The sequence below is a fragment of the Paroedura picta genome, chromosome 10 (assembly GCF_049243985.1).
Source record: "Paroedura picta isolate Pp20150507F chromosome 10, Ppicta_v3.0, whole genome shotgun sequence".
Taxonomy (NCBI): Eukaryota; Metazoa; Chordata; class Lepidosauria; order Squamata; family Gekkonidae; genus Paroedura; species Paroedura picta.
Genome location: NC_135378.1, coordinates 22015959 through 22160137, shown reverse-complemented (window position 1 = coordinate 22160137; position 144179 = coordinate 22015959). Strand labels below are relative to the sequence as shown.

The 144179-nt window shown below is 43.5% G+C and overlaps 1 long non-coding RNA gene across 1 annotated transcript; it reads left to right on the top strand.

Moving 5' to 3' along the window:
* The first annotated feature begins 85425 nt into the window (after window positions 1-85425).
* LOC143819282 (uncharacterized) lies at window positions 85426-134581 on the top strand. Its single transcript, XR_013224894.1, has 3 exons — window positions 85426-85601; window positions 118861-118905; window positions 134524-134581. It is a non-coding gene; the product is annotated as an uncharacterized LOC143819282 (long non-coding RNA).
* The last annotated feature ends 9598 nt before the right edge of the window (window positions 134582-144179 follow it).

Here is a 144179-nt window from a genome sequence, read left to right as displayed (position 1 = left end):
AATCATTCCAAATAAGTTTGAACCCACAAGATGTTCATTGGGATATAGGCACTTTTGTCATGTTCTCAGTTTTGTATGTTAATAACATTGCAGAGGAGTTCCGTGATCCCATTTTTATCCACTTAGAACCAGTAAGTCTCCATTCCTGTCATATGCTGACAACATGGTCCATTATTTCCCCCACATAATTAGGGGATGTTTTGAAGAGGAACGAGAGTTGGTTTTTATACCCCACTTTTCAGTACCCAAAGGAGTCTCAAAGAGGCTTACAATTGCCTTCTCTCCCTCTATCCACAACAGTCACCCTGTGAGGTAGGTAGGGCTGAAAGAGCTCTAAGATAATTGCTCTGAGAACAGACCTGAAAGAACTGTGACTAGCCCAAGGTTACCCAGCTGGCTACACGTGAAAGAGTGTGGAATGAGACCCAACTGTCCTGATTAGAGGTCATCTCTCTTAACCGCTTCACCACACTTCCAACATGAATCTCTTAATGCATTATTTTTGCTGTATGTGGTTTCAAGTGAGCATTTTGGCATTTATCCCAAAATCAGGAAGAACCCTAGTGTTGCCATGGCTGACACCAAGTCTGAACCATATTCAGATGATGGTGAATCAGCATAGAATCAGTGCCAAGGCTGTCACCACCTCAAGGAGGCTTGACAGGGCACCTGGTGGAGTACTACGTGGACAGTCCATTAACCAGATGACCAGTCTCCACTGAACCCAACTCTATGTCAACACACTGCACATCTGAGATTGATGGTGCCAGAAAAGTATGAGAAATCCTCCTAGATACATATTGCCACCTCTCACCTTTCCATGGATCCAGGACTGATGAAGGAGCACAAACCTGGGCAAAGCCAGGTCTTTCAGGGCAACCGTCTTACCCTCTTGCACCCAGGTCTCAATCATGCATACCATGTCTGCCTTCTGCCCTATGAAATAGTCTTGCAGGGTGGAGGACTTGTTAATTGACTTAGCATTGCACAAGATCAGTGTTGGCTCCCCTCTAGCCTCCACCCTTACCATCCTAGGGATGGGGCAGATGTTAGAAGGGCAACAAACATGTCCAGGCCGCTGGCTACGAGATCCCTTTGGCTGTGGGCCTATTGGACTTTTTCATCCTTTGGCTCTTCTCTTGTCAAGCCTCCTCCCACTGCAATATCTCTCTTGGTCCATGATCGTTGAAGAGAACAATAGAATAGTCAGGTGCTCTATTTTGTTCAAGCATTAAAATAGAGTTCTGGGGTTTTTGATTTCCAGACCAGCTCCAGGAAGGAGATTCCTTAAGATTGCCAGGATATGTTTCTGTGACTCTGCATGACCTACTCAGGAGGTGAAGAAAAAATGATAAAAAACCCTTTGTGCCAAAGGATAGTTCTCTTTTGCTCTGGATCCTTCGGAGGACTCAATCCTGTCATCTCAACTCTGGAGGGATAGCCATTGACCATGTGGACTCCTGGAGAGTTGCAGAAAGGTTGAAGGTCAAAGTAACTTTTCATGAAAAGGAGCCTATCCTTTATTTAACAACAAGTGAGGCATATTTAGTGAAAGAAACAGGGGATAAGCATTTCTACTCAAGTTCTTTTGGAATCTCTTGCTCAGTCTGCTGCTGTGTTAACAGTATGTTTGTTAACATTTTCTTTTTAATAACTACTTTTTAACTTTGGATGCTAGTAATGGTTCTCTGGGCCACATAGAACCCCACCACCTTGAACACACTATTGTAAAAGGGAGCCCTAGGAACAGAGGTAGGTTGGCAACTATTCCTCCAGAGTCATCCCTGATAGTAAGTTGTCCCTGTGGTGACCAGGACCTGGATAATGAGAGACACAGAGGCAAGGACTCAGAATTTAAAAGGGAAGCTGAGGGTTCTGACCCCCTCAGTGGGCAATTCTGTATAAAGATCAATGGTGGGAGTAGGAGAGAGAGAGAGAGAGAGAGAGAGAGAGAGAGAGAGAGAAAGAGAGAGAGGAGAGAGAAGCCTCTCCAGGAGTGGGAAAACCCTTGGAGTGGGCAGGATGGAACAGGGTTTGTTGGCTGAAGCAGATCCATTGTGCCAAGTGGAGTAAAAGGCTATTGTTTTGGAGCTAGTATTATCAGGCACCTGGAAACCAGGCCCTACAAGGAAATGCTGAGGGACCTGGAAATGTTTACTTTGATATCAGTGAAGGCAGATGCACATTGAAACTCCATGTCAACGTTGTGTGATAGATACCTTTTCATAGATACATTGGTCCTATTTATGCTGTGCATTTATTTTAGAGGAACTCCTAACAACTGTCGCAGTTGAAGTAGGCCATAAGCCAGTAACCACAGCATTGGGCCTATTGGACCAGCCATTCAATCCAAAGCAGAGTAATGCCTTCAATAGTCTTAGCAGGGTGACCTTCTGCTTTGGATTTCCCTCTGAACTGTCTTGGCATGTTCCTCTGGAAGATGAAGACTTTCCCTCTAGGCTTCCTGTGAAAACAACACCGTCTTTTAAGAGGTGCTCACTGCTAGAGGGGAACAAAATCGCTCCCCATTTTTCATGCTTCCAGAATAACCAGCATTTAAAGCAGAAATTTATTGGGTTATTATTTTATTATTTTTATTAATCAATACAAAGTAATGAACTTTTTGCCTTCACTAGTCAGAGGTATCATTAAAGAAGCATCGAGGTTCAACGCTAATGTGCTTGAAGTCTCTTTGGAGGGCGCCAAGGGTCCGTATCATTTAATCCAGGGGTAGTCAACCTGTGGTCCTCCAGATGTTCATGGACTTGTAGTCCATGAACATCTGGAGGACCACAGGTTGACTACCCCTGATTTAATCCCAATCAGTAGCCAGAAAAAAGACAGAGAGAGAAAGAGAGAGAGTAAGAGAGAAAGAGGGAGAGAGGAAGAAATGTAAATTGTATTCCAGAATTGCATTTCCACTTGGAAAGAAAAAGTGAAAGCACTCTTTGCTAACACACTACAGGGAGAAAAAATAATCTGTCATTGTAGTTTGAGTTCTCTAGGGTTTTGACTTGTTCTGCTTCCAGCTGCTTAACCAAAGGCAGATCAATTATAGGCTGCAATTCTAGAGCGAAGAATTCTTTTTACTAACAACAACCAAACATATATATATGTGTGTGTGTGTGTCCCAAGAAGGACTCGTAAATAAAAATGCATTCTATTTGGAGAGCTTGCCCTTCATCAGCACAGTATGGGGTACTTCAATAGCGAGACGTGAGTGGTACAGTAGCCGTATTCGTGTGCGCTCAAGTTCTTGGGTTAATTTGTCCCATCTAAACTTCATGGCTGCCTTGGGATTTGGGACATATTCTCATTAAGCATAGGAAGAGAAAAAAAAAGCTGTTTCAGGTGCTGTGTTAGCTTCATTAGAAGGGAACAAGGCAAGCTAAACTTCCCTGCTGTAATACAAATTGCAGTTAGGCGATGAGTCAGTGACCATGTATACTGGTACATTCCTAATGAAGCCACTGGGATTATGGCAGTGCAAGGGGCTAGACTGATGTGTGCACTGGGCATTTAATGAGGTATCACACTTATAGAAGCCTCTTTGCACCTGCATGGACTTCTGGTTCTAACAGCCAGCAAAGGCAGCTGGAGAGCTTCAGTCCGGCTGCTGCCTTGTCCTGACACCATTCTTGCAAGCTGTGAGCCCCTGTGGCTCTCCTTCTACCACTAGCCAGACTTCCTTTGAAGCAGCTTTAACTTTGCATTGCAAGAGAGATCAAGGAATTCACTTCACATGGAGTTTTAATTTTTTATTTTTTTTTTAGAATCTAACAACAGATTCTTTACCATGCTGCCATTAGCAGAACTGTGCTCATTTGCCTGGTGTGCCGATGCCCAATGAAGGACAGAACAGGAGGCTTCCTGAACTAGGTAGAACTTTATTGCAATGAAGGAGAACTTAGCAGCAAAGTCCCCAAGAATTTCATTTGCAGGACACAAGCGATCTGCTTTTATACAATGTGGCAAACAACTCTTTAGACATGTGCAGATGTCTTTCGATTACCATGTACACATATTATTCTTATTTATATAATCACTTTTTGTCATGTGTAAATATATTTCATGCTTATGTGACATATTGATGGTTTCCAGCAGACTAAACTCAAACAAACTTAGCAATAGTTCTCTTAACTCTCTTCTTCAACAATTATGTTCATTCAGCTGTGTTCCTGGATATTCTCAGACAGTTGACCCTCATCCTCATTTCATCATATCCTGCTTCACATAGGTTCCTTTCAACTTGGTGTACTGGTTAAGAGTGGTGGTTTCTAATCTGGTGAGCTGGATTTGATTCCATGCTCTTACACTTGCAGCCAGCTGGGTAATCCTGGGCTAGTCATAGTCCTGATAGTGCTGTTCTCAGACACATTCCACACCGGCGGCACTGTGCCAGGCTGCCACTAAATGTTTGGACTGGGGCACATTGACTTGCCTCTTCCTGGGTCCAGACAGGGAAGGATTCCTCCCCCTGCACCTAGTCTGGCCCTGATTTGTGCCTCCAAATGAGGCAGCTGGGGCTATGAGTTTCTGCTGTACTGTGGGGTGGCAGGGGCTAGTTATGAATTTTAAGTACAGGGCATTGCATTGCAGCATAATTGGTTGTTGTTGTTAGGTGCAAAGTCGTGTCCCACCCATCGCGACCCCATGGACAATGATCCTCCAGGCCTTCCTGTCCTCCACCATTCCCCGGAGTCCATTCAAGTTTGCACCTACCGTTTCAGTTTGCAACATAATACCCCCATTCTAAAAAAAATAATTTTTTAAAAATGCCCCAGGCAGTAAAGCCACCTGGGGCATTTTTTGTCCCTTCTGGTAGCGATCCCGGACCTGTGGGCCGCAGACCACATGTGGTCCTTCGACTAATTGGAGGTGGGCCCCGAAGGATGCCTTCTCCCCCCCCCCCGCTGGCCCTTTACTTCATCCCCCCCCCCCAGCCCTTTACAACACACTTCATTGTTGTGGCGTGTCTGTATCTTATTTTGAAGGGATTTTAAACATTACCATAGCGATTAGAGAGCGCTAGGACAGTGGTTGAGAGTAGAGGAATAAACTACCCCCCTCCCACCGGGCCTCAGTAAAAGGCATTGAGTGGTCCCCGGTGAGTAGTCCCCGGCGTTGAGTGGTCCCCGGTGCTAAAAAGGTTGGGGACCACTGCCTTCTGGGACCTAGCTTCCCTGTGAGCACTAAAAAGGCCATACTAGGGATCATTGGACATGCATGGACAAAAGACCCCTTAGGAGTCTCAAAGTGACTTATGATCACCTTAATATTTCAACCACACCAGATAACTTGTGAGGTAGGTGGGACAGAGATAGTTTTGAAGGAACTCTAACTGGCCCAAGATCACTCAGCAAACTTCATGTGAAGGAGTAGGGAATCAAACCCAGTTCTCCATATCAGAATTCACCACTCTTAACCACTATACCACAAGCTGTCAAAGGTCATATGTGGTTTAAGATGGGAGATTAAAAGGGATAGTGCAAACATAGTGGGGACTGAAAATCAGATTAGTGAATTGAATTCATAATGCGATATGGACTTTTTCTTCACCATGTAGATATGTCCAGCCAACCCAACTGAAGACCATTTCATTTCATTTATGTATAGTAATTGACTAGCATCTTCTCTTCTCCTGATTGAAGATCTAAAATGTCACCCAAAATTTATTTTAAGCAGCAGTGGCCTTTTTCCAGTTCTACTCCCATCTCCTGAAGCCAAGAATTGGTGTGTGTATGTTGAAATGGGGGTTGTTTGCTGTCGTAACTTTTAGCATCAGCCAGTTCTGTACTCTGCTAAAACAGGCATTTTAATGCAGAGTTCAACAGATGTACAGAGCTCATAAATCTCTCACTGACACTATGTGGTGTAGTGCCTACTTGAAGATGATTGTTGAATCCTCATAAAAATCTAACAAGCTAATAACAGTGCAGGCAATAACATAAACTGAATTCCAAAGTAGGGGGTATTTCAATTCTGTACCTTTAAATATACTAGGGACTTGATTTAATTTAATTGTATCTCAAGCACAGATAACAAACCAATAAGGAAGCAAATTTTTGAAGTTTTACTAAGTAGTCGTGTCCCAATCCAGCTATTATTTTTGTTATCAGTTTATATAGAGGCAAAACTATCAGCCTCTCATTCTACAGGCTGGCACGGGGCAATAATTTTTATGTACAAATGATCACATGAGGTTGTTGTAATGGACAGTGAATTGTTAATGCTTTCACCTGGTTTGTGAACCTTGCGGGAAGGGGTATTCAAATGGAATTCTACAGCTGAGAGTCACAGTTAAATGTGAGAGTTGTGAGTTGTAGTTAGAACTGTGAATGTTAGTTAAGCAGAGTGAGAGGATCAAGGAGGATCCTGAATTAGGGAAGTGGGACCGGTAATCCTACCTTGAACTAAATAGCTCCTAGTAAAAGGGGGTGATCCCTATCAAGGAAAAAAATGGAACTTGTGTACATGTTTCTGCCTTTACAGACTTTTGTAATTGTATGACAAAGAAGTTCATACTTGTTTATTTCAGCAGCAGCTTACAAGGAGACCTATCTCTAGAGTTTTGATATTTGTGCTGGGTATGAGCTTTCATGAGTCACTGTTCACTTCTTCAAATCTGAAAAAAAATGAGAAATGACTCACAAAAGCTCACATTCTGACACAAATATAGTGAGTCTTTAAGGTGCTTCTAGATTCTTGTTCTTTTTTACTGCTCCAGGCAGGCTACTCAGCTGAAGCTGGCTCAACAGTTTTGACAACCTGATGGTCTAACATAACTGCCAGTAGGAGGCTACTGGTGTGCCATCAAAAATCCATTCATTCAGGACTTCTTTGAAGATGTGAGTATGTATCAATCTAATCTGCTTCCTCTGAAGACAGGCCATTTTGCTTTGTCTCTATGAAAATGATCCAGATTTGATCTGGCAGAGATAGACCATAATTACCTAACATCCCAGATCATCATCCTTTAAGTCTTGGCTGCACCTATGCATCACTGGATATTGTACTATCATTGTGCTGCAGCAATCATTCATAGCTGTGTTCTCCCGGGTACACAAGACTCTCCAGAAGAAGAATGATCACTAAAGCAGAACAACAGGACCATATCCATTGATGTATAGATGTAGCCGATATGCAAGTCACTGTTTTGGGCATGCTCTTTTTCAATCAATGGATTGTTGCCCAGTGAACATTCTGGAGATTGTACAATTTCTGTACAATTTAGATCACATTTATATTTAAGTAAATTAGCTTACGACTTTATGATTTTAGCACATTGTTCATGGAGAGGGCGAAAGCTGCACTAACTAAAAATCAATGGGTGGTTTCCTCTCTCTTTTAAAATCATGTCTTCCATCTGAATGCAAGGTGAGGGTGAAAGAAATATGCGATGAACAAAATCAGGAGTTTGGGAAACTCAGCCGGAAGCAAATGAGGCCAGCCTCCCCCTCCTTGTAAAGACCTATATGGAGCACAGCCTTACAATGTCTTTTGAAAGACAATTCCAGTGCTGATTACTTCTGGAGAATAATGGTGCTGGCATGCCAGCGTATAATCACCGACAAGCCGATTGTTTCGAGACACCATTGCCTGGCGAAAACTGCGTATGCTGCATTTCTCTGGCGGCACAGACCGCACAAGGTGCAGCTCTAAATCACTGCCTTTCCTCTTACGACACCGCCAAAATAAATAAATAAAATGAAAAGAATAGCAAAAAAAAAACATACCATCCTGGAGGGTTTGTTTAAAGGAGAATAGATGATTTCTTTTTATATCCCAGGAGCATCAAGGAAGGGGCGGAGAGGCTTAACCGCATTGCTAATTACAGATTGAGTTTTGCATGGCAAAGCAAGATTCTGCTTCGGCTGGTAAAATGAAAACACAACATGTAGCAGAAAATCGAAGGCAAATGTATATAAGAGCAATTGTGATGTTTGTGTGTGCGTGTAAAACTTGCGTTCATTGTATGTTCTTTAAAGAGGAACTGTTCTAGCTTTGAATCTCTATATACACAAGAGGTACCTTGGCCAAGGTGGGTTCGAGAAGGTAGATGTGTACCTGAAGAAATGTGTGTGTGCACAAAAGCTTATACCTTGAATAAAACCTTGTTGGTCTTCAAGGTTAATATAACATTTATTGTATACCAGAGGCAAAGCCCGTTGTATCCAGGAATACAACGGGTGCTAGAGCTTGGCAGTGGGAAGAGGAAGGGGAGGAGTTGTCCAGTCTGTAAGGACACGGGGTTGAATGTGTGTTTTGTGGGAAGTTGTGGTGGCGTGGTGACAAATGAGGGCATGGGTGTGGAGATATGGGTGTCAAGAACCTGTGGTGTGGAATGTTCATTGAGTATGGGAGAGTACTGACCTTTGGGAATTGCAGCACAGTGGTTATAGGTGAGCTTTCCAGAGCCATGTCTTCAGATATGTGAAGGGGAAATCAGACTGGAGACTCTTCTTAGGGGGAAATTACATTGCAACCAATTCCTCCCAGTTCTGCATTCAGCATCATTTCCCTTCTTGTTCCCCTGCCCCAATACACATGTAGTAGTCACAGTACACAGGTGTCTACCCTGATTCTTCCATCACCATTTTTTTTTACTGTTGATAAAATGTTATGTGGCCAAATGCTTCTTTCACAGCTGCTCCTTAGAAGAAGAAGAGCTGGATTTTTGTACCCTGCTGTTTACTACCCAAAGGAGTCTCAAAGTGGTTTACAAACACCTTTTCCCTTCGTCTCCCCACAATGGACAACCTGTGAGGGATGTGGGCCTGTGAGAGGTCTGAGAGAACTGTGAATGGGCTGCAGTGACCCAGCAGGCTTCAGTTTTCTCAAAGCAGTTTCCAATCGCCTTCCCTTCCTCTCCCCATAGCAGACTCTCCGTGAGGGTGGTGGAGTAGAGAGCCTCACTTAGAAGATGGCAACCCTAAGAGGAGGTCCTTCTGTGTACAGCAGTCTTGACCTTAGTCAGGTTTATGCACACCTAGGTAGTGTGGAATTCCAGAAGATGAATCTACACCAATCTGGCAACCTTACCTCCTCTCTGCAATGTTTTCTTGACCTAAAATATGTCAGGGGGTACTAGGTAGCGGTGGGGCATTACACACTTTTGAGGCCCCACTTTCAGACTTCAAGGAATATGTTCAGACCAAGGACAGCCAACCTCCAGGTGGGGCCTGGAATTGCTGCTAATATCCAGATTATACAGATCAGCTCTGCAGGCAAAAATGGCTAGTTTGGAGGGGTGACTGTGTAGCATTGTATCCCCCCGAGGTTTAGGGAAGCCATTCTCCAGGTGGGGTCTGAGAATCCCCTGGAAGTACAGCTCATCTCTAGGCAGTTAGGCTGAAAGGAAAGCTCTCCCCCTTCTCATGCACCCCTTCAAAAGGAATGCACATGGCCCCAGAATCCACTTGGTTGCTTGGCTGTTTATGTCAGCCCATCTGAAGTCTGAGACCTACTGCTGGCTACTGCAGTCCCTGTTGTTGTCTGCAAGGCTGAGTCGTTGCCTAATAAAGATGGATCACCTAGTTTCCCCACAAAGTCTCACTGTCTACTTTCCTGTAAAGCTAACTACACTTGAAATTCTGGGCCACTTATGTCTTTTAGTTCATAGGAGTTTTTATTTACCAGGCCAAGCTTGAAAAAAGTAACTTTAGTTCCCATGTCTCTCCAGCGATTTACTTGTTCACTATTTACAGTTCCAGCTGTAAATATTCTTTATTTAGATCTTCCTGAACTTTCCAGACTCACAATATTAATATTGATCTGTCTGTCTGTCTGTCTGTCTGTCTGTACCCCAAAATACAAACAGTTGATGGTAAGGGCTGGCCAAAGCTTATAGCCCAGGAGGGACACCCCCCCAACCACAGTCTGTGAGCCTCTACCATCCTCTCTAGATTGCTGCTCATTGCTAGATTATAGTGATCACCTCTGCAGGGAAAAATGGCTACTTTGGGGGCCAGACTCTCAGGCATTGTATGATTTTAAGGCCCTCCTCCAACCCTCCAGGAATATCTCTAACCTAGGGGTAGCCATCCTCCAGATGGGGCCTGGAGAGCTCCTGGAATTACAGCTCATCTTCAGAGTATAAAGATCAGCTGCCCAGGCAGAAAGGGCTCCTATGGAGTTTGGACACTGTTGAGGAGAAGAAACACACAGGTTGTTGTGGAGTTGAATCACTTGAGGCCTGCGTTGCTCTTGGAAATTTCTTCTTCCCCTCAGTCAGGGCCTGTCAGAGGCTTCTTCGCAGCAGGTCTGAAGGGAGGGGGAGGGAACACACTTAGCAGCCTCCTGCCAGTTCTGTCAGTGTTCTGAGGCAATTTGCAGTTGGACATGAAAGTTAGGACAGCCTTGGGGCGAAGAGGGCTGGCGCATCCTGTCCAAGCCTCTGTTCCCATCCCCCTTGGCAGCCCTACTGACCTCCTTTCCCTGCGGTGGTCAGGAGCAGACTGGCAGCGATGTCTCCAGATTGCCCCTGGCTGAGCTGGATAGGCGGGTCAGGAGGTGCTTTGCACCCCCTGACTGGATGGAACTCTGGTCTTTCCTGGTGAGGGCCCAATTGGATTGGCCCCTTGGCCCCTGGCTGCGCGCGCCTCCGGATTGGCTGCGCGCGCCTCTGGATTGGCCCCTTGGACCGAGACTGGCTTCGCGCCTTCCGATTGGCCACTCCGCTTGTCAGTCCAGGGCTAAGGGGCCAATTGTTGCCCCGCCATCCTGGACTGAGCCCACCCCCACTCCCCTTAGCATTTTATTTATGCTGCGGAACACAAAATGAAAATTAATCAATAAAAGTATAAGTGTGAGGCAGAGTATTTCTCATCATTGAACACACACACACACACACACACACGTCTTCAAGCCCACTGCAGGCTAAAATGCAGTGGGCACTAGCGGCAGAAGGGGCGGTGGGAGGCATGCTTCCGGAGGCACAGAGACGCCTCCCGCCTCCTCATTCACCTCCCAGCCCTAACAGGGCAGTGTCACATTGGCCTTGGGTCTAGTGGGCATCTTGCGGGCTGCAGGTGCTAGTATGGCCTAACCCTGGAAGTTTGGTGTAGTGGATAGGAGTGCGGACTTCTAATCTGGCATGCTGGGTTTGATTCTGCCCTCCCCCACATGCAGCCAGCTGAGTGACCTTGGGCTCGCCATGACACTGAGAAAGCTGTTCTGACCGAGCAGAGATATCAGGACTCTCTCAGCCTCACCCACCTCACAGGGGCGAGGAAAAGCAAGGCGACTGCAAGCCGCTTTCAGACTCCTTTGAGTAGGGAAAACCGGCATATATGAACCAACTCATCTTCTTCTTCTTCTGGCCAGTTTCCTAAATATTAAAAGGAAACTATGGATAAGATATGTGTATGTGTATATGTGTATCTCTCTCATTCTTTCTCTCAGATATCTATCTCTCAATCTCTCTATCTATCTCTCTGTCTAACTATCTATCTAACTATCTATCTGTCTCTCATCTCTCATCTCTCTCTCTCATCTATCATCTGTCTGTCTGTCTGTCTGTCTGTCTGCCTGCCTGCCTGCCTGCCTACCTACCTACCTTTGCGCTCTATCTATCTATCTATCTATCTATCTATCTATCTATCTATCTATCTATCTATCTATCTATCTATCTATCTATCTATCTATCTATCTATCTATCTATCTATCTATCTATCTATCTATCTATCTATCTATCTATCTATCTATCTATCTATCTATTTATCTATCACCAGAGGAATAAAACATACTATTTTGGCGTAGGATACATAAGATCAGGATTTCATATTGTTGGCTCTCACTAAAAGTATTTTAGCTTAGAACTTCCTGGCAGCCTTCAAGGTGCCACTGAACTCCAACTTTCTTTTCCTTGGCCAAGGTAATATTTCCAGTTGGTCTGCTACTGGAAATGTACCGTTGGCTCCAACTAAATGTTAGAAGGGATGAAACCATTGTCTCCACAACAATGGTCAGTGAAAGAGAACACATCTTAGCCTCAGTGCCTCATTTTATGCTTCAGACTGTTTTGATGATGCACATGTCTGGCATTTTGTGTGAACAGGACAGGTTTCTCAACCAGGGTTTTGTGAAATCCTGGGGTTTCTTGAGAGCCCTTTAAGGGCTTCCTGAATTGGTGGGAGTTAACAATTTTTTTAAAAAAATTGTTAAAAATATATCAAATGATATTACCAATATGTTTGTTTGTTTATTTGTTTATTTAAAGGGCACAGGAAAAAAGCTACAGATAGCATTTGGTAACAATTGGATGATAATAACAATAACATTATAACAACAACATTAACATGATAATAACATGAGAGAATAATGGAGCTCTGCTCAACTCTTACTAAGACCCAGTGGGCTGTGCAGGTTCGTAGCATAGTGGGTGGGGGGCTTAGGGGACAATTGGAAGCAATGGTTTGGGTTGACCTCAACCAAATGCCTGGCAGAGGAGCTCCCTTTAGCAGGCCCTGCGGAACTGTTTAGGTTCCGTCACGAATGAATGAACGAACGAACGGTCATGTTGACCTGTCCCCCACTCCCAAAATGGCCAAAGATGGGGAAGGATGGGGTGCAAAGAGGAGGGGGCCAGAGTGGGCATGTACACAGCTATGCTTCCCAACCATATTTAGCAGGATTGTGCCACTTCTTGGGTTTCTTGAAGCCTTAAGGATGTTTTAGGGGTTTCTGAATAGTAAAAATGTTGAGAAAGGCTGGAATAGAGTAACCATACATGCATTTTCCGACTTCAGTACTTATGAAATGAACATTCGATTTTTCACATTATGTGTTTGCATGTACCACTGGACCCCTATTTTTTCTGGGGGAGGGTACAAGATCAGCATATTGCAAAATGTTGGGATATAACATAGAATCATAGAATCATAGAATCATAGAGTTGGAAGGGGCCATACAGGCCATCTAGTCCAACCCCCTGCTCAACGCAGGATTAGCCCTAAGCATCCTAAAGCAAGAGTTACTTCAGGAGGGAAACATGGAACAACTGTGCATTTAGAGGGGAGCGGAGATTTAAAAAATCACATAAAACGTGCTCAAGCTGTTGGAAAATCCTGAAGGAACTCTTACCCAAGTTTTTCCCAAGAATATTTCATTGCTATCCTATGTGCATGCAATATAGGAGTACATCTTCCTTACATATCCAAACCAACAGACACAAGTGAATTACCCGTAAGAAGACCCATCAGCTGGACAAACTCAAGAAGAAGCAAAAAAACAAGCCAACAATGGCAATTCTGTATCATTTTCACATAACAATACACAACAGTCACCCTATGAAGTAGGGTGAGAACTCTGAGAGAACTGTGACTGGTCCAAGGTCACCCAGCTGGGAACATGTGGAGAAGGGGGGGAATCAAACCCGATTTTCCAGATTAGAGTTAAGTAAAACACCAAGCTGATTGTCCCTGAGGATTTCTCATTAAATGCATTGAGATGGAGAGGAATGCGAGAGAATTCTGAACCATTTATCTCTTCTCTCTCTCTTTCTCTCTGAAGCATCCAGGAGGGGGGGAAGAAGAGCAGAAAATCACCAAGACAGGCAGAGAACAGTATTTTTAAAGCACTAATTCTCTCCTGAATATCAGATAGGTTGGCACACAGATTTAATTAAATTCTTCCGAGGCCCCCCCAAAGATAAGTCACTTTTTTGAATGCAAGCCTGCTTTCCCTACGAGGGCCGGTCTCAGCTCTCCCAGTTTAATCTGCAGTCATTTTCATTAATGTGCCCTTTTAATCCACCCAAACTGGTTCATTTAGAACCAGGCTAGATAACATCACATGCAGCTGATCTGTGATTTATTTGTAAACCCTACTGGATAATCTGAAAATGTAGTGCAAATTAAATTAACCTGACCCAATTTGAAAATTTCATAACATTATTTTATGACTGTGCAAGACGGGGTACCTTTCGGAGAAATGAGGGAACCGTGCTATAATTCTGTGAAGAACCAGATGAATGACATCTCCACATTTGTCTCTGAGAAGGCAGGTAATCACTTCGAATGATGTGTAAGAATGATGCTAGTGAAAGTGGCATGAAGAGTGGTCCCTTCGAGAAAGGTTATTCATGGGTTCTATGGTGCTTACCGGGAAAAAAGGTTTGCGGTCAGTTGGAAAGCAACACCCGGATCTCACATAGGATTTCCAAGTCCCCTCTGCCACCAGTGGAGGATCGACTTGTCAAATCCAATTTAGGACACTCCTGGAGATTTGGGGCAGGGGGCTGGAGAGTGCAGGTGTCTCAGTATGGTATAGTGCCATATAGTCCACCCTCCAAAGGATCCATTTTCTCGGCGGAAACTGATCTCTCTAGTCTGGAAATGAGCAGTAATTTTGAGAAATCCCCAAGTCCCACCTGGAGGCTGGTATCACTAGACAGCTACCAGTATGATGTCCCAGAATGGATCCAAAGCAGGGTACATCATGGAACTTCTCAGTTTGTTCCTGGGTTGTTTTGATGTCCCTGCAAAAAAGGATAGCCTCTTACATGCGGATAAGGATAATGAGGTTAAGGACAGCAGGTATTCCTGACTCAAGGTGTAGCATCACGAGACAGCTGAGATGAATACAGACCAGTCATCTATATACTCTTCTTGGATTCATTTCCACCCTGCTTGTACTATAACATGAGAGAGCTGTGCTCATGTTTCTTTCATTACGTGTTTGAAATCTGGGAAATATTGAGAATCCAAAAATACCACTGTGAAAGCCCAGAACCTCAAAGATCTCTCAGGGACCACTGATGGTCACCTAAATCAAGCTGTCCTCATTCATCATAATATCTCTGGTGGAGGCACCAGAAACATACATTGCTGAAGGCTACCAGTCATAAAACATACCTAGAGATTGTCAAAATGGTTGATACACTGTTTGTCACAGCCTGCACACACAGTAAAAGTGGTGAGGAATACTGTGAGTTCATGCAGTATATCAGGGTAAGTGTACTCTCTATTGACACAAGGCACATCTGTTAAGGCGACCTCTGGAAAACAGACCTGAAAAGATTGTCTCTGTTTGTATGCCTCTGTTGGTTAGATCCAGCAATTTGTCAGTAGATAGTTTTGGATCTTTCCTATATTCCCTCACATTAGCATTATGATTATCCTCTGACCCAGGAAAACTAGATTCTTGTGGTCATGGGCCTTAATGTTCCAACCTCTTTCATCCATGGGCCTCTGCTATTGGAAGAGGAAGAAAGGGTCATTTTACTTCCAATTCCTCATTATTGTCTCCTGAACGATGTAGTTATTAACGTCTCTGTATAAAAGATTTTTTTTCAAAGATCAGAAATTTTCTGGAGGGAATGGAAAGTGCAAAATCCCTGTGATAGATGCACACTGGTTCACTGAGTCCAATTCATTGAATTCAAAGGAATTTATGCTAACTTTCTTCACTTTCTTCATTAACTTTTAAAATTGCTTTTCCACCTTATTAAAATGACATATCGGGTGCTGATTTCCTCTTACAGGCCTTCTGTCATACGTTGATGAGGTTGTTGTTCCAACAGCCCTTCTCTTTCTCCACGGATTCTGTTTGAATATGCAGAGAGAGCAAAGCACCAGGCTACTTAAAGAATAAAATAGTTTTTAATCAGGAAAGAACCAACTAGGTATAGACAGTCTAACCGTTGTCTGAAGTCATTTTTCTGTTGTTCAACAACTGTTCTGGAGGCAAACTGGGAAGAAGTATTTGAAAGGTTGTCACTTGGAGGAGGGTAGGATGCTGTTTCCGTTGATTGCAGAGGAAGGGATGTGCAGTAATGGGTTTAAACTACAAGTACAACGATATAGGCTAGTTCACTGCACTAGAGAAACATTTTGGTCATCAACATTGCTAAAGGCCATTAAAATTATATGGGGGGAAAGGTGAAGTTTTCCAAAGATTTTTCATAAGAAGTTCTGTTGTAGACAAGACGTAGTAGCCAACAACAAAAAGCTTTATTTTCTTCTTTTACCTCATTTTAAAAATCATTTTCCAATTCCACTCCTTCCTCCTCCTGGTCCTTTTTGCCCATCTCTCTAATAGTTGGCAACACATTCAATATATCAATACCGCAAAGAGAAAAAGACAGTCAAGTGCTTTAATGAGGTCATTCCACATGGACACACAAAAAGGATTCTGAAGAGAATGTTCTGAAATGCAATAAAGGGATTTCTGGGACCTTTGATTGCTGCGTTAGAGCCCTAGTTTTAGCTAGACCAAGTAAACTTTATCTCAAGAGCGCTTTAAGAATGCTGTAAGTTTTCTGTTGCTAAATTAATCTCACTTCAAATACAATGCTTTTTCAACTGAGTACAGCTGAGTCAACACAGTCAGAAATTGAATAACGATAAAGAGAATGTCGTGCTTGCATAGGTGAAGCTAACCCAAAGACATATACAAGCCCAGAGAGTTACAGGCTATCTATTGAGGGAGTAAATCAGAGAACAAGAGCCATTCGTATTCAGCAACTATACAGCAGTTCCTGTGCTGGATCAGGAAAGGGGCCCTGTCCTAGCAGGTGGCTTCCACCACTGTCTGAAATATATATTTTAAAAAGAAGTCTGGATAGCCATCTGACAGAGAGGCATATTCTGTGAAGGCTTAAGGAGGTGGCAGGTTACAGTGGATGAGCGATAGGGTTGTGAGTGTCCTGCATAGTGCAGGGGGTTGGACTAGATGACCCATGATATCCCTTCCAACTCTATTATTCTTTATTCTAAGAACACCTTGGGATCCATTTTGACTACTTTCGGATGGGGGTCACTCCATTTCCCAGCTGGATTCACAGCTGCATTGGGACCTGTTATGGTCCACTCCCTTTACAGTTGCTCTCACCACTGCGGTTGGGATCACTTTGGCAGTGTTAGCAACCTCTCCACCAGCTGGTTTTGCTGTTCCCCTCACTGGCATCAGAAAGCCCCCAGGCTTAGCTTTCTTGATCATGGAGCTAGTTGGCTTTAGCTGTGGTGGCCTTGCCTGCCTCTGTTGGGAAGGTCTTCAGCATCTTCATCATCAGCACAGGGTTTATCTCCATCTGGGACAACGGGCACAACTAGGGATGTTGGGGGGGGGGGGGGGGAAGGACTTAATTTTGGTTCAGGTCGGATCTACCCGAGTCCTATTCCGTATATCCCAAATCACCTGAATGCCACCTTTGGTACTGGGATTTGGATTCAGCTTGATTCGGGAAAGCCGAATTTTCAGCTTCAAGGGATTTAAAGGGATCTAGGTCCATTTAGAAGAAGAAGAAGAAGAAGAAGAAGAAGAAGAAGAAGAAGAAGAAGAAGAAGAAGAAGAAGAAGAAGAAGAAGAAGAAGAAGAAGAAGAAGAAGAAGAAGAAGAAGAGTTGGTTCTTATATGCCGCTTTTCCCTACCCGAAGGAGGCTCAAAGCAGTTTAGAGTCGCCTTCCCATTCCTCTCCCCACTTAAATGCCTCTGGAGCCACCAAACAACCTCTCTGTGGATAAGCTATTTCTTGGGTGGTACAGGGGGATATTCAACCCCCACCCCCAGCCAAACCAATATGGATCTTTGCAAATCACCTTTTCATTGGGTTAAACAGGTGGAGCAATTTGATTCATTGAGCAGCCGTTTGGGAACCCAAATCAAAGGCCAAATTGATTCAGCCTTTGTGATTTGGATCCCAAATCAAACTAGGAATTCATCACGAAGTTAAAAACTCGGGGGGGGGGGATCTGATATTTATATTTTACATTTTTCTGAGTCAAATACACAGCCCTATTCACAGTAGACTGTCCAGGGATCAAGATTCCATTCCATAAGAACTACATGTAGCCAAATTGATGGGAACTTGCTTAACACACTGTCAACTCAGCTCACCTCTATTGGCCACAACCAGTGCCTTACCACTACTTTTAAGATGTGACCCAATAGTCAATTTCACCCTGCTAGCCTTTCTCTGGGAGATGTCTGTGTCCAGTTGGTAACTCAAAAGCCCAAATGGCATGCCTCTTTCAAGTCATCCACCTCCTACTAAGTATTAATGAGACCACACCCGGTCCACAGTTAGGAACCCCGGCATGCTACATCTCCCTGTCAATCTTCTCTTACCTCTGTGCTCTTCTGCATCACCCCCAACTGTTCTCCTTGTGGTTGCCACAGCCCCCAGTGGGTGCCCACCACCTGGGCCTTCTGCCACAACAATCCTAAACTGAGTTGCAGTCTTTGAAGCCCACTGAAATAAAATAATTTTCTGTGTGAGTGAATTTGTAGGACTTGTTTTACTCATAGACAACTTTTGCCCATCCTTTTTCTTCTAGGTTAAAGAATCCTTTCTGCCAATCCTGACAGCAAATTTTCAGGTTGGGAAGAGGCATTCTAGCCAACCTTGGGTGAATTCATCAAACAGGAATGGAATCTATCACAAAGTGATTTTAATACTGACTATGGTATAAGCTTTTCACTTCATTTGCTCTTTCCCCCCCTCCCTCACCCACCCAGAATAAATACTTGGGAGCCATAGCAGTCCCAAAGTTCCCTCCACTACTAACATTCTTGGAATTGACTTGAACCTAGGGATGCTGAGAACTTTGTTTGATAGATACTTTTTGACAGGTGCAATGGGATCTCTTTGCTGTACCACCAAACAATATGACTTGTGTACCAAAGAGCTTTGCAGCTGTGCAGATGGTGAAACTTCATTTCCTTCTGTCTTGTCATCACTTCTATAGTTGCACAGAAGGTGAAATAATTTCTCCTCTGAAGACGTCAGCAAGACCATGAAACTTTGAATGCCCATACTCTACCTTGGAGTTTTCACTTGCTCCCCACTCATGACACCACTGGGTTAGATATTATTGTTAGATATTATTCCAGTTTTCTCATTATTTATTTATTGTGACTCAGGGAACTTACATGTACTTGTATAGTGATTTTTTTAAAAGAATAGTTTAGGGCTAGTAAGGTAATTTGGACTATAGGAGACTCGTAAAAATAGGCCTTTCACTGCCACAATTAGGCAACATGTTTTATAAATGTTATTAAATTATATCATTTGCTTTACATGTTTGTCTAACTAAGCATGCAACATCAATTAAATCAAGATTTATCTCTTGGGGTAATATCTCTACTCCTGAGTTTTTCAACCAGGGTTTCATGAAAGTTGGCCATGGAAGGGTTTCCCAAATAGGTAGGAGTTATCTATATCTATTGCTATGTGTAAATTTTGTTAAACACGGGGGTTATGACCACATATGGTCATGCTAACCCCCTCCAAAATAGCCAATGAGGGGCCTAAGGTGAGAAGGGGAGGGGCCACAGATGGGCACGTACACAGCTATACTTCCCAATCATATTCTGCATAATCACATCACTTCTGGGAATTCTTGAAGCCTGAAGAATGTTTCATGGGTTTCTCAATGGTAAAAAAACAAAAAAGCTGAGAAAGGCTGCTCTACCCATTGCAAGAAGCTTCCACTCAAATATATGCGTGTTCCATCCCACGCTTATACTGTTCTGGAGGGTTGCATGAGTTTGATTGACATATAGGTAGAGCATCACAAGGGAGAAGATAATATTCACTGCAGATGATAATTGTGATATATCCATATAATTTTAAGGCATAGTGTAAAAAAGCTTTCCCGCAGTCTAAGTCCTGACAATGAGAACAGAATGCATAATGCATTTGCACATGATTTCCTTTTGAGCCCACAAGTAAGTGGTAAAGAATTACATAGCAATGGTGGAATGAATCAAGTTAAGAATCCTCACCATAAAATAATGCTAGAAGGGTTTTTTGGGGGGCTGGATCAACACTTTGGTGTAGTGGTTAGGAATATGGACTTCTAATCTGGCATGCCAGGTTCGATTCTGCGCTCCCCCACATGCAACCAGCTGGGCGACCTTAGGCTCGCCACGGCACTGATAAAACTGTTCTGACCAAGCAGTAATATCAGGGCTCTCTCAGCCTCACCCACCCCACAGGGTGTCTGTTGTGGGGAGAGGAATGGGAAGGCGACTGTGAGCCGCTTGAACCTCCTTCAGGTAGGGAAAAGCGGCATATAAGAACCAACTCTTCTTCTTCTTCTTCTTCTTCTTCTTCTTCTTCTTCTTCTTCTTCTTCTTCTTCTTCTTCTTCTTCTATCTGCCTAATCTAGCATCCCATCTCACAATGGAACCAACTAGCTGCCCTGGAGAGCCAACACACAGGAAACAGAGGGCAAAGTAATTTCTGATTTTACCTCCTAGCACTGGTTTTCAGAGGTTTCCTGCCTCTTGATATGGATGTTCCTGCTGGCCAGTGTGATGGACAGCATTGGAAAATAAGGTTTTAAATTCTGAAATAGCAGCAACAGGGAGAGAAGGGTTAAGATTCTTCAATGGACATGCAAAGCCAGGGCCACAGGCTGTTCTGAGTCCTCTAACTGGTCAGCAGTAGCTGAATGTGAGTGGATATTCTTCCTGTGTACTGGAGGGAAGGCCAAATTGGAAGAAGAATCCTTCTAAGGAAGAGAAGGAGGATTCCTGTCTGGTTAGTAAGGAGAAATCAGGTCTTTACGTTTCCTCAGATTCATGTGCATGAGAAGGTGCTTCAGTTAACTCAGCTGGCAGTAAGATATTGGTTAATCTAAGAAGGAAAAAGTGGGGGTACAAGCTAAGAGTGCCCACTTTCTAGGAACCAGGGGATTTTAGGGGAACTGAAAATAAGAGACAAAAATAAAAGAAAAATAAATGTGTTTTGAGATAAATGCAAGAACAAAACTTCTCAAAAATAATTCTTAACTTCAGAAAGCAAAGTCAATGAACATCTTATAAAAATCTGCAACTAAGAACAAGAACCTGTAAAATAACTGATTTGTGTAAATAAACTTAATTCTTCATTCAAACAATCATTTCCCTCTTTGTAAAATAAAATCTTTATTTTTTTGGTAAGAATGCCTCAGTGACTCATTATTTAATTTATTTTCAAATGTTTATGCTTCCCTTCCTTGTGGGCTCAGGGCAGCTCACAACATATTTATTAAAAACAAAAGTACTAAACTAAAAACTTTAAAACCAGTTTACATTAAAACTCAGGAGCTCACTGCCTTCTCTTTGGTAGGAGAGAGGGAGGAAGTGCCATGGCATTAAAATGAGGTAGCATGCGGATATTGTTTGTGAAGGTAGGCCAATCATTGATAGGTTTTTAAGAAAAGAAGGCTCTACACCTTCTCAGAAATTTATAGCATTGAGTAAAATCAAAAAGATTTAATAGTGACAAGGGTGTAAACTGCACAGAGCTTTTATTCCAATCCGAGGTCGATTCAGTCCCTGCCATCTACATAGAATGCAATTTCTGTTTTGATTTTGGGTGATTTAAATTTTCCTTCTGCAGAAAGAAGGATTGATCTGGAGTGACCCTACCTTTATTGTGCGATATTTTAGAGTGCTTTTAATGCTCAATATTCTAAGATTCGGATTGAGAAAGCAGGCTGTTTTGAATCTGGGCTCTGCTCCGTGGTAGAGAACCCCTGATTGGCCAAAGCTGATCATGTGACAAGCTTACCTTAAAGGAGAAGCCCCTAATTTCTCTCAACTTCTGTCGGTCTTGGATATTTTTCTCCCTCCTCTGCCTTCTTCAATCCTCTCCCCCCCCCTCTAAGAAAAGAAAGAGGCTCCCTGCTTGGCTCCCCCCCTCTTCTGAACTACCCTAACCACATGCAGAACACTTTCCTGTTTCAATGGGGGGGGGGAGGAAGACCTGAGTTCAAATCGATCTGTATTCAACAGGATTGACAATGGAATAAATAAAGTGCAGACTCTACCAAGGTTGGACAGTGAGGTTCAACTGTATAAGAAAGAAAAACACACTACTAGGCTAGCCCAGTTTATGAGGGGACAACATTTCATTTTGGAGGGGTAATTTTCCACAGAGTAGGGAAGTGTATAGAAGTGGCCATCATAGCCACCAAGGCTAATAGCTATCAATGGACTTCTCCTCTAGGAATCTGTCTGATCCCCCTTTAAAGCCATCTATGCAGTGTCTATTATTGTGTCAACTGGCAGTGCACTCCACATTTTATGCATTGAGTAAAGAAGTATTTCTTTCTGTGTGTCTGGAACTGAATAAGAAATGTAGCTCAGTATGACATATGGGGTATTCCTCAGGCTACCCCATAAAGAATTATCTGACTGTGCAGCTCGTGATCTTAACATTACATGGCACCTGCTCTGGCTGTCGACAGCATTTTTTGAAAGAATTCCACTTTACAAACTGGATAACTGTGCTTTTCAACACCTCTTTCTCTTTGAGATGCTTCTATAATTTAAATTATTGGTTATAAATCTTTTTAAAAAAATCAGAACATCTAAGAGAATCTGAATATCTGTTATAATCTTTTTGATCTCTTCCACCCCCTTTACTGTGACTTGTGCATAAAATTAATAACAGAACATCTTTTATGCACCCTGAGATGTTTGGAATTGAAATTATCTGAAACTTAACATCTTCCTGTATAATTTCTTCCAAGGTACAAGGTCATCCTGGTTTGAACAGCCTAGTGTACAAGAGAGGAATGTAAAAAGACTCTTTGCATATTTTCTCTCTCTCCCCCACCTTTGAGTTAGAGGATCTCAGCGTCAAGTCAGTTGGAAGTAATCTGGGTATTTTCAAAGGGGTGTGTGGGGTCTATCTTTGTGCTATTTTTAAGGATAAATATAGGAAAAAAATCCATTCATGTCAAGAGTGCTGGTGAATGGAATATAGAGCTTTGAATTAAATCAAAAACTTCAAAACTAAATTCTGTTATAGTCTTTATATAATCTATAGGAAACAATATCAAATTGCCTTATATGTCATTAGTTCCCTCCGCTGACAATTTACTATTTGAGCTGCTTTCCTTCATCCATGATGAGCTTCTGTGATGTCATGGAATATTCACAAAACTTCTAATTTCTGAGGCCTGTTGGCAAATGCCAGAACCAATCCAGAGAAGGTGCTCCACATGGTAGCCATCTTACGTACTATATCTGTTGCCCTGATAAAACATTGTATATTAGCAATGTACAGAAGTAGGTATTAACACTGAATTTTCAGTTCTGGATGGATAAACAAAAGGAGTTGTATATTTGTGATCAAAAAAATATTTTTATTGTGGACCACAATATGGGGAACTCAATGGCTCTGAGGTACAGGAAAGGTGGGATAGAGAAGCCAGAGCAGGAAGGATTAACCATCTTTTCAGAAACCCAGGAGATTCCAGGAAGAGTCTCAAGAACATCCCCATTGCCACGTTCAGATAAAGTAGGTCTATCCTGTCCCCAGATTTGAAGGAACACTCAGCAACAATGGCAAGGCCTTCATCAGCATCTCACCATGCCCCCGGTCAGTCAGATTACCACATGTCATGGGGATTTACCACAGGAATGTTCATGTTTGAACTTGAGTTTACAAACCATGAACAAGCCAAAATTTGTCACAAACATTCTCTGTAAGCTGGTTCATGTCCATCCCTATGGGCGGGATGCTAGGATATCTAGACTGCAGCAGGAAAGGCAGGCAAATAGTTTTATGAAACTAAAAGGCTGCTTAGACATGTTCTATTGAAAGGAAAATGATAGAGGGGAACAGTTGGCAGTAATTCGTATGAAATATGCACCAGTTAATGACAGAACACTAAAACAATCATGCAGGGTGTTCTTATTTATGGTACAATCTCATGTGCACCAGTTTCTAACAAAGAGCTCCCACCAACAAGGATGGAGAAACTTTATGGATTACCAGCCCATATGTCAATTATCAGAAGTATTAAGTTGTGTTTTCAGTTACACAGATGGATATTCTTATACTGGCTGTTTGTTGATTTGTCCTCTGAGTTCTGAATCATTGGAAAAGGATCCTGGGCCCTAATTTAAGATCTTTGCTGTAAGTAATTCTTGCCATCATTTTACATTGGGAGTTGGCCATAGCTCTTACCTCTATGGGACCTGCCTTATCTTGTGTAGGTGGGTCACTTCGATGACCCTACTCTTAACGGAACATCTTTATGTAGATATCAAAAACAGAAATGTTTAGGAGCATACACCAGCAGAGGTTCTGGACTGGCAGGGAGAATAGGCTGAATATTTTATGTTGAACAAGAGGCGGAACATCTCCATTTCAGAGGGCTTGAGATGTTGTGTGTCTCAAGAAAAAGTGATGGAACAAGACAGCATATGTGAATGGCAGAGGGAAAGATCACTGGTGAAAGCAAAGGATGAAATAAGGAAGAAGGCAACATCTGGACCAAAGTTTATAGCAGGCCTTTAATGTTTTAGGGATGTCAGCTTCCAGGTGGCATCTAAGAGTTTCCTGGCATTATGGCTCATTTCCAGACTGCAGAGATCAGTTCTCCTGGGGAAAATGGATGTTTTGGAGGATAGGATTCTATAGCACTGAGTTCCCTGTTTTCCTCAGGCTCTACCCCCAAATCCCTAGAAGTATCCCATCCTGGAGCTAGCAACCTTACCCCCCTACCCCGTTCTAGATCTCATCCCATGCACTGTCCCTGCTATTCAAGGAAGGAAGTGCAAGAAGCTATGCGCCATTTATTCCAGTGCATGACAGGACTGAAGTAACCACTTATTCCCCCATTATTTTCTAATAGAACTTCCTGTTATTGGCCTCTTCTACTCAGACTGAGCAATGGGGTACCTGCCAATTCAAAAGTGATATAGAGCTCCTCTCTAAGTGAAATAACCCCCAGTTCTTTTAAAGACATTTTAATGCATTGTTTCCACAGCTTTAACACAGTGAAGTAATGCATTCAAGAAAGAAATTAATGCAATTGCTTCTCTTGGTTCTAGAAATTTGCCTTGCGTATATGTAAGGCAGATTACACTGAGTATAGTTAGTTCACCCTTAACTTAGGCCTTTTTTTAGCCTAGCTTGCTGTGCAAGCAACAAACCCAAGGATTGCATTAGTCCTGATCTCTAAAAATTCAGTCTTTTAAAAAGTTTTTCCCAGTATGTTGGAATGTTCAAGTTTTCTTGGTGTTCAACAGTAAATGATTTGCTATCTATTTATGTTGTGCTGTATCTTTGATTTATTGGATGACAGGGCTGAAACCTGAGAAGAGTTCCTAAAAGAGTCTTGGCCAAAAAAAGATTGAGAATGGCTGTCCTATTTGGGAGTTGGAAGTAGATGTTTGAAATGAAAGAATTCCTTTTAATAATCCATGCTGCATTTTATTGTGAAGAAAAGAAGCACAGTACAGGAATGGCTCTGTAATTTAAAGGGGACATTTGAGATGCCCTGACATTTGCAATATATTTGCAATATATTTGTTAATTACCATGTCTCTTCATAAACATTCCTACTGGCACTGTTCATCAGAAAAAAGGATTCAGTGCTTCAGCTTCTCTCAAATAGTAATCATTATTTTTAATGTTCTTTAAGCGTGCCAGCAAATCAGGTGACGATTCCTAGGATTTTTATGAGAGGATACGCCATCAAAACGACCATCCCCCATAATTCCCTCCCATCCTGGACAACAACCTGGTAGCTACAGTGACGTGATATTTTTAAAATTGTTTTAATGTTAAATGGTTTTATTGATTATTGTATACTATATTTCTTATAAACCACCCCGAGATGGCTGTGCCAAAGGGACAGTCATAGAAATCTAAAGGATTGGATGGATGGATGGATGGATGGATGGATGGGTGGGTGGGTGGGTGGGTGGATTGGTGGGTGGGTGGATGGATGGATGGGTGGGTGGGTGGATGGATGGATGTTTGTGGGTCATGGGTCATGTTTGTGGGTCACAAACCCACAAATGAGTTTGTAATAAAACAATTAAGTCTATTTTTGAAGACTTCCTTAACAAACCAGTGCAAAGAGGGTACCTAAAGATACCTTATAACACTTGAGATCTATATCCAAGAAGGTCAAGGATAAACAAGTATAGTGGTTAAGAGCAGCCTCTAATGTGGAGAACCTAGTCATCTTATTGTTAGCAGTTCATTGGAGCTAATTTTCCTCAGCTTTCCGTAGGCTACTTAAAAAAGAATGTTGTGACCTTTTGCTTGATTAAATCTTGGTAAACTTGAAATTGTCCTATGGAGTAATTAAACCAAAGAACATTTGTGAAATTATTCCCAAACTCCTCCTACCTGTCATACAAATCCTGTTTTATAGAGGCACATGAAATAAGTTAATAAGATGGGGAGGTATTTTCATTTTTCCATAGCCAACTTCACACTGAAGTGTCATCTTTTGCACTTAGGCACCAAATGATTCATATTTTTCAGAGGCTTAGGCAGCCCCATCTAGAGTTTTTTGTAGAGAGGCAGAAATGAAAATGTTCTTTAATTATGTTGTAGAGGTTAAAGTGTAGTATAGAGGTTAAAGAACAAGAAGAGTTGGTTCTTATATGCCATTTTTCTCTACCCAAAGGAGCCTCAAAGTGGCTTACATACGGCTTCCCTTTCCTCTCCCCACAACAGACACCCTGTGAGGCTGAGAGAGCCCTGGCATTACTGCTCAGTCAGATTAGCTTGATCAGTACTGTGGTGAACCCAAGGCACCTCAGCTGGCTGCATGTGGGAAAGCAGGAAATAAAACCTGGCTTGGCAGATTAGAAGTTGGTGCTCCAGACCATTATACCAAGGTTCAAATCCCAATTCTGCCACCAAAGCTCATTGACTCTAAGGCTAGTCACACACTCAGAATAACCTACCTCACAGTGCTGTTGGAAGAATAAAATGGAAAGGACAACAATTTTTGTCTGTTGTGGGGAGAGGAAGGGTAGGCAATACTAATCCACTATGAGAACCAAGAGTCATGTTGGGTGACCTTTGACCAGTCACATTTCTCTCAAAGCTTTCTCAGAGCTCTCCCCTACCTCACGGTGTCTGTTATGGGGAGAGGAAGGATAGAAAACTGTAAGCCACTTTGAAACTACTTCAGGTAGTAAAATTGAGGTATAAAAATCAACTTCTTCTTCTTCTTCTTCTTCTTCTTCTTCTTCTTCTTCTTCTTCTTCTTCTTCTTCTTCTTCTTCTTCTTCTTTTCCTGGCTGTTAAAATGAGCCCTTGATGGGTATCATCAATCAATCAGTATTCCAGGGCATTTCCCCTCAAGCAAATAAATTGAAACTGAACCTACGTAAGATGGTAATTATGATGACTGGGGGGGACGATGTCTTCTGGTCAACTAACACTTGTTCACTTGGGGTGATGCCACATCCTGGATTCCTGTTGGAGAAGCAGATTAATCCAGCTGCAAAGAAAACCCACAAAATATCTCAATTTTCTTCCAACTTGCTCTAGCCCAAAGTATAGCCCTCTACCGTGACCTGGCTGACCTGGCAACCTGGATCCATGCCATGATGACATTGAGGCTAGACTACTGCTATAGACACTACACTATTACTTGTACTTGCATAATCTCTGTTGTGCCCCCCTTCCCCCTGTTAGAGAATAGCCTCTTTGATGTGGTTAGGAAGGATCTGGTTTTCTTGCAAACTAGGTACAATGAAGATTCCAAGAGGGGTCTTTTTGCACAGAGAAATAGGATTGTACCCTGCTGAAATAATCAGAATGTTTTACCCATAAAGGGATAGGGACTGAGGACTATACTACTCTGCTGTTTCTTATCACTGTAAATGCCTCCCGACCTGCTGATTGCCTGCTAAGGAGCTCTGTCTTGGCCCTGCTAACAAGCTTCCCAGCCCCCACTCGCCCCACTTGATCCAGCTACAAGCTGCGGCCGAAAGCCATCTTAAGCTTCCTGGCATGGGGCCAGGGGAGGGGATCCTTTCAGGGCCCGTTCTTAGGAACAGGCTTTGAAGCTAGTACTTAAATATTTATATTTTCCTGACCTGGATAGCCCAGGCAAGCCCAATTTTGTCAAGTCTGGGAAGCTAAGAAGGGTTGACCCTTGCTTGGCTGCCAGAAAATCCCTAGGATCTCCTGACTATGATACATGTATGTCATACAATCAATCAGTCAATCAACTCTCTTTGTGATTTATGTTTGTTTTCAAACTTCTGCACTCCAAACTCTGTCGTATTGTTTACTGAATATCTCATCCTGTTGAATATGCTTGATTTATACTATGTAATGATTCTGCCTGGATTCTCAGCAAGAAAAGGCTATAAATATCCTCACCACCTAATAATCATCACCATCATTGAATGCAGTGAGCTTAGAAATCCTAAACCCTGTTTAGGATTTAGTGGGTGATGAGGGTTCTGGGTATTTAACATGGGAGGGTGGGATCACCACCACCATGTGATGACATCATTTCCACCCTGATCCTGAAAGTTCTTGCATGGAGCAAGGGCAGCATGAGAGCACTCACCCAAAATCTCTGTAGAAAAATAAAACACAGTATTTGGGGCCAAACTGTGGCACTCCAGTTGTCTATGAACTACAATTACCATGAGCCTCTGCCAATTCACCATGCTGGCAGGGGCTCATGGTAATTGTAGTCCATGGGTATCTGAAGAATCACAGTTTGGCCCCCGTGCATCAACCCGATGATGCCAGTGCTTCTGGGCTGCAGTAGAATTGATGTCATCAGGTAGGGGTATTGACTTCTGTTTCTCCATTTGTCCAGCCTATTTCTGCCTGCTGGTCAGATGAGCATCCGTGGGCTGTGGTCAAAACTGCTAGGATGTCACCTGCTATAATAGAGCGCCTAGAAATCCTGTTAGGATCCATGCACTGTTGCCAGGTAGCACAGAAGTCCCATCTCTGCTCTAATGCAGTTATTGTTTTCCCCAAAGCCAGGGGCATGTTGATGCCTTTAATGGATGACTTGACCAGACTTTGACCTATTCTTCTTTTTATTGGCTTTCAATCCTTCTCCCTGCTTGTCGATACTAATTGTGTTAATGATCTACTCGCAACGAACCTTTTAATCAAGGATGAAAGTCTGCAGCAAAAAGGCATTAATAATCCCCATGCCCTTTGTATTTTCATTAAGTAATGGGGCCTCCATAATAGCGTTGACCTTCCATTTGCTGCCATCCTTTAGCAGAAACAGTGGCTTCTCTAATTCCTCCCAAGCTTTTCTTTCTATTATTATTATTTGTATAGTCAGAGTGATGATTCACTCTTTGGTACTTTTTTCTTTTCTGGCTGATGCTGTATCTGAACAGAAGTGTGCCTAGATGTTGGCCAAACCATGAGAAGACATCAGGAGGACCCAAATTTTAAAGTAAAATACAAAGCAATTCTGTGACTCTTTCTTAGACCGTTTATGCACTGGGAACTTCACTGCCCCACCCCCCTGTCAGGAGCACAAATTGGGGGCGGATGAGGTGCAACAGACCAAATGTTCCCCTCTGTGGGTCCAGGAAGAGGTAGGGCAACCTGCTATGACTAAAACTCCAGCCTGCAGCCCGACATGAAACCTCCAGTGCGTAAACGGTCTTAGGGGAAACACTGATGAAGCTTGTCCCCCTCTTCTTTTTTGGGAGGAAGGGTTATGCATGATCAGACTGCAAAAGGAAGCCAGAAACTGGAAACAAATATAGAGGTTCTCCACAACAAAATGTCTTCTGAGGATGCATTTGCATTTAAGCGTGGAACCTATCTGTAGGTATGGGAACAGGAAAAGAATGGGTCAAAATTAGGTCAAGTAATCTAAGCTCTGAGAATCGCAAGGGCCATAACAATGAGAAAGCTGTTGAGCAGATATTCAACACAGATCATTTAAGCCTTTGCAAGTATTCAGTTGTGACTTGTACTTAGGGTTAATGCACTCCAAGGGGGTCTGCAATTCTTCCAGAATTACACCTGTCTATAGAGTTCAGTTCTCCTTGTGGAAATGGCAGCTTTGAAGGGCAGATTCTATAGTATACCACAGAGATCACATCCTTATTGAGCTCCCTCCATTCCCTGCACTTTGCCCTTCACAGAAATATAATATTCCCAAGCCTGAATGGACAACTGTACTTGGACTAGGTACTCACTTTCAAAGCCCTGAACAATCTACCATATATCCGAGACCACCTCTCCTAGTAGGACCCCCATAGAATGTGCTGTTCAAGTGAGAAAAACCTGCTATGAGTTCCAGGCCCTAAGGAAATTAAACTGGCCTCAGCCAGAGCCAGGGTTTCAATGGCCTTAAACCTGGTTTGCCAGTGGCATGCTGGACTGGAGGACATCAGAGCCCTGCAAGACCTCCAACAGTTCTGCAGGAGTTGCAAAACAAAGCTGTTCTGCCAGACCTATGGTTAAGGCCAGTAGTAACATGTAATTCCATTGGCCTCTTTCCCTGTCTCCCGCAAGCTGAACCACACACCTTAGTTTAAATGATCCCTCCCCTACTTACCCCCATAGAGACATACTGCAAAGGTCAATTTTAATATGTATTGTTAATCTATGGTTTTAAAGTGTGATAATAATTTTAAATTTTATAAAGGGATTAAAAATGGAATAGAAAATATAATCTACCTTGAATTCCTAAAGATAAATCACAAAATAAATAATTAAATTCCAAAATAAATAAATAAAATGAAGGACCAGAAGCTAAATAACAACAATTGCAATAGAGTAAGAACATGCTCCTGATACTCCCCAACCCTCTGTGTGAGGCCTGGTTTATACATGCCAAGTTGCTGGTTGACTTGAACAATGGCTAGTTTAGATATCTCCTCCTTGAAATGTTCTTTCAAGCATTGCTTTTTTATTTTTATACAAAAAAAGCTACCAAATGTTGGTAGAATGAAAAACTGAGGAGAATTCCACTGTTCTTCCTAGCCCAGTTTAGCCCAAACTTGTCAGAATTAAGCAGAGTTGGGCATTGTTAGTCCTTGGATGGGAGACCACCAAAGAAAACTGAGGTTGCTATGCAGAGGAAGGCCATGGCAACCCACCTCTACTCATCTCTTGCCTGGGACTCCTTATGGATGAAGTTACTTACTGGTTGTGATTCAACAGTGCATTCTTCTTCTTTACCCTGATGTGGATTTCAGAAGCTAAGCAAAGAGCCCTTGATTAGGACTTGGATGAGGGATCTCCAAAGAAACTCATTGAGAACCCACTGAAACATCCTTCAGACTTTGAGAAACCCCAGAAGTGGTGCAATTATGCAGAGTATGGTTGGGAAGCATAATTGTGTCCATGCCCACCTCGGGTCCTTACCCTCCCCACCCCCTCCAGGCCCATCATGGGCCATTTTGGGAAAGGGGGCAGGTCAACATGACCATATATGGTCATATCACCCAACAAATAATCGCCAGGATGGGTGGTATAAAAGTATAAAAATAAATAAATAAAAATTTTAAATTATATCTGTATCTATATCTATATATCTATATATAATTCCCACCCATTTGGGAAACCTTTCCAGGTCTGTCGAGAAACTCCAGATTCACGAAACCCTGATTGAGAAAGCCTGACGACATTTCTCATTACTTTCATGGGTAATTGCTAGATCTCCCCTACAATGACATATCAAAAATCATTGGGGCTTCTTCTTCAATACCCCCCTCCCCTGTAGTGAATAAGAAAACCCAGAATGACAGCTGTTCAATCTACACAGTTCCATAAAAGAGATACATTGATCTGTTGTGATTTCATGTATCATTGATCTAATGGTGTACTTGATTCTGTTTGGTATGATTAGAGTCATTATTTCTTCCTTTCACTCCTTATTCACTAAACCTCCTCATTCAGATCCGAGGGATCTAAGCTCAAGATTAGTGTGGTCAGCAGAATAAGAGATTACTGTCTCTTTTTACAGAATAAGCTGATCACAGCTGTCAAGTCATTTAAAAGTGATCGCCAGGATTCAACCAGATTTGACATGTAACGTGACAGTAATTTTCATTCCTTCTGGAGTTGAGTGAGTCATACCAGTTGATGGATAATTTACTTGACTATTTCAGTTGGCCCTGTTGTCACTGAATTAGGGGGAGTGGGAGGGAGATTTATTGGCTAAAATATTCCTGGGAAATAGCTGCTTAACACTGGCTACGGGGAATGCTCCTTGCTCACTTTAGTGGAACCCAGCACTTTAAAAAATATATTCACAATCCAGAGTAAATAAAACATTTGAAAGTTTTTTAAAAATCCACGGGGAAAAAAAGCTGTGTACTAATTATTTTCTTTTCTTTTTTTCTTTTTTCACCCTGACAAGTTCATAACTTCAAGAGGACTCCATCCATTTTCCCCAGGGAAACTGATCTCTGTAGAAGAGAAAAGCTGTTTATTTGAACCCTGCTTTTTACTATCTGTATTGCAGTGGTCCTTTCTGCACTTTTCTTCCTTATATTGTATGTTTTTAATATGCCGTTAAAGGCTTTGTTGAAGGCATCTCAAAGTGGCTTCCAATCACTTTCCCTTCTTTCCCCCACAACTGACATCGTCTGAGGGAGATGAGGCTGACAGTGCTCTGAGAGAACTGGAACTGGTCTGAGGCCACTTGGCTGGCTGTACATGGAGGAGTGAGGAATGAAACCTGGTTCTCCAAATCAGAAGCCATTGTTCTTAACCATTACCCCACCCTGCCTCTCAAGCTTGACCACTATACCAAACTGTAGTCTAGATACTCTGAGGTAGCCTCAGGTCCCACCTGGAGATGGGTATCCCTATCACATTGACATGATTTATTATATGATGCTAGATTCCCATTATATACCCAAAATTGGTATCCCTGGGGTTCTGTCTACTGCAAGGGGCGTTGCAAGGTGAAAAGAGTGGAGTTGGATAGCTGAAGCTTGACTTCTAAAGGTCAATGTTATTGCAATACTGTAGGGCAGTTGCCTTTGCAACTGTTACTGAAATTAGTCCATTGGTGAAACATAGTGTAAGCAGTAAATGTTACCATGTGTACCATGTAAAACACACCCTGCTCTAATGCATTTTGCTCCCCTCTCAACATTGCCATCATTTACAGATCTGATTTTATTCTCACTAAATCAGACACTTCCCTGGTAAACATTTCCGGTGTGAGACTGGACAGTATTCCCTCTATCACAGAGCTTTTAGGTTGGTTTCCCCCAGGGACGTATGTTCATCGGGTCAACGCCTGTTACTTATAGTGTAATTTGTTTTTGTTCTCCATTTTCCCTCCTCTCGCCCCCTACAATTTCCTTTTTTTGGCATTTGTTGTAGCTCATTCCCCTAGACATTCTTCTACAGCTGATCTAGCACAACTCGAGCTACTGAAGGACCATTAAAGGGGGGTCAGGCTCCTTTTAAAAAGTGACATTTCTGGCAATCACGGGAAAGGAGAAAGTATTCTCTTGGCCATTAGTGAATTAAGCACGGAGGATGCAAATGTCTTCCAGAATGCTAATGCTAGAAACCATTGGATTGTTGTTTGCTCCTTTAGTGAATAGCTTGGAAAAGTGACATAAAACATGTTCAAAACAAAGTATTTCCTATTAGTATTCTCATAGAAGAAAGAAGTTACATATACTGATAGCCTGGGAGCCGGCTTGGTATAGTGGTTAAGAGCAGTGGCCTTGATTTTGATTCCCCACTCCTCCACATGCAGCCAGTTGGGTGACCTTGGGTTGGTCACAGCTCTGTTAGAGCTGTTCTCATGCAGTAGTTCTGGCAGAGCTCACTCAGCCCCGCCTACCTCACAGGATGTTTGTTGTGGGGAGAGGAAGGGAAGGTGATTGTAAACTGCTTTCAGATGCTTTTGGGTATTTTATTATTATTTATTATTAGACTTATAGACTCTTGGCCCAGCCATCTTGTGGTGGTTTACAAAATGTAAAATCTAAAGTAGATATTAAAAATACCTTTACAGTCGATGACAGCCTGATCAATAACTTAACTCCCTTGCAGACCCACAACTCTGATGCTCACAGTTGTTAATTCTCTACTGCATAATATTACTCTGGGGGTGGGGGGGGGGTGGGGAGGCAGATTGTAAAGGACAGGGAGGGACCCATAGATCTAGTAACTCCAATCACTTCCCTGGCCTCAACCAAACACCTGGCGGAAGAGCTCCATCTTGCAGGCCCTGTGAAACCAAGAGAGCTCCGTCAGGTTCCTCAGCTCTTTCAGGATCTCATTCCACCAGGTTGGGGCCATGCACCATTGATTCCACGGGTTGAATATGTCAGTTTAGCATCAGAGTCAGTCAAGAATGCGGATATCTGGGTGTTGTACCATTCACCTACTGCACCCTCGGATTCCCTGTTGGGCCTGCTAGAGGCAGTGGCAGCCTGGGCGTTGCAGTTCCCTAGTCTTTTGATTCTGCAGGACCTCAGTATCCATGTGGATTCACAGTATCCATGCGGATTCACAGTATCCATGCAGATTCCAGACCTGGCCTGGACCTAGTGTCAGCCATGGCTACACTGTTGCTGGCCCCACCCATCAGGCTGGGATAGAAAAACCAATTATTTTTTTCTTGGTTGCAATGTATATTTTTATACCGCTGGTTTGTGAAAGTAATAAAACAATGGACTGATACCCTGGTTGATCACCGACATAACAAACTTGCTTCAAAATCCTTTTTGTATCCAATTGGACCCAACATGTAATGTTGCTGAAAACTCAGTATATTTCCCCCCCTCAAAATAAAAGATATTGAATATATGAGATATACCCTTTAGCTATGATTACAAAATCTGATTAGAACTGTTCCTGTGACTGATCCAGGATCTCTAAAGTCTCATTGGATGGTTTTGGTTTCAAAACATGCTCTATTGCAGGGGAATTGTAGTCCATGAACATCTGGAGGACCACAGGTTGACTACACCTACTCTATTGGATTTATAATAAGCAAGTTCATGTTTTTAAACAATTTCCCTTTTAATTAATCCATATTCTATTTTATAAAACCTGTTTTGTGGCATTGTGATTTGTTTATTCACGTTGTGAGTACCAAGCATTAAACTTCACTTCAGCTGAGGATACTTTCGTTTCTGCTTATCTGGCCAGCCCGTTAAATTGGTGATCTAAAGAATCTAATGAATCTTGACAGGATATTTGATTGAAGCTTATTTTAGCCTTGTCATATCACTTAATGGCTTTGGAACCGAAGGGGCCCAATGGCTGCCAACCATTGTACTTTTGACCTTCTTTTGCTTTAAAAGAAAACATTGGAGAAGAACATTTGTTCAATTCAGTCCTTGCACTAATCTACAATAGAAACATTGACATTCAAGGAGAAGAAAAGTTCTTTTTTATACCCTGCTTTTTTGCTACCTGAAGGAGGTGTTTAACAATCGTCTTTCCTTCCTCTCCCAACAATAGATGCACTGTGAGGTAGGTGGGGCTGAGGGGCCTCTGACAGAACTGCTCTGTGAGAACAGCTCCAACAGGACTGTGACTTTGATTCAAGGTCACCCAGCTGGCTGCATGTGGAGGAACAGGAAATCCAACCTGGGTCTCCAGATTAGAAGCTGCTGTACTTAACCACTACACCAAGCCGGCTCTCCAGTAAGGAGAAGGCCACAGTGCATATGTGCATCCTAGCAACTGTTGTCTCCCTGGGTTCAATAGGCTTTTCCTCTAGTTGTTATAATAAAACAGTGTAAGTCAGGCCAACAAGAATCCCATGGTACAATGAAGCCAATACAACTGCTGTGTATTTGTTTCCAAACTTTTTGCTTGCTTGGATTGTAGTTTCCTAGCAGCCAGAGCAAAGAGGGCTGCTCTATTTCTTAAAAAGGAATCATCATCAGAAAGCAGAAATGAGTGTTTTTCAAGATCTGAAGAAAAAAGGTCTCTAGGATCTTGTTTAGAATTTTGGTTCTGGGTTTATCATTGTTGTAGTAAAGGTGACATACCATGCCTGGGCACTGGGGGTGCTATATTTCCCTTTTGACTAGAAACAGTCTGTGTATATGAGTGAAGCCTCTCTGTCTAAGATGGACACTTCCATCTGACACATCCTTTTCTTTCTGCACCTTCACTCTCTCTTGCCATGGTCTTGTAAGGGGCAAAATGCTACTATGACTCTCCTTTGCAAGAAAGCCATGACCACTCCTGTGGTTTCCAACTTGAATTCGTAATAGGGACTGGTAATAAAGAACGGTATTGTTTCAATTAGGCTTCTGTTTCTTCATCTACTCCAAAATGTATGTGAATGTGAATATACAAACCAATAGAAAAGTAGGTCCTCTTACTCTCTATTTTTTCCCAGTTGCAATACACTGGCTTGAAGAGAGTTGACTGGGTCAGATTTCATGCTTTCCTGACTGAGCATATTTGCAACATTAACTAAATACATATACTCAGGAGCAGCGAGCAAACTGGGATGGTTGTTCTCTGGTGAGCCCTGGGGATTAGACAAAAGAGATCTGTATAGAGATATATTTAAGTGGGAGGGGGGGTTGGCCTCTTCTCCTATTCACAGAGGTGTCCTACTTTTCTCCATAGGGGGAAACAGTCCCCTAAACAAAGCTGATGGTGATCCAAGTCAATTCCCTATCTGCTTGCAAGGGCGTATTTTGTCTGTGGATGAGACAGCGTAACCTTTTGGAGAGCTTTCAAGACTCCTTGGAGGCCATATAGATTTAACCTGTGGCTAGAGCTGTGCCAGGTAGATAGCCCCCAGAGTTTCATGCTACTCTCTGCTGACTATGTACTGGTCGCTGTTGCAAAGTTATTCTTACCCACTTTCTGTTGGTCTCTTGTAACACAATTAGGTTAGATCTCCCCAATGTATTGGGTATAACTTCTACCTGGCATGGCTTTTAGTGTAGAGCATTTAACCTGGTATGCAGTAAAAAACACAGGATTTTATCTACTAAGGGAAAGAGAGATTCCATTAGGTAATGTCCTACAAACCATTTTATGAAATCAAGGAGCCTTTCCTGCAAGCTGAAGAAACCCTCAGCAATTTGCTTTCCATAGAACACATCTTCCCCCATTTCCTGTTTGAACATATAGATCATGCTTATAACACATGACGAAGGACTCCTCTTTGAGGCATCACTGAAGACCTTGCGTGCTCTTCATTTAAAGGTAAAGGTAAAGGTATCCCCTGTGAAAGCACTGGGTCATGTCTGACCCTTGGGGTGATGCCCTCTAGTGTTTTCTTGGCAGACTCAATACAGGGTGGTTTTGCTGTTTCTTTCCCCAGTCATTACCGTTCTACCCCCCAGCAAGCAAGCTGGGTACTCATTTTATCAACCTCAGAAGGATGGAAGGCTGAGTCACAAGAGCCTCCTCATTTACTAGGCAATATATTATCTGTTCTTGATTGGGAATCCAAGAAAGTGTTTCTTTTTGGTCTTTCCAGTGTGATATCCTGAACTCTAAAACCATACAGATCTGAATCCCAAAATTGGCAGTGGCATAGCTAGGGTATGGCAGGTATGGTACATGCCCTGGGTGCCACTTGATGGGAGATGCTACTGAGCAGCTTCTATTAAATTCAGACAAGCCATCCTCGGATAGTGAGGTAGGGGGAAAGAATCAGAAGACTAAAAGATTAATGAGCTTGACTCGAGCATAGCCCAAAGCTAGAAGGACTCCGGAATGTAATCTGACATGCTGATGTCAACTGGAGGAGAAGTCAGCACAATGGGGTCATCATGGGGTCCTTGTCAGAGGCACTATTTTCCATAGATACACACCTGCTAACTGGCAGCATCCTACCAGGCAATAAATAGTCTGGGTCAAAATTCACCCAGACACTTGCCTCTGAAATTATAGCATTATTTTTCTCAAAGCACACTCTTAGTAGAGGAGCGCTGGATGAATCATCCTTGATGATTGTCCATGATGCCCATTATTCAGAGCCAGAATATATGCTCTAGAAGGCTGTGATATAAGGCATTTAAACAATAGACTTCATAGGACACTCTAGGTGATAACAAACTAGTTTTTACGGTGTCTATGGGGTTTTTTTTGCTAATTTCAGAGCCCGCCCTCCCATTTAATATCAAGCAGGATATTTTATCCATGCCTCTGGCAGTCTAGGTAGAGTGTTTAGCTATGGGGAGAGCTCCAGGTTATGTGGGAGTCTCATAGGTATCAAAATGGGAGGAAACAAAGCTTCAAATGGTCAAGTAAGGAAGGTAAGTGTTGATGAATCTAGCTCTTCTCACACGCACACTCCATTTTTTGTGAAAAATGAACCCAACTCTACATACAATGTATCTATAAATGGGCAAAGAGGCAGATTAACCAATTAATATGCAGGAAAATGGAGAAAAAGGTTTTATAATTGTTTCAATTGGGATTTTATAATGCAATGTATACAAAATGTATGTTGTGAACCACCAGCCTTGCAGAGAGGCTGCGGTCTATAAAACCAATTCATCCTGGTGGAATGAGCTCCCTGGGGAGCTTGCAAAATTCTGCAGGGCCTTCAAAATGGAGCTTTTCCAGCTGGCTGATGGTTGATATTGATTAGGAAACATTCTAAAACAACAAATCGGACCTCCCTCCCCCCTCCCCTCTCCCCTCCGATTCACACCACCATCTTGTTTGTAACATTGATAAGCCAGTAATTAATCGCCTATCAGCTGCTGAGAACTGCATTTTTTAATCTATAATGTTAAATTTGGTAGTTTTATCGATGTCGTAATGAACTGTTGGATTTGACTCTGTTGTTCACAGTCCTGAGACGGTGCATCCAAGAAGGGCAGTACATAAATTAAACAGAAGGATAGATAGGTCAATAGATAGCTAGAAAGACAGACAGACCCTATGTGATCTCGTCCAGCTCTGTGTGATTCTTTATAATTCCGATCCAGGTGTAATGTTACAAGTAAATGTTCAATTTGGCAGTTGATACCTCTGGTCTACTGTGGGATGAGGCCTGCTGCTCTTCCTACAGTTACTTCAATTTCTTTTTCATTATGGCTTACCCAGACAGCCTAGTAGATCTTTGTAAAGCCACTTCTACCACCTAAATTCTGTCACTGTGATAGACCATAATACCAGAGCCACTATAGTCTATCTTGTTGGTATTTTTTGAGGAGGCGCTTAATCTGTGGGTTATTTACACAACACACCCACCAATACTGAGATGTTTTATGTGGCTATGATCTTTTCCCCCCTCCCTGCTCATGACTGGATAAACCCTGAGACTGAAGGCCAAGTAGTATATCACAGTGATGGGACCAGATTACTATTCCAAAAAACAGCATGTTGTCCATATTGTTACTATTACCTGTAAGTCTTCTGAAATACGACTTTAAATTCATGGTTCGAACATAAATAAGACATTGGAGGAAAAAGAAGGCAGGAAGGCAGGAAGGCAGGAAGGAAGGAAGGAAGGAAGGAAGGAAGGAAGGAAGGAAGGAAGGAAGGAAGGAACATTCAAACAGATAGACTTGTATTTTGGTAATGTAGTTCGTTGTGTAAAATATAGACAGTAGTGTGGTTTGTTTCTTTTTTACTTCTTTAGGAAGTGTTTTAATACAGTGATCCTAAAGATAAGCAGACTCTCATTGCCACTACTTGGGGAGGCCTCAGGCAAAACAGCCCCAAGGCCAAATTTATAGCAGTTACATTGTTTCAATTACATTTTGATCTACTTGCTTGAAAAGCTAATGTTGGTACCAGAAAGGGCATGTGGATCTGATAAATTAAATGTGACCCCATTAGTCTTCAAGATGAGCTGGTTGATAGACTACCTGTGTATGGGTATACTTGTGTGTCATGACAGCACTGCAGTAAATAGCTGCAGCAAATTGACATGAGTAGACTCCCACAGTCTGAAAGGGCCATGCATGAAGAGAATTTTTTCATGCTGCCTCTGCACAAACTAAGAATGCTGGCCCTGTTAAGATGGTGAGTTTGTTGCTGTGCTTGGATCCTTAACAAGTGCACTGTACCAGTGCTTCACTGCTGACACATGACAGCTGCAGATATTGTCTAGCACAGCTCCATTTTATGCCATTGAGAAACCCCTGAAACATTCTTCAGGCTTTGAGAAACCCCAGAAGTGGTGTGATCAAGCAGAATATGGTTGGGAAGCAGAGCTGAAGACAGGCACACTCCTCTTCCCACCACTTCCAGGCCCATCATTGGCCATTTTGGGAAAGGGAGCAGGTTGACATGACCATATATGGTCATAAAGGTAAAGGTAAAGGTATCCCCTGTGCAAGCACCGAGTCATGTCTGACCCTTGGGGTGACGCCCTCTAGTATTTTCATGGCAGACTCAATACGGGGTGGTTTGCCAGTGCCTTCCCCAGTCATTACATTTACCCCCCAGCAAGTTGGGTACTCATTTTACCCACCTCGGAAGGATGGAAGGCTGAGTCAACCTTGAGCCGGCTGCTGGGATTGAACTCCCAGCCTCATAGGCAAAGCTTTCAGATGGCTGCCTTACCACTCTGCACCACAAGAGGCTCTTATATATGGTCATATCACCCAATAAATGCTTAACAATTTTTAAGAATATATATATTAAGAATTAACTCCCACCCAATTGGCAAAACCCTTCTAGGACCAAAACCCTGGTTGAGAAAGCCTGGCTGCCTGACTTTATTTACATTGCACAATATTTTGACTTTTGTGAACAAATCACAGTGAATACACAACACCACCTGTTGCAAGGAGTAATCAATCCAAAACAGTGTCTTATTGAGAAGCAGCATGGGATAGTGCTTTGACTAGCAGGGTGGTATTGGGGCCAAACAAGACACAAGTCCATTTATTTGGGCATTATAAAGGCCACAACTTTATTAACTTACAGAACAGAGCGTTGGCCTGGCATGGGGTGAGAGTCATCCCTGTGTAGCCAGCCAGCTGCTGACATGGGTACAAGTGGTGCCCTAGGTCCCCCTCCTTCCCAGCTGTGGGGATGGGGCCTTGCCCTTGATCCCTCCACGGGGAAGAGGAAGGTTAAATACTTGCCGCGCATCTACCTCATCCAACCATCCCTTCCTTTTGGCTCCAAGCCCCTGACCTTCCCAGCTGGGTAAGGCCGTGCTTAGTGTTAGCTGCTATCTTACTGAGACCCCCATTCCCAGGATTCCAGTATACAAACTGGTCCCAGACCAAAACTCTACCTCATGCCCCCCTTATTCCGCAGCTGTGACTATCAACACAACCAAACAAAAACATAATACACAGGCTGTGTGGGAAGCTGTCACAGTGGCTTGCAGCACCAAAGAGGCACCTTAAATAGGTGCCAGGAGCCCGTCCCTTATGTCACCTGTGCACACCTCCAGGCATGCTTGCCCTTGCATGGGCAGACACAGCCTTGTCTTGCCTGACCCTGCCCACATGCTGCACCAACTGCGGCCTCCCGTTGTCTCATGGCCGCTCTTAAGAGTGGTGACCTGTAATCTTGAGAACGGGGTTTGATTCCACTCTCCTCCTCATGCAGCCAGCTGGGTGAGCTTGGGGGAGTTACACTTCTTTTGGAGCTTTCGCAGCTGTTGTAGAGAAAGGAAGGATATGGAATTGTAAGCTGCTTTGAGTCATCTTCAGAAAGTGGGAGACAAAATAACAGCTCTTCTTCTCTTCTTCAGCAATTAGAAAATACTTCCAGCAAACGCTTTTATTCACAGGCCACTATGTTATTTGTCAACAAAACATCTCTAGAGGTTGGCCAGTCCAAAGTAATGGAACTGCTGTTATGATTAAGGGCTGAGGCTGTCCCAGTGGTGGAACATCTGATTTCTGTGAAGAAGACTGAATCCTTGGCATGTCCATTTGAAAGATGATGTGAAAGAACCGTCCCCTGAGATCCCAGAGAGGTCAGAATTGTTCACTCAGATAGGACCAGTAGGACTCAGTAACACAGCTTCACACACCTTCATGTACAGTGAGAACAATTTTACCCAAGCAGAGGCAGACATTCCTCGAACGCAGCAAACTGAGAGAGGACCATAGTAAGGACACAAACATCTGAGGAACAGAGCTGGCCCTTGGGAATCTAATGGAGGATGTGGTCTATTAAGTAGGAGCCAGCAGTGTGAATTAAGACCAAAATAAAATACATGGATAGTGCATATATTAAAGCACAGGAGTTATTTGTTTGGATGAATTCTATGAGTTGGTACAAGGCAGCTTCATACAACTGTGCTCCAATAAACTTTTTTTTTTGCATTCTAGCTCCCCTTTCGGCAACTGGTTGTCCTCTGCGGAGCTTTTATCCCTCTGATTACTAGAGCATTTTAAGAGGTCACCAGTAAATGGATTCAAGCAGTTACTCCAGTTTTAGCACTAGAACTTCCTTAAAATGTACCATAAATTGGTACCTGCCTCTGTAAATATGATTTCTTTCTTCTTTTTTTTAAATGAAGTTTGTGCAGTCTTTTTATTTTATAAGTAAGCAATGCAGGCAAACGTACGAAAAGGGATAGCGATTAGGGCAATAGTACTACCAGTAGGGGAGAAAAGTCCAGATGGCTCAATGGGGTCACTCTGGTGCTATCAGTGCAAATTGGAGCCAGGCTAATGATGTTCCCAGAGGTTCTGTTGAAAAGGTAAATGCACAAAGGCAGTAGGCATTTGTGATCCCGAAGGCAATTTTCATCTCCATCATTGTCCTGTCCTATTTTTAAAAGGATATAAAAGGAACGGGTCCAATATGGACTTCTCAGAAATTAAAAAGTGGGAGATTGATATTATAATAATAACTATTAGGCACTGCAGGGTACAGGATGATGCATTGGATGTCTAGATTAATGACCTCGGAAAGCATGCCTGTCACATCAAGGCTACTTAATTATGAGATGACTTTTGGAGACTACACAACGATGAAATATTTAGGCTGATTCCGCACAAGGACCAATGTTGCCAATTGGTCCCACAAAGTGGAAATGCTATTTTTAAAAGTGGAATCCCGGCGTTACGCATACCTGCTTTTTTAGTGGAATCCAGTAGTGTTTCATTCGTTTCCCACAGGTTTCCGGTTTTGCAAAAATCGCTAGACAGGAAGTGATTTTTCCTGTGCTTTGTCCCAGCCCTGGCCATCAGTCAAACGAACAGCCAATGGGCGGTTGTTATCATGCTCCAGGAAAGCCCCTTTCCCTTTAAGAAAAGTTTTAAAAAAAACACGTTGCAACGAATATGCCTTGATTCTTCCTAACGAACAGACCCATCTAGCTGGCAGCTGGCGTGTGAGCTCATGATTCATCATTGCCACACTCCCCCGAGTGAAAAGAAAAATCCCCCCCCCGCACGGGCGCGATTTTCGGCCGAAAATAAAGAGAACTTGCAAACAGGGCTGTGTTGTGCTTTAAAGCACTTCTGTGGAGGGACTGTAGCTGGAGAAGCCTCACTGGGTGAATGAAGGCTCGTCGGTTCATTGCTTTCTGCTTGCTCCGAGAAAAAAAAATGGTAATCGCTTTGCTGGAAGTTCGGAGGAGAGAGCCAGGGGGAGGGACTTTGCTGGAACTGCAACAATGGGAATGCACAGGTCTTTTTTGCTACTGTTGCAGATTATTTGCAAGAGTTTAGCGCTTTTTGGAGGATGAATACACTTTTCTGCATTTCCCTTTAAGCGCTACAACGAATCGCTTTTTGCGGGACTGTTTCAGGAGTGTGGCAGATTGTGTGCGACGTCTTGCGGAACTGCAAATTAGTAGCGTTTACATTTTGCAAACCTTTTGCAATTTTGAAGTCATGTGGAATGGACCTTATTTTAACCCAGAATCTGTGATCACAGCCATCTAGCTTTTGTCCTTTATTCTTCAAGGAGAAGATGAAGCTCCTTGCGGCAGGCAACCTCTCTCAAGGGATTGTCTTCATTGTGAGGCAGGAACCCCCAGATACCAACAGAGATAATTTTCATGACAAGTTCTGGTTCTGTTCTGAACATCTTTGGAGGCCTCCAGAGATAAGGATGAGATTATTTTATTTCTTTCTAGAAGGAGGTTTAGGGATCCCATGGAATTATAGCTCATACCCAGATTACAGAGATCATTTTCTATGAAGAAAATTGATGTTTTGGAGCAAGGGTAGTCAACATTTGCTGGCAGGGGCTCATGGGAATTGTAGTCCATGGACATCTGGAGGACCACAGGTTGACTACCCCTGTTTTGGAGGATACCTGAGGTCCCTGTCCTACCCGGGCTCCATCCCCAAACCTCCAGGAGTTTCCAAACTTGAAACTGACCTCCCTTTCCCCCATACCCCACTAGTGACCAGGGAGGGGACACACGTAGAACTCCTATTTCAGAGTGATGGATCTGAGCATGCTCCCTCACAGTGAGAGTTAGCTAAAGTTCTGGATTGGGATCCAGGACATCCAGGTTCACATTAGACTTGTGCATTGTTATTAATTCCAAAAGGGACTGCTTCATTATTGGGTTGTTAATATGTTTTATTATTTGTTATTGTTGTTTTATTATCAGAATTTTAAGTTCTTATTGCAGGTCCAGGAATTTAACAGAGAGAGAGTCTTTCAGAGAGAAAATAAAATAAACCCCAACATTTATGTGAAATGGGAAAAAGGCAACAGCTTTTATTGATTATTGAGCCCTCAAACAGCCATGGAGCTGGGCATACCACATGGTGGTTCAACCCCCCAAGACCCCTTAAGGGACCTGGGGATCTTCTGTAATTGCAACCCAACTTCAGGCAACAGAGATCAGTTTTCCTGGAGAAAAAGGGCTGCGTAGAAGATGGAGTGTATGGCATTACAGCCCATTGAAGTCCCTCTCTTCCTCAGATTCCACATTCTGCAAGATCTATCTCTTGAGACTCCAGATTTTTCCCAACCCAGGGCTGGAACCCTTAACCCCATCACTCATGGTCTAACTCATGACCCTTAGTGCCTTGCAGTTTCTGGTCCTCACAGAACTTTAAAGCAGCCATTCTCACCTTTTTGGCCCTTTTAGAAGCTCTTCTCAGGTTCCAGGGCCCACTTGAGTAGGCTGGCCACTTGCATAATGAAGCTAGGCCAAAAAAGGCATAAGCTAAGAGTGAACTATGCTTGACATAACTTTTCTTATGTATACACAAGATAGATTTCCAGAACATTCGACCAAGAGAACATGTGCGTCCAGTTTTTCATGAATGCAGTGATTCAGTCATACACAAACAAGCAGATTACCTGATTTCTTTTTTCTTTCCCTTGACGAACATCCAACTTTCTAGCAATTAATGGGTATTTCATTGGATCAGTTACCAGGGCCCTCATAAACCCTTTGGACTTCCCTTCTCACATTTTTTAGTCTGTGGGCCTTTTCAAATGTGTGAGCCTCCCTGCTCTGGGGGGCCCCATATAACTCCCATTGAGAATGGCTACTCTAAAACAATTTGATGGATCAACCATCTTTTTCACTGCTAAAAATGGGAATTAGGGTGCCCCTTGGGCCACCAAAAAGCCTCTACTGGAGATCATGGCATCTGCAATGAGGAAAGCCATGGAGACTAGTGGTTGTTGCCAGGAGAAGGACTGAGTTAGATTTAGCAAAAAAAGCCTGTTTGTTCTGACCCAGTCCATGAATCTTGAATACAAGGTTATTCCCATTTTCTTTAAAACCATGATATGAAAATAGCATTCCCCCAATAGCTGCAGTAAATTCAGAAAATAATGTAATTTGACTCCTGGGGTGATCTTTCACTCCCTGCCAATCACTCTTTTAAGCGAGTGTGTTTAGAAAATGCATACACTGAACATTATCTCGGCACAAAGAATTCCAGTTGTTTTGTCTCCATTTTCCTCTTTTGGAGTGACTGCTCTGTTTCTCCCCCCCCCCCCTCTCTCTTTTGTTCAGCACTGCCTAAACTATGAACGCTCTTCATGATAAAAATCTGCCTTCAGATAATCCAGACAGATGTTCAAATTGCCTAGCAGAAAAACACCGGGTTGCATAAGCTACAAAATACTAATTACAGCCCAGAGGAATATTTCCCTAAAATTTGACCTCATATATTTTGCTTAAGGGTCCCAAACTTACAATCCTTTGTAGTTTCTGATGAACTAAACTGCATGCATGAATAATAATAGAACAGGGACGGTTTCTAATGGCGCCATCCTAAACAGAGTTACTTTCCTTAAATTCAGTGAAACCAATGGGTTTAGAAGAGGGTAACTCTTTTTAGAACTGCCCTGTCAAAGTTCTAGACTCTGAGCTTAATTTCTTACATAATTTGTTACCCCTCCTTCTTTTTTTCCCTAATGATAGGAAGTTAACATGCAGTGTTTACTTGAAAGAAAGTTGAGGGCTCTGGCATTCATCTGCATGTAATTAGGACAATAGTGGCGCTTTTTTCATGCTTTTACTTCCCACCTAATCCTCTTGGACAGGTGCAGATTGGCCATGGTTTGAAAATAACATTTTCCCAACAGCTGCAGTTAAGGGGACAGCTGTATTAAAAAGCAGGACATTACTGTGCCAGGAAGCAACATGGATGGGGGCTTGCCTTCTACATGTTCTTGTTGGTCCTCTGGGGCAACGGTTTGGTTCCTGTGTGAAGCCACATGTTCAGCCAAATGTGCGGGATCTCTGGTCTGATGCAGCAGGGCTCTTCTTACATTCTTATCTAATATCTGTTTTTTCCCCCTAGGGCTTCCAATCCTCACAGAATCATAGAGTTGGAAAGGGACATACAGGCCATCTAGTGGATCAGCCTAAAGGATCCATGATGAGGATCTGTCCAACCACTGCTTAAAGACTGCCAGTGAGGGGAAACTCACCACCACCTTAGCCAATTGATTCCACTGCTGAACCACTCTGTCTATGATTCCTCTCCCTCTGATATCTAGCCATTACCATTCTACAAGTAGAGAGACAGCACAGTGTAGTAGTTAAGAGCAGCAGCCTCTAATCTGGAGAACCAGGTCTGATTCCCCACTCCTTCACATGCAACTATCTGGGGGACCATGAGCTTCTCTCATTTCTCAGAGCTGTCTTAGCCCCACCTACCCAGCTCTCTCTTATTCTTCTTCTTAATATTCTGATATTTTTCAGGTAGTGAAAAATGGGGTATAAAAAACCAACTCTTCTTCTAGTTTAAACCCATTACTGCAGATCCTATCTGCTGCTTCCAACAGGAATCACTCTCTGTCCTCCTCCAAGTACTTCCTCCAAGTGGCAACATTTAAAATATTTCAAGAGAGCAATCATGCCCCCTTTCAACCTCCTCTTCTCCAGGCTGAACATTCCCAAATCCCCCAGCCTTTCCTCATGGTGCCTGGTCCCCAGGCTCCGGATCATCCTCGTCGCTCTCCTCTCCACCCTCTCAATTTGATCCACGCCCTTTTTGCAATGGAGTCCTTTCCAACCAGATTTGTGTAGTTTCTCAACCTGAATTGACCTCCCTCCCCTCTTTCCATAGCAGACTTTCTAGTCAGGTCCACAAAATTAGGATGATGACAGTTGGATGGTAATTCTTCTTTCCCACGATTCGATGTTATTTTGTCCAATAAGACTGTGGGAACCGGGACCATCCAAGCTTAATAAAAGATAATATGAATCCTTTGCATATTACTTTTTGCAGCCAGCTTGGGAGGGGGGATCCATTTGTGTAGAAGATCTCTTCATTTAACTATTTCACTATTTAGTTGAGATCTCACCAAATAATATACTTACAATGATGCTCATAGTAGTAGCAGCAGTAGTCAAGATTATCATGTCATGTAAAGGGGAGATCAGGAGGTATTCTGCATGGAGCCAAATAAAACAGTTAAAAAACAACCAGTTTAGACCGCTTTATTATATTACAATCGTTGTTCTGCATTGAATACAGTCTGTTGAAAAACTACGTTGTATTCCTCTCTTCATGAAACAATTCAGAGCCCTGATCCCTGTAGTTTAGCTAACTCCACTTTGTTCTCTAATACAGTCACTAATCTGCAAAACTAAGGAGCTTCTCTGCATGCGCAGAGTGGTAAGGCAGAAGACTTGCAGTCTGAAGCTCTGACATGAGGCTGGGAGTTCAATCCCAGCAGCCGGCTCAAGGTTGACTCAGCCTTCCATCCTTCCGAGGTCTGTAAAATGAGTACCCAGCTTGGTGGGGGGTAAATGTTAATGACTGGGGAAGGCACTGGCAAAACACCTCGTATTGAGTCTGCCATGAGAACGCTAGAGGGCATCACCCCAAGAGTCAGACATGACCCGGTGCTTGCATATTTGCAGGGAACAAATATGCACAGTAACACAATTTTGGTGTCATCGAGTGCCTAAACAATTATACTTGTCTATGCCCACTAACTTCAACCAACATAGAAGAGGGTAATTCTAATTTGGGTGTCACTGCTTCTGTATTTGCATGAACATTACCTGAACAATTCATGGCAATAGGTCAGGAGGGTGTGCTACTGAAGAGGAACAACAATTTGGAACAATTTGGAACAGCCAGACCTTGAGTAGGATGAGGAAATTAATCTAAAATAACAGTCCAAGGCAAAAGTTAGGGATTTGCAAACCCTATTTTTAATGAGGTTTGCCCAGAAAACTTGTTGCTAATGTTTGAGAAGGAAAGAAAATGCAAAACAAATACCTAATTATGAAGTACACTGAACAGGAAGTCTTGCCCCAAACTCACATCAGCTGTCCATGGAATATTTGAAATGATGGAGTGACAACTCACTTGCATATGCAGCTATTATGGAGATATGATATTGTAGGCAGGGCTCAGATTAAAGCTGTTTGGACAAAGAGTTCACACATTTTGTGCCCGACGAGATATGAGAGGTAGTAATTTGAGTAAAACCTCATAAGGAAGGTCCAGGATTGGCATGTACATTTTGACCAGGAAGATTTAAAACTATGGCTAGTGGTAAATGAACATACTTGAGACATTTTTTAGCCAAATATGAATACAGCAAAAGCTGTATAAAGATTGGTGTAAGGTACTGTAACATTTTGGAGATGAAACAAAAATTGCCCACGATTTTACGAAACTCCGCTTGTCACTCTTCAGAAGCTTTTACATTCATTTTAATATTTCATTTTGGGCTAAGTGTATTTTCTTTTCCAGTGAGTTTTACTTAAACTTTGAAGCTTAAAGAAAGAATGAAAAAACAAAACAAAACACAAAGCCTCTCCTGAATCATATCCATAGACACAATTAATGATTGATCCGTCCGCGACAAATGAAATGACAAAACCGCTAAGCAATTAGCTTATGGATGATCTCCAAAAAAGGCACAGGCGCTTCGGTCTGTAGTGAGTAACTGTGCTTTGTGCCTAAGTTTGTGCTCCAAGTGAATGGCAATATTCAATTACTGCAGTAGTGCATTCTGGGAAATTGTCACCATCATGATTAATAGCCCTTATGAAAAACAACTAATTTGGTGTCCTGTTGCTTGATCAACTACAAAGGCTAATTTTCTTGAGGAAAGAAACATTTTTATCAGCATATACTTTTTGATGTGTTTGATTGGAACCATTAAAGCCTTCATTTCCTTTTTTTTAACAACAAAAAAGCCTTTGGGTATTAAGCAAAATAACATTTAGGGTAAATTATTTAATTTTTTTTGCATATAATATATGGCCCTTGTATTTCTCTGTTATCTTTGAGTACTGCAGTACTTTAAATGGTGGCGATAAAATAAGGCAAGTCTACTATGCAATATTGAAAAATAAACTAGTGCAGGGTGAGCAACCCCTGGCATTTGGAACCTTCTTGAATTATTTTCTCCAATGGAGAATCAACACTATATAGTGGTTAAGAATGCAGAATATAATCTGGAGAACCAGGTTTGAAATCCCACTCCTCCACATGAAACCTGCCAGATGACCTTAGGCCAGTCAGAGTCTTCTTAGAATTCTGTCAGAACAACCTCTCTGAAAAGTTGTTTGAAGTGGGGAGAGGAAGGAAAGGTGAGTGTAAATTGATGTGATACTTTTCAGGGTGCATAAAAGAAGGGTATAATAATTAACCATTCTTCTTTTAGAGGATTAAGATATTTGGCCTCCTGAGTAAGTTTAGCAGTCATAAGATAATAGGATAGGTTCATTTATGCATTACTAATGGGATAAATGGCTGGAAGGAGAGAGTAGGAATGAATAGACAGTTATCACAATGTAGGGAACTACAAGCACTGTTACTGGACCAGTTCTTGATCCACCTCAGGCAGTTCTGGAAAAGCAGTATACAAAGTTTCTAAATAAAGAAACCACTCATAAAGTATCTGGAACTCGCATAGCAGCCAAGTTTGCCAATGATTCAAATGTATGGTGAAAACTACAATGGACTGTGAAACTTCAGAAGGTTCTTCCTAAATTAGAAGAGGAAGAAGATCCCTGAGTGGATCTCAAAATGGCTTACAATTGCTTTCCCTTCCTCTCCCAATAACAGAAATCCTGTGAGAACAGCTGTGAAATCTCTGTGAGAACAGCTCTAACAGGACTGTGACTAGCCCAAGGTCACCCAGCTGGCTGCATGTGGAGGAATGCAGGGGATGTGGATGTGAGGGTGATCTGGCTGCGGCATCTGTCATCCCATTGATTGCCAGGGTTGATTCGGCTGATCTGGCTGGCTAGGCGGGTGTCCCCTACCTCCCTCACCGCTCCATGTGCGTCCCTCCCAAAGCTGTGCACTCGGTGGAAGAGGATGACCATCCCAGATAGAAGGAGGAATATGGAATCAAACCCAGCTCTCCAGATTAGAGGTTTCCACACTTATCCACTACAGCAAGTTGGCTCTTCCTCTTCTTCTTCTTCTTCTTCCTCCTCTTCTTCCTCCTCTCAATTTGATGATTAGACAACAACATGGAAAACAGTGTTCAATGTAGGTGAGTGTAAGGTGATGTACACTGGACCTAAAAAAATTCTTACATCCAGAACATACTTATGGGGGGGGGGGTCTAAACTCACCAAGATGAAAGTTGAAAGAGATCTTGATGCTGACATTTGTGACTAGGTGTGTGGTGGTGATAAAATGGCAAACTTCATGTGGGGGATGAGCTAAAAATGAACTGAAAGTAAAATGCCCAGTACTGTAATGAACTTACTTTATCCATTTGGTGCCTATATATAATTGTGAAACAGCCTTGGGGAGTGAATGATCTGGCCTCTCCAGGGCCAATCAGGGTGCAGCCACCTGCACCCTGATTGGCCATGCCCCTACAACTCCTGCCCTCCCTCACCGAGCCCTGTTAGAGCCAGGCACATCTGTGACTCTGCCGCTCCACTTGTGGAGCCTCAGGTAAGAGGACCGGCCATGGAGGGAGGCAGGGGGGAGAGAGAGCACTTCCTGCTGGCCTGGAAAGCAAACCGGCGCCTCACAGAGGCGCCGGGTGTGCTTTGCAGGCCGCCGGGAAACGCTCTGGACACAGGGGGGGGAGGAGAGACGGGGTGCTTCCCGGTGGCCTGGAAAGCAGCCAGGCAGCTGAGGGGGAGGACCCTTTCGAAGCCCGTTCTTATGAATGGCCTTTGAAGCTAGTACAAATATATGGAGCAGCCGCATTTGGAATCCTATGTCCACTCCTGGTCACCATATCTCAAAAAAGAATACTACAAAACTCTATAAAATACAGAAAAGGACAATTGAGATGATTTTAGTGTTGGAGCACCTTTCCTATTAAGAGAGGCTAAAGAATCTTTGACCTTGCAGTTTAGGGGGGAGAAAAAGTAAGAATTATAAAATAAAAAAATATCAAATTATGGTGATTTTATAGAATTATGTATGAGGTGGAGAAATTAGAGAGAACTTCTTTCTCTCTCCCAAAATATTGGAGCCACCCAATTAATTTGATGGACATAAGATTCAGGATGGACAGATGGAAATAATTCTTTATTCAACAACATATTCCGCTGTGGGTTTCACAGCTAACGGACTTTGTGACGTCCATGGGCATAGATGGTTTTTAAAAGGGGGCTTAACAGATTCATGGAGGGCAAGCCAATGATTGGTAATGACTGAAAGGAACCCTCATATCTCCAGTTAACAAACATCTTCTGAATATCAATGCTAGTAAGTACTTGGCCTTAATATTAGTGCAAGACATTGGCTGTTATGTCCTGATTGTTGGAATTCCAGTGCAAATTGGTTTTACTGTGTAAAACAGTACAACATGGACCTTTTGTGTGCTTCAGCAAGGCTCTTCTTATGGTCTTATGTGGGCTGAACAGCACCACAACAGACCATTTTGCTTGATACATAGGGTTGATACTGTGCCCAAGCAGTTGAAGCAAGCCCCTGAAGGGTTCCTGGGTCTCAAAGCACTGGATAAAGCAACAGACATGGCTAAAATCTAGGTATTCCCAGGAGCTGTAGAACATGTCTTCTTTATTTGCAACCTAGCTCCAACTAACTTGGAAAAATGAAAACAAGGGAAAAGAATAACTTGAGGGATGGAGTTTCCCTCTAATCCTAATCAGGTTTCAGTTCACTCTTTACTATCTAGTTTACTACACTCCTAGATGAACACAGATCAACCATATCTGAAGTGGGTCCACTTATTTTTGGAAGCATCACTGGAACTCAGCTTTCTCCCTGTGTGTGTGGCCAAGTACACTCCACTCCCTGTATTTTTATTTGCAGAATATAGTATAGCCTGATCTCATCAGATCTCTGGAAGCTAATCAGTGTGGATGTTGGGAAGGCAGACCACCAAGGAAGGTTCTACAGAAGAAGGTTTTGGCCAACCACCTCTGCTTCTCACATGCCTTGAAATCCCCTTTCTGGGGTAACTGAAAGTCAGTTATGACTTGTTGGATCATAACACATGCACGCATGAGCGCACACCCACACACCCACCCACCCCCACACACCATATTCACAATTGCAGCTTGACTTTTTTGGCATGGAACAAAACAGTTGTCTACATCTGAACTAAAGTGAAAAATTGTCCTTCAAAAGTTAGTTTGAGAAAGAAATAGGCTTAATGGTATTCCAGTCCCCTGAGCACAAAAGAAGGGGAAAGGTATCCATTTGTTCTTCTCTCCCTAGACATGAGCTTTTCTTTATTTCTATTTTGAGATACTTTCTCAAATTTATTTTATATTCCCTCTTGGTGGTAGAGAGTCTTCCTTATTATTCTACTCCCCGGAGATTGTGTTAGACCAGTTACCTTTGTAACTGTCTTGCAGGCAGTTAAATAGCAGTCTAATCTTGGTTTCTTGCCAGACCTTTGCTTAGCTGAATCCTTCACAAGTCAACCGAAGAAACTAGGAGTTGTGATTGAGAATTTAAAAGACGGATCAAGAATGAATCTGGACTGAGTCAAGGAGGGGAAAAGAGTTTAGGGCAAAATAAATAAATAAGTAAATGAGGATCCCTTGTACCACACTGCAGTTGATGGTATGCCATCAATCTAGCAAAATTAATGAATGATGGTACACATTCCTTATTTATTTTTTACTAGCAAGAAAGCCCATTGCAACCAGGAATGCAATGGGCGCTAGGACCCAGGGGACACCAGGAGGTGCTTTTTTTTTCTGCTGCGTGGAGCTGGGAAAGGCTCCTACAGGGTTTTTTTTTTCTGCTGCTTGGAGCTGGGAAAGGCTCCTACAGGGTTTTTTTTTTCTGCTGCGTGGAGCTGGGAAAGGCTCCTACAGGGTTTTTTTTTTCTGCTGCGTGGAGCTGGGAAAGGCTCCTACAGGGTTTTTCTTTTCTGCTGCGTGGAGCTGGGAAAGGCTCCTACAGGGTTTTTTTTTTCTGCTGCGTGGAGCTGGGAAAGGCTCCTACAGGGTTTTTTTTTTCTGCTGCTTGGAGCTGGGAAAGGCTCCTACAGGGTTTTTTTTTTCTGCTGCGTGGAGCTGGGAAAGGCTCCTACAGGGTTTTTTTTTTCTGCTGCGTGGAGCTGGGAAAGGCTCCTACAGGGTTTTTCTTTTCTGCTGCGTGGAGCTGGGAAAGGCTCCTACAGGGTTTTTCTTTTCTGCTGCGTGGAGCTGGGAAAGGCTCCTACAGGGTTTTTTTTTTCTGCTGCGTGGAGCTGGGAAAGGCTCCTACAGGGTTTTTTTTTTCTGCTGCCTCTCGTGGGCGTGCCGGCTTGGAGCTCCTACAGGGGTTTTTTTTTCTGCTGCTTGGATCTGCGAAAGGCTCCTACAGAGTTAATTTTTTTCTGCTGCCTCTCGTCGGCGCGCCGGCTTGGAGCTCCTACAGGGGTTTTTTTTTCTGCTGCTTGGTGCTGGGAAAGGCTCCTTCAGGGTTTTTTTTTCTGCTGCTTGGATCTGCGAAAGGCTCCTACAGGGTTTTTTTTCCTGCTGCCTCTCGTCGGCGCGCCGGCTTGGAGCTCCTACAGGGGTTTTTTTTTCTGCTGCCTCTCGTCGCGCTAGCGGCGAAAGGCTCCTCCGGGGGTGTTTCTTTTTTCTCTGCAGCTTCTCGGCGGCTGGAGTCTTGTGTTGTGTTTGCGGCGGGGGCTTCCTTGGGGCGGCAGAAGGCTTCCCTTCCCCCCCCACCCATCCCCCCCCCGAGGCTCTCTGGAGCCTTCTGCCGCTGCGGCCGGCGGCAGAAGGCTTCCCTTCCCCCCCCCCCACCCACCCACCCATCCACCCCCCCCCCGAGGCTCCCTGGAGCCTTCTCTCGGCCGGCGGAGCGGGCTCGCAGCGTCCACAACGCTGCGAGGCCGCTCCGCCGGCCGAGAGAAGGCTTCCCGGCCCACCCCCCAGCCGAGGCTCTCACCAGGCGGGCCGCCATTTTCCGAGCGAGTGAAGCAGGCAATGGGGAGCCGCGCTTCGCGCGGCTCCCCATTGTCTGCTTGGGGCGGGATTGACACTCGGAGGGGCCAATCAGGAGCCGCTTCGCGGCTCCTGATTGGCCCCCCCCGAGTTTTTATCCCGGACCGGTCCCGCCCTAACTCCTCCCCACTACCCCTTACTCCTTTATACAGTCCGTGGCGCCCGTGGCGCCACGGGCTGTTTACAGATTTTATTTATAATTAAATTTCTAGACCAACCCTCCTGGTATTTTTCCTGCTTGGGCTCGTTTACATCATTTAAACACGGAAAAATCTGAGAGAGGTGGTATAAAAATCTACATATAAATAAATAAATAAATAAATAAATAAATAAATAATTTCAATACCTAAAAGAGTTAAAAGCAGTCGTGTTCTCAACACTTGATTCATTCACTAGTGTGGAACAGAACCAATAACTTTCATCCTGAAAACATTTATCTCTGAATGTATTAAGACCTTTCTACTATGCCAGCAGTGGCACTCTCTCAACGCCCCTGCTAGCAGTTATGATTGGTGGGGAGGGTTTTGTTTATACCATCATGTTGCATTATCGGAATTTTTGTATGAATGTTTTAATCGGTTTTTATTGGGGATTTTATTGCATCTGGGGTTTTATCGGGTAATCCACCATGAGCTGGTTTGCCAGGAGTGGTAACAAATTGAATTATTATCATTATTGTTGTTGCTGTTGTTGTTGTTGGCATTGAGCCCAAATGGTGCCTAGGGTTTTAATGCCAAAATAAACTGAGCTTATTTTTGTAACTATGACCTACTCACATGAGTACAGTTAAATTTATGTTGTTTGTCCCCATCAATAATAAAAAATCTAATTTCTTCTGCCAAGTGTCTTTTTTTTTAAGGTGTGAAATCGATGAGGTATCTTCTTCGCCCTGTCTAATGTTGGATTTATGTTCACTTAGTCTCGCTGCTCTGATAGTTTGGCCCACATATATGAGATTACATGGGCGTAACAAAATATACAACACACACTTTCTATTGAAATTAGAAAAATGCCTGAATTCCTTGGGGAAAAATGCATATCTGGTCTTTCAGATTTCTTAATTTCAAGCACATTTTCATAAAATGTACATTTCCCACACTTAAAATGTCCTTTGGGTCCAGTCTTGGGTGTTTCATGATAAGAATATGACTTCATCAACATGCAGATTTTGAAATGTGTTAGGTAATAAAGCTAGATTTTCTTGTTTTCCTTGCTGTATGCTTTTAGAGTCATATACTGCCTAAAGATAAAATTATGATTCAAAATACTATTCAAATAAATGATATTTTTATATTACAAAGATTGTTTTCTTGAGCGCACTAACTCTGGGAACATATGGGGTTCAGCTTGGGACTCCTTGATACCCCTTTTATCTTCTTTGATGAAGAAGCACCATAAACTGTTCTGAAAGTTTGTGGAAGTTCGTGAAGAGTTTGGCTGGTGAACCACAAACCAAACAAAATAAAAGATGAATTTTACTTCATGGTTTGGTTCATGTCCATCCCTAGTAGAACCTGCAGTGGGGGAGCAGAAGGCAGAAGACAAAGGGACAGAAAACGGTAGTTTGGTGGTTGGGTGGGAATGAGAGAAATATGTAGAAGAAGGGGACAGGTTACAGGGGCTTTTAGGAAGGGAAAGAGGAAATAACGGGGAAGGAGGAAATAAATTCTCCCCCTCCCCCAACATGTCATTGCATGCCAATAAAAATGTGGCCGAATTAATAGCCAAAAGATTTGTGAGGGCCTTTAAGGCCTTGAAACATGTCTTACATGCAAACATGACTGAGACGTACCCAAGGTTACAAGTTTATGGTCATGGAAGACTAGAGGCTGGACAGAGAAAGTTGACCGATGGTCTAAGCAAATAAAGGGGTGGGCTGGGAGGCTGAGCATTCGCAGCTTGGGCAGTGAGATGGGTGCAGCCAGCAAACTGCGCATGTTCCCACTTGTACTCTCTAATTATTAGAACAATACAGTGAAGCCACTCAAAGTGAAAATAATGAATTTAGCTTATCCTGTTTATTCAGAACCATTATTTTGTTCTTACTCACCTTCATTACAAAACGCAAGTACAATGGCATTAGGCAGCCGGTTCTTCACTTAATCCCGTCACTCTTTTTAATTCCAATTAGGATGCAACTGATTTAGGTATCACAACATTCCGTGTGCTGTGAGACGTCCGAACGATTGAAAGTGAACACCCACGCCAGTACAGCTGTGCTGTTATGCAGAGTTACTGCCAAACAGGTCCTCCATAAGAAGCTGAGCTATTGTGCTCAAAAGCCTTATAATGACTTTCAAAGAAAGGAGGATGACATCACATTAAAACAGAGCATGGAATTGGAGCATTAGGTATACAAATGAAAAGAATGAAAGCCGATTTCCCAAAACATCGGGTTTAAATTTCTGCAGTTCATCAGTTTAAAATAATAAAAAATGCAAGAATGAACTATTTTTTAAAAAGTAGCATCAAGATTAGTTGGCTTCATCCCATCGTCATTGTCTCCTTTTTGTTGCTGGTCCCTCTCTAAAGGAGATCAGAGCCCTGGCAGAGCTTAAACTGTTCCGCAGGGCCTGCAAAACGGTGCTCTTCCACCAGGCTTTTGGTTGAGGTCGACCTGAATTCAATCACTTCCCATTGGCCCTGAGACCCCTCCTATGAAAACCACCACTGATATGTCCATCCCCCGGGTCTGTCAGCATGTTATAGTTAAATGGGCATTCCCACCATGTTTGCTCCATTTTGTTCTCCTGTTCTGACTGTTATCACTATTGTTCAATTTATCATGTACTTTGTCCTGTTTATTTCTCCAGTTCCATGTAAACTTCCCTGAGCCTCAGGGGATGGTGGTATATAAACAAACAAACAAACAAACAAAAAATAAATACACAAATACACAAATAAATAAACTGATCTGTAAGGAGAAGACTTAATCCAATGATAGAGACAATAAATAAAGAAGCCGGCCTGGCCAAACTGTGACCTGTTAAACTTAAAAGGAGTGCATGAAAGAAATATTTAGCAATCACTGCTAATATTGTTTCTGGTCTTTTGTCTGGTTCTTCTTCATAGGAGTTGATTCATTGTGATTTTTGTTTGTTCTTGTGCAGATCAGAAGAACAATCACTTTGGCATGTGGGCAGTCCTTTTTGACCTTGGCCCAAGCCTGATGGAACACTGCTTGAAGAGATCAGGGCCTTCTGTCATCTTAAAGAAAGCAGAGTGAACCAGGCTGCTGAAGGAAGGAAGGAAGGAAGGAAGGAAGGAAGGAAGGAAGGAAGGAAGGAAGGAAGGAAGGAAGGAAGGAAGGAAGGAAGGAAGGAAAGTCCCCATCCACCATGGAACAGATGGAACTCCTAAGGGACAGTCTGAATGAAGGGCACAATCATTAGAAGTGGTAAAACATGTACAAAAATGTGAAAAGGGGGCTGTAGTCTGAAAAAAAAACCCCTCTATGGTGTGGTTTATGAAGCTCTGGAATCTCTTGCAATGCTTGGTGTTCCTGGTGGGTTTGTGATCTTGACGGGATCATATGAAACTGCTTCTTTTATGAACTAACACCTCTACACAGCTGCCACCATCTATACAAACATCTATCTACTCAGTTCTGGGCACTGCAGTTCAAGAAAGATGCTGACAATTTGGAACATGTTAAGAGAAGGGTTACTAGGATGGTTGAGGGGCTGGAATCCATGCCTTAAAATAGCCTCTCTAAAAAATAAATTACCATTGAGAAACCCCTGAAGCATTCTTCAGGCTTCAAGAAACCCCAGAAGTGGTGTGATGGTACAGAATATGGTTGGGAGGCATTTTCTGATGGTGAGGGCTGTTCGTAGATGGAATATTCTGCCTGCCGAGGGTGGTGGAGTCTCCGTTGGAGGAGATTGGATGAGCACCTGTCAAGAGTATGGGTTTTTTTATTCCCCAAAAAGGTGGGGACTGGACTGGATTGCATTTTATGATCTCTTCCAGCTCTGAATGATTCTGAATTCTATAAAACGGTGCATTTTTTAAAAAAAGAAAAAGGCTATCTCACTATCCCAGCAATAAAAAGACTGGCTGTATCATGGGGAACAGTATGGTTGCAGCTATTTCAGAAGGCTGACAGGACTGTTATTTGAATTATCTGTAAAATGTTGTTTCCCCATGCTTTATCATTCTGACAGGGCATCTCTGGATGCACCCATGCTGCCCACTCATTTAAAGTTTTCTTTTCCTTTGAGTAGACCCAAATTAATGATGCAGCTATCCAAATGACAATTGCTAAGTACAGTTGACTAGCATTATGGATCTGCTGGCCTGATGTGGTTTCTCCAAAGAATTCTATTTTCATGCATTACAATGGAAATAATCTTCTTTTCAGATGGCCTATCGTTCAAGGACCAATTTCACCTTCATAAGCATTCAGTTTTCTGCTTAGGTTGGGGGAAACCAATTTCTCCCCCCCTCATTTATCTATGCATCATTGCTTATTTTAAGTATCACAGAAAAATAGCACAATTTTCAAATGCCTTCCAGACATTTTCTCTTTTAGAAATGGCATATTTCAGTGCAAATTGTTTGACACAGAAAGTTTCTTCACTTTTCAGTTGTGTGACTCATTTTGAAAGCTGCTGAGTAGGCTACTTAGTAAAGACCTCATTAGTAACTATTTCTGTTTTGAGTAAGTCTGGATTTCTAATGGGGATGTTTCATAGCACAGAAAATAATGACTCTGACTTGAAACTACATGTTCTGATTTACAAAATGCCTAATGATGAATACAATGAAGTTTTAGGAACGCCAAATAATTTGATGCCTCTACCTCAATCCTCCCTCCACCAGGGTCTAGAAAACATAAAAAAGTGGAACTCCCCCCATTCTCTTTCAAGTTTAAATGGACACTTGTTCGAATTGCCGAACTGCACCATATCTCGATTCGGCGATTAGAACAAGGTTGATTCAGCCATTTAAACTGATTGGGAAACAGCAATTAGGACAAAATCAAGGCTGATTGGGGTACTTTGCAGCCAATCCAAATCAAATTGTACATCCGTACGGTGGAATGCTGAAATGGTTATGCTCCATTAACCTAGATCGGAACAATGATTACTGAATAAATTAATTCGTGTAATAGAGGTGAAACAGTATACCTTTCTGAATATCTAAAAAGCAATCTGAAAACACGCACTCTGAAATAGATCCTTTTTTGCATCTTTCACATGTTGCTAAAGCAACAACTAACTGGTTAATGGATTTACATCACTGTAGAATGCTAAGAAAATGGCATTCAAATTATGGTTTGGATCCGGAAGTGCCATCCTATCAACATAATGCTAGAATGCTCTGATAGAATGGTGATGGGAGGGAGAAGGGTTGTGTGTCTGGGAGAGGGGGAGGAACCAGGGAGTAGGTCAGGGAAGTGAATGGTAAGGGGGTGAGGGCAGGGGGGGAAAGAGGTTTGTCTCTGTGTGTGAGTGTGTGTGTTTGTGTCTGAGAGAGGGGGAGGGACCAGAGAGGAGGTCAGGGAAGCAAAAGTTAAGGGGGGCAAGGGTAGGGCAGAATGGGGAAAAAGAAATAGTGTGTGAGAGAGGGGGGAGGGACCAAGGAGCCCAGAGCAGACCAAGATACACACACACACACACACACACAAACACACACATATATATACATACACACACACACACACACACACACACACATACATACATACATACATACATATATATATATATATATAGAGAGAGAGAGAGAGAGAGAGATAATTTTATAATACTTTGATACCTAATTACCAGATATCGAAAGCAATTAACATTCAAACTGACTTAATTCCGGACTATCATTGTTGCTTCATGAAATGCCTTGAGTTATTTTGTTGCTAAACCTCAGTTTTTTACTAACAGATTTTGCTGTGTTTTACTCTAGCTCTTCATTTCAGCTGCAACACTGCTGTGGGATGAGCTCTTTTAACCCATGGGCAGTGACAGAAATCTTGTAGGGAAAATCTATCCAAGGTATAACATGGACAGAGGTACAAAATCAGCTTCCAGACTCAAGGAATGTGTTGAAGATGGTTAAAAGATTGGAAACTGTTATCTGCTCTGCATGGAGCGAGTGGGGGAAAGCCTAATTTCCCAAAATGTAAGTGCAAAAATACGAATTCCAGCTGCTCAGGGCATGCTTCCATCAATTGTGGGGTTTGTTGTTTGTTTGTTTGTTTATTTGGATAAGGGGGGAAATCTGTCCTATCACATCTGCCTTCTCAGAACTTAAGTGATTTATCCCAAAGTGATTTATTATATATATATATTTATTTATTTTTATTTATATATTTAGATTTTTATACTGCCCTTCCCTATGGCTCTGGGTGGTTTACATAAAACATTTTGGAACATTTACATAAAACACTATAAAAATCAATATAGCAGAATGACAATAACAACAACACACCAACTGGAACAATTATAACAGCACTTCAACAATAACTTTGACACTCCCTCAATATGGAACTAAAGCCAATTTCCGATAATGGTATGATCAGTTAGAAAGTTGTCATCCTTTCCTTTATCACCACTCAATCAGGGAAGGAAAAAAGGAAGAATAAAACCCAATTCCAGGATTCCCTGATGTGACCCATTTGGCAGCCGAGAGGCGCAGAAGAGTCTTAAAATGCTTTGTCTGGAAAGCACGGATGGGCAATCAGGAAGGAAGATTAATTAAAAATCTTCTACGGTTGCAAGGAAGAGCCATTCGTTCTCCAAACTGATTGAGAAACCCGACATGTATCTTTCTTTGAGTGTAAGAGAAATGTGCTTTCTGTTCTGATTTTTTTAAAAAAATAACCTGTTCTTCAAGGTTTTGAAAGTGTGTGGGTCAAGGATTTAAAGCTGAAATATTTGGATATTAAGTGATATTTGTGGGGTTCGGCTTCTCTTTTGTGCCCTTCTAGTGGTCTAAAAAGGTGGAGAGGCCAAGAGGTACTCACATACAAGCTTCTAATGAGTCAAAGAACAAATTGTATGTAGTGATCCCTTTGGCTGGATCTTGGTTATCTGCTGCTGTTTCCATATCAGGAACTTGGTTGACACCATTTAATTATCTATGGGTTTTATGGGCTTCATTTTCAGCCTATCCCAATGAATGGTAATATCGGCAACTCTAAGTTAGTCTCTGTTTTGAAGAGCTCTATGGACCTGGATGGGGGGATGTCTAAATTTAGCATTGGGCATGTTCAAGAAGATGAATGTTTAATACTTTTTATTCATACTGTATCTACCACCTTTCAATTTCCTCATATATATTAGCTTGGAATCCAAATATGCATAATCCACATTTCTCTTTAAAAGATTTCAGCAATTTTCTCATCAATTAAGTGTTTTCTTTGTCATGTTTCATTGGGTTGCTTGGGGTCAATATGTGGTACATCCACCTGGCCACAACCAACCTGGTGAACTGAGTTACCACCTGAGATCAGGACCCTGATGGAGCTGTTATAGTTCCGCTGGCCCTGTAAGGTGCCAGTCTTCTGACAAGCCAATGGTTCAGGCCATGGTGACCTAAGATTATAGGAGCCTTCATCCTTTCCCCCCAGGGGTCCCCCCTTCTTTGAGGCCGGGAATATGTACCTGGCATACATCTAATTCCTGCATGACAGACTGAAGATGGCTGGAGTGGGTGATGGGGCTCTGTCTGGTAGCTTTTAATTTGCAGGAGATCCCTGGTCCTTGAGAGGTATATTTGGCCTTGACCAGGGCCAGGACCTTCAAATTCCTGGTACCCACCTGGTGGGATGACCTCTAGGAGAGCGACAGGCCCTTCAAGAGCTAGCCCAGGTTTGAAGGACCTGCAAAATGGAACTCTCCCAGCAGGCACTTGGTTGGGGTCATTTATGAGAAACATCCGTATTTGGCCCCCTACTATCACCATCTCCCCTGGATATGAGTAATTACAAATCGGCCACTGCTAGACATGTTTGCAAAAGAATTGTAAGGAATTTTTTAAATTGTTTTTTCCCCTACTTAACTATTATGCTTGTAAAATTGTTTTATCCTGTAATTTATTTTATGTTATTAATCACCCTGAGCTGGCTTGCCAGGAGGAGTGGCATATAAATCCAATAATAAAGAAGGAAATATAAATTAATAAATTACTTATATACTGTTGAGAGAAATGGGGGACCTGGGTAGAACCTATAATTCTAGCAAACAGAGAGGAACAGACATATCCACTGGCAATATGATAAATAAAGAAAAATGTCCTATTTTTGTGGTTTTCCTTGTTTCTTTATTCTTTAGGACTTCTGTCAAAACGGAATCCAGGTAATCTCTGTTTTCAGTTCTTTCATCAGTGACCAGTCCTTATATGTTAATTTAGAAATTAAGCCCGCTGTATAGAAAATACAGCGGGCGCTAGTGGGCAGTGGGTGGAAGGAGGAAAGGAAGGTAGGCAGGCAGCCAGGCATAGAGAAAGGGAGAAAGAGAGAGAGAGAGAGACAGAGACAGAGACAGAGAAAGGGAGAAAGGAAGATTGAGACAGAGAAGGGGAGATAGGAGAGTAAGCATTGGAAGAAAGAATGGAAGAAAGAAAAGCAGAAGAGAAATGGATGGATGGGAGCAAGAAAGGAGATTAAGGGTTGGATGGATAGATGGGTAGGAAAAGAAAGAAAGAAAGAAAGAAAGAAAGAAAGAAAGAAACAAAGAAAGAAAGAAAGAAAGAAAGAGGCAGAGAGAGAGAACGGAAGGAAGGAAGGAAGGAAGGAAGGAAGGAAGGAAGGAAGGAAGGAAGGAAGGAAGGAAGGAAGGAAGGAAGGAAGGAAGGAAGGAAGGAAGGAAGGAAGGAAGAAGGGAGAGGGAGGCAGGCAGGCAGGCAGGCAGGCAGGTGCAATGGAAGGGGACACGGCAGGAGTGGAAAGAAGGGGCCGCTGGGCAGGTGTGGGGGGTGAGTAGTGAGGGGGGAAGAGCTAGGGGTAGAGAAGGGTGGGGGCAAGGTGTTTGGGGATGGGGAACCAGCAGCAGAGTGAGGGGGTGAGTTGTGGGGCGGGGGAAGCATGTGGGGTCAAGAGGGGTGGCTGCCTACCAGTGTCGGCATCGACTCCCACGTTTGTGTGTTGTTTGGGGTCAGTGGCGAGTCTTGCGGCTGGCTGGCGGGCACCTGCGGGTGTTTGGGGTATGCAAAGAGACAGGGCTGCTGTGTCAGTGATGTGGCAGGGCTGTCCCTGTGGCGGGGCCGAATGCGGGCAGGGCCGGGCTGCTGCCAGGCAGCTGCAGGGCTTCAGGGTAGGAACGGGACAGGGCCGCGGCATCAGCGACACGTCAGGCCTGTCCCCTTGGTGGGGGGCAAAGCCCCCCCCCACCTCTAGCAGGTTGGGCCGGGCACCTGCGTGTCCTCGCGGTAGGCAGCCTGGTCATGGCTGCATGGGGGGAAGGTGGTAGATGTGGGGGGGGGTGGGCGGGTCGGGAGGCTCTTCATGCCTCCTGACTCATCAGGCCGGGGCCAAGGGTCCAATCACCAACCGTGCTGCGCTCAGCTGGTGATTGGTGCCTTCTCCCTGGAATGATAAGCGGAGGGCTCAATCGGCAGGTGCAATGTGCCTGCCAATTGAGCTCTCCGCTTGTCATTCTAGGGGGGAAGGGGTCAATGGGCACCCTTCCCCCATCACAGTCAGGTTCCACCCCAAGGGCCCTTAGCATTTTATTTATAATGCCTCCACAGAACAGTTACAGATGTTGTATGCCACCCCAAGATGACAGGCTCAATAGGAGCAACTTATAAGTACCAATCAGCCAATTAGCCAATTAGCCAATTAGCCAATTAACCAAATAACCAATCAACCAATCCACCAATCAACCAATCAACCAATTAACCAATCAACCAATCAACCAATTAACCAATAGACTACTTAACCAATAGACTACTTAACCAATTAACCGATTAACCAATTAACCAATCAACCAATCAACCAATTAACCGGTTAACCAATTAACCAATAGACTAATTAACCAATTAACCAATTAACCAATTAACCAATTAACCAATTAGCCAATTAGCCAATTAGCCAATTAGCCAGTTTGCCAGTTTGCCAGTTTGCCAATTAACCAAATAACCAATCAACCAATCAGCCAATCAGCAAAGTAGCCAATTGGCCAATTAGCCAATTAACCAAATCAACCAATTAACCAATTAACCAATTAACAAACAAACAGATAAATACATTTTGGGCCTAATACATTTTGATCTATAAGATGTGATGAAAACCTTATAGATTGAAACATGTTAGATTCAAGGTTTTTGTATTTATAGTGTGCATGTTTGAGTGAGGCGTGTGTGACCTTTTGGGAAAAGAAATGTTCCTTTTTTATGGTTCTGCAATTACCTTGAGCTCTGTTTAATAAACTGCTTATTTAATATATTTTTACCAGGGGCAAAGCCCGTTGTATCTAAGAATACAACGGCTGCTAGAGCTTGGCAGTGGGAAGAGGAAGGGGAGGAGTTGTCCAATCTGTAAGGGCATGGGGTGGAATGTGTGTGTTGCGTGGGAGGTTGTGGTGGCATGGTGGCAAATGAGGGTATGGATATGGAGATATGGGTGTCAAGAACCTGTGGTGTGGAATGTTCATTGAGTGTGGGAGAGGACTGACCTATGGGAATTTTGGCATAGTGGTTACAGATGAGCTTTCCAGAGCGATATCCTCAGATATGTGAAGGGAAAATCAGACTGGAGACTCTTCTTAGGGGAAGATTACATGGCAACCAATTCCTCTCAGTTTTGCGTCATTTCCCTTCTTGTGTGAATTAGGCCACATTCACTGAAATGCCCCTCTGCCCTAATACACATGGGGTAGTCACAGTACACAGGTGTCCACCCAGTTCCTTCTTTTCCATTTTTTCAGTGTTGATAAAATGTTATGTGCCCACATGCTTCTTTCATGGTTGCTCCTTAGAAGATTTTTGTACCCTATTGCTTACTACCCAAAGGAGTCTCAAAGCGGTTTACAATCACCTTTTCCAGTCGTCTCTCCACAATAGTCAACCTGTGAGGTATGTGGGGTTGTGAGAGAACTGGGAATGGGCCGCAGTGACTCAACAGGCCTCAGGTGTCTCAAAGCATTTTCCAATCATCTGCCCTTTCTCTACCCATAGCAGACTCCCCATGAGGGAGGTGGGGTAGCGAGCCTCACAGGGAAGATGGCAACCCTAAGAGGAAGACTCTCTGTGCACAGCAGTCTTGACCTTAGTAAGGTTTTTTATACTGTTTTTTTATTTGCCAGGCCAAGGTTATTTGCCAGGCCAATAAGACATTACAGTTACCATGTATCTCCAGACATTTACTTGTTCTCTATTTAGTTTCAGGCTGTAAATATTTATTTAGAACTTCCTGCACTTTCCAAGCTCATAGGACTGATGCTGGTCTGCCTATCTGCGCCCCAGAATACAAACAGTTGCTGGTAAGGGCTGGCCATAACCCATAGGCCAGGAGGGACACTCCTGCACCACTCCCTCCCAACTGCTGGCAAAAATGTCTCCTTTGAAGGCTGGACTCTGAGGCATTGTACGATTTTGAAGTCCCACCTCCAAACCTCCAGGAATATTTCCAACCCAGGGGTAGCCAACCTCCAGGTGGGGCCTGGAGAGCTCCTGGAATTAGAGATCACCTGCAGAGTGATCAAATCTTCAAATCTGCAGAGAGTTGCAAAGAAGAAAGACACATGGCTTGGCTGTGTCTAACCTCCGGGCAGAGCAGTATTTTAAGTGAGAAGGGGCTTTTCTGTGGCCTCCCTGTCAGGCATCTGTTTGACAGAAGGGGAAAGTTCCCCCCCCCCTCAAAAGGAAGGCCCTCATGCTCCCCTGCATTGCTCTCTAAAAGAAAATGCCTCCCTCCCCTCAGTTAGGGCCTGTCAGAGGCTCCTTCGCAGCATGCCTGAAGGGGGGGAAGGGGAGCACTCTGCAGCCTCCAGCCAGCTCTGTCAGGGTTCTGAGGCAATTTGCTGTTAGACATGACAGTTTGGACAGCCTTGGGGCAAAAAGGGCTGGCGCAGCCTCTGTTCTCATCCCCCTTGGCAGCTCTGCTGACCTCCTCTCCCTGCAGTGGTCAGGAGCAGACTGGCAGCCAGACTGGGCTGGGTGAATGGAATTTTGGTCTGTCCTGGTGAGGGGCCAATGGGGAAGGCACTTCGCGCACTTTCCCATTGGCCGCTTGGCCCTTGAGTGGCCTGTGAGTGGCACTTGGAAGGGAGAATCAGGAGCCGCTTTGTGGCTCCTGATTTGCCCCTCTGAGTTTTTATCATGGACAGAGCCCTCCCTAACTCCTCCCCGATAGCCCTTAGGGCTTTATTTAACCGCAGGGGCGGTTAAAGATAGTATAATACTGGCCACAGGCTCACATAGGTATGGGGATACCAGTCTGTATTGACATGTTCCCCTATAGTTCTGGCAGGAGACCTCTAACTCTGCACCCTAATTATTCCGGTGGGTTGCCTGTACCCCATGCACAGCATTTCAGCGGTGTCTGGGTGACTGTGGGAAGGGGGGAATCAAGAGGAAAAAAATGCTCCCATTGGACCTGTAGAAACTCTAGACATGATGCAAGTCATGTTCTCTTCTGTCCTGGGACTCTAACTTCCCTGCCTATCCCTTCCAACTGCAATCCACAGAGTTCTCAAAAATGTGGGACACAAGGACCCTCAATTTTGGATGAAGCCTGAAATAGAAGTGAGAACTGGCAAAAACCCATTCTTTCCTCTTTGGATTCAGTCCAAAATGTGTAATGCTAATTCTTAAACACCCAAACAACTATTGAAAATATACACATATTCAGCTGGGAAAATTGAAGATGAAGAAATGGCAAAGAGGCAAAAATAGAAAAGCATAGATTCAGCTCACACACATGTACAAGCTAAATCAAAATGCAAATCTGAGGACCGGAAAAGCATAGATGAAAAATTCTAAAACATCCTTTTAGGATATATATCCCATAGGAATGCTTAATATGGTAAACATTTTCATAATAAGGAATGAAAGTGGAAGCATATGTTGTATGAATGCTGTATCAATTTGCAAAAAAAAAAAAATCCCAATGTTGCATCAACTTGCAAATAAATGAATAAATCCAGATCACTCATTATCTGAAATCCAGAAAGGATGGCATGAGTTATTTATTTATTATTTATTATTTGGGTTTCTATGACTGCCACTCTCAGCTAACTGGCTCACAGCTGTTTACAGGCATGTAAAATACAGATCCAACCCACAACAATAAAACAACAATATCAACCATATAAAACAATCTCCCCAAAAACCTCTAAAACTCTACAATATTACAATGGCGGTCATAATTAACAATTAACCTCATTTCCCACACAGGGAGCCACTGGGTCAGTCTAGAATCAGGCAGATCTCAAGAAACAGAAATATATCAGAAGGGGTTGATCACATGATGGCTCGGGCACAGTGTAATTCCGGCCCAACCCCTAAGGGGAGGGAACCTGATCTTAGCCCTGGGATCATCTCCGGCAACCCAATCTTACCCCTGGGTAGTTAACCATTGCCATCTAGATCTGGATAACCCAGGCAAACCCAATACCATCAACTCTCAGAACCTAAAGAGGGCTGAAGGGGGGAGTATTTGAATGGGAGATATCCAAGGATTTGGGTGGTGGTTTCTCTGAGGAACACTAGGGGTCCTTATGTGGAGACAGGCAATGGCCAACCACCTCCCTTACCTGGTTACCACGCAGTCCTTGGATCTCCTGGCTACACTCAAAATTCCATAAGACAATTGAATAATAGAAAAGTACTATACTGGTGATCTCTGCCAACAATGGTGACTCTCCTGGGCTGTTCATCTTTGAATTCAGCGAGGCTATTGCCCAAATCAAGATGTTGGGCATTGGGTTGCAAATCTCAAATAGTATCCCCATTGCAGTCGTAGTCCATTGTTATCTTTAGTCCCAGCCCTGCAAACACATTAAAGGACAGAGCATTTCCTGTGTGTAGTCTGAAGTTGGTTAATTTGTATTTGTGACCTTGGCCCCTTAACTAAATCTGAAGGCCCGATTGAAATCTCATGCAAGCACTTAAGAGTTTCCAATAAGCAGGCTTCCTACAGAATTGCGGATGACCTGTGAACCCAATTGGGACTACTGAGTGGCAAATTAATGAGCGTTACATTCCAAGTAGGAAATAGCTACGAAGACGCTATGTAATACAGGAGTCCATGGATACGATAATCTTCAGGTCATGGATACTGAATAGTTATTAGGAACAATGGTGATTAAATACCGGCTCAATTTCATCCTTCCATTAGAATGAAATAAAATTGGTTGTATAACTTCTTAGAACAAAGCTTGGGTAAATGTTTCAGGTGCTCCTGTTGAACATGTTGGAACTACACATTTAAGTTGCTGTCAGTTCCTGAGGTTGACTCTATCCAGCTGTTCTGTCCTACCTGAGCCAAATTGTCCTCCTTGGTACAGTCACTATCTCACAGGGCTTTTATCTGTACAGATTCAAAGAGGTTCAGCAGACTTTTGTTGTCAATGTTTTCTCCTATCTTCTCCAGTGGAAAAACTGGCTGTATCCAGCTTAATGAAGTGGTCAAGAGTGGTGAACTCTAATCTGGAAAAGTGGATTTGGTTCCCCGCTCCCTAAATTATAGCCGGCTTGCCTTGGGCCAGTCACAGTTCTTTCAGCTTCACTACCCCATATGGCAGGGGTAGTCAAACTGCGGCCCTCCAGATGTCCATGGACTACAATTCCCAGGAGCCCCTGCCAGCATTTGCTGGCAGGGGCTCCTGGGAATTGTAGTCCATGGACATCTGGAGAGCCACTGTTTGACTACCCCTGCCATATGGTGTCTGTTGTGGGGAGAGGAAGGGAGGTTGTAAGCCGCTTTGAGATACATGAGGCCTGCTGGGTTACCTTGGGGGTAGTCACAGTTATCTCAGAGCTCTGCCAGCCTCACATTCCTCACAGGGTGACTGTGGTTGGGAGAGGAAGGGTAGGCAATTGTAAGCCAGTTTTAGTCTCCTTTGGGCAGTAAAAAGGGGGGGGGGTACAAAAATTAACAGCTTGTTTTTTCTGTGCTCCCCCCCCTATATAGTAATAAAGCAAGCCAGTAGTTCCCCACTTGTATTGTGTCTATATGTACAGTTTTTAATCTGAATTTAAATCAGATCAATGGAAAATTCTTTGTTATTAATCCAGAGCTATTCGTCCTGAGTGCTGGTTATTATGGCCAAGCAAAAGCCAGGATATCTGATCTTCTTCTGTGCTCAGGTGCTCACACAAACCTGGCACTCTTCTTAAGGAACAAAAAATGGAACCTCACAGGGCGTGCATACGCGATTGAAGCACAGTGGGCAACAAATGCATTCTCTGGTAGTTATTCAAGAAGATCGATACTAAATTAATCCAGGAGCCTCGAAATGGCGTTTAGAGAAATTGTAGTTGATGAGACTGGTATTGCTTTTCTGAATGGTGGAAAGATTTCTTTTTTGCACTGCTGTCCATGAGCTATTAAAAAGTTATACTGGGCTGCTTAATAAACTCAGGAAGGGGAAGCCACGTATCTCCTTACTGACAGAAGATTTTGCTATGCAGAAGTGTACAAATTAGCATGTCTGCTGCTGACTGCCGGTACTTGCAGACTGAAGGATGTTGATTCAGTTGGTTGCAGGTTACAACTCCTTCAGTTGTTTCTGAATTGTTCCTTCTTCATTAAAATAAAAGATTTTAAGTGTTTCCTACGCATTGCTCCACAGGGTTTTTAAAAATAATAGAGCTCCCCCACCTGAAAGTTGGTAATTTAGACCTTTAAGAATTGATAGATTTAATGGAATTGAATTTAGTATATTCTTACCATTCTGGAGTCCTGGAAGATAAACTTATTTTTGGGCATGAGTGATCCTTGTGCAGGGGTGTCTGGTTTCTACCCACTGTTGCCTGCCTTCAGCCGAACCAGTACAAAGTTGGTCAGCGCACACTGTGTCTTAGCTGGGCTGTTCTGTGCACCCCACTGTCAAGCAGCCCCCCCAGCTCCCTTCCATGTTATGCTTGACCAACATCCCAAAATCCACTGTGACGATTTTTCCAGTGGTTCCTGCAATTGTGTTCCCAGGTTCCAAAGAGATGGCCTCATGGCCACAGATGTTTAGGGCCATGAAGGCCATGGTGTTTAGGGCCACGAAGGCCATGGTACCGGGCCGCTAGCAGCCGTGCCTGCCTCCCCCCTCCCCACAGCGAGAAGGAAGTGAAGAGGCAGGCACGGCCGCCAGAATGCCAGTGACACAAACACACATGCGCGCAGTTGCCGTGCATGCACATTAGCGCCACCTGGTGGTGAAAACGCGCATGTGTGTTTGTGCGCAGCTGGCACGCATGTGTGCAGCACCCGGACCGTCGGCTCTCCCCTCAACCCCAGAGGCGGTCCCTGACCTCAGAAATGTTGGGGACCTCTGGTTTAGCCCACTTCTCGAGCCTATCCAGATCATTTTGTATTTTGATTCTGTCTTCTGTTGTGTTTGCTACCCCTCCCAGTTTAGTATTGTCTGCAAATTTAATAAGTACCCCCTCTAATCCCTCATCCAAATCATTTATAAATATGTTGAACAACACAGGCCCCAGGACAGATCATGTCACTGTTCTCCAAAAGGATGCTGAACCATTAACAAGCACCCTTTGGGTATGATCTGTCAGCCAGTTATCGATCCACCTGACAAAATTAGGATCCATACCGCATTTTACCAACTTATCATCAAGAATATCACGTGGAACCTTATCAAAAGCTTTACTGAAATCCAGATAAACTAGCATTCCCCTGATCCAGCAAGGCAGTCACTTTCTCAAAAAAAAGAGAGATAAGGTTAGATGACTTGTTTTGTGAAACCCATGCTGAGTCTTAGAAATCACAGCTCTCTGTTCCGGCTGAGAAGGATGATGTTTGATGATTTGCTCCAAAATGTTGTCAGCTACAGATGTCAAGCTGATAGTTACCCAGATCCTCCTTTGCCTCTTTCTTGAAGATGGGGATAACATTTGCCTGTGGAGAATCAAAGAAAAACAAGTTGTCTGCTGCTGACATTAAGCACCCGAACATGAAAAGTAACACGGATTTTCCGGGGGGGGGGGGGGGTTCTGTTGCCTAAGAATCCTAGATTTGTTTTAGCATTCCAGAAAATCCTGGGAATGACTCCAAACAACAGATTTCCATGTATATTTTTTTGGCATAGGGTTTTCAGAATGCGTAGCCCTGGTGAGTGTTATATTGTACAAAGTGTCATCACGAGCAGGTGAAAAAAATCTGCTCAGAATCCTACACAGATATATTTAATAGGGTTCACTCCCAGAAAAAGTGTTTTTTGGGGATTCTTTTTTAGGACTGATGTGTTAGCGACATCATCCAGTCCGGGGACTTTGTAAACCAAGCGGTGCGAGACTACTTTTCCAATGTACATTTAAAAAAAAAAAAAGATTTGATTCATTTTAATTCCACGAGGCTTTTTCTGGTTTCTGCACATCTAAACATTGCATGAAAATTCATTTTATTTGCTTGAGGAAAATGCTTTCATATTTAGCACACACAAAAAAATAAGTAACTCACCTCCAGGTCTTTTTACAAGCAAAATGATTTATACTTAAAATGTTGGCAAAGCCACTGTCGGAAAGCTGTCACTGTGCTACTTTATTCTTAATGCAATTACACATTTCTATTGTTAATTAGTTCTCTAAGACAGCGCCAGTAAAAAAACAAAACCAACAATGAAACAACAACATGAAGGCATGCAGATGTTTCAGACTTACCTTCACATCTTCTGCATGTACGCCATCAGGCTTAAACAAAGGAAGAGCTGTGTGTGTGTGTGTGTGTGTGTGTGTGTGTGTGTGTGTGTATGGGGGGTGTCTTCTGAAACATCATCCACTGGGTATTGAAGAACACAGCAGAGCTTTGTAAAGACAAGATTTGACTGTGTAAGAAATGCAAGGCTTGTTCAGACTGCGCTGAGCTGAAACTATTATGAAGAAGAGTTGGTTTTTATAGCAGGCTTTTCCCTATCTGAAGGAGTCTCAAGGTGGTTAACTTCTTTTCCCCACAATGGACACTCTGTGATATAGGTAGGGCTCAGAGAGCTCTGACAGAACTGCTTTGTGTGACCAGCTCTAACAGAACTGTGTCTAGCCCAAGGTCAGCCGGATGACTGCATGTGGAGCTGTGGGGAATCAAACCCAGCTTTTCAGGGTTTGAGGTGGCTCTGGACAATTTCCACAGTTCCATAGTTCCTTTTTAGAACATTGTCAGCATTCCCAGCAAAGCTGTCACTTACTATATTGCCAACATTTAGCCTCACTGGCATCCTAACTACCACATTAACCACATAGTTTGACATCTTCTGATTCAATATATGTTTCCTGATTCAAGAAACAAATGCAGGAAGGGGGAGGGGAGCAGTAGCTAGCCTAGAGGGGAAATGGTTCAGAAAGAGGAATAACGAGGAAAGTGGTGGCCAAATTGTGGCTCTCCTGGCAGGGGCTCATGGTAATTGTAGTCCATGGACATCTGGAGAGTCATAATCTGGCCACCATTGAACTAGGAGAAAGGAGTCCAGTGACACCTTTAAGCCCAACAAAGCTTTATTCTAGGTAAAAGCATTTGTGTGCATACACACTTCATCAGATGCAGTGAAACATAATTTCCTCTGTCTCTACCTACATATAGGTAGAGAGAGGGTAGGTGAGGTTTTATTCCCAGGAAGGGCCAGCTAGAGTCAAGATGCATTGTTAACAGGGCAGCTATTGCTGACATTGGATTAAAGCACTTGTCAAGATCTGTGTAAATCAGTAGTAAATCAGCACAAACACAAGAGTTAATGAACACCCACAGGAACGAATTTTGTGTCCAGCGGCAGCTGGGGGCAGCCATAAGGCTGGGAATATAACATGAGTGTATTTACCATGTCAAAATTGTTTCTCTATTCCGTAGCTGAAACTGGAGAAGATTTAGCACTGAAATGATGTAGAACCCACTCTAGGAAGGAAGAGAATGCTCTGTCGAATCAGAATCGACACATCCTTGGCATTTTACAGACAAGGGGCCAGCACTCACTCTTCTGTGGCCGTCTCCCACCCCTGTACTTACCACAGCTCCTTCTTCTTAGCTTCCAATGTTTGGTGAAGTCAAACTAAGGTGGGAATATTCCAACGGCTATAAACCCTACATCGACTAGTTAAATAACTAGTTTAATTTTTAACAGATTCATTTGAAATAAAATTTCATTGCATCAGAGCTTCCAAAAAGGTGTCATCTTCATGCTGGCAGAAATGTGGGTAGAGTTTAATAAGGAAGAAGCATCACCCCTTGTTAAACAGGTAATATTTTCTTTCAATGTTACCTTCATGTGCTGGAACCAAAATCTTGGGGCCCAGTGTATTGGTTGGTTAATGTGCCAAACTAGGATTTGAGGGACCCAGGTTTGAATCTTTACTCTGCTATAGAAGCCCATCGTTTGACTTTGGAATTTTCAGTCTATCCTCCCTCACGGGGTTGTTGTGGGAACAAATGGAGAAGAGAACGAAATAAACTGCTTTGGGTGTCCATTCGAGAAAAGGGCAAAATATAAATATAGTAAAAACATAAATAAATGGACAAAAAAAAAAAAAAAACCTCCTGTTAGCTTTCTGCCTGCCCAGTCTATCTTGGCTTAGCCCCATTTTGACTTGGCTCAACCAATAACAAATGAAACCATTTGTTGGTTAATCAGACAAATCAACCAATTAAAATGCTCACTGAGGCAATGTGGAAAGTTCAAAAAACTTTCATTGGGAGGATATAGAAAGAGAAAGGAAACGGGCGGTTAGGAAAAGCTTGTCATTCTTGTCAGCATGAAGCAGATAGAAATGCTCACCAATGTAAATTTGTCCCTAGATTGAATTATTTCAAATCATCAGAATTACAGTTCAGACAATGAGCTAAAACAGCCATGTAATAAACTGGTGCCTCTGAATTGGCTTCAGATACTCAATTATCTTCACAAACATTGCAAGTGCTCTGTCACAATGAATTATGCTTTCCACTTAGATATGTTATTTGGCTGAAATCGTTACCACCACTTTTTGCATGGGCAAGTACTTCTGAAAAATATTTCTTTTTACACTCTTTGCCAATGTTTTTCTTCCCGTTTCAATTTAAATGGATGAGATCAAAGGCACAGACAGACCCAATTGGGTTCTTCTTTACCCTTCCTTACTTTTAACCTAACAGTGTAATGTTTTTGTCACGTTCTGTCTTCATGGAGTCCTTTCCATGTTCATTTGTTGGCCAGAGAACTTCTATTCCCATCACAGATTAATGGGTAGCACAATGGCCAAATGTTGTTATACAATATTTTTGCCATTGATACTTTGGATAGTGAAAATCAGGGTATTTAAAAAAAAAAAAACACTTCTTCTTCTTCCTATTGTTTGTCCTGACCTGGATAAGCCATAATATCCTGAACTTGTTGGCTCTCAGAAGATAAGCAGGGTTGTCTCACCAAGTCCACCATGGTACTGTGCGTCACTGTGCTAGCCCTACCCCCACCAGTCTCTTGAGGCTGTCCCCACTCTCTGGAGGGTGGGAGTGGCCTCAGAGGCATAGCAAAGGAGGCTCCAGCCCATTGATGCACAGTGCTGTGTCACACTGGGCTGGCCTCACCCCTGCTAGTCACCCAAGGCTGCTCCTGCTCTCTGGAGGGTTGGAACAGCCTTGGAAGACTGGCAGCAGTAGCGATTGTGTCAGAGCAATGAGTGAGCCTTCCTCTTCTGGGCACATTGCAATGCCTCAAAAGAGATGATTCCCACAGAACTTTGCAATTCAAGTAATACAAGACCTCTTACTCTAACACAGAAGCTATCCACATAACAGGTTACTGATTCATTCAGGAACTTTTGGCAAACTTCTGAAGAGAACACAGTTTTCAAGAAGCCCCTGTCAGAACCATTATATTATGGTACACATTCTCATCCATTTTATCATGCTTGGATTCATGGTTGGATTCTCCACTTCTCCACATGAAGCCCTCTGAGTGACCTTGAGCCAGTCAGAGTTCTCTCATGGCTCTCTCTGCCCCACTTACCTCCCATGAAGATTGCTGTGGAGAAAGGAAAGGAAAGCAATTGTAAGCAAATTTGAGATTCCTTAGGGTAGTTGGCTTGAAACTCAACATCAAGAAAACAAAGATCATGGCATCCGGCCCTCTCAATTCCTGGCAAATAGATGGGGAAGAAATGGAGATAGTGACAGATTTTATTTTCCTGGGCTCCAAGATCACTGCAGATGGGGACTGCAGCAAAGAAATTAAAAGACGCTTGCTCCTGGGGAGGAAAGCTATGGCAAATCTAGACAGCATCCTAAAAAGCAGAGACATCACCTTGCCAACAAAAGTGCGTTTAGTCAAGGCTATGGTATTCCCAGTTGCAATGTATGGCTGCGAAAGTTGGACCATAAGGAAGGCCGAGAGTCAAAGAATTGAGGCTTTTGAACTCTGGTGCTGGAGAAGACTCTTGTGAGTCCCTTGGACTGCAAGGCGAACAAACCGGTCAGTCCTAGAGGAGATCAACCCTGACTGCTCTTTAGAAGGCCAGATCCTGAAGATGAAACTCAAATACTTTGGCCACCTCATGAGAAGGAAGGACTCCCTGGAGAAGAGCCTAATGCTGGGAGCGATCGAGGGCAAAAGAAGAAGGGGACGACAGAGAATGAGGTGGCTGGATGGAGTCACTGAAGCAGTAGGTGCAAACTTAAATGGACTCCGGGGAATGGTAGAGGACAGGAAGGCCTGGAGGATCATTGTCCATGCGCGATGGGTTGGACACGACTTCACACATAACAACAACAAAGGGTAGAGAAAAGCAGGGCATAAAACCAATTCTTATTCTAAATGTCTCTAAATCAAAAATGTTGTTTTCTAATGGAGAAGCACACTAAAAGCAAAACACTACAATTTCCACTAAAATCAAAGTTCAAATCTGACCGCTGTTGAAATGTTTTCAATTAAAAACGGAGAAGAAAATAATTTGTCTCATTCAACAGCCATAGCTCAGATAGAGACAATACCAGTTTTGAGAGTTACTCCTTGGCTCAACCCCCCAAAAAAGAAAAGAAAAGTTTGGAAATGTCACAATGACAGCCAGAAGGATGTTCCACAAACCCATGATTCAGTTGGAAATAGAATAGTGACACAAATGTGCAGGGTAAAGAATGGTTGTGAGTCTCCCCACAGAGAATTTTCAGCAGAAAGTTGATGTGACAAAAAAGCAGTAAATCATAAAAATCAGCTCTCCACAAACAATGAAGTGCCACATGTGGAACCCTTGGGATGGTGAGGGGGAGGGCTGTAGTTCTTCTAGGCAAGGAACACCAGAGATTTATCGATGTTCTTATTCTGTGCCTAACAGAGTTCTATCTATCTTTGAAGAAATATCTACCCTTAAGCATGCTGAATGTGAAAGGTATGAGACTGAAGACTTATTCACACATGTATAAATAGCATGTGGACTAGTTTTGCATGCACATTTCTGGGGAAAACAAATGGTTGGATTCCATCTATCTTCCCCCCAAACACACACACACGTTCAGCCTGCCCAATACCCCTCTCATTACAATCTACCTCCTACATTACTTTGGTGCATGTGGCTTCCATGATTCAGAGTTAGTATTTATACACCACTTTTCACTGCCCAATGGACATGACCCCCTCCCAAGATACCAATGATGGGCCTGAGGTGGGTGGGAAGGGGTATGCACACAGCTATGCTTCCCAACCATATTTTGCATGATTGTGCCTCTTCTGGGGTTTCTCGATGCCTGAAGAATATTTCATGGGATTCTCATCAGTAAAAAAGTTGAGAAAGGCTGTCATAAGGGTATCCTACCCTTTCTTTAAGTACCTTGGACAGTTCCCTTTTATATGAAGAAAAATATGATGAGCTAGGTAGGCCCAAAGACAGCATTCAGCTTGGGTTACACATACAGGAAGTATCACAGCAAAGTGGAGTTTTGAACCTGGATGGGATGGATTCACACTCATTTGTTGACCACTGATGTTGACATTTTGACATTTTGATAGTTCTTTCATTTCTGGACAATGAGAAGATGAGTTTGGAATATGAAGGGCTAGGCTAGAAAGTTTCTTCCTGATGTGTAGTTTTATGTTATTGATTTATGTAAGTATTTTAAAGAGATTTCTCCACAGTGGGACCCAAAGCAGCTTGCACAAAAGGGAGAAAATCCAAATTCCAGAAAAAAATGGAAAAGAAGAAAGATATAGAAGAAAAAGAAGAAGAAGATTTGGTTCTTATATGCCACTTTTCTCTACAGTCACCTTCCCTTTCCTCTCCCTACAACAGACACCCTGTGAGGTGGGTGAGGCTGAGAGAGCCCTGATATTCCTGCATGGTCAGAACAGCTTTATCAGTGATGTGGTGAGCCCAAGGTCACCCAGCTGGCTGCACGTAGGGGAGCGCAGAATTGATCCCGGCTCACCAGATTAGAAATCCGCACTCCTAACCACTACACCACACTGGCCTATCAAGTTGACTATTTCAGCTTCCATAATACTAAGAGCTAAAGGTCAAGAGCTCTTTCTCATTGGCTTGTGTCCAAAGACTTATACCACTGATCATTCCAAGATGAAAAACTTTCAGGAAGAGAACGGAAATAAGGCTGCCCACATGGACCTCAACAGCTGCTAGTTTGCTTTCAGCAATGTGGAAGGATCTTCCTCAATTCTCCTCATGGAGCAATAAAAATGTCACTTCCAAACTGAAGTGATACCACCCATTCCTCTACTTCAGTGGTCCCCAACCTTTCTGAGGCTGGGGACCGGCAGGGCAACTGCCCCGCCCGCGCATCATGCATGCGCGATTTTGGCCGCGCGTGCGCAGTACGTGGCGCGGCCCCGATTCCCTCTCCCCGCCCTCCCTCAGTAAGAAACTTCCCGGGCCGCAAGCTTGGTGGGGGGCAGGGAGAGGGAGCCGTGGCCCGGCACCATGTCCTTCGCAGCCTGGCACCAGGCCACGGCCCGCAGGTTGGAGACCACTGCTCTACTTCATTTTACTGCTTTTGTAGACCAGTTCTGAGTGGTCTACTGTTGAAATGGAAGCCAGGCTCAACTCAGCCAATGTTGGTCTGAGTTTGCAAAGGCAATTGTTATGGCCTTAGAAGAGGCATGAGCCTCTTGTGGTGCAGAGTGGTAAGGCAGCCGACATGCTGTCTGAAACTCTGACCATGAGGCTGGGAGTTTGATCCCAGCAGCCGGCTCAAGGTTGACTCAGCCTTCCATCCTTCTGAGGTCGGTAAAATGAGTGCCCAGCTTGCTGGGGGGTAAAATGGTAATGATTGGTGAAGGGAATGGCCAAACCACCCCGTATTGACTCTGCCAAGAAAATGTTAGAGGGAGTCACCCCAAGGGTTAGACATGACTCGGTGCTTGCACAGGGGATACCTTTACATTTACCTTTAGAGAAGGCACAGAATCTCATCAGCCTTGTGCAAGACTGTACAAAAAATATTGGCTACTCCACTCTTAGAGTTGGGCAGTCCTGAAATACATGAACACCACCATCCATAAATCATAAGGTCTTGAGAAAATGTGTGCTGCACCACGTTTTGGTCTCCAAAAGAACATGACATTTGGAAAGAGATTATTTCTTGCAATGTCATATTCTTTGCTTCCCAAGGTAGCAGTTAATCACTTGAGTGCACATGGACATATTCTTACATCCTTCTTGAGGCTATATGGGGGTCCCTGCGGATGAACACAGTATGTCTTTTAAGAACAAAAAAAAAACAATCAAAGAGGCTTTTCTTTAAAAACAAAACAGCGATTCATCCTGCTGAAGCCTATACAACATAATAACTAGGGATGGGCACAGACTGAGGAAACTCCAAACCAGCTACTCTGCCAAACTGAAATAATTAGGGGAGCTTTGCAAGTTGGGTCATCGCAAGAGCTCTAGAGACTCCAAAATCACAGGGCACCTCAAGATGACTCTCCTCTGTCTTACCCACCAAGATTGGTGGAGATTGAACTTGGAGGTGCTGCATTATGTATAACCAAAACAAGGTGCCCCAAGAAAATTGTTTTTCAGGGAGATTCAGGTGCAGTTTCTGGAGTGTATAGAATAGAACCTGTGCATGATAGATGCATTTGTCTCATGGTGGACCTCCCCAGGATGCTTTCCTACATAACCTACAAGTTACATGCAGATTGAACTTGGCAGGGGCAAGTTATGGACAGCCAAACAATGTGCCCCAAGGAAAGTGCTTTTGGGGGAGATATCAGATGTGGTTCTTTCTGAGCTACAGGCATCAGTCCCATGGTAGATCTCCCTGAGATGCCTCCATATATGCTTTTGCTTTAGTGACTTGAGTTACAACCTGCCAAAGAAGGTGCTCTGAGGAAAGTGCTTTCTCAGAAAATGCTATTAAGTGTGGGTTTGGGGATACAGAATGGTCAGGACGGACCATATGTAGCCTAGTAGAGATGAGGCATCAAACTTGTGGCAGACCTCTCTGGGATGGACATATCCTTCCCACCCAGAAACATGCCGGAGACAACCATTGCCAGCACCGTTGGGGATGGACAAGTCCCTGGCTGGGCCCTTCCTCTCTCTAACGAACAGATGAACACAGTGACAACGCTTTCCAGCCTGACCTGAAAGCCACCCACACAGTAGGGATAGTGCATTATTGAGCAGGGTAGGGCCAACCCTCCCACCTGAGCCCTCCAGGGCCCACTGTGTGAGTGGCTACATCTCCCTGGGTCCACCCACCCTTCACAGATGGATAGCCATTACTGTGGACACCCCTTCTACCCTGCTTGGGGCCCGGCTGTGTCTCCATGGGCCAACTTATGTTCTCTAGAAGGACATTATTATGGGTCAGGGTCAACCCTTGCAGTTCAATCAAATATTTAATTACTGTCATTGACCAGCAATGGGAAAGGACCGGGGAAATGATACAAAAATAACCGTTAGGTTACATAAGCTGTTCAAGGTTTAAAATTAACCCTTAACAATTAATTGAATAATGTCCAAATTGATTTGTTTCCCATTTTAAGTAGATGGCTAAGGTAATATGCTCCATGAAAGTCCTATTCTTATTTCAATCCCAATACTTTATACAATGTTAGAATGGGGTTTCCTAATTCTAGTAGCCACCCAAGCACACTTGGTGATCTTACTGGTTAGTTCACTGTTGGTATCTCACAAGACTAGTTTTAGTCACTGCTTTCTCAAGCCACACAGACATTCAGTGAGAACTGAAGCAAAGGCTCCTACTAGAATGTGATTGTACAGCTTACACTCGAATAGCACATGTTCCATTGACTCTGTTTGAGCTTCATTACAAATGCAATTATGCTCTTTTGTTAAGGATCTATTATATTTTACTTCCAGATGTGTAGAGAGCAAAGCATTAAAGCATAGCAAGGTGAAAGATCTTCTATGTTCAGAATTAGTAATGTTAAAAAAGCCATTTCTGTTAAGAAGATATTTCCTAAAAAGATCAGGAATCAGATTAAGATCATGTTGCCTTTCCATCTCGGTGACCCTAGTCTTGACCAGCTGTTTCCCCCTGCAATAATCCATAGCCAAAACGCCTTGGAGTGAGAGACCATAATATCCTAACCTTTTTGTTAAAGCCATTTGCTTCAGAAAACCTTGCAGTCAATATCAGGAGGCACCGGTGCTGAAGACTTTAATCTGTGAACCACAACAAGCTCCCCAGAAGGAATCATCATGCACTCATGCCTTGTCAGTGACTGGAATGAAAGGGGATGAGAGGCTGTGCCATATGAAACAAGGAGACATAAATGCACAGATGCAATATGTTGTGCACCCCATTCAGCCTTTGGTTTGTGTACAGATTGATACACCCAATTGCATCCACAGCAGACCCCCCCCCCCCAAGTACATAGCTGGCTGGATCTGGATCTAAATAGAAGTCACCCCAGTAACTCTGGAACAAGTTCCCCAAGGCAGGATTTGTGCTGGAAGGCAGACTGACATTCACAGATTACCCCCCCCATCAGAAACAGATTAGGAGGGGGGTTTCAAATGGAGAATAGTGGTTAGTAAAGTTACCATAAATTAGTGAGCAGTAAAGAGAAAAACTAAGCTGAAGCCTCCCCCAAAAAAATCCCCTGCCCAAGATATCCAAAGTTCCATCCTTCATCTTACTGCAGCCCAAGGTGGGGGTAGGGGGGTGAAATAAAATAAAAAAGCAAGAGGAAAGGAAATAACCAAAGAAACAGACAGCAGGAAAATCCCGCTGAACAAAAATGCTAGCTATGTGAATGCGGAATCCAATCCCCTTACTTAAACCCTTTGCAACCACACACCCAACCAACAAGAGCCAAATTGAAACATGGAGGAACCCAGGGCAATGCAAAGCCCACCATCCCCTGTGACCCAGATGTAGAACTCTGTATTTATCCTTACTGAATTGCATCTTGTTCTCATTTGCCAACTTTTTCAGCATGTTCAGATCTCATTGAACTCTATCTCTATCTTATGAGGAGTTAACTACTCAACTGCAGATTTAATGAGGAGTTCCTCCACCCTCCCATCTTGATCACTGATGAAAATGTTGAAAAGTACCAGACCCAGTACCGAACCCTGTGGCACTTCATGGCTCTCCTCCCTCCAATCTGATGAAGCACCATGGACAACTACTCTTTGGGTGTGGCCTTCTAACCAACTCCCCATCCATCGAACCACCTGAAAATCAAGTCTGCAGTCCTCCACATTATCCATCTGAATATCATGGGGAACCTTGTCAAAAGCCTTTCTGAAATCCAACTACTCTTATATAGGTCCGAGTCCCATGATGAATAAGAATTCTATTATATGCAGGTGACAGTGCCTGTCAAGCTTTGGGCGGCCTCTGTTGGTGTTTCCAAGTCTGGAAAAGACTGCCACCACCTGGGTGTGTTTGTTTTCTGAGCTACGGCCCAAAGACTGGAGATTTCTTCAAAGGCCATGTGTGCGCTGAACCTCACCTCCTGAACCTTGATCCAGAGAGAATTCATCAGATTTGGCTCATCGCATCATTCATGCTTATCCCAAATGATAAACATACAGAGATGCCTGCAAAGCCAGGCATTTATTGGCATCCAAAGATATATAATCTCACATAAAGGTCAGACACTAGCAATATATTATTGGTAAGCTATCCTTGCAGGGATCAACATGTTTACATTTGTTTGCAGTTTAGTTAGTGAATGATAACATATAAATCACTGCCTGATTTCTCACTGGAGTTGTTATGCAATGTTGTGTGTGGATACACACACACACAAAAGAAGCCAGCTTTACTCTCTCTTGTGCAGAAAGGGCTGCATTTACATTTAACACTGGGATTTTCAAATGTGCTCCAAGAGACACTCGGATCCCTTACATTGATGAATGAGAAGACCAACAATGATGGGAGAGTTTTGCTAAAGGGTACCTTATGTTCTATAACTCGTTATCCCTGGCCAAATGTGCAACAGCAGAGACCAATCCTCTGGGAGGAGCAATCATTTATTGAGGAGCTATGGCTCTGTGGGATTTCGCCTGCTTGGCATGCAGAAGGCCCCAGGTTCAATCCCCAGGCACTACAGTTAAAAGGATCTGGTCAATAGGTGATGTGAAAGACATCTGCTTGAGACCTTGGGGAAGCTGTTGCCAGTCTGTGTAGACAATACTGACTTTGATGGACTGGTGCTCTGATTCAGTATAAGGCAGCTTCATCCTCTATATATTTTGAAACAGTTTTTTTGGGGGGGTGGAATGGTCCAGGCTGTCCAAGTTGGAATAGGGCCTGATTGGCCCTGCCCCTACAGCTCCTGACTTCCCTCCCTGGACACTAGCCATGTTCCTGTCAGATGTGGTCATTTATGGTCATTTAGACCAACATTTCAGATGCACTACTATACAATAGCAGTTTATAAAAAGGGAAGAAATACATAAAGAGGGGATAAATATGCATCAGCGCCAAAACTTAATAACTTCTCAACCATAAAACTCAACATTTAAAAAGCATTAAATACCACTGACTATTTTACAAAAAGCAAAATGAGACATGAAAGCAGTAAAACTATTAAAATTGTTAAAATATAAAACAAAAAAAAACAAAATTAAGAGACGTACCATAAAAGCTACTAACTAAAAAAAACATAAGAAATTCTGTGGACCTATTGGCAAAGTTATAATGGCTATACATCAGTGACCCCATCTTTCCTAGTTCTTAATGCTGGCCACATAAATGTTGCTACTTTGCTAGTTAAAAAAAAAGATTTGAATCTGATAGCAATAGTTGCAGGCCATGCTTTCCCAGGCTGCAAGGGCATTCTATAAGCATTGGTACTAATGCAGCTGTGCGAATATGATTATAACCTCTGCTTCAAAACATTCATAGTTGTACAGAAGAGAAAACAAAAAAAAAACCCTTAAACTTCTCCTGTAGAAACATAAAGCCTCAACTGTTACCCAAGTTGCCAAATATTGGGCCCGATTATACAGTGTTCAAAATGCCCAGTTAAGGATCTATAAATGGTGACTTACAGGAGGATCTTTTATTTAATTTATTTCTTCATAATTCAGTGCATAGCCCGCCACTCCCACGCAGTGGATCATGGCGGGTCATCACAATCCCCCTGATTTTTTCTTGACATGCACTTTAATTTTAACATTCTTTTAACCTATTGTCTTGCTAAAAAGAAATTAAAATGGTTAACCCTATTTTCCGCTGCAATGCATACAGTGCAATGCTTGTGTTATATTTTGATTCTCAATGTTTGACTGCCTAACATCTGTTTACAAATGTCATCGGGGCCAAAGTACCGTGCAGAAAAAAACTAAACTAAACTAAAAACTAAACAACCGGAAACCACCCTGAGCCTGTGTGCGGAGAGAGGCAACCTAAAAATCTAACCTCAAAATGTAGCTAATCCTTCCTAAACCAGGGTGTAAACTGCACGGAGCTTTTATTCCAACCCCGGGTCAATTCAGTCCCTGCCCTCTACACAGAATGCGATTTCTGTCTGGATTTGGGGCGATTTTAATTTTCCTTCTGCAGCAAGAAGGATTGATCCGGAGTGACCCTACCTTTATTGTGCGATATCTTAGAGTGCTTTTAATGCTCAATATTTCAAGATTCGGATTAGAGAATGCAGGCTGTTTTGAATCTGGGCTCTCCTCCGTGGTAGAGGACCCGTGATTGGCCACAGGTGGTCATGTGACAGACTTGCCTTAAAGGAGAAGCCCCTAATTTCTCTCAACTTCTGTCGGTCCTGGATTTTTTCTCCCTTCTCTGCCTTTTTCGATCTCCCCCACCCCTCCAAGAAAAGAAAGAGGCTCCCTGCCTGGCTCCTCTCTCTCTCCCCCCCCCCCCGCTTCAAGAAAAGAAAGAAAGAGGCTTGCCTCCCCCCCCTTCTGAACTACCCTAACCACGTGCAGAAGACTTTCCTGTTTCAATGGGGAGGTGGGGGGAGAGGAAGATCCGAGTTCAAAGCGATCTGAATTCAACAGGATTGACAATGGAATAAACAAAGTAAGTGCAGACTCTGCCCAGGTAGCAGGTATGGGGCCTTTATAACAGCAACCTCAGGCATTCCCTTTCGGCCAGTCAAACTGCAGCTCTACAGTTTCAAAATCCAAGACCCAAATCGTAATGCGCACTCCCCCTTTTGTAAACTTCCATTCCCGTTGCTGAGTTTTCTTTTTATTAAGCCACTGCCAGCGGTGTTGTGATGAGGATAAATTGATCAGTGCAAAACGACTCAGGCCAGCTACGGATGGGAGGAAGTGAGCAAAGCTAATGTCAGCTATCTGACTTAGAAGCAAGACACTGTGTCTTTCACAGTTGCGCATCGGTGGATTTTGGGGACGCAGTCGGTCTGTCATTGCCGAAGCATTGCAGTCGGCCTGCGGAGTACTGGTTCCTCTTCAGCAAGATGCCGTAGCTGAGTTCCTGGTGGCATGGCATCGCTGATATCTTGATTCGTCCTCGCAACTCAACATTTTCTCTTTTTCAGCTACAGAAAAAGTGGAGGGGTTTTAGAAATCAGGCGCCGAGCTTAATGATACAGGCCGTGGTAACTCTAGTGTGAAGTGCAGACTGGTGGAGTGGCCTCACCACTGGAAGCAAGTGCTTGGAACGCTTAATGATACTGTTCAGGGCTGAGGAATAACTCGATGCATCTTCAGCAATTAAAGGTAAGAGCCTGTGACGGATCATGCGCAGGTGGAAGGCCGGGTTGCCAATGTACGCATTCACTGGTCTGTTGTCAAGAGAAAACTTTTTTTCCCCCCCTTGAAAGTAATAAATGAGAATGTCACAAGCAGCACTAAGGCTGCAATCGTCATTGGAACATTTTTTGGACCAGTTTCCTTTCCAACAGGACCTAAAGTGGCGGCTTGTAAGTTCCATCTGTCCCCTCCTCACTCTTCTCCTCTCCTCCACCCATCCCTGGAGGTATTGCTGGGGATGTTAGGGATGGGATGATGTTTCTGCTGTATCTTTATTCTATGCTGTTTGATATTGTTGTATTTTACGGTTTTTATGTCAGGGATTTTAATGGGATTATTTAGATTTTATCTGACGTTTTTCACCTACTACAAGCCTGCGGGGAGTGGCAGGAAATAAATCACAAGATAAACAAACAAACAAAGAACTTTACGATCAAGTATAATTACATAACAGCAATATGAGTGCTCTTTAAATCTACAGAAAGAGATGAAGAACATTAAGATCAGCAGACCCAAATCTCCTTAGGATCCCTGCCCCAAAGGAGGAGAAATTGGCCTTGACCAGGGCTTGTTTGGTCTTGGCCTGGTTTGGTGGAATGCTCTGCCAAAAGAGATCAGGACCCTGCAGGACCTTGACCTGTTCCATTGGGCCTGTAAGACAGGGCTGTTCCATCAGGCCTCTGGTCAGGGCCTTAGGAGATCGTCAAGAAGTGCTGACCTCACCTGACCTCACCTGGGAGAATTCTAACATTTGATATATGCTATGACATGTGTGCAATATAGCCAGGAGACCCTAGGATTGCCTGTCAGGTGTCAGGATCTGCCTGGTTGCCTTGATCCTGCTGGTGTCAGCTGTCAGTGTCTCTTCTCATTCTGTCAGTGGGGAGCAGGTCCGGTGAAGTTAACAGGTTGTAACTGGTTTTACTACTTTGCTCAATGTGTGTAGTCTAATTGCCAATGTTCTCTTGGGAGGATGGAACTATGGGAGAGGGGACTTGATTGTTGCAGCTGGACATGAGTCAGCTGTGCACAAATTATGTCATGTGCATATGGACACAAGACTAGCTTCCATACTTTTCCTGGGAACAGGGGGAAGCCTGCCTATTGTCAGTTTAAGGTGGGGCTACTGGGATAATATTGATCAGTGTATTGTCTATCAAACCAGTTTCAGCAAGAATAATCATGAGCTTAGTACTGCTATTCAGTAAACTGATTTTGCTGCTAATGCCAAGATTGCTTGTCAAGAATGTTGACAGGGATCTGACACCAGGCAAAAGACCTTCAGAGGTGATTTGTGATTGCCTGCCCCTGCTCCATGACCCTGATATTCCTTGGAAGGTCACCCACCAAGTGCTATCCAGGGCCAACTCTGCTTAGCTTCCAAGATCTGATGGGCCCGGGCTGCAGCAATACTAGGGAATTAATTAGGGACAAATATTCCCCATTTCATTTCTTTTTCATTTCCATTTATGCTTTTGCCAACAGTTTTCATTCTTCACTTTTTTTTTTTTTTGGCTTTTGGTTTCGTTGTAGATTCAGATTTTTTTTTAATAATCAGTTTATGCAGCATTAAAGCATACAATATGTGACAGTTATAAAACATAATGCTGATTTATGGATGCACAAAACATAATGAAAAATGCATACTGTTTACATGAGGGAAATCAGTGTGAGGAAACTATTAATGACATGAAAATAAAAAAATCATTGGCCTGACTGGGACAACTGAAAAACAAAATCCTAATTGCCAGCTTCGGCAGAACAAGGTTTACGTGGAATAAAACAATACATGGAACTTAGTTTTTTCCATAACATATAAATAACTACAACAACAACAATAATATTAACATTAACAACTATGAGGTAATGGACTATAAGAGTGCAAACACATCCAGGGGCAGAACACATGAATGGGTTTCTGGGAGGGAGGGAGATCATTTGCCGGTGGTGGTGGTGGAGCATAAAAGCTGTTTGAAGGGCATAGGCAGGGAGGCGGTCCCTCAGGTACACTGGGCCATGACTGTGTATGGCCTTAAAGGTAATTACCAGAACCTTTAGCCTTATCTGGAATTCAACTGGTAACCACTGCAGTTGATGGAGAATGGGCCGACTGTGGGGCCTCCATGGGGTTGCTGTGAGTACCTTGGCTGTTGTGTTTTGGACCAGCAGGCTAAGGACAGGCCTGCACAGAGCGAGTTACAGAAGTGCAGTCTAGAGGTAACCATCTCATGGATCAATGTGGCTAGGTCTTCCAGAGCCAGTTAGGGCGCTAGTAGTTTGGCTTGGTGGAGGTGGTAGAATGCCAACCGCACTATGTTTGTGACTTGGGCTTCCATTGTGAGGAAAGCATCCCAGATATTGGCCAGGTTCCTGGCAGAGCTGTACACCATCCAGGGTGGGCAGCCCTGATTTCTCACATTGACTCTTCCTACCAAGCCACAGGACCTCCGTCTTTGAAGGACTTACCTTCAGACAACTCTGCTTGAGCCATCTTGTCACTGCTTCCAGGCAGCAGAGCCAGTTTGGTGTAGTGGTTAGGAGTGCGGACTTCTAATCTGGCATGCTGGGTTCGATTCTGCACTCCCCCACATGCAACCAGCTGGGTGACCTTGGGCTCGCCACGGCACTGATAAAACTGTTCTGACCGGGCAGTGATATCAGGGCTCTCTCAGCCTCACCCACCTCACAGGGTGTCTGTTGTGGGGAGAGGAATGGGAAGGCGACTGTAAGCCGCTTTGAGCCTCCTTCGGGTAGGGAAAAGCGGCATATAAGAACCAACTCTTCTTCTTCTTCTTCTAATGTTTCTGTTCCCCCAAAATAAATTTTGCTGCAAGCAAAACCTATCTATCTTCAAAAGAAGACGAAGAGCTGGTTTTTATATGCCATTATTCTCTACCAGAAGTCTCAAAGCAGCTTACAATCACCTTCCTTTCCACACAACAGGCAACCTGTGAGGGAGGTGAGGCTGAGAGAGCCTGCTTGGTCAGAATAGCTCTGACAGGACTAGCCCAAAGTTACCCAGCTGTCTGCATGTGGAGGAGCAGGGAACCAAATCCAGTTCACTGGATTAGAAGGTCCCGCTCTTAACCACTATAGCAATCCAGTTCAGGTCTAAGGGACTCAAGGTATCTTTTCATGTACAGATAAGCAGTGCATCTCTGGGGATCCCTGACATATACAGACACTTTTTCTATACCAGGGTTTCCCAACTATGGTACATAGGCACCATATGGTATCATAAAGGCCCCTCAATGGTACCACAACATGGGGTTTTTCAAAATCGTGGCTGGGGAGAGCCCTCCCACTCCATGAAATATTTTTAAAATTTATTTTTAAAGAATCTACTCTTATTTGGTCAGGATGACCTGACCCCTCCCAAAGTGGCCAATGATGGGGCTGGAGGGGGTGACAAAGGAAGATGCCCCAGCCTTTTAAACCTTTGGCACTCAAGGTCCTTTTCACTTCTGGAGGGCATGACAGGGAGGCATGGCCAGCTGACCTCACCTCCTGGTGTCCTGAAGCCTGAAACAAATAGTTAACGGTACCTCCCTGGTCAAAAGGTTGGGAAAGGCTGCTCTACACACTCTCCCACTGTTCATGACGATAGCCACTGTGTTATTTATTTATTTATTTATTTAATTAATTATATTTATATACCACCCTCCCCGAAGGCTCAGGGAGGCTATGCATTGTGCATTTTCTGAATATTTAACCCTTATTCTTTCAGCTGGCTGGGCAAAATGTAAAAAAAAACCAACTTCAAATTATGGGTCTGGACATCTCATCCCTTAGCATGCAAGACAAAAGGACGATAACTAAAGCTAATATCACAGAGACTAGAAGATCAGGATACACAGATTCTGGGCTCCTCTAACAACAGTGTATGTTCTCCCTGCTTCTGGGATATTCCCTTATCTTACAAATCCATGCCCATGTATCTCCAAATTTTGGAGACACACCAGTTAAGAAGAGCATTTCTAGTAGCTCTCTTAAACATCTTTCCCTCAAATGTCACCCAAGGTAGATTTTTGAAGATACCTCCTCAGGAGAGATACTGTTTACATAGATGTAGTGTCCCTGATACGTTGTACCATATACTTCTGGCGTGTCCTAAGTTTGAAGTATTTCGTCGTCCATTAGCTAATTATCTGAAGAAATTGAAATTCATCTGTGTTAACAAGAAACACTGGATTAAAATATTTTAATCACATTTAGTGAGGGACACAGCAACTATTATAAAAGTAGCAAAGTTTTTACTGGCAATTTTAAATGAAAATCTTTTACAGTAGATTTTACATCTGAAACTGTTTGAAATTTTCATTTTATGCTTTGCAATTTTGTGCTAATAAAGGTACTCTGAATCTGAATCTGAATATTTAGTATGAAAAGGTCCTGAGCTTAAGGCCCTGTGGGGGCTCTCCCTGCCACCCCCCAGCAGCAGTTGTGATACAGCACTTCTGTTACAGCTCTAGTCAGGCATCAGGAATTATTTTTAATTAGTGGATCCAACTTGATTCTCAGCAGCTCTCTGAGCACCTGAGAGATGAAGCCCAAATAGTTTAAAGCTTAAACTAAATCCATACTACGCTGCTCAGGCTGCAAAATCCAATTTAGGTCCTGAATAGCTCTGAAAGACTCCTCAAGGTTTTCTCTTACAGCCTAAGCGTATAATTGGAACCTCTCAATGAAACTGTGGAGTCAGGTAATAGTACAGAGTGCTCTCTCTCTCTCTCTCTCTCTCTCTCTCTCTCTCTCTCTCTCTCTCTGATTATTCCTCAAGTGTTTCTCAGTCACTTTTGTCAAAGAATAAAAAGGGGACCACAAAAGATGCCCCAAGATATGGGTACAGGGCTAAGGAGGAGAGCTACTGAGCTCTGGAGACAAAGTACTCCCCCGTAATATTCGACAAAGGGATAACATGATTGCCACTCGTTAATCAATGGCAGGGAAGACAGAGGGGGAGGACAGGGGATATTATTAAAAGTTAACAGTGTCCTCCAGGACACAATGCCATGCTCTGAAGGATGACTTATGGAGGAACAATATCCCTCAGCTCGTTGGCTGAGGGAGCTGCCAGGAAGCCAGACCAGAGAGACATAAAAACATGTTTATAAAACAGGCCAATTGACATGTCTGTGGCATTCCAGGAACAAAGGACTCCGCCTCTCTCAGGAAGGTGACTCATTCATTATCCTGGAAGAAGGGGGGGGGGCGTGACTAGCTTTGTTTCTTTTCATTTCTAGGCCCTTTGATTTGACGTGATACAGTCAAAGGTGAGGATGAGCACAAACCCTAGCAATACAGTTCAGTTCGTGGTTCATGGTCAAACCATGGACCAAACCATGAACCAAAGTTGTTTCCTCTCTGATGAGCTGGTTTGGTGTATGGTTTGTGGGTCCAGCACACTTTGCTTATAGGAACTCACAGTCCCTTTAAATCAGGATTTCAGAAAGAAGATAAGGGTCTTTTTGTACCCCACTTTTCACTACCTGAAAAAATCTCAAAGCAGCTTACAATTGCCTTCTCTTCTTCCTGAAACCAATAAATCCTTCATCAGTTATTAGCATTGTCATCCCAAGCAGAGCTGCACCTTTCTAAATCCGTTGTCTTTAGGATTTAGGAAAAAGAGTTGGGATTTATACTCTGATTTTCTGTACCTTAAGGAATCTCAAAGTGACTTATAAACACCTTTCCCTTCCTCCCCCCACAACAGACACCATGTGAGGTAGGTGGGGCTGAGAAAGCCCTGACCTTACAGTTCTAACAGGATTATGAATAGCTCAAGGTCAGTTGGCAGGCTATACGTGGAGGAGTGGGGAATCAAACCCAGCTCTCCAAATTAGAGGCCTCCTCTTTTAACCACCATTGACAGCAATCAGCAATGTAGTGGTTAGGAGTGTGGACTTCTAATCAGGCATACCGGTTCGATTCTGCACTCCCCCACGTGCAGCCAGCTGGGTGACCTTGGGCTCTCCACAGCACTGATAAAGCTGTTCTGACCGAGCAGTGATATCAGGGCTCTCTCAGTCTCACAGGGTGTCTGTTATGGGGAGAGGAAAGGGAAGGCGACTGTAAGCTGCTTTGAGCCTCCTTCAGGTAGAGAAAAGCAGCATATAAGAACCAACTCTTCTTCTTCTTCTTCTTCTTCTTCTTCTTCTTCTTCTTCTTCTTCTTCTTCTTCTTCTTCTTCTTCAAATCAGCTGGCAGCAAAATAGCTAAGTAGTAATTTAAAGAGACTGCACAAGATAGCTGGGAAATGGGGAGCACCATGTCTGGGGTTGGATGCTGCTTCAATATGACCGTTTATGCACTGGGAAATTCACTGCCCCACCCCCCTGTCAGGAGCACAGATTGGGGGTGGATGAGGTACACCAGGCCAAATTCTCCTTCATATGGGTGCAGGAAGAGGTGGGGCAACCTGCCATGACTAAAACTCCAGCCTGCAGCCCAGCATGGAACCTCCAGTGCGTAAATGGTCTATGTGAGAGCTCAGGCACTCACAAACCTTCCCTCCATTGCCCCCCAGACCTTCCATCAGAATATCACTCATGAGGCTGGTGGAAGAGAAGGGGCAGCCAACGAAGGCTATTGGTGGAATAGATTGCCAGCCCAGGGCAGAGTTTGGCAAGGTGGCACCAGCAAAGAAGGAGGCCACTCTAGTCCAGGAAATGTGGGTTGGCCATCTCTTGATCCAAGACTATTTTCTGCTGGGCTCAGGTTTGCCACCACCACCAGATGATGCCCAATCCATGTTGGTCCCCAAGCTGTTTTGCCATCACAACCCTGCTACCAGTGTATGGTTATTCTTGGCTATCTCCTCTGCCAGCTACCTCAGTCTGCTGTCTCTTCTCCAACCAATTTATCCTCCAACCTCCTGGGTGAGTTCCTGATAGCACGTGGGGGGGGGGGAGTCTCAGACAATGGAGGGAGGGGTTAGTGCCTGGACTCTCCCAGATTGCTGGGTGACAGAAAGGGGCTGCTCTCCATTTTCCAGCTTTTTTTGTTGAGTCCCTATAAAGTTTAAAGAGATTGAACACAAAAGATAGAAAATGGAGAATGGCCTGTCTGGGGTTGGGTTCTGCACATGATAGCTTAGGACAATAGAGCCAGTCAGCTATTGGAGAAGAAAACGGGGACTTGGAGTCCCTTTAAATCTGCTTTCTACTCTGGTCTGGAAGTGGCACAAACCCTACAAACTGACTTAGAATTTCATGGAAGGAGATTTTGGTTCTGGAACCACAGACAGGGCCAAATTCATCATGAAATTTGCTTTGTGGATCAGCTCATGCCCATCCCAAATCTAAGAAGGATGGCTGTGTAGAACCTTGATGCCTGGACCGTGAATCAGGGCCACGCTTCAGACCTTCCTTCTTCCATGAATTCAGTTGGTGGCCTTCAATTTGATGGCTACCATTTCAGTCCCCCCCCCCCCCCGCAATCTGCATTTTGTAGGAAATGAAGATGTAGTTTACCACTATTCTGAATGAATTTTGAAGGCTTCCTCCAGCTTCAGGAGCATTCTTCTTCCTCTAACAGAAATGTTACTTAGATTGGAGGAAGGCTCCTTAAGCTTTTTGATTTGGGGTTTCTTTCTTAATTTTATGTAAGCAGCCCCTCTCCTCCCATCAAGACAATATTCCTTTGGCTGTGCAATCCATCAATCAAATAATTTAAAAAATCACAATGGATATACTAAATGTTAAAAATATTAATACCATATTAAGAAACTTTAGATACATTAAAAAAATCACAATGTAATATTTTATTTTTGCAAACAAACCTTCAACTTGCTACCAACTATTCTACTGGATGCAACAAAAAGTAGCCCTGCAGGCCTTTTGGCGTAGACACAATTAGACAAAACTTCATTATTCCTCGACGTGCTGTGTTTCCCATTAGGCTGTGATCAAAGAGAAAATACCAAAGGATATCAGTAGGATGTAAGATTGATTACAGACTGATTCAGCAGTTCAATCAGGGCTCGGCACAATTTCAGCATAGATGGAATCCCCAGAGAGCTCGATTTCTATCTGATAACACTACACTGAGGCTGGAAAAGGGGAAAAATCAAACTACTTTAGAAATGTAGATTGGCTTGGATTGCATTAAACAGGAAAAGATTGTGTAGCAGAGTGCTATCTATCCTGCCCTTCGAAGGTCTGACTCTCCAAAACAGCCAGATTCAGTTTCAGGTGTACCTAAAATCCAAAGCAAGAATCTCTGCTACTTAGCAGACATCAGACACAAAAGCAAAATACTGTTCATTTAATTAGGAACTATAACATGAATGCAAGAGCCTCTTGTGGCACAGTGTGGTAAGGCAGCAGACATGCAGTCTGAAAGCTCTGCCCATGAGGCTGGGAGTTTAATCCCAGCAGCCGGCTCAAGGTTGACTCAGCCTTCCATCCTTCCAAGGTCGGTAAAATGAGTACCCAGCTTGCTGGGGGGTAAACAGTAATGACTGGGGAAACCACCCCATACTGAGTCTGCCATGAAAACGCTAGAGGGCGTCACCCCAAGGGTCAGACATGACCCAGTGTTTGCACAGGGGATACCTATTTACCTAACATGAATGCAATGACCTTACAACAATATATTTAGGTAGGATGTTAGAACAGTCCCCAAATTATACATCGCATGATTTCAAATGACAACCGTCTCTTCAATGATTGTATTACATAATACTGGTGCTGAAAGTGTTGATAAAAAAATGGCATCTTTAAACCGCCCGTGGCGCCGCGGGCGCCGCGGACTATATAAAAGGCTAAGGGGTTCTAGGGTGGGATGTGTCCGTGATGAGGAAGGGTCCGAATTGGACCCTTCCTCTGGACAGACAATCGTAGGGACCAATCGGCAGGCGCGCAGCGCCTGCCGATTGGTCCCTATGATTCCCAGCCCCAGCAACTGCGAGCCGCGCACAGCGCGGCTCGCACTTGCTCCCTTTACCGGTGGCCTGGCGCGTCGGAGGCGCAAAGCGCCTCCGACGTGTCAGGCCGGCCGCAAGGGAGTCCCCGGCAGCCGCGCGGAGCGCGGCTGCCGGGGGCTCCCTTACGGCCAGCCTGACACAGCTCGCCGTCTCAGGCTGTCGGCCGAGCGAGCAAGCCCGGGACCCCCCCGAGCCACAGTCAAGGAAGCCGCTGGGACGCAGACAGGCGGGGAGACGAGCTGCGTCGGAGGCCACAGGGATGGTCGTCTGGCTGAGCGTGGCGCTGCTCGCTTCGCCGGGGACCCTCCAGCCTGGCTTTGGTGGGCGATCCTCTCCGCCCACAAAGCGCCTCCCGATCCGCCCCCCTCTGCGCTCCATCACAGCCGTCCGCCCGCCGCCATTACCTCCAAGCCTTGCAAGGCTGCAGGTCGCCGCTGCCACTAACAATACATCGCCCCCCGGCCCAGGCAGCGAGCAACGGCCGGCGGGGGATGCTTCAAGACCGCCGCCGGCACTGATCCGACCCACCACGCAGCGCCAGCCGCCTAGCTCCCATGACGCCGGCTGAGGCTGCTCCCGACGCCCGCGCATGCGCCGCCTTGCAAGGCTTGGAGGTAATGGCGGTGGCCGGCGGGGGATGCTTCGGGACCGCCGCCGGCACTGATCCGACCCACCACGGAGCGCCAGCCGCCCAGCTCCCATGATGCCGGATGAGGCTGCTCCCGACGCCCGCGCACGCGCAGGACGCCCCGCTGCCGCCCATCACTATTTGCCCACCGGACCCGCCCACCGGCATCAGCCGGTGGGCGACACTTCGGCCCACCCAGCGCCGCCAGCAGCGCACTCGACCATGCGGCCCAAGCTTCCCACCTCCAGCGCCGCTACATCCAGCCACTCACAGTGTGCCCAGCCAGCTTCCCGGTAAGTGCCCAGCCAGCTTCCCAGCCGCAGCCCGTCCACTTCCTACTGCCCTCCAGCTTGCCCGCCGCTCGCACCCCAGGAAACCCCTCCCGGACTTCCAAAGCCCCGCCGCACAGCCCTGACGCCCTCATCGCGTGCCCTCCTAGCGCCCGCTGCATTTTGCCTGCAGCGGGCTTATTTTCTAGTCCAAAATATAGAAGTTCAAAGACAGACTTCTGGATAAAGACTGTTTCATAATCTTCTTCAGTTTGCCAGTTTTCTTTGCTTATTTTCTTTTTCAGATGATGCATTTCAAGCATGTTATAAAGTAGAAATATAATAACAACATCAATAATAGAATAGGCACAAGGCTGTGAACAATGGGCATTTTTCTTTTGTGTCTTACTTATTGATATTGTATACCCCTCTTGTTAGTTAGGAGAAGTCAGCATTTGGTCATACTCTTCTAAGCAGAATATTAACCCCCCCCCCAAAAAAAAACTGGCACTTATACTTGATCACTTTATTCTGGGGTACATGCTAGAGATATGGCCCTTCTTCACAATCAATATTAACTTAGTGCATTTTTATTATTTTATCCCACTTTTCTCACACACTAGGGATTCAAACCGACTTCCCAAATGAGATAAATATAAACATACCAATTAACAAGTATATTATTACACCATAACAGGATGCCAGTAAAAAAATGTACTCTGCAGCCTTTTTCAACCTTTTGATTGTGGAGGAACCCCTGAAATATTTTTCAGTCTTCGAGGAACCTCAGAAATGGTGACATGCCCCCTCAGGGCATAAAAGTAAGGTGTGGGATACAGCCAATAAATCGATCAATACCATTTCCATTGTGGAGAAAGAGACTAGACCTGTAGAGCAATGGAAAAGTGGGTTCTAGTGATTTCTAGTGATTTCAGCAGCCATTTGAAATTCTAGGAAAGATCACATGGGAAACTGTCTGGGAAACTGTCATGTAACCCCAGAGATCCTCAGAACCCTGGTTGGGAATTATACTAGAATAACTAAGGGCACCAATAGCCGCATGTGTCCTTGAGGTCTCCCAGAATTACATCTGATCTCCAGAAAATTGAGATCAGTTCTCCTGGAGAAAATGGCAGGATAGGTATTCTATCCTGCTGAAGTCCTTCCCCTCCTCAAACACCATCTTCCCCAAGCTCCACCCCCAAATCTGCATTGATTTCCTAACCCAGAGCTGGCAGCACTCATAACAACTGATGATGTCTCCCCAACCTTTTGATGGTTCTGCTGGACAAGACACAGAGAGTGATGGGCTGCATCTCTGGCTGTACCAAAGCTTAAAATTGCCTGAAGAGAGAGTAAATGGTATTTGGAGTACATATCTGAAAGAATCGTTGCCCAGGACTGACTCAGACAAAATACAAGGAAAACATGTGTGGTAGTGTGTATGATGCGCCATCACGTCACTTGAGAATTGTGACATGTGATTCATGCAATGGTCACCTCCAGGCTTGACTTCTGTAACTCACTTTGTGGGCAGACCCTTGTCCTTGACCCAGAAATTACAGCTCATGCAGTATGTAGCTGCTAGAGTCCTCACTGAAACACCTTGGAAGGTCCATATCCAGCCGGCGCTCAAGCTGCTGTGCTGGCTACTGACTGTGTTCTGGATCAGGTTCAAGGTTTTTGTGTTAACCTTCAAGCCCATCTGCAGTCTGGGCCCCACATATCTGAGGCACCGCCTATCACCTTATGCCCCCTCGTAGAGCCCTACACTCAGTGGGTATGAGTCTGCTGGTGGTCCCCAGATCACGAGAAGTATGCCTGGCCTCAACCAGGGCCAGGGCCTTTTCAGTCCTGGTCCCAACCTAGTAGAATAAGGTCCCAGAAGAACTAAAGGCCCTGATGGAGCTTGTGCAATTCTGCAGGGCCTGCAAGACAGAGCTCTTCCAGTGGGCATTTGGTTGAGTCTGGGTGGCAAGAAGATTGAGGGACCCTCTTCAATTCAGCTAGGACATCAGGCTCTCCTGCCATTGCATCTTTTCCCATGTGGCATTAGATGGGGGTGTTGTCGAACAGAGGTGTGGGGAGAGGATTAGTTGGTCATTGGACTCAGAATGGTTTTAGTTGGGGATGGTTATATTTTATTGTGTGGTTTTTAATGTTGTAAGCTTCTTCAAGCCAGTTTGCTGGGAGTGGCGGGTAATAAATCCAATAACAACAACAACAACAATCATGTGAATGAATGTTCTCCAAAACATCCTATTAACAATCTTTCTCAAATCCTGCAGACTGCGGTCCATGGCTTTCTTGATTGAGCCGATCCATCTCATGCTGGGTCTTCTTCTTTCCCTGCTGACTTCAACCTTTCCTAGCATGATTGTCTTTTCCAATGAGTCTTCTCATAATGTGACCTAAATATGACAGCCTAATAGTTTAGTCATTTCACAGTTAGAACTTCCAAAATGATGCTTATTGGGACTTGGGGAATCCTTTGGAATTACAAGGCACCTCCAGGCTACAGAGATCTCTGGAGAAAATGGAAGCCGTGGAAGGTAGACTCTGTGGCATTAAACCCCACTGAGGTCCCTGCCATCCTCAGGCTCTATGCCCAAACCTCTAGGAGTTGCCCAACCTGGATCTGGCAATACTATCCCCCCATGACCAGTTCTCTTATGAGAAATTGTTCAATGTGAAGAGTACAGTGGCAAGCAGTTAAGTGTGGTTGACCAATGAAGATTCTGGGGGAGCCGAGTAGATCTTTCTTTTTTAAATGTCCGAAATTATCAGACTTGTGGATACCTTTGTCTGCGAAAAATAAATTCCAAGTTGTTATTTTCTCTGTTTCTAACCTCATTAGTGTTCTCAATTACTTCCAAGTTAGCATCATCTGCGATTTTCACTTGCTGTGAGGCTTGTTTCCATTTTTAGATACCTGATGAAGGTATTCAATAAAGCTGGATTCCTGCACATATTCCTCTGGCACACACCCATACCACTTCAGCTCTTTCCCTCTTCATATGCAGTTTAATTAGATTCCTTCAGAGAAAGTCAGGACTTAACCTGGCTGAACAGAGAAAGATGTGGCTGTGTATATATAAAAGGCCTTGTTGCATGGCTCTCTTACAAGCTATACTTGCTAGCTGTAAGGGGTGGATGATTCAGTATAGCCCATTATTTAGATCTCAATCAAGAAATGTCAGAGATGTGGTGGACTCTTCCTCTGTTTCAGCAATTATTATTAATTCTGATCTGACTGAAATATCTATTGGCCACCCTACTGCAAGATGCTGCAGACCACAATCTGCTTTCGGGATAGTGGGGAAAATCCAGGATTGCGGGTCCTGATGTCCAATTCAGATTGTCATTATTGGATTAAATTTTAAATTTAAATGTAATTGTTTTAACTGTTTGTATGTCCAAAAGGAAATTGATGTACACCACACTGAGCAGGCTTGCTGGGAGGGTGGAATGAATGAATGAATGAATGAATGAATGAATGAATGAATGAATGAATGAATGAATGGATGGATGGATGGATGGATGGATGGATGGATGGATGGATGGATGGATGTCTTGAAATTATTAATATTTTTTTCTTAAAATGTCCCCTGGATTGGGACCATTTCATTTTCAACAAAACTTGACAAGGTATGCAGGGAAAATGTCTGATCACATAAAACTGAGCTTCTGAAACAGATTCTTCTTGGCAGGAAGGTTTGATGATCATTCAAGATCTCCTTGGTATTTTGTCCACTTCTTGGCACCATGCTACAAGATACATGGAAATGGGTGGGACATTATCAAAGGATGGTTCAGGGTATGGAAAACAAAGGCCTACAAGGAAAAAAAATATATATATCTCCTAGAGAGAAGACTATAAAGGAAGCATGCTCAGTCTTTTCAAGGACCTAAACTATTGTGTCATGGAACAGAATTAAGACTTCTTACTGGGGAGGTCATAATTCCAGCTCCCCCTCTGATGTCAAAAGGTTCCCTCTCACATACTGCTGTTCAGTAGGTATTATGCTCAACAGATCCCAGCTCTGGAACAGTTGAAAGCCACTGGATTAAATGACCTTCATCAAGGCCATCTTTCAAGTCTAAAACTCTTGAAATTCCTTCATCATTTCTGCCCTACAAATTCATCTCACCATTCAGCCCCATGTCCAGTGGATCAATGGGATAAACACCATTATTAATTATTCCTGTGATTTTAGATGATTCATACAATTGGAATGAGCTAACTAAAGTCAATTGTCTGCTTTGCTGAGCAGATGTGTCTGAAAGATGCCAAACTTTTGGGGAAAGGCAAAGGAAGTAAGAGTCCTGAAACACCATTAAGACCTCATCCTGGACCATCTCTACAGAATTAGAATGCACAGTCAGGTAGAGGTTTGTAGCCAAATTGCTGCTAGCCCTAGTTTCCCCTCCTGCTAAGGCCAGAGATGGAGCAGCAGGTGGTATTAATAAGCCTCTTGTTTTGTGTGTGTGTGTGTGTTTTGGGGTGTTGTTTGTTTTAAAGGCAACCATCTCAGTACAGGTACAGGCAGGCAGTCAAAGCTCCTCCATTTTATTTTTCTTGGAGAACAAGAGGGGGTGTTGGCAAGATAAATGAAACAAATTGGCCATTTCAAATTCACTAAAAGAACCTAGGCAGTCATTCAAATGGAAATTAGAATGTGAACCTCGTTGAAATGCAGGGCTTCAGGTACTTTCATCCTGTCCAAAATAATCTTGGAATACTCCAGCACAGAAAAAAAATCCACAGTGGCTCAAGGGATGAATACAAATGTATACTTACCACCTAATGTTCTACGGTATGGAATTAAATGACACATGTAGATATCTAGAAGCTCAAGAATGCCATAGTTTACATTTAGGAAATGGGATTTTAGTTGGAGTTGGATCACCCCTTGTAGCATGACACTGAAAGATTTCTTTGAAATTGTGCCCTGTGTGATGTCACTTGCCTCTGGTTGTAGGAACAGGCATGGTTCTTGCCATAGAATTGAGAAATTGATAGGAAAACAGGCCACTCACCTTTCTGATCTTTCTGATGCTGGAACTTTAAGGCTAGCCGACATCTCTTATGGATCACTTCTAGGTTCCTGCTTCTTCTGCAGAACTCCCCCCATCTTTCTGTCTTGCCTGCCTGCAGTATAGCAGGTGGATAGATGCCTCCTGCATCTCTCCCCAACCAACTAGCTAGATTAGATTAGAGCAGCCTTTTTCAACCTTTTCACCTTTGAGAACCCCCAAAACATTCTTCAGGCCACAAGAAAGCCAGAAGTGGCATAATCATGCAGGATATGGTTTGGAAACAGAGCTGTATACATGCCCACCTGGGGTCCCTTTCCTTCCCACCCCCTCCGGGCCCATCATTGGCCATTTTGGGAGGGAGAGCAGTCAACATGACCATATATGGTCATATCACCCAATAAATTTTTAACAATTAAAAAAATGAATTCCCACCCATTCAGGAAATCCTTCCAGGGCTGTCAAGAAACCCCAAGGTTTCACAAAACCCTGGTTGAGGATACCTGAATTAGAGACTATATTCTTATCTTGTTTGTCTAGAATAGGCTTTCTCAACTTTGGTTATATGAAACACTGGGGTTTCTTAATGACCCTGGGGTTTCTTGATGGCCCTGGATGGGTTTCCTGAATGGGTGAGACTTAATTAATTGTTAATTTATTTTAAAATTAGTTAAACATTTATCAGGTGATATGAACATATATGGTCATGTCAACCTCCCAAATGCCAAGGGTGGATCTGGAGAACTATGTCCATTGACAGAACTCCTTTTAGGAAGGGTGTGATAAAATCCTACACAGTAGATCAACTCAGTGAGAGCATGTAGCACTTAAGAACAGTGGCCTCTAATCTGGACTGGGTTTTATTCCACATGCAACCAGCTGGGTGACCTTGGGCCAGTCACAGTTCTCTTGGATCTCTCTCAGCCTTACCTCCCATACAGGGTGTCTGTTGGAGGAAAAATGTTGCTTTGAGACTCATCTGGGTAGTCAAAAGCAGGGGACAGAAAGCCAGCTCCTCCTCCTCCTCCTCCTCTTCTTCTTTATTGTCATCTTCGTCATCTTCATCGTCTTCGTCTTTGACTTTTTCTTCTTCTGTTCCACTGCAAAAGGTACGGCCATGTTTTGCACAACAAATGCATCTTCCCAGCTGACATCCTGCCCTTCTGAATGTGGAGGAGTGCAAATTGGCCAATAAGACACATATGCCCAATAGTGATCCACAATGGGTGTTTTTGGAGGCGAACCTCTTTCAGAATCACTCAGTTCAGTTAAATATCCCCACGAAGGAGATAAGAGCTGAAATGAAATCAGAAGCCTTCATCCATCTCTAGCCTGGAGCAGAATAGATCAGCAACTTTTGATGCCTCCTTTTCCCCCGCTCAGTTCTTCTAGGCGCTCGAGCCTAGTCTATTGCCGCAATGAGCAGAACATTTATATTCTGTTTTGTAATAGCAAAACAAATACCCAGCTTCTTCCCGGGGAAGTTTTGACTCTTTCATGCGGGCTCTTTCATAAAAAAATAAAGAACAGCAAAAATCTCGAACGGTTGAAGAAACATGCTTAAAACGGGAGCAACCTCCCCCACCCCATTTTCTTTCTTTTGGCTCTGCTTCAAAAATACCAAGCGGCTTGCAGCTTTCATGCATTCCCTTTCGGGAACCTTTGTTTGGTTCGCTGCCGCGTCCGCCAATAAGAACCTGTCAGCCTTAAAACTACATTTTATTTAATTCTGCTTCTGAGGGTTGTTCTTTTCTTTTGATGGCCTACAAACGGTATGCATTGCCCAAATTCAGAGCGGAAGGTGGTGGGGTTGCTCTCCCATGAAGTTACAGCAGCAGAGACAGGCATGTCATTTATTTAGGGTTGCCAACCTCCTGGTGATGGCTGGAGACCTCCTTGGGTCTCTACTGAACTCCAGGCAACAGAGATCAATTCACATGGAGGGGAGTCTTTCCCCTCCCCAAACCCCTCACTCCTCAGTCTCCACCTCTAAAATCTCCAGGTATTTCTCAACTCAGAACTGGCAACCCTTCATTTATTTATTTATTTATTTATTTATTTATTTGATTTGTATGACCGCCGCTCTCGGAAACCGGCTCGCGGCGGTTCACAATATTTTAATACAAATACAATATATTAACCATTAAAAATTCCCCATTAAAACCCCATTAAAACCCCATTAAAACAATGACTAAGTCACAATGATGGCGATTAAAAAAAAAAAAACTATTCCCATACAGGCCCGCTGGATGAGCAGAAAGGAACGGAGGATAATTGGGCATAGGATGGAACACTCTGGGGAACCAGGTCAGTCTAGTACTGGCCTCCCCCCTCCGGGGAGAGGGGTCCGATCTTAGCCCCGGGCCATCACCCGGCCTTAGACAAACGCCTGGCGGAAGAGCTCCGTTTTGCAGGCTCTGCGGAACTCAGAGAGCTCCGACAGGGCCCGCAGCTCTTCAGGGAGCTCATTCCACCAGGTAGGGGCCAGGACCGAAAAGGCCCTGGCCCTTGTCGAGGCCAGGCGTGCCTCCCGGGGTCCTGGGATCATCAGCAGATTCTTACCCGCAGAGCGAAGTGCCCTGCGGGGGGCATAAGGAGATAGGCGGTCCCTCAAGTATGCAGGACCCAAGCCGCGTATAGTCTTAAAGGTTAATACCAAAACCTTGAACCTGATCCGGAAACAAACTGGCAACCAGTGCAGCTGCTTCAGCAGAGGCTGAACATGGGACCTCCAAGATGATTTAGTGAGGACCCGTGCAGCTGCATTCTGTACCAGCTGTAACTTCCGGGTTAGAGACAAGGGTAGGCCCGCGTAGAGCGAGTTACAGAAGTCTAATCTAGAAGTAACCGTTGCATGGATCACAGTGGCCAGGTGTTCCGGGGGCAGGTAGGGCGCTAGTAGCCGAGCTTGGCGTAGATGGAGAAACGCCGTCCGGGCTACCTTAGTGACCTGGGAAGAGTGCACCCCTCCTGCTGCATTTCAAGCCACAAGGTGATGACTTATTACTTACATGTTAACATACTGGCATGTGTTCTACCACTCTGCTCTGCAAAATCTGTGTTAGAGTATGCAAGATCTGTAGTGTGCACAGATTCAGTGGCATGTAGGAAGAATATCCTACAGGGGCATCGGAGTCAATTTGCATTTAGCATATTTAGACTAGGAATTTCCTGGACCATTTCCGCACTGGAGGCTCTGCACTGGACTGCAGGTGGGAATTTGAATTGAGGCAGGTTGCCTGCATAGGGGAGCCTTTAGTCCAGTGCACTTCATCTGTCCTGGATGGGTGCTTCTGCAGGGGATCTGGGCAGCAAAGTTCCCAGTATGGAACTGGTCCTGGTATTTTCCAAATAATATCCTCCCATGTCCTTATTGGCTCAGTTGGAGAGGTCTTGATCCTTTGAGCCCCCTTCCTCCCTGCTTGCCACCAGAGCAACTGCTAGGGCTCCTTTCGATCTCTCTCCCTCTCTCTCTTTACACAGTTGCTTCTCTTCCAAACAAAACCATTGTATGTCTTAAGCAGCTAGCGCTCTCCTCTACATTGCATGCTTAACCTCTGCTGAGAAACTGAATCCTTTCTCCAATGTAAGAGAATCCTTTCTCTTCCACTGGACCAAAAGCCTCTTGGGTTTGGAGGAAGACTCCTTTGGCCAGCAGAAGGATGGGATGGGAGCTTCAGGCTTTGGTTCATGATGTGGTAGCGTACGAGCCACAAGTTCCACCCCAAAATCTCTGTCTACCTAAGGATCAGCAGGCTTCTAGATGAACTACTGGCTGATCAGGATCCCAGCAAGTTGGATGTCTTAGGGATTCCTGTATGAGTACAGTTATAGGCAGAGTATACTGTACTGCTTTGGATCAAATAAGCATTTTAATACACACCCGTATTCATATATATATTTGTATCACCAGCCATTTTAGGACTGAGTCCCTGACTATGATGCACTTATCTATTTACTTAGACCTATTTACTTAGGTGGCCTGTTTCAGGTGGCTTGTAATTAATTGTAATTAAAAGCCACAGTTTAAAACTGGGGTTGCCAGCTCTGGGTTGGGAAACACCTGGAGACTTTGTGGGTGGAGCTGGGAGTGGTTGGGATTTGGGGCAGGGAGGGACCTCAGTGCTGAATAAGGTTATGACATCCACCCTTCATTGCAGCCATTTTATTATAGGCATACATGCACGTGTGTGCACATACATAAAGCTACACACGCCAAAGATGGAAAGCCGTTTTCCCTTTTCTCTCAAAAGCTCATGCTATTAAGGATTTTGGTTTGCTTTGATTAATTGCCATCAGTGTTTTTTTTTATAATACAAATTAGAATTAGTCTTATCCAAAAAATGGCCGTATTGGACCATCAAAACCTAGCTCCATCTACTACTGAAATATGGACCCTTTTCTTCAAGAAACATTTTCTCACTTCACCTATTTCTTTAAAATTCACGGGGAGTGATGGCCCAACACTCTCCATGCATGCTAGCAACAGAACACAGTTGTGCTCTGAATGGTATTTTAAATGTGGCCTATTTTATAATCCCTGCCACAAATTGACGTTAAGATTCCTGACATCTGTCCTAAAAGGTGCCTTACTTGCTCTTTGGCCAACAGAGAATTGGCAAGGTGGTGCTTCAAACCTTCAAGAATTATGCAGAATGACACGGGCACTCCATTGACCTTCTGTCTGGTTTCCTGCAATTGAAGACGAGGCTGATCTTTTTGGGTCAGGAGTTGACAGCCATGCATGGTGAAGTTCTCATATGGTGGCCGTTGGTTTCTACTCTATTTAGAAATGCCTTAAAAAAAACCCAGATGAGTATAATGTACATATGAAACAGGAAATATAATTTATAAGAATGAAAAATTACCCACAGTGGTCTGGACTGGTTTGTATGTTCCTGCATGTTCATCACAATGGTGCACAGAAGTGGGAAGAAAGCCCATACTTCATGATAGCATCCAAGCCAAGGTAAACAACTAATGTGTAAGTGACCTCCTGTGTGTATGTATGCTGAAGAGATATTCCACTGTGAGGGGGGAAATTTTGGCTTAGTATACAGGTATTTCCATGGATGCAAGCACTGGTGCTTATAGAATGAGATTTTTCAGCCGCCCCTCTCCTGTAGGGGACACCATTAATCCTATTCCTGGGAAGAGCCCCCCAAAAACATTTGGGGGGTATTTAATGCTGAGACAGGAGTGGGGGAAGGGGGAAATTTTGTTCCATGAACACAAGCATTGGGGCTCATGGAAACACTAGGGAGAATCCATGGGATTATCAAGAAATCTGGTGAGTAAAATTACAATTTAGAGACATTTACTTATTTACAAGGTTAAGGAATTGATTATTTGTGAACTTGCCCTAAAATAGCATGATTTGAGTTCTGTAGCAGGCCTTAGAGACAGCTTCTGTTGCTGTTCATATTAGGTTTTCTTTGAGCCACTCTTTTAGTCTATCAGTGGACCGGAGAGAAGAATAAGAGCTGGTCTTTTATACCCCACAGTTTAAAAACTCCTTTCCCTTCCTCTCCCCACACCTTTCCCTTTCTCACTATTCCTGTAAGATAGGTGGGGGTGAGAGAACCCTAAGAGAACTACTCCTTGAGAAGACCTCCAAGAGATCTGTAAGTGGCTCAAGGTCACCCAGTTGGCTTCATGTGGAGGAATGGGGAACCAAACCTGGTTCTCCAGATTAGAAGTCAACACTCTTTAACCACTACATCATCCTGGGAATATTATACATACAAAGGTCTAGGGTTGTGCGCTTCAGCTGCCCAAGTGACCATTCCAGCAGCAACCCTTCTCCCCCCGTGCCACAATACTGGCTGCTTCGGGCTGGAATGGCTGCTTTGGAGGCCAAAGCACACAACCCTAGTCTAAAAGCCTAGGACTCTATACCTTATAGCAAATAGATTATCATCCCATGCTCATACTGTGCAAGAAGTAGAAAAGCTTTTTTTATTACTCAAAGGAGTTTCAAAGTGGCTTGCAGTCACCTTCCCTTTCTATCCACACAACCCTGTGAAGTAGGGGAGGCTGAGAGAGCTCAGAGACAACTGAAACTGGCCCAAGATCACCCAGCAGGCACCCCATTTGTAAAGGAGGGGTAGGGAACCAAACCGAGTTCTCCAGAGTAGAAGTCACCACTCTCAACCATTACACCATGCCATGACTTCCATAGCTCAAAACCAGCCTGATCACATCAGATCTTAGAAGCTAATTAGGGCTAGTATTTGGATGATCTCCATGGAATACCAGAGTTGTGACAAAGAGGCAATGGCAAACAACCTCTAGATATCTTTTGCCTGGAGAATCTTATGGGATTGCTATAAATCAGTGGCAACTTGGCACTTTCCACCACTGTACTTGTATACTTGGTCAGAAATTTAAAATCAAGAAAATCATCTGGTCCTGATGCATACCCTGTGAAATTACTAAAGATAGCCCCTGACTGGTGGGCCCAATATTTGCACTTATAACAGAGATGGAATCATTCCAGCTGCATGGAGAACATCATTCATTGTCCCTATACAAGGATGGCCAAATGGTGGCTCTCCAGATGCCTGTGGACTACAATTCCCATGAACCTCTGACAAGGGTTTAGGGGAACTGTAGTCCATGGACATCTGGACAGCCACTGTTTGGCTATACCTAATATATATGGTGCCAAACATGCTGCACATACAGTGAAAAGAAGACATGCAATTGCTTGATTATATGTCCATGCACAAACCTATGTGTCTACAAAAGCAGGTTTCTGGGATTTCATATAATTTTGGCTCTGTGTAGGAAGTCCTCTTCAAGTTTTCCATATGCATTCCCCAATGGCATAGCTTTCATTGAACGTTGTGGGTATAACTCCCCCAAAGTAAAGAACATTGGAAGGATTATTCCCACTCCTTAATAACCAGCACAGAACAGAAAGCTGCCAGTTACATTTCTGCTCCCCTTCTGCATCAAATTATCTCATAGTCCTTCTATCCTTCAGGTTCCAAATATCTCTTTTATTGGACTAGTGGAGGTGCCGTTTGGGCCAATTGCATGGACGCTGCCCTCGGCCCAGTGAGATGTTCAAATTTCTCTTGCATCTGAGTGACAATTGCTTTCATTAGGTAGCCTAGATAACCTGTGTCCTTTCCATTTTCTAGCAGGGAATGATCCCCCTTATACTATGTCTCTCAAGTGTTTGAAATTGCATCTGAACAACTTTCCATTGGTGCTATAGAAGACCTAAGCTGAACTTTACACTTTTTTTTCAGGGACATCTGTATGTTATCTTCTTCATAGAAATGACATTTACCAGAAATATAAAACATTTAATTGTCCTTTGGGTTTTTTTCTGTTTTATCCATTCAGCTCCACTTTATTTTCTCATCATCCTTGAATCTTAGCCTTCGAAGAGATTCTTCTTATATCATGACAGATTTGACACTTCTGTTCATGAGTAAATAATGTACAGGTATAGTCCTGATTCTTGGGATCTGTCCAGGGATTCTGCACAGGAAGAAGCAGCTGGAGCCACATCTACACCAGTACCAGATAGGCACCAATGGGCTTTCCTGGGTGTTGTGCTTGCCCCTCCCCACTGCCAAAGTTGGCTGGATTGGGGCCACCAGTTCCAGGAGGCTGCATTGCCTACTAGCTCTGGCCCTGGCATGTTCCTCTCCCAGCAGTTCCTCGAAGGCACCCCATTTGTTCTCAGCCCAAACCCCTGGAGATTCCTACCAAAACACCCAGCAATCCAGACTATTATACAATGTTGATGGATCCTGACACCAACTGTTAGGTAGCATGGCCCTGTTTCCCTTTCAAAGTCAATTCAAGGGGCCGGCACTCAGAGAAACCAAAGACAGACATTATCAATGAAGCCATCTGCTACTCCAAAGTAAGGCATGGGGTGGGGAGGGTTGACAAAGGGAAATTTTTCTCCCTCTCCCAAAATACTAGAACTCGAGGGCATCCAATGAGGCTGGTGGACAGTAGGTTCAGGATGAATGGACAAAAAGGAAATACTACTTTACGCAGATATTAAAGTGTGGAATTGCTGCCAGAGGATGCAGTGATGACCATGGGAAAACAACTTTAAAAGGGGATGAGATCGATTCAGGAAAGATAAGTCTGTCAGTGGTTCCTAGCCATGGTGACTGAGGGGAACCTCCACATTCAGAGGCACTAAGCCTCTGAATTCCAGACAGGAGTAGAAGGCCTCGGCCTCTATACCTCCTTTTTGGCCATCAGGAGGAATTAGTTGACCACTGTGTGAGACAGGTTGCTGGACTAAATGCACTATTGGTCTGCTCCAGCAGGACTTTTCTTCTTTAAAAATCATGAACTCCTGAGCTGAGGTCAGATGTGGGACCAGCTGTCAGGTTTCTTCTAGAAGGCTAGTAATTATACCAGGGCTTTCAAGGTCCAGCTGTTGCACTGAGACTTTCCAGTGGGATTTGCTACAGTTATGAGGATCTATGCCTCTGTGGGCTTGCCTTGAATTGATGTTGAATATAGCAGCATTTTGATCTTGAAAATGGTTATTTCCTTCTTGTTTGAGAGACTATATTTCTCCCCTGGAAGAATTTGTCCTGAGAGTCAGCCATGGACCATAGGTTTTCCATAAAGTTCTATGGTGGAATCCATATTAATTCTTTCCCCAGTCAGAAAGGCTGTTGATGAGTTAGAGACTGTGGATTCAGAACTGGGTAACAAAATAAAAGTTATCCAGATGATGAAATCAAGAAGGAAGCTGACCAAACTTTGATCGACATCACCTATTCCATCTCCAGATGCGCGAAAAAGCCACAAAAAATAGCATTCCAAAAGCCAGGGAGAAAAAGAAATGTATGCTCTTGGAAGCACAAACTTTCCCCTTCTCCAGGGTGTCATAATTTCACCTCAATGCTCTCCATGCCAGACCCAACACAAGCAAGAAAAAGAGGTGATGAGAGCTTATCTGCACTGACTGAGGTGAGAAACAAAAGCAGCACAATTGGCAAACTGCGTAAACGAAGCTATTTCCAACTATACTGACACTCTGCTCTTTAGTTATTATGGTTGTTGAAAATGTTTGCTCTATTGTTAGTCACTAATGAGTTATATTTGGGGGAAAACATGGTATACGCAATCCTACTTATAAATGTATGGATTATATGAGGACAGTGGCATTCAGACTGACACAGATGCCCATACCATATCCTTCCAACATGAGGTATGCTAGTCTACTCATTTTGTCTTTTCCCCGCTCCACTCCATTTTCCATTGGATGCTACAATTGTGCCCCATGATGCCCTCACCATGCAGACCAGGCTGTGCATGAATTTGCTTCTGCTCCTCTTGTGATTGACTTCCACATTAAAACTATAGTTTCTGAAGCACAATAAAGCATCAGGTTGGAAGAAGAAGAGGAGGATTGTGGAAGAAACCATAGCAGGATTGTCCCTTCTTCATCCCAATCTGTTCATTTGTCAGTCCACTTTCTGCCAACCTGTAACGGCCACAGTCACGAAGATATCAGTTTGCTGTTCAACGATACTGGAGACTAAGCAGGGCCATCATCTTCAAGGAACTGCCTAGCTTTGAATTTCCTCAGCTGAATAAGGACTTGGCCTAGATTAGCCTTTCTCACCTTTTTTTATCATTGAGAACCCCCTGAAAGATTCTTCAGACTTCAAGAAACACATAAGTGGTACAGTCGTGCAAAATATGGTTGAGAAGCATAGTTGTGTACACGTCCACCTGGGTTCTTTCCCTTTCATACACCCCTCCAGCACCATCATTGGCCATTTTGGGAATGGGGGGGGGCAGGTTGACATGACCATGTATGATAATATCATGATAAATGTTTAACAACCCTGGTTGAGAAAGTCTGGACTAGATAATCTACAAAGCCACTTCCTGATTTTGTACTCTTGCTATGACTCCAAGTTGGGAATGTACAGAATCTAAGGATTAGATCCAGCAATCTGTGGAAGAGAAGAAGGATTTCCCTCCTTCTTCCTCTTCGCTGCTAACTCATAATCATGGTAGGGTTCTTGTTTTTTGCCATCAAGTCACAGCTAATTTATGGCAATCCCGCAATATTTTCAAAGGAAAAAATGTAAGTAACAAGCCTGATAATTTGTGGTGGTCTCCCATCCAAGTTCTAACCAGGGCTGACCCCGCTTTGCTTGTGAGATCAGCTTAGCTTGCTTGGGCTATCCAGGTAGATTAAAAAAGTGATTAGTTCACACCATTCCTGCAATTTCAGTAATCAGCTGTTTTTTCTTGGGGGAGGGTGGGAGACAAAGAGATTGCTTGCTTGCTTGTTTGTACGGTTGTTTGTTTATTATTGGATTTATATACTCCCCTACTCCCATAAGGACTCGGGGCTTTTTATAACATGGATTAAAATGCATAAAAACAATTAGTTTATAAATGACAGTAAAAATTAAACAGTATTAAAAATATCAACTCAATGCTTAAACTTCTGTCTAACTACCCCCTCATCCCAGCCATTATAATTTACCCTCCTGATGTCTATGACTGGTAGCATCTGTCCTGGCATAGGGAATGAGGGAGAAGAGGAACTTGAAAGGAGAACTTAGGGAGGCCAATTTTCCTCGCTTTGGCCCCAATCATAGGCCCAAGTGGAAGAGTTTGACGGAAGGGAATGTGGCAGACCCGCATTTCTCACACTGATTTACCATTGGATCCAATTCTAAGAAACTTTGCTAGTTTTATTGCAGCATTTTGGATTCCCCTTGAAAACCCGGTCAAGTCCTGCCTGAGGAGCATGCTTTGAGTTTCAGTTCAGTCGAATGTTCCACAGTGATTCCACAGCATTACCTATTCAAACGAAATCTCCGTGTGTCAACTTGGCAAAGCGGCTTACGTCCCCTCTAAAGCCAGAAACAGGGAAGCAGCGGAGACATCGCAGGGTGACTAATGACAATGTCAGATCTATTTTAAAAAAGGAGATGTGACCGATGCTGAAATATTCAGAAGCCTCTGAACCCATTTTAGGGGGGGGGGCTGGGGGAAATGCACAAAGGAAAGCAATGATCAAGGTCACTGTTCCCTGCAATAGCAAAAACAACAATAATGACATGGACTATTGGAAACTTCAAACATTTTATCAAGCAGGGAAAATGGAATTACCGGAGAACAAGTACATCATTACCCGCAGCAAATATCAAGAGGCTTGCTCGGAAATTGCTGGACGGGCATATTTTGAACATCAGATACTTCACTCTTACACCCCAGTAGACATCCAGGAGGAGTCGAGATCAATCATACTAGGCCAAGTGCAACTATCACCTTGCAAAAGCAGCTATCTGGATTTATTTTTTTAGGCAGCTTTTTCACCTGATAATATTTACTAATCAAGCTCCTACTAGACCCGACACCTTTCAAGGCTAACGCAGCAATGTATAAAACATGCGGTGTGGAGCAGAAGGTAAATTGCAAATGGAAATCCTAATGAGAAAGAGGTGAGGCTGGATGAGCTGACCAGTATCCTATTTAGATACAAGCTAAGGAAAATGGAACACTTATCAAGAACCAAATGAATTGGAATTCATTTTGTCTCCCAACAAGGCACCATCTTTAAATGGGAGATTGACTGATCAGGGCCCAGGGTTGAAAGAGTTATCTTTGCTTCACTCTGTGGAAATGTTGTAAAACCTAGATAGATTTTTTTTCCAAATTGTAGTAGTTAAAATATTGCACTTTTTTGGCATCGCTGAGCACTTCAGAACAAGTTGTGCTATCGTGTGAAATACGAAAACGCTTTACGGTGACCGAACATTCATTTGTTTAAGCCCAGGACAGGCAATGGCTCTGAGGTCTAAGGCAAAAAATTAACCTGGCTGTGGGTAGCTACAAAACGGCAAAGTTATATGTCAATCAATTTTGTTTACAGTCATAGACAGTAGAAGACATAGAATGACACATTTAAAATCAATTATGAATGGATAAAAACTAAAAAATAGGGCCAAAAGGCCAAGGGACCAAACCCTATGAAGATAGGTTGAGGGACTTGGGAATGTTCAGCCTGGAGAAAAAGGAGGTTGAGAGGGGACATGATAGCCCTTTTTAAGTATTTGAAAGGTTGTCACTTGGAGGAGGGCAGGATGCTGTTTCTGTTGGCTGCAGAGGAGAGGACACGCAGTATTGGGTTTAAACTACAAGTACGATGATATAGGCTAGATATCAGGAAAACAATTTTCACAGTCAGAGTAGTTCAGCAGTAGAATAGGCTGCCTAAGGAGGTGGTGAGCTCCCCCTCACTGGCAGTCTTCAAGCAAAGGTTGGATACACACTTTTCTTGGATGCTTTAGGATGCTTAGGGCTGATCCTGCGTAGAGCAGGGGGTTGGACTAGATGGCCTGTATGGCCCCTTCCCACTCTATGGTTCTATAATTTTATGATTGTATGAAAAAATAAAAACGATTATATATGGATCCAGTATAATAAGTATTAATATGTAGGGTTGGTCCAGCTCTGCCTTATTTTTGTAGCTACCCAAGCATATTTAGCAGTTATTTTTGTTAGGTCTTTCTTTGGGTCCAACAGTATTAACTTAAGACATTGTTTCCTCAGACCTCTGGGGCATTCTGTAAGCACTGAGGCTAGTGAATCTGTACATAGGTGATGATAGAGTTTACATTCAAATATAACATGTTCAGTTGTTTCCATTTGAACTCTGTTACAGATACCCTTGCATGCTTTGAACTTTCCTTCCAGAAAAGAGGTGGGGAGAACATTATAATGGAGAACAGTGAAAGTTCTTCCTTGTTAAATGGCAAAGTTAAATTCAGTGATGTAAAATCTAAATATGCAGGTGCTGATTTTAAACATGAGGTTGCTTTGTGTGTGCAATGGATGCTAAGGAATATTGTCTTCCCAAATGTAATGAAGATTTTAATTGAAGAAAGATAATTTCTTATATTTTTTATAGCAACTGTTCCCAAAAGTAACCGGATGAATCTTTGTGGAGGAACAAAATGTATTTATTGTAGCCCCAAACAATTAGTGACTTGCACCTGAACATTTTGATCATAATGCACATCTGTTTGCATATCTGCATGACTGCATCTACAGAATCTGTGTGACCATTTCCGCACGAGTTATTTTCCTCGACTCCCCATCTCTTTCATTGTGGGGTTTATTCTGGCTTCCATGAACAACCTGAAATTTCCTCTTGGACAGTGCACAGGCAAGCAGCCTATGGAATCTCTTATTTATTACATTATGCTTCTATATACGTTTCCATATATCATACCCCCCCTCCATAAATCCAGACATTAAGTGGCACAGGAGAAGAAAGTGAGGGATCCTCCTCTTAGAGGTTTGAATCCTGTCTACATTGTTTTGTTGTTGGGTTTGTTTTTGTTTTGTTTCAGAAGACACTTCCATGGGCAGAAGTGTACATGTGATTATTCTTGCCAATTCTTAACTCCAAGGGCAGAACTACACTACACAACCTCATGAAGATACTACCAATTCAAAGAGATCAGCAGTTTTTAGCTTTACTAGAGACTACTTAGGTGGACACTCTTCTTCTTCTACTTGTAGGATGCAAGCTGACAGTCCTGCCATAGATAGTCCAATACCTCCATCAAATGAAAAGCTTCTATCAAATGCTGGTTTATTCATGTAGCACAAGCTATGGGCCCCACATTTCCAGGGGCCCCATGTGGTGCCTTCTGCCACATGGATCAGGGCTGAAGCCTCTCTCTTTTCCCTCCTTTTTCCTTTTAAAGGACATTCAGAATGACACACCTTTCCATCATGTTTAATCTTTGTATTCTGGCCTGTGATCATATAAATTCTGGTATGTGACTTGTCTTGCCACACCCTTCCACTGTGAAGAAGAAGAAGAAGAAGAGTTGGTTTTTATATGCTGCTTTTCTTTACCTGGAGGAGTCTCAAAGTGGCTTACAATCACCTTCTCTTCCTCTACTCACAACAGACACCCTGTGAGAGAGATGGGGCTGAGAGAGCCCTGGTATTACTGCCCAGTCAAAACAACTCCATCGGTGCTGTGACATGCCCAAGGTCACCCAGCTGGCTGCATATGGGGGTGTTTAACTGCCAAATGTTGAAATTATGCTTGAATCAATGATTTCCTCTTTTTTCTGATTTAGTAGACAATTCCTTTAAATGTTCTACTCTGCTTCTCTGAACTGTGGGTTTCCTGGTCATAGCCCCATTTGTTAGTCACTATGCTGAACTAGCACAACATAACCTACATAGATCGACTTGGAAGAAGCAGAAAAGTGGGAACTCTCTGGGCCATTCCACACAATGACCAATGTTGCTAAACGTTTGCAGTATGCAGAAACGCTATATTTAATAGTGGAATTTCATCATTCTTCACACCTTCAATTCTAGTGGAATATTGAAGTCCCAGTAGTGGTCTATTCATTCCCCACAGGTTTCCGGTCTCGCCGGAATCACAACAAAGGAGGCAATATTTTTCCGTGCTTCTTCCCACCCCTGGCCATCAATCAAACAGAACAGCCAATTAACTGTTGTGTTTGTGCTCCTGAAAAGGCCCTTTCCCTTTAAAAAACTGTTTTTTAAAAGCCCGAAAAAATCAGTAGCAATAAGTATTTGTTCATTCAATGTCTCAATACCTTTTTTGCTGGTGTAGAAGCTGGCAGCATATAAGAACCAACTCTTCTTCTTCTTCTTCTTCTTCTTCTTCTTCTTCTTCTTCTTCTTCTTCTTCTTCTTCTTCTTCTTCTTCTTCTTCAAATCAGCTGGCAGCAAAATAGCTAAGTAGTAAGAGTGTTTCCGGCTGCTTTGGGCTTTCTTTTGCAATCTCTTTAAAATTTAAAGAGACTGCACAAGACAGCTGGGAAATCGGGAGCACCATGTCTGGGGTTGGATGCTGCTTCAATATGACTGTTTATGCACTGGGAACTTCACTGCCCAACCCCCCTATCAGGAGCATAGATAGGGGGTGGATGCGGTGCACCAGGCCAAATGCTCTCTCATGTGGGTGCAGGAAGAGGTGGGGCAACCTGCCACGACTAAAACTCCAGCCTGCAGCCCAGCATGAAACCTCCAGTGCATAAACGGTCATGGAGAAGCCTTGCTTATTCATTGCTTTCACCGGTTTAAGGGGGAAAAAATGGTGATCGCGTCTCCGGAAGCTCAGGGGCGAGAGCTAGTGAGGGACATTCTTTCTACCACTATTTTGATAACGCACATGTCTTTCACTGATGTGTTGCGGCTTGTGCTAAGAAGTGTAGCGTTTTTTTCAGGGGGACTCCGCTTTTCTGGATTTCCCCCTAAGCGCTATAAAATTCCGATTGTTGCTGGAGTTTGGCAGGAGTTTTGTGGTTTGTTTATGATGGTATGCAGAATGTTAACAGAAGGTTCAGCTACATTTAAGTTGTGCGGAATGGACCTCTGAATTTGTCTTCTGAATGAGTTGCTGGTAGATGCCAGATCATATTTTCAGAAAATGCTATGAAGACAAATAATATTCCAACAGTCCATGATGAAAATTGCTGTCGGCCAGCATTGCTCTGTCCATTAAACTCCATTCATGATACTTATAGTTCTAAAGTCAGTAAATTTCAATAAACTCCTAGGCGGAAATCCAGTATTATTCTGTGTGATTCTCTGTCACCTCCCCCCCCCCATCATATATCATAATACGGATGTAAAAGTTGTCCATTGACTTCAGACTAATATTTAATGAGGATGTTTCCTACAACTGTAGATAGTGTCAAAGTGAAGTACGGAATGCCCGCGGAAAGATAATAGTTTGGCTGATTTGATCAAAGAAGGTACAGGACGGAGGGAGAAAAGGCAATGCCTGAGCTTAATGAAGATAAACAAACTGTTTGAGAACTCTGCCATTCCTGGGACTGCTGTGATGTCACCGACTAGAAATCAATCTACTGCCATCCGTCCTCCTCAAACACTGGCTGAGATGTTGCGGTGTTATGGAATGCTTACAAACATTCTGTCTGCTAGACAATCCAGGGGTTAACATGAAAGAATTTATAGCACTGTCATTTCTCTTCTGCCCCACCCCCAATAGTTTGCACTTTCTCCTACTCCCCCCCCCAAAAAAAAGGAGTGAGATGTGGAGATGTTCATATGCCATGGTTAAATAATACAAGTCTTTCCTATTTGATTGATTTGATTGATTATATCATACAAAATCAATAGTATTTTATTGCCAGGGTTAGAAATGCTGTTTCAGCTGCTAAAGTCTGATTTCCCCATTAGAATATGAGAATAACTTTGTGTGGTCCTTTAAAAAAAACCCTTTACAATATTACTAACACACACAGCTGAAATTCTTAGACAGAGTGTTTTTGTTTTGTTTTGGTAAAGGAGCCCGTCTTCCAACTTTCCTCTTCCCCCAGTGGTGAGGCCAGCCTTTATTGGGGATGTTATTTTAGACCTTACCCATCAAACTGGTGGAATAGCTTGCAAGGCCCTGATCTCTTCCAGGATTGCATTCTTCCAGGCCGGGGCCAGGGCTGAGAAGCCCCTGGCCCTGGTCGAGGCCAATTTCACCTCCTTGGGGCTGGGGATCCTGAGCAGATGTTGATACGAAGATTTTATTGCACTTGGGTGGTCAGAGTGTTTCCCCGCACTGAAGTATAAGAGCAAAAGATCCCCATGGTTAATAATACAACACTGGAATTGGATCTCAGATTGTGAGCATTTGGGGGACACAGGCCCATTCTGCAAACATCGGATAATATTCTTGGAATGCACTTTAGAAGCAGGTTTTCCCAAAACCTTTTGCACAGGAAAATCCAGCTGCAAAAGAACATTGAAAATGCATTATCCAACATGTGTAGAATAAGCCATGATCTAAATATTCTTAGCAGTTGTGAAGAATCGATTTGGTTAGGCAAAGGGAAAAAGAAGAAGAGTTGGTTCTTATATGCCTCTTTTCCCTACCCAAAGGAGTCCCAAAGGGGCTTACAGTCACCTTCCCATTCCTCTCCCCACAACAGACACCCTGTGGGGTTGGTGAGGCTGAGAGAGCCCTGATATCACTGTTCGGTCAGTACAGTTTTTATCAGTGCCGTGGCGAGCCCAAGGTCACCCAGCTGGCTGCATGTGGGGGAGTGCAGAATCAAACCTGGCATGCCAGATTAGAAGTCCACACTCCTAACCCCTACACCAAATTGGCACTCCTAACCACTACACCAAGAAAAACTAGCCCGAGGTTACAATGTACATGTACATATACATATACATATACATAGATATTTAAAATCAGAAGATTCAATGCAATGCACTTAATGCTTAGATTATCCCAAACATATGCAATAATAATGTACAATATACCTTTAAAAACTCATAAATGCTAGAATTGCACGATGAGATGGCTTGCTCAAAATTTAAGTAATGCTATTAAATGATATTGTCAACTTGTTAATAGAGCCTGATTAAGAATTTACACCTCTGTGAACAGATTAGCAGGTCTAATTCATTTTGATCTGTTAACTTCAATTTGCAGTTTTAAAAAGGTGTCATCATGATGGAATTTATAGTTCAGTCTCCTTGTGTTTAGAGCTAATGAATTCCATTTTTGAGTGCCTGAATAGAAAAGAGATTTGGATTTTTTTTTCCTCTTTGAGCACAGCCATTGAATCAGCGCTGCTGTTAACATCTGGATACCACATACATAGCACGCATTCTGTACGTGGAGAGTATTGAAAATGTACAGATTTGCTTTAATTTGCACTGTCTCTATGGATCACAGTCTGTTAACACCCCCTATTTGCACACATTCATAGATCTGCATATTTTCACCACACATATAATGAGCAACCCTCAAAAATTGGTACAGAATAATGCCACAGCTAATTTGGTAGGTATTACTATTGTACGCTGATCCACCCATTGACAGCACGCACTCACTGTATTCAGATACGTCTTTTTTATTCAGAAATTTCCATTCTTGCTATTCAACACTGGATTTTCTAGTTACCTGGGCCTGTCAGGGAATTTCCCACCCACATCCCCATTTCCCACTCCCAAGAAATTGAGGACTGCCCCCCCCAAACAAAAAACCCTCCATAGGAATTCTAGAGGAATTTCTCCTAGTCTCTATGGTCCTTATCATAGGGATTAGGGGAAATTTCTAAAGCATCACCCAGCAGTGAGATCGCATCCATCCCAAACCCCACCCTTCATAGGGACTGTCCTTCAAATTTCCTGACCTTTGCCTACACAGCTGGAAACCTTATTAAGTATGTTTGTATATACCAAACAGCAGCACTGAAATTGTATTTTAGAAGAGCCTTTCCCCTTTATTAGAATAACTATTTTTGTTCCTTCCTTTTTACTACCTGATGGCATCTCAAAGCATCTTAAAATAGCTTATCCTTCTTCTCCCCACAACAGGACACCCTGTGAGGTAGATGAGGCTGAGAGAGCTCTGAAAGAACTGTAAGTAGCCCAAGGTCACCAGCTGGCTGCATGTGGAGGAGGAGTAGGGAATCAAACCCAGTTCTCCAGATTAGAAGCTCTATGGTACAGAGGGTAATGATTACCCCTTCCCTCTTTTTTTGGTAGGGGGAAAAAACATGCCCCTTTCTGTCATTACATATCAGCACTACCATAATACTTGTGCAGATTCCTGTTGAACATAGCTTTACCTTTTTCCTTCCCCTCTGTGCAACTTCCTACCCAAACTACACTGCGAGTGTCAATACATACTATTCTCCCCATACACTTCTCAATAGTTGGAATGTTCCTAAACATTCCAAACCTTACCTGCTGCATCAAAGGCTGATTTCAATCAACTGAAACTAGAACATTCAGACAAAAGTCACATACATGTCATATGTTGGCTGTTTTTACCTTGGGGTGTGCCCCACCCCCTTTTGTGGAGCTTAGCAAACAAAATTTTTGTGCTCTGTACTTCAGTTTGATGCCTCTGCAAACTGGCCTGAGCCAGTGAGCAAAAGCTGACATTGCCTTCAGATATAGATATATAGATAACTTGCACAATCTCAGCCCTGCTCTCTCATAAAAGCTGGTTTTCACTATCAACACAGCTGAAAGGGTAGGCTCTCCTCTGTCAATTCCAATCTCTCCCCAAATGCTTTGTAGACATTCCCTGCAGTAGAAAACATATGGTCACAAGGTTTTTCCTAATTCAATTTTTAACACTGTGTTGCCATATATGGATACAATGATTTATGGTAAAATGAGTTATACCGACTTTGGGGGGAGGGAGCCATCATGATGAAAATTATATGTGGCTTCAGGTTATGTACGGTGAAGGGATTTAAGCGATTGCTTTTGTGTTCAGCTTTCGAAAGAAACCAAAGCATGACCTTTATTTAAACCACATTGCAGAAACTGAATTAAAAAAAAATAAAAATAAATGGACTGTTGCAGTGTAAATCAACTGAGGTCAAAATCCAACTTAAAAATCCGTACTTGGATTTGAGTCCATTTCATGTGGGTTGGTCAGTAGCAGCTGAACATGATCTGAGTCCAATGGGACCTTTAAGACCAACAAAGTTTTATTGATTGGCATGGGCACATCTTGGGGGTTCTAATAAGGACATGCACACATCCTGTTTTGGCTTTAAATATAGCCACAGCCATTTATTCCAACATCCCATCCCAAAAGAGTGTTGGCCCAGCAAGGAAAAAGGAGAAGAAGAAGAAGAAGTGTTGGTTCTTATATGCCCCTTTTCCCTACCTGAAGGAGGCTCAAATTGGCTTACAGTCACCTTCCCATTCCTCTCCCCACAACAGACACCCTGTGGGGTGGGTGAGGCTGAGAGAGCGCTGATATCACTGCTCGGTCAGAACAGTTTTATCAGTGTTGTGGTGAGCCCAAGGTCACCCAGCTGTTTGCATGTGGGGGAGCGCAGAATCGAACCTGGCATGCCAGATTAGAAGTCCACACTCCTAACCACTACATCAAACAGTACAGGCAAACTCCATTCAGCCCTCAGGGTCACTAAATTGCACCAAGAACCCTCCCCAGTTCCCAGCAAGGATATCCTGGCCATAGGGACCCTCCCCCCTGGGAAGTGTCCACCTGGGAAAACCCGAGTTTCACAGACTACCTGGCAATGGTGATCCCCCAGCTTCTTGGCCGGTTTGGCACCCAGTTGCAACTTGTTGCCTCTATAGAGAGGCCACTAACATGGGGAGTCTGGAGTGCAGGCCGCACCCCCCCCCCAAAAAAAAACCAACAACCCAGGCTCCCTTCCATGTGATCCGCCAGCTGTGACAATTTAAAATGAACATGCAAACCATAACATACTTCAACCCCAACCCATACAAACGGCCATAATCATAACAAGGAGAGGGTGGTTGGGTAGCTGTTCTCTGGTGGAGTCAGGAAAGAGGCCAGGCTGGTGCATGTGGTGCATCATTCCACCATGCCGCTGTAACACGCCTAATGGCACAAACATCTCCCATAAGGTCACACTGATTTTTCAAGGCCTAATCCTGTTTCTTCTGTGGCACAAAGTTGGAGAGTGACTACATGAGTTGAATAATGAACCAGTGAAATTCCCCTTCCCAATCAGAAACAGAAGAAATGCACCCGATGGATTTTTGGGGTGGGTGGACTCAGCGTTCTAGTGGAACAAAGTGCATGCAAAAGGAAACCTCAATAAATGTGTGGGCCAGTCTACAATCACAAAGCTGTTGAGGTATGCCTCTGCATGAAACATGAGTTGCTATCTCTCTTGCCTTTCATTCATTCATTCATTCATTCATTCATTCATTCATTCATTCATTCATTCATTCATTCATATTTCTATACTGGGCCTTGACCGCGTATGGCCATGAAGGTAATTACCAGAACCTTTAACCTGATCCGGAATTCAACTGGCAACCAATTTTGAAACATGAGACAGTCCCCAAGAGTTCTCTGCTTGGACTCCTGGCCAGGTATAAATTCCCTTTATTGTTTGGATTGCGAGCAATGATATCCAAGTCTATGACAGTTCAACCAAAAAGAAGCAATACCGCAATTGTGGAAATCAACTCCCTTTGAACATGAGTTGTTGTTCGCCAAGACAAAAATGAAATACATGACTGAATTTAATAGGGTAGAGAAGCCGGGAGAGAGTGGAACCAAAAGAGCATATGTTAAAAGACAAGAATCTATTGCAAAAAGAACCACTTTGCCGTTGCAGGAATTTAGATATAAAGGGGGTGAGTTCCCCCCCCCCTTTGCCTTTTAAAGATAGGAAAATGCAAAGCAAAATTTGAAGCTTATTTTATTTCCATTGTCTGCGTCTATATATGGAAATTAAGTATACACTGATTTTAGAATGGCATAGGATTTCGTTGCTGTCTGTAACCAGGGAGTAGCCCTGTCCTGGTCATCAAGTTGATTATGAATCTCAATATATTGCTTACAATTTAGATGCATGAAATGGAATATTTGAATAAGGTGGCCCACACAGCCCCTTCCAACTCTATGATTCTATGAATAATAAGGAATGCATAAGAAAGAAATACTAGGAGTAACTGTTGAAAAATCATTTTAAAATTTCTATAGTGAATTCCTATGCTCACCCTGATCATCCTGAAAAACCCAATTTACAGTGCTGTCCAACTCAGAGTTATCCCCTTCTGTCTATTGATTTCAATGGACTTAGGTCTGTATTATCAAATATCGTATATAGATTTGACTGTTTAGACCCAAAGGCCATCACAATATGTGTGAAACCTTCCTCCAAGAATTTTGTTGATCAGCTTCCCTGACAGTTTCCTGGTTGTTTTGGCAGAGTCATTCTTTTCTATTTTGCCTTAGATAAAAGCTGGTATCACCAAGCTAGGAATGTGTGAAAACACAGACTTTCCCCCCTTTTTGATCATTTAGAAATTCCATAGAGGAGCTATCTGGAGAGCTATCTGCCCATATTGTTCCTATTTTCCAGGGACCATTGTTATTGTTATGTATTTCGGCTCATCTATAAACTATCATTACTGTGTATGCATGTGAAAATTGAATAATGAAGAGATATGACAAGAAGAAAGCCAATTCCTTTGAAATGTGTTGGATGAAAGGTTCCTAAATACTGTGGACTACCCAAAAGACAAATCAGTGTTCCTTTTTTTAATACCAAATCAAGTCTGAACTCTCCTTGGAAGCTAAAATGACCAAGCTGAGGCTATTGTATGCTGGTCACATTTATGAGAAGACAAAAATCACTGGAAAAGACAATCATGCTAAGAAAAATTGAAGGCAGCAGGTAAACAGGAAGACTGACTGTGAGAGGGATTGACTCAAGCAAGAAAGCCATGGCTTTCAGTTTGCAAGACCTGAGCAAAGCTGTTCATGACAGAATGCTCACAGGAATGGGCATGAACGGGCTCATGAACTAAAATCTGCGATGAATTTAGGCTGGTTCATAGTTAAAAAAACAAAGTTTGTGGCAGGTCAACTGGCACAAACTTTCTACGAGCTTTCAAATGGTTCGTGGCAGTTTGTGACAGTTCATGAAAGGATACATTTCCAGAAAATTTGTCTCTGATCAATGAAAATATTTACCAAACTTGAAGAAGAAGAAGAAGAAGAAAAAGAAGAAGAAGAAGAAGAAGAAGAAGAGTTGGTTCTTATATGCCGCTTTTCCCTACCCGAAGGAGGCTCAAAGTGGCTTACAGTCACCTTCCCATTCCTCTCCTCACAACAGACACCCTGTGAGGAGCGTGAGGCTGAGAGAGCCCTGATATCACTGCTCGGTCAGAACAGCTTTCTCAGTGCCGTGGTGAGCCCAAGGTCACCCAGCTGGCTGCATGTGGGGGAGCACAGAATCGAACCTGGCATCAGGGGAGGGACTGTAGATGAGCAAGATGAAGGATGAAGTTCCCATTGATTTTGGTGCCTGTAGCTTGCTTTGGTGCCTGTAGCTGCACCTGGCATTTTCGAGGGGCAGCTTCCTTGGGGGAGGGGCATAACTTGGATGCCATGAATCCAATCATCACCAAAATTGAAGGGCAGGTAAAGATAGTCAGAGCTACTGCAAGTTTATTGTCTCTAGCGCATCAGGGAGGTCTACCACATCATGAACTTCACAAACTGAACTAATTTGTTTGGTGCTTAAAAGCTCATACCTGTTTGTGGCTCAGGCCCTGAACCAAAATGATCCACATTTTCCTGGTTCATGCCCATCCCTAAATTCATCCATAGGGTCACCATAAGTTAGAAGCAACTGTCACCACTTAACCCACACACCTAAACTGGTATTAGCCATTATTTCTGAACAAGCTGATTGGCAACCCTACCCCCTTTAGAACCCTAGGCATCTTTTCATTACTATTTTATCTCACAATTATGGCCCTTTTCTATATTTTCCATATTTGGAACACCTTCGGGAGGAGGGGGGGTTGCATTCTATGAATCAGTGGAAATTATCAGGCTAAAATAGGGGAAACACTTTTTGGGTCGAAATTAAACTGTACTCTCATTCAGTATCAAAGCAGTGCTGACCATCATGTAAAATACATACAGTTAGATTAATAATATATTATTCCTCCTGATAAAATGAATCATCTACTGTGGACTTGGCATTCCTGGTCTTGGCATGGATTGGCAGAGCCATTATTGATTGTCATGATTTCAGAAATAGCAAATGCTACTAATAACGAGTTACGTTCTCACACTGGAATCATCAAACTGGCACTTTGAAAGGGACGGCGTGTATCACCATGTTGGCAAGTAACAAATATGAAGGTTACTTTTAAAATGTGTGTCAAATTGGGGGAAAATGTTTGCTCATCATCACTTTTAGACAAGCAGAACAGAAGAGCCTGCATTTTGTAATCATAGATAGTAAAGAAACAATCTCTCTAAACCTTAAGCAATTTATTCTCCTCCAAAGAAGGGAAATGACACACAACAAGCAATATGAAAGAATGGAGTGGGGCTTTGTCTGGTGGAATCTTAAAAACATAAGAAGAGCCCTGCTGGATCAGACCAATGGTCCATCTGGTCCATCATTCTTCACACACAGTGGAGAACCAGATCCTCTGGATGGCTACCAGCAAGGCAGAGAAGCCGAGACCTGTCCCTCGTGAGAACATAAGAAGAGCCCTGCTGGAACGGACCAATGGTCCATTTAGTTCTGCATCCTGCCTCACATAATGGCCAACCATTTCCTCTAGAGAGCAAAATACAGCACAGAGAGGCTGAGGCCTTCCCATCATAAAAAGAGCCCTGCTGGATTAGACCAATATCTAGTCTGCCGTCTTGTCTCACACACTGGACCAATCAATTTGTCTGGAAGGCCAACAGCAGGGCTCAGAGGTAGAGGCCTTCTCCTCCTGGTTCTGGGATTCAGAGGCTTAGTACCCCTGAATGTGTAGGTTCCCCTCAGTCATGAGGGCTAGTAGCCATTGATAGACTTCTCCTCCATGACTCTATCTGATCCTCTTTTGAAGCTGCTAATAACTGATAAAGGATTTATTGGTTTCAGTCTGATTTTATGTTATTGTCTTGCCTAATCAGGCTGTTTTAATCATATTTTGGAGCAATGTTTTGTTTTTTAAGGGCCTTTTGTTATTGGAGCCCATACTTGGTACTCCTAATTTGTTTTTAAATGGTTTTAGCTGAATTGTTTCTTTTTTTCAGCTTTCTTACAACTCATTTTGAGCTCCTTTACATCTGCTTGGGGACTTCTCTGTATGTGTTTTAAGTCTGTTTGACTTTTCATTAACAAATTACTGTGCTTTGACCTTTTGTCTCCCATTGTTCTTATCCAATTACTCTTATTTTTCCCCCATTCCTTGAGTCTTCTCAATTGTTGCATTAATCCAAGACAGCTGATTCCAAAATGTTCACTGGAGAACAAATATGCAATGCTGCCTTGGTTTGGTCCCCTTTGTTGGAGAAAGTATTAGACCTTTATGGTATTTTCAGAATATTTAAGTTACTGAAAATATACATCAGAATAGAAATGTCTGTCTATAATTCTTCTTGGCTTTTTACTGCAATGGAATACAGGAAACTCAAACCTTTGAAAGCTACGCTTCTTAAAGCTGGAGGAAAGTAAGCAGTGAAGAAGGGTATTGTCAGAGTTTAAATAGGCAAAGGAGGATCAAAGCAATGGCTGCTTAAAGAATAAATTGCTTTTTGAGAAGAAAATAAACTTTGTAAAGAAGAGACAAGAGAGATCGTAGTTCTGACTGACTAAGTCAGACATTCCCAACCAGGGATCTGTGGACACCCAGAGGTCCACAGGACCTCCAGAGGGGGTCTATGACCTTACCCTTCATGCCTCAATGGACTTGACCACAAGCTAGGAAACTGTATGTTTCCATTGCTCCCACTCCACCACCACCGTGAGCATGAGTGAGTTCTCTCATGGTTTTTGCTCCTGGAAGAGGACAGAGCATGCACACCTATTTCTGGCTTAAACTACCTCCTTCTCTCCCCCTCTCAGTCTTCCTTGAGCCTGCCTGTCAACACTGGTGGTGATATCAATTCCAGTGACATGTCACTTCTTGGGGCATGGCAGGGAGGGGTGGCCAACTGACATCACTTCCAGAACTCCTCAAAGCCTGAAAAAAAAGCCATGGCCATGACTTACCCGGCTTCAGGTTGATGACGTGGGAGCGGCAGGGATGACTGGGAGGGGAACGTGCATGCCTGGCTGGGCGCGCACAGCTCAGGGGGCAGAGGGCAGAGCCAGAGGCACCTATGTAAGGTGCCTCATGGGTGGGCCTGGCCTTTCTGCCATCTGCTCCCACCAAGACAGCTTCCCACCCCCTTGCCCCTTTATCCTGGTTACTCGTCCTGTTAATTTTTCCATCACAGCAGTTAAAAGGGCACGAGACAAGAGCCCAGGGTTGTCAGGGCCCAGGTTGCGTACTGGAGCCGGGAAGGAGGGGGGCTTCATAAGAGACTGGCTTTTGGGAGCCCTGCCTACCCGGCTGGGTAGGTAAGGGCTCCCCCGGGCGGCTGGGGGGCTGAATGAGGTAGGCACCCGTCGCCCACCTGCCAAGTTGCTTCCTGGGACTTGGATCCTGGAGGGTAGGACCTATCCACCAGGCTGGGTGGGAAAAGGACCCAGGAACCTTCAGGGCAAGAATGTGAACAGCCGGACAGCTGAAGTGGGCTCCATGTCTCGTGCCAGGCCAACCCTCTGGCTGGAGGTGGTTTCAAATAAGGTTGTGGCCTTGTTAACACCAAAATGGAGTCGTGTCATCCTTGCCAACATGCTACCTGCCAATCAATTATTTCAGGGGCTCCACCATGGTCAAAAGGTTGGACTAAATGTTGGTCTTTTGGAGGCAATCAGGGAGGAAGAATGTTTAAAGGAGCAAGAAGTCTTCATTTGAGCCAATCAGGCCATTGGAGGGGAATTCTTTGACAAATATCAGGTTGTTCCTAATCAAAATATGCTAACTACATGGCCATTTCTGTATGAGGGAAATGTTCCTGGACAGCCTTAGCATGTTGGCGGCATATATAGCCTCCTCCATATGACATTGCCAATATCCTGAGGCTATTCAGTAGCCAGGTCGCAATTTGGCCATTTTTAAATTGTAATTTGGGGAATCCAGGAAACTAGAGATCAGTTCACCTGGGGAAAATGGCTGATTTGGATGATGGACTCAAATGACAATAGACCATAATATGGTCCCTTCCCTCCCTAAACAAAATATGTTATCTTGCCTTAATTTAGATTACCACAAATCAGTTTTCCAGAAATCAATCAATCAATCAATCAATCAATCAATCAATCAATCAATCAGTCAGTCAGTCAGTCAGTCAGTCAGTCAGTCAGTCAGTCAGTCAGTCAGTCTTCCTTCCTTCCTTCCTTCCTTCCTTCCTTCCTTCCTTCCTTCCTTCCTTCCTTCCTTCCTTCCTTCCTTCCTTCCTTCCTTCCTCTTTGCCTCAGCCTTCAGAGGGAGCTATAACAAAGTTTTAGAGGTAGATAAGTCAGGTCCATTTTAACCTATTTCTCTGTGATCTTTTATTGCTTTCCCATTGGAAGAAAACTGATATTCTTGGGGAATTTTGCTTCCTTCTCTTTTCCCCCCCATCCCTTCCTCTCTTGCACAACAAGACTCTCCATCTTAGCACTATGATGGGTCCTGCATCTCCACCCATCCTAGCTAGGTAGCATCAAATATGAGCCTATTTTTCTCCTGAACTCTCCAGTAATATATTTCTTATAATAAATTAGTTAGATTAGATTGAAGCAGTAATGGCTGCCTACTTGTTTGTTGGTTGTTTTGCTTAACTGCACTCACACAATAGGACACGAGGCTACTGCTGTTTGCTAAGCCTACCGTACTCTGCTAACTTTAGAGACTAAAGTCCAAGAGCTTATTTGAATGCTTCCTTCCTCCTTTTCATTTTTATTGCAATTACTGTAGACATCACGGTGCATAATAACTCAATACAACAAAAATGAGGGAAAGAAAAGAGAAAAACATGTTTATAACAATTCATTAAAAATAAAAGGGACATGTCTTATCTATAACTTCTGCATTCCAAGTCATAATTTTTAAATAAAGGTTCAGCATTCACAAGACTTCTTTTTTTACATGGTAGACATGGCAAGATGTTGATTTAGTTAGTAAGGTTTAATTTGCCCAGGCCTATAGAGATTCAAAGGAGGCATAAAGCCTCACTGGGTGTTCTAAAAATTGGCAACCAATGGGAAGGTGCAGCTGTGAGGGTAATATTCTGGCCACAACTCCCCTAAACAAGCCATCTAGCTAGGTAGCTTAGATGGCTACTGCCTACTCACTTTCCTTTTAGGCATCATGAGATTAGAGGGTCATCAACTGGATCAGGCAGAAATTTTGGGTTTTCCCCAAAATTGACTATTGGAGATGACAAGGGTTGATAGTTTACTATGTCAGTCATAACTAGTTTGGGCAGCAATTGGGCAGGGTGATCACGATAGACTGGCAAGCACCTTGGGACATCTCAAGTGGTGGTGATGGGAGGTGTCTGGGACAGCACATCACTGACTGTGTGGCTGGGCAAGAGAGGTCTTTGGTGTTGAGTAACATCTGTGGCTGTGAGGTGCATGAGGTGAGTGAATGGGGCTGGGCATCTCTCAGCACATTGTGTGCAGGTGATGATAAGCAAAGCCAACAGAAGATGCTTGGCTGTAGTTGGAGTCCAAGTGGGTCTGGCCAAAAAGGGAGCCCAGCACAGCCTGTCCATTTAAATATGTTAACATATTTAACTATGATGCAAATGAGTATAATTAATTAAATGAAATTGAGCTGGTGGTCTGGGGTCTTCATTGAAGGTAATCCTATGTTCATGCTAAAACTTTTAACCGCTGTGAACTCCCACTGTTATTACCAAGCATTAAAATAATTAATTTCTATAGAAATCTCCACTTAAATTAACTTAAAGGAGACTTGAAGCTATAATTTACAAGAAATCTAAATGCATATTGACAAGGGAAGAGAGGGTGCTTGCAGCAGGCATTACAACAGAATGTATGACCCAAATGGGGCTGTTTGCCTGGTGTGCCCAACGAAGAATACAGCAGGGAGATTCTGGATGTTGAATTTTAGTGCAATAAGGGGGACCTCATAAAAAAGCAAAAAAGATGTATCTTATCTATAGCTTCTATGGCAAAGACCCGAGAATTCCGCTAGTGAGGTATTAGCAACAAGCATTTATACCATGGGTAGTCAAACTGCGGCCCTCCAGATGTCCATGGACAACAATTCCCATGAGCTCCTGCCAGCATTTGCTGGCAGGGGCTCATGGGAATTGTAGTCCATGGACACCTGGAGGGCCGCAGTTTGACTACCCCTGATTTGTACAATGTTACAAGCAACCTGTGGGACGTTAAACAGTTCTGCAGGGCTTGCAAGACAGAACTGTTAAGCCAGGACTATGGTTGAAGCCTTGAAATAACAACAAAATCTGTTGTCCTCCCTGCCTGAGACTCCACCTAATTAAGGATGGACATTTTGTGACCACTCCCCTTTCTCCCGGGAGCAAGATGTGGCTTCTGCAAAGATAGTCTAAATGTATAATCTAAAAATCTTTAATGTTACATTTTATGCTCTATGTTTAATTTTAATTCTGTACTTCCTCAGGGAAGAGCAGATTTCAGATTTAAAAATAAAATAAATATTTTTGTTTAAATAAGAATAAATATATATTTGCCCTCATGTGGGGTATGTATGGATTTCTGTCGTCTTGGTACAAACAAACTCTGCAAATAGCATTCCCTTATCCTCCTATAAGAGCCTCTTATGGCACAGAATGGTAAGGCAGCAGACATGCAGTCTGAGAGCTCTGCCCATGAGGCTGGGAGTTCGATCCCAGCAGCCGGATCAAGGTTGACTCAGCCTTCCATCCTTCCGAGCTGGGTAAAATGAGTACCCAGCTTGCTGGGGGGTAAACGGTAATGACTGGGGAAGGCACTGGCAAACCACCCCGTATTGAGTCTGCCATGAAAATGCTAGAGGGCGTCACTCCAAGGGTCAGACATGACTCGGTGCTTGCACAGGGGATACCTTTACCTTATCCCCCTATATCAACAGTTTTTCTTAATTAGCTATGTTCCCATACATTGTTCTAGCATCTGACCTGAGACATAATGTCCCCTTACCCACTTGACCACATCCTCTTTTGCCAACAGTGACCATTTATGCAATGGCGTAAATCATCCAACATGGAAATTGGTTTATAAGTTAAGACTCTATGCAGTCTTAAAAATGACACGGCTTTGATTCAACCTTGCTTTATTAAGTAGAAAATGAACTAATTAATTAATTATTCATTAATTATTCTCATTCCATGGCAGTGTTTATTTTGAACTTTGCACAGTAAGTGATCCCTGTTTATCCAGTTAGGGTAATGCAACATGTGCTGACCCTTGACATGTGCTGCAGGATACATAGATGCTACTAATTAAAACATGGATCCCTTTAGCCTTTTGTCATCTGTCATCCATGCTGGAAAATTTTGGTGTAGCCATCACAGTACTTCCATGTAGGTCCCCTCACACAAATCTTCCTTTAGTTGCCAGCGTAGTGTAGTGGTTAAGAGAGACAGATTCTATTCTGGAGAACTAGGTTTGATTCCTCATTCCTCCATATGCAGCCAGGTGGGTGACCTTGGTGAAGTCACAGTTCTCTTAGAGCTGTTCTTGCAGAACAGCTCTATTAGAGCTTTCTCAGCCCCAGCTACTTCACAGAGTGTCTGCTGTGGAGAGAGGAAAGGGAAAGTGTTTGTAAACTGCTTTGGGATTCCTTCAGGTAGTGAAAAGTGGGCTATAAAAAACAGCTCTTCTTCTATGCCCCTCCTCCACACAGATATGCATGCAAATATAGGCATTTGTACAGGGTTGCCAGGTATTAGAATTAGGGAAGATTTTAGTGATCTTCTCAAGGTCTGTGAGGCATTCCTGGCATGGACTGGGGTGGAGTATGCTCAAATGGAAACTTCCATCCTCTCCTTCAAGCATCCCAAGAGACTACACTTGTAACAGATGGTTGTTTTCAGCCCTGTCAAATCTCATGGAAAAAGACCCAAGCTGATGGATTTACTTTTATTATTTTTTTGCTTGGCCTGATGGGAACTAAGGACAGGTTTGCTAGTCATCTGGGATTGCAACAGATTTCCAGGCAAGGAAGATTCATCTGGAGAAAATGGTCCCTTCAGATGGTAGACAAAGGAGTGGTTTAAGGATTTGTTGGGCTCATAACACCAGAACCAGTTTAAGGATTTGTGGGACCGTAGCAGAACACAATTGTGGCAGGAGCAACCAGACTGATGGCAGACCCCCCCCCCCCAGTAGAAAGGGTATCACTCCAAGTGTCCTTAAAGAGGGAAAAGGAGGGAGGAGACAGGTTATGGCCCTGAGCCATGGGGGGAAAGGCACTGCGTGGGGGCCCTAGAATCATGGACCCATAGCACGTACTACATGGATAAGCTCACCCTGGGTGGACCCTATGGCATTATACCTCATTGAAGTTCTTCCATTCCCCAAACCCCACCCTCCACAGGCTTCACCTCAAAATTCTCCAGGTATCTCCCTGCCTGAAGCTGATAATCCTAACCATGGATGTTGTTCTACACCCACCACTAAGATTCCTTTCCATCTCAGCCAGCTACCATACCTGTTCTTAACTGAATGGAGAAGATAAAAGTGCAGTGCGAGAACAGAAAGTAATATCATAAATTCTGGGCTTAAGTCCACTGGGAACAGCAGACTGTATTTGGCTCAAGGCCCACCCAAATTTGCATCATCTTGAAATTTATGGCAGAAATAAGTCCTTGTATAATTCTCTGAACTTTCATTCATTCATTCATTCATTCATTCATTCATTCATTCATTCATTCATTCATTCATTCATTCATTCATTCATTCATTCATATACCCCTCCCCCAAGGCTCAGGGCAGTTTTCATAAAACAGGGAACAATACAGCTAACTCAGTAGTTATAAACAATAGCAATATAGTGATAACAAATAGAATAATATAACAGAACAGTAGAACAATGGTAAGAACATTAATTCGACTATAACATACCAATGGCTTTGTGGGCTGGATGAATTGTCAGTGGTTTTCTTGGAAGGGGGGCTGGTGATTGGTTCAGATCGACTGCAACCAAATGCCTGGCAGAGGAGCTCCTTTTTGCAAACCCCATGGAATTGTTCAAGTTCCATTGAACAGCCTTAGGACTACCATGGCTGATGGAAGATCTGGGCCTCCTCCAGACTATGAAGTCTGAAACATACGTGCCAGGAGAGCTCAGGAAACTGCTGGCCAAACCCGATTTCCCACAGAGAAGCCACTTCCTTAATCTTTTGTTTCAGCCTGTCAAAAGATTCCCCTTGGATTCGTCACTTCCCTTGTGTCCCCCTCCACCTTTATTTTCTGCTTTAGCATGTTGCTTTTTTGTGCTTAGCTATGCATACCTCTAAATAACCGCCATCTGGAACTCACCCCCATGGTATCAAGCAACCAATATTTAATTATTTTAAGCCCCACTAAATACCACTTTTTGGCTCAGGCAATTTTCTAATTAAACTGGGTCAATTAACAAGCTGGTTGGCAGCAAGCAAAGGGGAAAGAGAGGTCACTGGAGTCCTCTTCATTTAACGCATCGGCATTTATTTTATCGCTTTGCTGAAATTTTTAAGGTTATTTCCCCCCCTCTTTGCATGTGGTTTCCTAAGTTTCAGAAGGTGCGTGGGGATTTAAACCTTAAGCCAAGGTAACTGGCAAATCATTTTTGGTGAGATTTATTTAAACTTCTGCATACCGGAAACTTCTTCTTGACCCTTCTTTCCCTCAAGGAAAAGAGTTTAAAGAGAAGAAGAGCTGACTGGCTCAGTCCCACCTTTCTGCCTATAAATTTTTAAGCATCGTCTATATGTCTACCGCTGACTTTCAGCTTAATTTATGCCTGTCATAGAAAGAGCTCCCGGATGCCACTGCTGGCTGTGTGTAGGGATGTTCATGGGAGATCAAGCTGTGCTTCTCTTTGGAAGCCCTGCCAAAAAAAGAGAAAGAGTGAGAGAACGAGACATTTCCCAAGAATGCTGCCAGAATTTTTTAAAAGTTGCTTTTGTCCTTCTTAAACAGTGGGGTTAAAGGACACAAGAAGGGAAAGAAATCCTTCAGCCTGGGAGGGGAGCACAAGGGGAAAAGGAAAGGATTGTTAAAGTCCTACAGAATAAGAAGCTTTATGGATATGCCATGAAAAGGAGCCTTCTTTTTAAATGGTGTTTGTTCTATATTTAAAATATTAGATGAGTAACTGAAATATATTCAAGGAAAAAAAAAACTTCAAGATTGTGGTAATCAGACCACTTCTTTGCAGGAGTCCAATTAATCTCTCAACTAAGATGAGATGTAGAGAACATGGGCCTATAAATGTCAGGTATACCCACTCACGAGCTATCACTTTTATAATCAGTGCAGTGTTTTCGTGCCTCACAAATTTAGAAAAAATAATTATGATTGTAGGAACTATGAGGAAAACATCATGACTCAAAATTCTTTAGGCATTTAGTTCAATTTCTATCCCTCCTGGGGGAAATAGCATGCCAGCGCACATAGTAAATGGAACATATGCCACTATGATCCAAGACCAGGTTTCGTCACAGAAAGACAATGTTAGGTAGCCACCAGTTCCTGCCATGAATTGATAGGGGATTTCCAGACCCATTAAATGTGGCGTTGTGCCGGTCAAATGTAGCCATTATATTCTGGCCACTCCACATGATGTTGCCCATATCCAGTGTCTGGCCAACTGACTGGTTGCTACAGCCTCCATTTTAAAGTGCTGCTTTGGGAGTTGCATAAAGGGGATGTGCCACCCAAAAAAGTACAAGCAACCGGAGAGCAACCAGCAGGCAACCAGCAGAAGGAAAGTATGAAGCCTCAAATGTGCTAGAGTCACCTGCTTCATCCTGCCCTCACAACTGCCTCCCTCTCCTAGGGATGGGAATTTCTTTTTTAAAAATAGCGACATGCCTGGAGCAACGAAGCGGACATGTGTGTAGGCGATGCCAGAAATAAAAGACCTTGAACAGACATGGCGGGGGGAGAGAAGATGGTGGTGGGGGCAATGGTGAATAAAGACAAATAAAGATTTGTTTGTGGCACAAAGTGTGGCTCTCAAAAATGGCATTCAAAAGCACTATGTATCTATAAGCCTCTTGTGGCGCACTATGAGCCTCTTGTGGCACAGAGTGGTAAGGCAGCCGTCTGAAAGCTTTGCCCATGAGGCTGGGAGTTCAATCCCAGCAGCCGGCTCAAGGTTGACTCAGCCTTCCATCCTTCCGAGGTCGGTAAAATGAGTACCCAGCTTGCTGGGGGGTAAACGGTAATGACTGGGGAAGGCACTGGCAAACCACCCCGTAATGAGTCTGCCAAGAAAACGCTAGAGGGTGTCACCCCAAGGGTCAGACATGACTCGGTGCTTGCACTGGGGATACCTTTACCTTATATCGCAGGTATCGCAGGACCTTTAAACTGCATCAAAATATGGAGGAAGGGGGCTGGTTTCCTGGATTGATTGACAGGCAGAAGCGTGACATGTATAAGGCATGTTGCTCTCTTCTGTTTTTTCCAACAGCAAATAAGGAGGGTAAGATGCATAAAACGACATCAAAGGCAAGACAACAAAATAAAAGGTAAGGAGGACTTGGGAGGCACAATATAAATTTTCCTTCTGCAGCAAGAAGGATTGATCCGGAGTGACTCTACCTTTATTGTGCGATATCTTAGAGTGCTTTTAATGCTCAATATTTAAAGGCTGTTTTGAATCTGGGCTCTCCTCCGTGGTAGAGGACCTCTGATTGGCCAAAGCTAGTCATGTGATAAGATTGCCTTAAAGGAGAAGCCCCTAATTTCTCTCAACTTCTGTGGGTCTTAGATTTTTTCTCCCTTCTCTGCCTTTTTCGATCCTCCCCCCCCCCCTCCAAGAAAAGAAAGAGGCTCCCTGCTTGGCTCCTCTTTCCCCTCCCCCACTTCAAGAAAAGAAAGAAAGAGGCTTGGCTCCCCCCCCTTCTGAACTACCCTAACCACGTGCAGAAGACTTTCCTGTTTCAATGGGGAAGGGGGGGGGGAGAAGAAGACCCGAGTTCAAAGCAATCTGAATTCAACAGGATTGACAATGGAATAAACAAAGTAAGTGCAGACTCTGCCCTCCTGAATGCTGATTTTGCTAAGAAAATGGTCTAAAATTAATTTCAGAATTGGATCCTAGAAATATTTGAAAAATAGGGCAGGTAAGGTTACCTCCCATCCTCAAAAAGGGGGGGGGGGACTGGAGGACCATTTCCACACAGAGGCGAACAACGCATGCCGCCTCCTGCTTTTAAAAGCGAAATTGTAAACCATGTGTTGGACCACTTCCTGAAAGGAGACCCCTCCCACGTTATCCCACCATCTGAGAGGGGAAAGGCACACTTTTAAACATCCTGCCAAGGTTGGTGTCATTTTGTTACCATTGTCCCTCTCATGTTTGCTATGTCCCCTCCTCCATGCCACTGGATAGCAGCCTTAATAGCCCATACAAGTTCAATATTGACAGAATTCAGAAAGTAAGCAAGGTCAGTAGATCAATCAGGAAGACCACCAAAGAAATCGCCATGTAGAGGCAGTAAATGTCAAATTGTCTCTGTTCAAACTGGGAGAGCCAGTTTGGTGTAGTGGTTAGGAATACAGACTTCTAATCTGGCACACCAGGTTTGATTCTGTGCTCCCCCACATGCAACCAGCTGGGAGACCTTGGGTGCACCACGGCACTGATGAAGTTGTTCTGACCAAGCAGTAATATCAGGGCTCTCTCAAGTTCACCTACCTCACAGTTTGTCTGTTGTGGGACGAGGAAAGGAAAGGCGATTGTAAGCCGCTTTGAGACTCCTTCAGGTAGAGAAAAGTGGCATATAAGAAACAGCTCTTCTTCTTCTTCTTCTTCTTCTTCTTCTTCTTCTTCTTCTTCTTCTTCTTCTTCTTCTTGTACCCTAAAAACCCCATGAGGTGAATATTTCATAGGGTTCCCATGGCTTGGCTTGGACTCAGTGGCACACTCTACCTTATGTATGCCACTGGTTGGCATATGGACAACTTTTTGAAAGCCAGCTTTCAGTGGTTGGCATATGGCCAGCTTTCAGTGATGTAAGGCAGAGGATGTCAGATGCGAGAAGATTATTATGGAAAAAACTTTGAGGGGGCAGAAGTTGGTCACACTCACCACATTTATCACAAAATGAAAGATACTATTCGTAAACCAAATGCAAGTTTGGGTCACTCAACTGCAAAAATCTGATATGTGTGTTAAGTCATGGGGCCCCTGGTGTCCCTACAGGTTCTGCTTCACCATCACCATGTTCAACTGTTCAGTGTGGTAAAGTTTTTCAGAGCAGTGAACTCTAATGTGAAGAACCATTGCACCACATGAAGCCTGCTGGGAGATCTCTCAGTGCTCTCTCAGCCCCACTTATCTCCTCACAAGGTACCTGTTGTGGGGAATGAAAGTGAAGGCTATTATAGGCCACTTTGAGACTCCTCAGGATTGAGTAACGAGGGGTATGAAATCCAACTCTTTGTCTTTAAAATCATTGCCTGAGACCAACACTTTCAAGTATGGAGGGTTTCACCCCCCCTGGAAAATGTTCCACCCCACCCCCATTCTGAGAGGTGTCAGAATGACACATTCCGGCTTCTGTTCTCAAAACAAAAGCAGCTGGTGTGGCACCATGCCCTCGGCAGTAACGTTAAATGAGATTATGCTGCTTTCACACATGCCGGATCTGGCAGTGTTGGTAGCTTTTTAGGCTGATATTTGTGGCACCTTTGAGGGTGCTCACATTTCTACTATCCTTTATGATTTTCCTTCTTACGCTGCCCACAGAGAGGCTATGCGCAGTATGTGTCTGTCTAAAACAATTGCTAGCTGCAAGACCATGATATAAAAATCCAATTTCAGTTCTTTTTTTGTCTTTACAGCTCGGTTCTTGAGGCACATCATTTTTATGGGTGAAGAAAGGAAGAGTCGTTATTTCATTTTTGCTTTTCGGAGGAAAAAAAGGTTCTATGTTACTCGACCGCCATCTCAGTGAAGATGTGAGATACATCCCCTGCTTGGACAAACATGAAAAGCCCATGGAAATCCATCTGTAGAGGTTAATAATGTACTAACTTTGTTGTCAATGATTTGGGCAGCCTCCATGGACCAAGGCATTTCCCTTGTCATCCTTGAAATTATTTGAACTTCCTTCAGAATTCATCCAGAAATACAGAATGGATTAGACTCTGGATATTTGCCACACATTATTTATTTATTTATTTTGGGGTTTGTATACGGCCGCTCAAGTAGAGCCTCTTGTGGCGCAGAGTGGTAAGGCAGCAGAAATGCTGTCTGAAGCTGTCTGTCCATGAGGTTGGGAGTTCAATCCCAGCAGCTGGCTCAAGGTTGACTCAGGCTTCCATCCTTCCGAGTTGAATTGATTCAGCCAAATCAGAACCACCTGAATCGCTAGTTCAGTTTTAGAGTTTCGGATATGGAGAAACAGTGGAGGTCAGATGAGGGGCACTGTCTTTGGGTGCCCATAGAATTGTACCGCCTGGGCCAATCATTTTTGAACTGGGGGGTTCTTTTGAGGAGAGTCTCCTATAGCTACACTTCAAATTTGGTGCCTCTACCTCAACCCTCCCCTTCCCCAAACCACAGAATAGGTGAAAAGGCAGAATTTATCATTGACTGTAAGGGCTGCATAGGCTTTAATGGAGTGGCCCAATTGCTGAATCACATTAGAATGATCCAGTCATGATTTAGATAAAGCTGATTCAGACAATTTCAAGTTCAGGGATGGTGGATTAGGCTCAGATACAGCCAAAAAAGTACCTGTATCACCATTGAGCTGAGTCCTTTTATTCTTATGTGAACCTAATCACCCATTAAGACTTCCTCATCTTCTACTTTTTTTTTTAATGCTGCCCCCTGCAGGGTGATCTTCTCTTCTTGCAGACCAAATTTTGCATAATCCAACACATGTAATCTCATAAAATTGCCCAGGGTGCTTTCAAAGCTTTGATCAAACTTCTCGTGTCAGCTTTGAATGTCCCTGGGTCCAGTTCTTGTTTACACGCCAATGATCTAAGAAAACAGCATGTTTAAAAAAATATATTTTCTAGGTTGTACAAGTGAAAGATCAGAACGACTCCCTCCAGGAATCTCTAGCAGGCTCCAAAACTGTATTCACTTGCACTGAATTCTATTGCGGTGTCTGAATTTCCAGACTATCATTAAGTATTCGTTCAAAAGTAGGACACTGCTTTTTTTTTTAGCCCATCCAGTCTACTGTACAAAGCAACATCTCAAAATTGCAGTACTATAATTGCATGGAAGTAAGCTTAAAAGAGTTGATAAGAAACTCAAGGTCAAATTCAAGGTGTTAATAATAGTGCAGTTTTCCCCAAAAAAGATTCATCAGCTCTACAGTTGAATTCCCCAACGTCTGAGCCTTGGAGAGGAACAATATAGGGTCATCACAGTGTGCCGTTTGGTACATACCTTTAGTCTAGCATTTGTCTTTATTTCACGTAATCTGTCTATTCCTGTTGATGGTTCTTTTTTTCCAGTGGTATTTTGCACTGATGCTTAGATCTGTGCAGCAGGCATAAATCTGATTTCAATATGAATTTTTTCCCCTCCAACCCAAAAGGGAAAAAAGAATAACAGAACCTTGAACAATCAATTCCTGTAAGCTGCAATGTCACACCACATTCAAAGGCGGCTCTCGGGAGAAGCCCAAGATCCTCGTTCAAAGCTGCATGTAGACTTGTGTTTGAATACCAAAAATAATACATCCAAATGACACTAACTCTGAATGGCTTTCTACAATACAGGTGATAAGGTGTCTCCATGGGAAAAAAAACCTGCAGAGCTGTTCCAACGTCTTTGATTTTACAATATTCACGTTCTGCTGTTCCTGCTTGTAAGAGCTGGATTTGTGTGTGTGAGGGTTTGGGAAACAAGTTGTGGTGTAGCCGTGACAACAATGATCACCCCATAGAATCTGAGGAAGCAAAAGAAAAAGAGACAGTGGAATATCTGTGAATAAATATCAGAAGGGTTTTTAAAAAATTATTATTATCATTAAATAGAAAATCAATGTTCTCAACAATGGGACAATAGGTGCCAGAGATAATGAAATAGAGATTTATATAATAGAATCATAGAGTTGGAAGGGGCCATACAGGCCATCTAATCCAATCCCCTTTTCAATGCAGGATCAGCCTAAAGCAGAGGTAGTCAACCTGTGGTCCTCCAGATGTTCGTGGACTACAATTCCCATAAGCCCCTGCCAGCAAACGCTGGCAGGGGCTCATGGGAAATGTAATCCATGAACATCTGGAGGACCACAGGTTGACTACCCCTGACTGCCAGTGCAGGAGAGCTCACCACCTCCTTAGGCAGTCGATTCCTTACTCGTGTCTCTATACAGCCCTGACAGACAAATAAGAAGACTCACAAAGGTACTGTGTGTGTTAAAGTATTGTAATAAGACATTCCCCTGACCCAGATGGCCAAGATTAGTGTGATCTCATCAAATTCTAGAAGATAAGCAGAACTGGCCCTGGTTAGTACGGATGAGAGACCACCAAGGAGGTTCACAGTTGCAATGCAGAGGCTGGTAAAGGCAAACCACATCTGTTCATCTCTTGCCTTGACAACCCTACAGGCTCACCATAAGTTGGCACATTTGATTTTAATAAGAATAGCATGTGTTTGTCAAACACAACATCTTTTAACTCTTGAGCTGGAGAACTAGAAGAACTAGAAGACAAGTATTGCTGCTGCTATGGAGGGTTTGTAAATTTAGAGCCAGCGTTGTGTAGTGGTTAAGAGTGGGGGCTTCTAATCTGGTGAGCTGTACTTGATTCCCTGCTGCTCCACATGCAGCCAGCTGGGTGACCTTGAGCTAGTTACAGCCCTGCTAGTGCTGTTCTGACCAAGCAGTCCTGTAAGAAGCTCTCTCAGCCTCATGTACTTCACAGGATGTGAGGAGAGGAAGGGAAGGCAATTGTAAACTACTTCGATACTCCTTCGGGCAGTGAAAAGCAGAATATAAATACCAACTCTTCTACAAGAAGAAGAGTTGGTTCTTATATGCCACTTTTCTCTACCTAAAGGAGCCGTCTTCTCCTTCCTCTCCCCACAACAGACACCCTGTGAGGTAGGTGAGGCCCAGAGACCTGATATTAAGAAGAGTTGTTTCTTATATGCCACTTTTCTCTACCTGAAGGAGTCTCAAAGCGACTTACAGTCGCCTTCTCTTTCCTCTCCCCATAAAAGACACCATGTGAGGTGGGTGAGGCTGAGAGAGCCCTGATATCACTGCTCCATCAGAACAGCTTTATCAGTCCTGTGGTGAGCCCAAGGTCACCCAGCTGGCTGCCTGTGGGGGAACGTGGAAACAAACCCCGCTCGCCAAATTAGAAGTCCGCACTCCTATCCACTACACCAAGCTGGCTCTCTACTACTACTACTTATGACTGAGCAATTATCCAGAACACTGCCTAGAAATGTCCCTTTATTTCTCTTTCTAAAAAGACAAGAGAATTTTTTTAAAATGAGAACTGAACATTCAGGGTCCAGGCAGGGGTATGAAATATCTCACAATGTTGAAGTATCTTTGACACCCCTCAGCACAGGAATGACTATAGATCTCATTCACAAAAATCTTCATTGGCTGTGCACTCATTTGGGAAACTGGTCCTGGAGAGCTTAGCCTGTGTATTTCCCCCTCCCCTCCATATCAACAGTTGGTGGGTTAGTAAAGAGAAGTCATGGAATATTGTTTTCCCACACACGCCTTTTTCCATGGTTTTGTGTCTCTATTTTGTGTTCTTTTGTCCTTCACTCTTCTTTTGTGCCCTTGATTTCTATATCAGAAAAAGTTGAGAGGATAGACAGTGATTAATATAAGCCAAATTCTAATTCCTGCTGGACAGTACAGCTTTTGTCTGATAGTATTAACTCTTCTTAGAAACATACAGGTAATTATTTTGCTGGGCATCTAAAGTTCAAGGTCGGCTGTAGGATAAAAAGGCTTGGAAAGATTTAATTTCTCTGAAAATGACCGATCCCTTAAAAGCATTATCTTTCTGTTGTAAAGGAAATATTTTTTAAAAATCCATTGCACCATATCGCCTAAATGATTAAAACACACACACACACACACACAACCTCACAACAGCCTAGACCAGGCTTTCTCAATCAGGTTTTTGTGACACCCTGGAGTTTATTGATGGCCTTGGAAGGGATTCCTGAATGGGTGGGAGTTAATTATTTTTAAATATATATTTTAACATTTATTAAACATTTATCTGTTGATATGATCAAATAGGGTAATGTTGACCCTCCCATCCCTCCCTAAATGGCCAAGTGATGGATCTGGATGGGATGGGAAGGGAAGGGGAAGGACCTCAGGTAGGTTTGTACATAGCTCTGCTTCCCAACCATATTCTGCACGATTGCACCACTTCTGGGGGTTCTTAAAGCCTAAAGATTATTTCAGGGTTTTCTCAATAGTAAAAAAATTGAGAAAGGCTGGCTTTGACCCAGGACTTTCTAGGTGCATCTGAATGCGTACAAATGTTGTTCATGTATATCCCATTCATATCAGTGGAAAGAGCCGTAATATGTGCAGAAAGGAGTATGTTCCAATGGGAAGTTTAGAAATCTAAATCCTAAAGAAAGGTAGCATCCTGTGCTAGAAACCCTAATTTTATTTTATTTTTGTAAGGAAGGTGAAACTTTAGCTGAGCAGGCATGATCACTTGAAATGCTTGATTCCTCAAGGAACAAAGCAATTGCAAATCTGGTTAGGACCAAAATCTTATACAAGTGTTGACAGGAGACAAAGACGAGGAGATCCAGGAGTCAGAGATGTTAAAGAAGAAAGAAAGTGTGTAGTTCTAGAAGTCCCACTTTAAATAGGATGTGGATCAAACTGAGAGGACGCAGAGTATGAGGAGGCCAGGGGACCAAGCCCTATGAGAAAAGGCTGAGGGACTTGGGAATGTTCAGCCGAAGAAAAGGAGGTTGAGAGGGAGCATTTCTTATTATAATTCAATTAATAATTCAATGTCTAAATTTCCCTTCCAAGATGGGCTCCCTTTAATTATTTGAAAGGAGGGCAGGAATCCCATTGTAATGGGTTTAAACTATGTGTAGAATGATACCAACTCGATATCAGAGGAAAAAAACCCACAACATTCACAGAGTAGTTCAGCAGTCGGATTGGCTGCCTAAGGTTAGCTTCCCCTCACTGGTACTCTTAAGCAGCAGCTGGACAGGGACTTATCCTGGATGCTTTAGGCTGATCCTGCACTGAGCAGGGGGGTTGGACTAGATGGCCTGTATGGCTCCTTACAACTCTAGTATTCTACGAGAGGAGAGCTGTGGAGAAAGCTCAAGAGACAGAGAGGTTTAAAAAGGACAAAATAAGTCATGGCCCAAGAAGCCAGAATGTGAGGAGGAGCAGTGGATTGTGGGAATTTCAAGTTGAAGAAAGGTAAGGAACCATATAGAACTGGGGACAAACTAGAAAGTAAGGTAAGCTTGTGTGTAAAAGTAGGCAGACCAGGAGGGAGCACCACAGTGATAAGAATGCTAGGTATAATGTCTCTACTCTTGCAGAAGAATTCCACCCATTGGAGAATGGTCACTTCTGCATTGTCTCCTGGCAATCTTCAGACTCCAAGAAGCAACTATTGATTTGGGTATATTGATCTGAACTAACTAATGCTTGAGCTGCAGGTTTTGTTGTCAATCCTGTTGATGCAGTTTCAGCAAGATGCTAATCCCTTTCATTATTAGTTATACTTGGCTATATACAGGTGCCTAATATCCTTCAAACAAAAGGGGTCACCTTCTGCAAAAATGTCAGCTTGAATGGGTGTCATAAAACATGAGGGCGTGTTCAAATTCAAAGCAGTTCTAAGTCCTATTGAGTTTGGTAGGATTGGACATATTTTATTTTCAATCTCTTCCATCAAAGTCTATAGAGATTCAAATTTTGGTTGGGCCATGCCTTAATATGGACCCTACCTAATGGGGGAGGGACCATAGCTCAGTGGTAGAGCACTCACTTGCCATACAGAAGGTCCCATACTCAATACTGGGCATCTCTAGGTCATAGATGTTGGGAAAGACTTCTGCTTGGCATCCTAGGGAGCCATGGTCAGTCTGAGTAGACAATACTGTCCCTGATGTTCATAGAATCATAGAATCATAGAGTTGGAAGGGGCCATACAGGCCATCTAGTTCAATGCCCTGCTCAACGCAGGATTTGCCCGTAGGATTAACCCTAAGCATCCTAAACCAATTAGCTGATTCTGTTTAAGGCTTCTTCATGGGTGTTCAGTGCAGCTTTGCGTGTTGTCTTAGAGGAAGGATAGAGGCAGGAGAACAAGTAGGAAGAGACCTCTACCAGTCTAACCACTTATGTCAGGAGTGGCCAGACTGCAGCTTTCCAGATGCCCATGGACTACAATTCCCATGAGCACCTGCCAGCACTGGAGATTTGATATGGAGATTTGATAACAGGCAGGAGCACAAGTATGGCAAAAGCTAACACTGGCTGTGCTGGCAATAAACACTCAATGTTAGCTAGGATTGCTACTCCCCATTTTAGGTGGAGGTCCTCTGACAGCAAGAGCCTCTTGTGGCGCAGAGTGGTGAGTGGCAGAAATGCTGTCTGAAGCTATCTGCCCATGAGGTTGGGAGTTCGATCCCAGCAGCCGGCTCAAGGTTGACTCAGCCTTCCATCCTTCCGAGGTTGGTAAAATGAGTACCCAGTTTGCTGGGGGGTAAATGGTAATGACTGGGGAAGGCACTGGCAAACCACCCCGTATGCCATGAAAACGCTAGAGGGCGTCACCCCAAGGGTCAGACATGACTCAGTGCTTGTACAGGGGATACCTTTACCTTTTACCTCTGACAGCAAGCCCAGGGCCCAAGCCACCAGAGAGTATTAACTGGAGAAAGAGAAGGGACCAGACCTTGCTTCCAACAGATTCTTATCTGGAGAACCAGGTTTGATTACCCACTACCCTACATGCAGCTAACTGGTGGAACCTGAGCTGTCCACAGTTATATTAAAGCTGTTCTTGTAAAACAGTTCTCTTAGAGCTCTCTCATCCCCACCTACCTCCCAGGTATCTACTGTAGGGAGAGGAAAGAAATAATTTTGTAAGCCACTTTGGTCTCCATTG